The sequence below is a fragment of the Dendropsophus ebraccatus genome, chromosome 9 (assembly GCF_027789765.1).
Source record: "Dendropsophus ebraccatus isolate aDenEbr1 chromosome 9, aDenEbr1.pat, whole genome shotgun sequence".
In the NCBI taxonomy this organism is placed as follows: domain Eukaryota; kingdom Metazoa; phylum Chordata; class Amphibia; order Anura; family Hylidae; genus Dendropsophus; species Dendropsophus ebraccatus.
The window spans coordinates 97,383,870-97,515,963 of NC_091462.1; the positions used below are offsets into that span (position 1 = coordinate 97,383,870).

The 132,094-nt window shown below is 44.7% G+C and overlaps 2 protein-coding genes and 2 long non-coding RNA genes across 6 annotated transcripts; 2 read left to right on the forward strand and 2 right to left on the reverse strand.

Moving 5' to 3' along the window:
- Nucleotides 1-4,880: 4,880 nt before the first annotated feature.
- CCNF (cyclin F) lies at nucleotides 4,881-20,711 on the reverse strand. Of its 2 annotated transcripts, none has more exons than XM_069983947.1 (17): nucleotides 20,162-20,711; nucleotides 15,528-15,682; nucleotides 15,338-15,444; nucleotides 15,154-15,221; nucleotides 13,722-13,936; nucleotides 12,682-12,735; nucleotides 12,384-12,488; nucleotides 12,158-12,235; nucleotides 11,720-11,868; nucleotides 11,024-11,188; nucleotides 10,792-10,915; nucleotides 9,809-9,989; nucleotides 9,299-9,386; nucleotides 8,993-9,092; nucleotides 7,076-7,209; nucleotides 6,450-6,616; nucleotides 4,881-5,273 (listed from the first exon to the last, which is right to left on the reverse strand). In XM_069983947.1, exons 1-17 carry the CDS (start codon nucleotides 20,310-20,312, stop codon nucleotides 4,906-4,908), a joined length of 2,409 nt encoding a protein of 802 aa, XP_069840048.1. In that variant the 5' UTR covers nucleotides 20,313-20,711; the 3' UTR covers nucleotides 4,881-4,905. The 2 variants fall into 2 exon arrangements, with proteins under 2 accessions (XP_069840048.1, XP_069840049.1); XM_069983948.1 differs by having other exon boundaries at nucleotides 7,076-7,206; nucleotides 20,162-20,710.
- Nucleotides 16,821-57,532, forward strand: LOC138801299 (uncharacterized). 2 transcript variants are annotated; one of them, XR_011364597.1, is made up of 5 exons: nucleotides 16,821-16,941; nucleotides 25,607-25,736; nucleotides 26,014-26,095; nucleotides 34,543-34,683; nucleotides 56,767-57,532. It is a non-coding gene; the product is annotated as an uncharacterized lncRNA (long non-coding RNA). The 2 variants fall into 2 exon arrangements; XR_011364596.1 differs by lacking the exon at nucleotides 16,821-16,941 and adding an exon at nucleotides 20,863-21,010.
- On the forward strand, nucleotides 27,305-31,120 carry LOC138801032 (uncharacterized). Its single transcript, XM_069983428.1, has 5 exons — nucleotides 27,305-28,810; nucleotides 28,952-29,201; nucleotides 29,589-30,106; nucleotides 30,212-30,309; nucleotides 30,935-31,120. The coding sequence occupies exons 1-5, from the start codon at nucleotides 27,754-27,756 to the stop codon at nucleotides 31,118-31,120; spliced, it is 2,109 nt and encodes a 702-aa protein (XP_069839529.1). The 5' UTR covers nucleotides 27,305-27,753.
- Nucleotides 57,533-103,279: 45,747 nt separating the features above from the next.
- Nucleotides 103,280-105,064, reverse strand: LOC138800407 (uncharacterized). The gene is made up of 2 exons (XR_011364455.1): nucleotides 104,111-105,064; nucleotides 103,280-103,735 (listed from the first exon to the last, which is right to left on the reverse strand). It is a non-coding gene; the product is annotated as an uncharacterized lncRNA (long non-coding RNA).
- Nucleotides 105,065-132,094: the final 27,030 nt, after the last annotated feature.

The window sequence follows — 132,094 nt, forward strand, 5'->3', positions numbered from 1 at the left end:
TGTATCAATATTATGCTGGGAGCGGGGAAGGTCTTTGAATCTCCGCAGCACTGTAGTGACAGACCCGCACAGCGGTATCATTACAGTGATACATCATGGCGGACAGGAAAATACTCCACTACATGGCTTCCCAGTCTGTAAAATATGAAACATGGGAATAAGTCCTTAGGCCTTATTCCCACGTGACACAGACATGGAAGGCATGTACCGCAGTCTTCCCCACCGCACGGCAGCATCTCTGATATGATGCTGGGAGCGGGGGAACTGTATGGATGTGTGGTGCGCAGTGGTCGACCGGTCACTTGCTAGATGGTACTGTGTGACGCCACTACTGTGGTTGTTGGTTCGGAGTATAGCTCAGCTTCATGGTGGGTTGTTGGGGAGGCACACCTGCTTTTATTTTAGGACGGCTGGCTATACCCTTTCCCCTGTGGTCGCTGTGAGGGGGTCCCTTGGGCGCTTATCGTGGTGGTCCAGAGTGGAGTTGTGACCCACCCAGACTATCGGTACCACCACCCACAGAAAGGGGAGCTGACCCAAGGACGGTGTAACTACGGTGTAGGTGCTTGAGCAATAACTACTGAGTCCTGTAATCATAAATAAATTCTTCTTTATTAAAGGAACACTTAATACACCAGCTAACAATAGACTTCTGACATCACTGGACAGAATCTGTGCTGAGAGCTTCAGAGGTAGACGAATAGTTCTGACTTGGTTGCGGGTTGAGAAGTAGAGAAAGCTCAGAATAGCGGAGTAGAGTAGGTCGTAAGAGTTCAGAGTAGTGGAGAGGAGTTTGTCTTGAGAGTCCCAACCCAGTTTAGAAATGTGCTCTGCCGGAACTTTAGAAGAAGAAGGAGGAGAATACTTGTGCCCGTGTTTCGACCTTTGTCGTGATACCACCTTTTGCCCTGCAGTGTTGGGTGATCTGTCCAAACAAGGTGACACAAGCCCCAGTCCTTGTTACCTGAGTTTAGCAAATTACCTGGTTACACCTACACTGTGAGATAAAGAATGTAAGCTTCTAGCAACTTTGCTCTATCCGGATCAGTTCCTCTTGTTTCAGGATACAGTCCTGTACCTTTAGGCTGCATTCACACTACGTATATTTCAGTCAGTATTGCAACCAAAACCAGGAGTGGTTTAAAAACTACAGAAAGGATCTGTTCACACAATGTTGAAATTGAGTGGATGGCCGCCATTTAATGGCAAATATTTTCTGTTATTTTAGAACAACGGCTGTTATATTGAGATAATGGCAGTTATTTACTGTTATATGGCGGCCATCCACTCAATTTCATCATTGTGTGAACAGATCCTTTCTGTGTTTTTAATCCACTCCTGGTTTTGGTTGCAATACTGACTGAAATATACGTAGTGTGAACGCAGCCATAGAGATGTTCAACGGCGTGGGTTGGGATGATACCTGACTTGTCCTCTCTTGAGTGGTTTAGCGCTGCATAGGTAGAAGAAGTGTTGCTTTCAAAGGGGAACTCCAGGTAGAGGTTAAAAAAAATATATATATTAAAATTCTGCAGAAGCATATAGCATTACTTACCTATGGTCCCAGAATGCAATGCTTTCCCTCAGCTGTTCATCTCAGTGCACCACCCTGCCCATTCCCCGTCCAAATCTGTTGCAGAAAATCTAGGCTGTGTTCACACATTGCAGTTTTGTTGTGTTACTGAATTATTTGCAGTACTTTATCATTTCATTGTAGTCCCACCCACACAGCACGCTGTATTCTCTACCTGTAACACTGATAGTGGAATAAAGTAAAGAACTTTTTGTATTTAAATATTTTTTTCTTTTCATTTCCACACATATATTATGATCAAGCATCTTTTATCTTTGACGTTGAGCCCCACAATAAGTTTATCCAATATTATCTTACATGAGATCTACTGTTTACGCCTTTTTTTCCCTCCAGATGGGACTGGCAGTGATCCTCTCTGCCGTTTAGCATAATTTACTGCTGCAGTACTGCAATGAAACTCCATTATGTGTGAACACAGCCCTAGTTTCACTGCAGACTTTTGCACAATCAGTGAAATCAGTTCAGCAGCTGCTTCTGGCCTATCAGAGATGGTGAATCACTCAGGGGATTGGGGGATCCAGCCAAGCCTCCTGTGACATCACACCCTGCCCCCTGTCTGCATCATCAGCCTGTGCTCAGCAAACACACACAATGTGAGACAGAGGTATGGAATATTTGTCTCTAAAGGGTGGGAGAGCAGTGGGAGCAGGAGACAATGTAAATTGGCACTGAGGTCATTTTTTGTCACTTCCTGGATTTCTATCAGCTACCAGTGTGGCCGAACCGCACAGATATGGTAATACATTATATAGACACATCTATATAACTATTAATGTACTTTTAATAGAAAAAAAGTTTTCCTTATGTGGAGTTCCCCTTTAGGAAAAGAGTCTGTGTGTATCCCATGTGTGTCAGTCCTCTAGCACACTCCAGACTAGACTACACTGGACTAAGTGTGGGTGTGTACTTCCTCTCACCATGTGACAACTTCCTACAGGGTATGTAATAACTACTGTGAGTGGTGGAGAAGAGAGAGTATGGAAAAAGAAGAGCATATAGCTAGGTGGAGAAAAGAGCGAGCTCTCATTGGTGCACAGATCACAACAAAACAATACACCCTTTGCTCACTACAGCTGTGCAATATGCAAGTACAAATACAGTGATCTCTCAACATACAATATTGATTGGTTCCAGGACTACCATTGTATGTTGAAAATATTGTATGCTGAGGCCAAAATTCTATGGAAAACTGACCCAGGTAAAGGGCAGCACAGGACATGTAGTATCACACTATACTCTGGAGCATGGGTCTCCAAACTGCGGCCCTCCAGCTGTTGTGAACTACAACTCCCATCATGCCTGGACAGCTAAAGCTTTGGATTTGGCTGTCCAGGCATGATGGGAAATGTAGTTTTGCAACAGCTGGAGGGCTGCAGTTTGGAGACCCATGCTCTGGAGAATCACTACTAGACAGCCAACCAGTGCCGACACTTCACTAATACTGGGGTTTTAGCAGTAAAAGGGCCAGTTTCATTGGTTTGTCATCTAGTTATTCACATGTGCTGCAGATCCTGACTGTCCATAACATTGTATGTTGAGTCTGGTCTCAAAGTACGATGGTCCAGAAAGGACCATTGTATGTTTAAAATATTGCATCTTGAAGCCATTGTAAGTTGAGTGATCACTGTATACATACTAGCGACATCTAGTGGCAAAAGTTAGGTATAACTTTATTACCACTTTACTTGGAGTACAGGCTTTTGTGAAGGGTGTACAGACTAGGAACACCCGTGGGGGGACATCACATACGCGCCTCGCTGTGATGACAGAGTCATGCGGCGAAACATGGAACGTGGGAATAAGGCCTTCCTATTGAGTCTAAAATGTACAAATTTGTGGGGGGAAAAAGTGCAACAAATTCACCAGATCTAGGCCTGCATCAGTTTGTGTGACTTTTTTAAAAAAATGTCATAAATGATAAGTGGAGCACAAATCCCAGATTATGCAATTTTTTGGGGATGAATGCTCAGAACAGGCAAATAAAAAAGTTGCAAAAATAGTCACCCTTTGGTTCATAAATAGAACTTAGACCAAAAATGGGTGAAAAATCCAATTATTAACCTAAAAATAGGCCCCATGTGTGAACAAGGCCAAGAGGGCCAGCAATCAGCTTGTTTGTCAGCTAATTAATTTTAAGGGTATGTTCACACAAATTGGAATTTCATTTGTGTTAATGCAATGAAGGACGACAATTAAATGGTTAATTACTGCAATGAAGCGATCCAGTAACACAATTAAATGATTACTGCAATTAAATAATGCAGTCACATTGCATTACTGCATGTGTGAACACAGCCTAATGAAATTATCTCTAGCAGCAATACATCTCCCTGTCTCAGCAGAGACTGAACCTTTTTCACACGTTTCGACTTTAACTTGCAAACAATAAAAACGAAGCCAGGAAAATCTGAAAAGAAAACAGAGGAGATTTATCAAACATGGTGTAAAGTGAAACTGGCTCAGTTACCCCTAGCAACCAATCAGATTCCACCTTTCATTTCCCAGAGTCTGTGAGGAATGAAAGGTGGAATCTGATTGGTTGCTAGGGGCAAATGAGACAGTTTCACTTTACACCATGTTTGATAAATCTCCCCCAACATTTCTACTCTTTCCTTTATAACCTGTCCTCTATTTATAATCTGTTTCTGGTTTTGGCTGAACACAGCCCAAAGGGATGAAGAATCTTTCTCTCTCCAGTTGTTGCAAAAGTACTAAAAAAAAAAAAAAAAAAAAAAAAAATTCCCCATCATGCCTGGACAGAGCTGTAGAGTTTTGCAACAACTGGGAGAGCCGAAGGTTTCCTTTTCAAGGCCTAAAGGTTCTACAAACAAGCGCAAGCCCTCTGATCAGCACTTGTTATTATACACAGTGTCTGTGCAAAAGGGACCCAAGACCCATTTAGGGTAAATACCCTTGTTTGCTGCAGAAAAATATGCAACAAATCCACACATGTGAAGGGGTCCTGTTACATATTTTACATTGGGACGTCAAGTTACAGTTCTGTCAGACCAGACGTGTCTCTATGGTGCAAGAAGGGAACCAAATGGCCACCGGGAGGGTGCATCGAGTTTGCATACGTTTCCTTCCATTCATCAAAAAACGTACAGATTGATAAATGGACTTCCTATAAAACTGTCCCTTATGTGTATATTAGAGACTGCTACACACTATATAACAAAGAAAGAAACAGAGGTCTACAGCTTGGTTCTATGCACAGAAAAAAAAAAAAAAAAAAGACAGCACAATTGTATTAAATGACAAAAATATATATATTTATATATTCCTTTGTACAAGGGGTTAGAGGGGGCTATTTACAAAGTGTCTGTAACATTTTCATCGCTGTGCTGTGCTTGGTTTTTTCTTTTCACTTGTCTTCGGACAGCTTTGAAATTTGATGGACTCGGCTGGGGGAAAGGGATAGGAACCAGCTTGCTATTGTTCAGTCCTGGTGTTGGGGTGCAGGGAGGTCCATTAGGAGAGGAGGTAGGGCTCCCCGCACTGCTTACTGAGGAGTACCCAGAACTGTTCTCTGCCCCAATCTTTACAGGAGGGATAGTGAGGTTTGGTTTGGTTGTCGGCAGTTTTGGCACATTGGTCGTATCCTCGTCGCTGGAGTCCTGGCAGTGCGTGTGTTCTGCATTGAGGATGGAAAGATCCAGAATTCCACTTGGTGCAGTGACTACAGGAAAGAGGGGACAGACTGGTAAATCTACTGGTACTCACAATGATAGCATTACTATAATATGGTCACTGTAGCAGCAGTCTTTATATAACAAAAAAAAAAAAAAAAAAAAAAAAAGGGGGGGGGGGGGGGGCTGACACAGGTATGGTCTGAATTCATAAGATCACATGTGCTCCCCATGGTTGGCTACCTCGTAGATCATAAAACTAGATAGTAAACTCAACTTCTGTTCTAGCAGACTTGGGACAACCACATATTACTAGTAGAAGCTGCAGGTGAAATAAGTCATTTAAAGTGTCACTGTCGTGAATTTTTTTTGCAGAAATCAATAGTCTAGGCGATTTTAAGAAACTTTGTAATTGGGTTTATTATCCGAAAAATGCATTTTTATCATGAAAAAGCAGTTTGAAGCTCTCCCCCCTGTCTTCATTGTTCTCCTATGGAGAGAGCTAAAGAAAAGACCAAAACAGGACAACAAAGAGTTAATCTACAAATCCCTCACGGGATATCTCCTGTGACAGTCACCAGTGACCTGTCTGAGCTCTGTAATCCTCTGTTATCTGCTTTCTGCTGTCGGCTAACTCCCTCCTTCCTCCTCCCCCCCCCCTCCCCTCTCCCTAGAGCAGACAGGGGACGACTCCTGCAACAAGTCACAATTTTCAGATTTTTCAGAGTGGATGAAAAAGAGGAAGGAGGGGGGGACCTGGGAAAAGGCTTTTTACATGCAGATAATGGCAGATTTGGCTAATAAACCCAATTACAAAGTTTCTTAAAATCGCCTGGACTATTGATTTCTGCAAAAAAAAAAAAAATACGACAGTGACTCTTTAAGTAAATTCCCCAGTAATTTAAAAGGAAATTCCGCCCTGGGGGAGGAGGGGAAGGGGGGGGGGGTGCTGTCCATTAGCTGACACCAGATAGATAAAAGAATAAGATATATACTGTATAAAGTGTCCTCAAAACACAAAGGGTAATAATAGTCCAATGTATACCTCTAGCCACTATAAAAATGCTATTTCTTCTCCATGTTCAGTTTATAGGATAGCACTGGACAGATTATAGGTTGGGACACTTGTAATGCAAACATTCCCCTTATAATATAGAACACACACACACACACACACACACACACACACAAAACATCCGCAAATAGAGAGATGAAATCATTCGTACCATCTCCTTCCCGTTCGCCTTCGCTCTCCCGGTCACCTTCATAGCCTGAACAAGAAGAATCGAGACTCCAGTCTAAGAAGTCGCCGAGCAGTGCTTCCTCCTGATTGGAGAGCTCAGCGGTGGGCGTGGTCACAAAGCTGCCCCGATCTTCCTGATCTTCTCTGCGCCTATAAAATCAGTTTTGTTAATAGACTGTAGCATGAGGAAAATGAGAAATGATATATATCCACAATCTCTGCAACGCTAAGCAGCTCATCCTAAACCTGCATCGCTATGCTGACTATCACTTCTGGAAGATCACAGTGCATTGTCATCAGTACTGTAAGATATATTTAACATCTATATCCAGCCCTCCGTCTCTGGAGATCTATATAGAGAGCCATTTTGGCTGGATATTCTTTTTATGCCTGATATTGATTTGGCCTAACTAAAGACAACCCCTATAAGAGGTTTCCAAGGTTAGAAAAACATGACGCAATATTGCAGCTCAGCTCCAGAGTGAATGAGGTTTACGCTGCAATACCCCACACTACCTGAGGACAGGTGTGGCGCTGTTTCCCCCCCCCCCTTCTAAACCTGTATGATACAGTTTCTCATTGTTTAATGGACAAGACGTTGTTAGTTACCTTTTTGTTTTGTTCCCAGCAGGTGAGCACAGGAATGGATGGATGTCTGCGACACAAGGAGGGGATGCAGGGCTCTCTGTATCCTGAAGGGACACCCCAAGTAGGGTACACAGCTGGCTGTAGTCCATCACCTGCTGATAACAGCAATCAGATTGTTATCTGAGCCAGACACCCACTCCCAGAAGAGTGACCAGCAGCCAGTGGTCCAACACCTGCTAAACACACAGCCTGTCAGCTGGGCCACGGTAGTGACGGTACACAGGGCAACAATACAAGAGTAAAGCTTATATGCATGCTCTGTTGAGTGCTGCACAACCAATATGCCTTTATTCAGTATCCTACTTGGTATTGATCTGTACAACTGCTAGATTAGGCTAGGTTCACACTGCGTTTTCAGCATCCGTTTAACGCATCCGTTTTTTGAAAAAACGCATGAAAAACGGATTGCAAAAAACGGATTCATTTGTGTGCATCCGTTTTTCCATTGACTTCCATTATAAAAAAAACGGATCCGTTTTTTTTGGCGGACCAAAACGGACCAAAAAACGTTGCTGACCCTATTTTTCTGGACGTTAAAAAAACGGATCCGTTAAACGGATGCTGAAAACGCAGTGTGAACCTAGCCTTACTACTATAAATCAGCTATTTTGGTCAATAATCAACTTTTGTATACTACTCAGGCAAAGAGAACCAATCAGTGTTTTTTTCCTTTTAATTTTCCTTTATAAATTTATAGTTTTTATATATATTTTTTTTTTTAATAATTTTTGTGGCCTTGTTTTTTTATTTGTACTTTTCTGTATGGACTCACACCGGCTCTTTTCAAAAGAGTTGGCATGAGCCCGGAACTTCCCAGCATGCAGAGTGGCGGGTTGGGATCCCATGATCCTTTGCCCGCTCTCTACATCCAAATACCGTGATCTCGTGCTACCCAGAACAAGATCACCGTGTACTACTAAATGTCTCAATTTGTGTCCCTAAGTCTACTTACAAAAAGATACAGACTGCTAAGCAGTCTGTATCTAGTACTTTACCCAATCCTCTGTCCCATCTTGGGGACGTCACTGCATACCAGCGGTGAAACGCAGTGATGTCACCACGATAGCGGTGCCCAATGGTACAGCCCAGGGGCGAAGAATTAGGTAAAGTATTAAATACAGACTGCAAAGGCAGCCTGTATCTTTATAAATGGACTTAGGCAGGAAGATAGATAGTAAAGAAAGTTAAGTTTAGGTTGCCTTCCATGCTGGTTACATTTCGTATTGACCAAACGAAAAGTGTTATCCAAGATTAGAAAAATACAGCTACTTTTTTGCAAAAACAGTGCCAACCCTGTCCTCAGGTCATGTGCGGTATTAAAATTCAGCTCCATTTACTTAAATGGAACCGAGATGCAAACCCCCCCACCCACAAGCTGAGAAAAAGAGTGGTGCCGTTTCTGGAAGCAGCCATGTTTTTCTAAGCTTAGATAACACTTTCAAAAGGGTGTGTATAATATATAGGTATGCAACCTATAAAGAAGCAACCTTGCAAAAACATCTTATCATTTTTGTATACAGCTCCTATGCAGACCTATGAGCTTCCCTAGTTACAGACTACAAACACACGATGTAGTCTGATTCTGAAGTAGTGTGTTACTCTCTCTCCTCTATACAGTCTGTAGGCAGAGAATACAGAAAGAGTGAAGTTACCCAAGACTGAATTACAAGATCTTTGTAATCTACAGCCATGGAGACACATAGGGGATGTATATTCAATAAAGGATATAACAAAATTTATGACTCCCTCTAGCAACAGAATAAAAGTGAATGAAAAGGCTCCTAAAGGTCAGTCGCAGTGCAGCTGAGCCCTGACACCCCTACCACTGCAGAATAGAGGACAATTTTCATTGAAACGGTAAAAAACCAACGTCCTCACCTTTTCATCACTAATATTGCCGTAAAGGTCATTCTGAAAGCGCTGTTTCACAGCCGTCAGGGACACTTGCCGGTAATCCTTTGGTGCATCATCGTGGAAACTAAGACATAAAAGAAAACACATTAAAGCGAATTGAGCGGCGTATTATAAATCACCAATGTCTGGTTTGTATTCAACACCAGCAGTCCAGAGATTAGTCATTCTATGCATCAGCCTTAGTAATGTAGTGTATGGGCAGTGAGCCAACAAGTGACTCATGCCTCAGTTATCAGCCATTCTACAGAGATGCTTATGTGGCACACTTACCATTTTTTATGTAGAAGCAGCACACAGGGGGTTAAGTGTTCCAGGGTGAAACCCGTAGACTCTACCAGCTGAGCTGGCCATGGAAGTGCTATGGAAAAGAGAACACACAATGTAATGAGAAGCCTGAGCAGTAAGCTACACCATTGTACAATAGTTAATATGCCTAAACGGGACCCTACAGTACAGTTATGTATTCATCATCATGCATGTTTTTGTATTGTGTGTCCGAGATCAGATTTGGGGGCGCTGCAATGGAGTCTATGGAACGTAACTGGAACAGTGGTGAAATGTGGTACTGCAAGAGGCAAATATTGTTTGCAAGTGATAATTTATTATGACTCTATACTCTATAAGGGCTGACAGAAACTGCAGGGGGCATGAAGGAATGAGCAGGGCAGATGTGGGCACATACATGCAGCACGCTGTTCGGGAAGAGAGGGGTTACAGCTATGAAGAGATTACCCCCACAGTCCTGGGGTATGGTAGAATCATACAGCGTCTCAGACTCACCTTGTTTGTGCAGGATGCGCGCTAACAACAAGGCACCGGCTGCTAGCTGCGCTGGAGAATACACAGATAGCTCTGTGTACAGCAGGGACAGCTCGGAAATGTAGCTGCAAAGGTGCATGGTGCCCCTGTCCAATGAGATGATGTGAGAAAGGACGTCCTTGTAGTCGATGACAGTGGGCATCTGTATAACGTGAAACAGAAGATGTACACTGTATACATACTGCGGAGCAAGATCAGAATGTACAAAACAAAGTGATCTATGTGGGGGAGCGTTAAGTGGAGAATGGATATTAATTATAGCAGTCACCTGCCGCCCTCCAGCTGTTGCAAAACTACATTTCCCATCATGCCTGAACAGCCAAAGCTTTAGCTGTCCAGGCATAATGGGAATTGTAGTTTTGGAACCACTTGTAAGTTGCCAGTTCCCCATCTCTGACTTATTGAGTCATTGCCTTGGGTTAGAATCAGACCACAGACATCATCTGCATGGAGAAAATATGTCCTTCCACACTCTAGAAACACTGCGATATTCGGATTTCAGGTTGTGATCTCCAGTGGGGACCGGGACCAATGCTGCGGCACTTCAGAATATGTTGGTGCTATATGAATGAATAAAATAATACCTGGCACCAAAGGAAATTATTTAGCTGACCTCATAAGTGCAATGTCATCAGAATTCCAGTGTAAGCGGATAAGCTACATTCCAACTGGTGGGAAATGCTTCTTCACTATCTTGAAGTCACCACTTCTATGTATTACTATGTAAACAGCTAAACCCCGATAACTACTGAACTCTGCCCCATCCCAGCAATAACAGTGCCAAAGCAGTCACGTTCGTCCCAAACATACACTTTGCACACAATGACATCATCGGTAGGTAAGAGAGAGAACTGCAAGCAAGGGAACTAAGGCTAGCCGAATGGCAAACAGGGAAAAGAGATGCACGATGGGATGGACGGTGATCTTAAAATAAAGGGACCTACCCTAATTTTTCCTTCCAGTGCAGATATGATCTCGCCCATCATCCGTACCAGATCCTCGTATTTGTAGGTGTTATCTGTCAGCCATACTGCTTCACGGATGGTCAGAATCTCTTTGCTGATAAATCTGTAAAAAGGAGATAAAACATTGTTATTGTGGATGAATCTACATACTATACACAACTAACTCCCGTATGGAGGACTGCTTTTTTTTTTTTTTTTTTTTGGTCCTTACCGTGTGCAGATCACCATACAGGCAATGCCCACAAGTTGGAGACGTGCGCGTGGAACACTGCGGAGCTTCAAGTATCGATCCACCAGACCAACAGTCATGTGCAAGCAGAGGCTGGAGAAGTCTTTCATGGTAGCCACTTCTACCAGCCAGTCTATGAGGATATACCTGAAAAAGATGTGAACGTACATTTATACAACTATCCATGAAGTTAAAGATAATAATCTGATAAATAAAAACAAGTTGTCCCACTGCATCATGGGGGCTCAGATAAGCTTTTTGAGGAGCTTCTGTCAACAAGCATGCTGACCGTCTTTAACACCAATATTCTCCAACCTGTGGCAAAATTATGACTCACAGCAGGGCAATGCCTTTAAATTATCATCATCATAAAAAAAACCCAAAAACTTTTCATTTATTAGATGAAATCTGTGTGCTGTGATCGCGACTGATCGCTAGAATGAATGGGGAGATGTGACCAGCTAAGCACTTCTCTCCCAGCATCTCACATTGCTTCATAGACTTTCTATAGAAATCAGCCTCCTTCTAGCGACAGGTGGGGTACTCGGCATTCAGACCCTGACCGATCAAAAATTTGAACCTCCCTCTATGACGTGATTTAAAAAAAAAAAAAAAAAAAAAATCTTCCCAAGATACAACATGTTATAGTTCAGAAAACCAGCCCCATCAAATACTCACCGCATAGTATCGTTCATGCCCTTTTGCTTGGTGAAGATACTAGCTTTGTTGATAGGGAAAGATGACTGAAAGACTTGAGATACAAGGTCTGAGGTCGTCCGTTCCTGGGAAAACTGACTTTTCTGTCCACAGGATTTAGCCAGAGAAATCTATAAGAGAAGAAAAAGTTTCAATACTTAGGCCTTATAAAAACCATACATACCTATCCTTATTGTAAGATATTGCAGGGTGAAGCACGTAGCGGCAAGCTTCACTTACTTACTAGCTCACTGACCAACCTGACGGATTACAGGAGTTATAATGGAACCAGTCTCCTGTAATGAGTCACATCGGGTGGTCGGCTGGGGAGTGAAGCTCCCGGCCGCATCCTTCATCTGGCTATAACTTATGAGTAATACGTATCTGCAGTTTAACATAATCCATAGGACTTTTGCTCACCTGTGCGTCCCAGCAACCCCGCGCCGCATAATCCCGCAACTGCCGCAGGCTCTGTAGGTGTCGTCCAGGGTCGGATAACTAGCAAGCGAAATAAGATGAAGCGTTCAGATTACAGAAGGATACATCTCACAAACACTAGCGCTGCCAGACATGGTTCCAGCATCTTCACACAAAGACAGGATAATAGAATTTCATGTGAAATCAATCAAAACCCAATTATACTCACAGCAAATTTCTGGTTGGATTCCCACAAGAGAAATGAACTGAGCAGGCAGCCATGAGAGGCCGAAGCTTCCAGTAATCCTAGAGCCTCCCTCCTCTTCCCCTCATCCTACAAGAAAGCACATGAGAAGGTGGCTATACTACAATGAGAACATTCATGGTTTGTAGTGTGTGTGATGAGCACTACATAGGAGTAAAAGAATTATACACCTAGGATTTTATTATCAAAATTTACTAATAACTATATAACATGCAGGTCTTTACATGGAGCCAGAATATGGAAATATTAAGTGAGAACTTACCTCAAATAAGTTTAACACTTTCGCCAAACAATACTGTAAAGATCCTCGAAGACTCTTAAGGTTGGGGGGAAAAAAAAAAAAGTTAAAACCACAAAAAGTAAAAAATAAATAAATAAAAATCAGATGTCAGGGAAAAGGAAACCAGCAGGTTAGAAGCATCTAAGCTGCTGATATGCCCCTATAGGGCACAGGGTGATAAGGGAGAAGGTAAGTTTCTTATCTTGATCCTCGGAGCCATTTTCGTGAACTTTGTAGCTTATTAGATATGAGGTGGTTTGGTGCACTGGGGTTTGGACTACTGTCCTCAGTGCACCGACCACCAGCCCCTTCTAATGAATATTCATTCCACCATCTAATTTACACATCTCAAACTACAAGGTTCACAAAAACGTCACTGAGGATCAAGGTAAGAAACTCAAAAGGGGTTGGCCACTTTATAATAAAATTGTTCAGTGTAAGTGTACTCTGTATATACTGACAGACGCTCCCTGTGTACCTCATAGAGCTAAAATCAGACACCCCTCCTTCAGGCTGGGCTGCCCTACTCTGTGGCCAGTCTGTCCATAAGATGGCCGACATGGAGGAGCTTAAGACCATGCCCCGCCAGTGTCCACCAATGAGCCTGTATATGCCTATGGCGGACACTGGGGGGCAGGGCATGTCACATGCTCCGCCATGTCAGCCATCTTACAGACAGACTCAACACAGAGCAGGGCAGCACAGCCTGAAGGAGGGGAGTCTGATTTTAGCTCGGAGGTACACAGGGAGCTGCTGTCAGTTAGATAATAATATTTTATTTGTATAGCGCACACATATTCTGCAGCACTTCACCTGCTTTTGGGTGTGGGAGGGAACGGGAGTACCCGGAGGAAACCCACGCAAACATACTCTTTGAATATGTTGCCCTTGGTGGGATTTGAACCCAGGACCCCAGCGCTGCAAGGCTACAGTGCTAACTACTGAGCCACACTGCTGCCTTCAATCTAACCATTCCTAATTCCTGTATATCTTTCCCAATGTATCAGCGTTATAACACTCACCCCTGACACCACCTCATCCTTGGAGTCACTCTGGCACTCTTCCTTTAAGCTGTCAAATACCACAGCCTTACAGCAGCTTCCTGAGGTAGACCAAGGCGGACGAATAAACAGCCAAACAAAGGGGCCAGCCCCGGAGTTCAGCCTTTCCGTCAAACAAAAGAAACGCGAGGCTTTCAATCCATTAACTTCGGCCCGACCATCATCAGACATCGACACTGAAACCATAAAGTCAGACGCATTACTTCATACCATCTTTAGTTGGGCAGAATGCAGACTGCCATTTGCTTACTGATAGATACAATAAGATTTAAGATACTCTAGAATGTCCCATACTGCAATACTGGAATTTTCATATAAACTTTATTTGTCGACACAACCACTGATCTCAAACCTAGCAGGCTCCATTGACGGCAGCCCAGATGGCAAATACTTGACTAATGTAAGCATTGGCTGTAGCTGCACATAAAGGTAACACGTAGCACTGTGATTTGGTGACATAGGAGGCGTCAAAAATCACAGATAGCTTCCAACTTTTTACCACTTAACCCCTTAGAAAACAAGGCAGAGGTTTTATTGCATACCTGCCTTTTGTTTTTTACAGAAGTAAAATGTTTAGCATTTAGATTTATTTTTTCTTATGGGATGAATGCATACAAAATGCAACTGTACCATTGTTTTCTCTGTTAAAGGGGTCATCCAGTATTGCAAAGTTCTTGCAAAAACAGTGCCACCCCCTGTCCCCAGGTTGTGTATGGTATTACACTTCAGCTTCATTTACCTAAACTGAACTGCAATACCGCACCCAAAGGGCGGGTTCAGACTACGGAATTTGCGCGGATAAAATCCGGTAGATTCCGTTGCCTGTACGCAATCACGGCCGCGCGCCTCTCCGCCCGTGCCATAGACACTATTCTATGTATGGGCGGATTCCGGCGAAAGAATTGACACGTCAATTCTTTCGGCAGATAGTGGAATTGGCCGGCCCATGGAATGGTGTCTATGGAGCTAGCGGAAAGGCGCGTGGCTGTGAGCGCGTACGAGCAACAAAATCCGCCGGATTCTATCCGCGCGAATTCCCTAGTCTGAACCCACCCAAACTGAGGATAAGAGTGGTGCACTCTCTGGAAAAAGGCAGCCATGTTTTACAAAGACTGGATAACCCCTTTGATTTTTCCTTACAGCATTCAGTTTGAGGGAAGTATTTTATGTCTATTTTTCATATCTTTGTGCGGTATTGCAGCTTCGTTCCAGTGAAGTCAATAGCGCCAAGTTGTAATGCCACGCAAAACCTACGAACAGATGTGGTGCTATTTTTGGAAGAAAGTAGCTATGTTTATCTAATCCTGGATAATCCCTTTAAGGCTATGTTCACACTGCATATTCTTCCCCAAAGACAATATATGAACTATAAGAAATACTATAGGTCACTTACAGCCTTCATTGTACAAGTAGGCAATTCCCAGCTTCACGCATGCTTCAAAATTTCCAGACTCTGCAGCCCTAAGGGAAGTACAGATTGTTATTGAATTAAAAAAATAATATTTTTTTGGTTTTTTTTGCATATTTTTGCCATGTTCCTATAGACAAATTGCAACAAATAAAAAAAGTAAACTTACCGTTCAAACAGATGGAGGTTTTCAGGAGAAGGCCATACATCCTGGAAGCAGGCACGCGCCCAAACACTACTATGTGTGTCCACCAAGGACCTGATATGAGGATGAACCTGAAACAGATAGACAGTAATGTGTTATATCCCGCTGTGCTGGACCAGCGCTAGAAACTGAAGGACATCAGACAAAGCCTTACGTCTCGCATGGATTGTATGTCCACGGCAGGAAGGCACTCAAGGATATAGAGCAGAACATCCTCCGGGAGGCCGAGCAGCGTCAGGAGCCGTGGACGTCGTTTCACACGCCGTTTGGGAGGGGCTGCAAAACATTTTGAGCAGCGGCAATGCAGGACTGTAGAAGAGAAGAATAACTTATTAGTCAAGACTCCGAGCCTGTAAAATGCACATATATTGTTTAGAGCTTGTGGTACACGTATGCATGTTACTTGTTTTATTCTGGATTTTCATAGGCTTAACCTCCCTGTGGGGTTCCCTCCATTGTAATGTGGAATTTGAGGCCATGAGCAGAAATCCTACAGCTGCCCCATAACCTGACCCTTCCTGTGGACCTGTCACTACACATCAGCGTCTGCTGCCTCCATACAATGCCATGACCGGTCATAGTCTTCCCAGCTTCTGTTAATATACTATTAGTTACTGTATTGCACAGGCATATGGTGAACCATGGCGGGGCTGGAGTTTTTTTTTTTTTTTAATGCTACAGAAATTTCTTTTATACTTTGTGCTATAATTTCTAACGTTATGTAAGACCTCTGCTTCCTGTCAGTGATTCAGAACCTTTAAAACCTAAGGGCATATTCACACCTTGCAGTCATATTGTGGCCATTGTAATGTGAATACACCCTAAGACTATGTTCACAGTGTATTTTTAAAGAAAAGAATGGCCGCTGTTGGCTATTAAAACAATGGCCGTTCTTGTCTTAGAATAATGAAATGTATAACATCGGCCGTTGTTCACACACTGTATTTAACATCGGCTGCTGAAATAATTGATTTGTCTAGAGTGTGAACAACGGCCATTCTGATGGCCATACCATAGAGTTCTATGGTGATTTGGATTGCAGGCATACCCAAATGTGTCCACAATCCAAATAAAATCAAACGATGTTCCTGCAGCTGGTATGGCAGTATTGGAAACAGGAACGTGTCAAACAGCGGCCGTTGTTTTAACATAGTGAACAGAGCCGTGAACAGAGCCTAATACTGAGGAAAGAAAATGATCCTCTACACGATATCCATATTGTTGTTGACTGACATGACTAGAATCCAGAAGCAACCAATATGGCTGCACTTCCTGTTGTCATTTAAAAAAAAAAAAAAATGGCAGCTGCAATTATACCTGGTAAAATGCCAATATCTTGGGGTGGATTTATGAAAACAAGTGCAATGATAAAATGGAGCAGTCATAGCCCAGGCCTAAACTAATGGGTTGCTATGGCAACAGCTTATCCTAGTGTTAAAGCAAGGGGAATATAAAAAGCTGTGCCATCCCATGCGGGCACACGTCATGGTGCCGCCATACCCTAAATCTTTCCAATTACCGTACCGTAATAAGCCATACGTGACGCACTTCTATCCCCAAGTGCCATTGTAAGTATATTTCAGCAATATGACAAAAAGAGAATTTACATTCGCGTCTGGCATTGTCACTCACATATCCAATTCTTGGTAGCCGCTTTTTTAGGGGGGCAGAAGAGCACTGATCCCTAAACTGGGGATCTCCAGCTGTTGCAAAACTACAACTCCCAGCATGCCCTTGGGTTGTCAGGGCATGCTAAGAGTTGTAGTTTTGCACAGCTGGAGGCGGCTACTTTAGAAGACAGCTGGTGCCAGTAGCCGAGAGCGAAAGCAGCCAATTGCATCTATTGTTACGACCATATGTCATCAGTTATATGCATCCATATAGAGGAAAACCAGCGTGCTGGCTCATATCCCTCAGCCATCTTACAGCGCACATAATATGTAGGTCATAGGGGATTCCCTAAAACATCCTCTTTGCATATTTCACCACACAGAAGTGTAGAGAAAAAGTTGGTGTTTCCTTCCTCCCACATACAGCGCCCCACTGGTCCATAGGCTGTGACCAGAATTGCAGCTCAACTAAAAACTCGGTCTCAGACCAAGCAGAGCTGTTTCTATGGGAAAATGCAAACCAAGGAGGGCTACATTATAAAAAGAATCCATACAGGCAAGTAGTCACAAGCAGACCCTACCTTCTCCCCTTAGGGCCCTATTACACCAACAGATCATCTGACAGATTTTTTTCGAGCCAAAGCCAGGAACGGACTATACACAGAGACCAGGTAATAAAGGAAAGACTGAGATTTCTCTTCTTTTCAAATCCATTCCTGGCTTTGGCTTGAAAATATCTGTCAGATGATCTGTTGGTGTAATAGGGCCCTTAGGGTAGGGCTATAAGCGACTCTGGACTGATGGTTGCGGCATCGCCTCTAATGACTGATAGCGGTATCAGCATAGGGAACACAATGCAGTGAGCCCCTAGTAGTGCTAATGTAAGGTATAATATAATAGGTCAGTACAGGTACTAAAACCCCAGTAGAATAGTTGATATTGCCAGGGATACATCAACTTTAGTCACACAATACATAAATTGCAACATGACATCTAATGATTTCCAATATGGCTGCATTGTAACTTGAAGTCACTTTGCCAGCGCTGCCCTCAACGCAAGTCCTATGCGACGGTGACCTGCTCGCAGTATCTCGCAACGGCAAGTCACAGAAAAATTGCACACGTACCTTAATTCTGTAACATAGAGGCAATTTGCTTTCACTGCTGCGTAGCCCCAGCCTCAGGTTAGGGCCCTATTCCACCGGACGATTATCGTTCAGATTATCGTTAAATCATTCGAATCTAAACGATAATCGTTCGGTTGAAATGCAGTTAACGATCGAACGAGAAATCGTTGATCGCTTTATAAGACCTGGACCTATTTTTATCGTTGCTCGTTCGCAAAACGTTCGCATTAAATTAGATGTCGTCCGGTCGTTCGCAGTAGATACGAACAAAATAGCGAATAAATAGCGAAGAAAAAACGATCGCAAATACGATCATAAGTAACGATTATCGTTCCATGGAAATGAGTGAACGTTTTCAGGTCTTTCGCAATAATCGTGAATGATCATCGTCCGGTGGAATACGGCCCTCAGGGATACATGGCGACGAGTGTTGCACAACAGCAAGTTCACACGACTCAAATAATTTATAAGACTTGCGGCGCTTTGGACGCCTTGGCTGTCCAGGCATGATAGGAGTTGTAGTTTTGCAACAGCTGGAGAGCCAAGGTTCCCTACCCCTGTTTTACATGGTCAATAAGGTTGTCACCCAGCTTTTCCAGGATCCTGAATGGCAAATTACTAAAAAAACAAACAAACAAACAAAAAAACACAAGAGCAGAGGAGGTAGCACTGTAAAACATGACACTATAATTATAATGAAGCCTCCCTGCAGGATTTACACTATCGTCATCAATGATCATGCATCTCATATTAGGGGTCATCTACATACAGAGCTCACGTGCAGTTTACTTTCTATAATTACTGAACACAAAACCAGAAAAAGGTCTGAAAATAAGAGAAGTCTCAGTCTTTCCTTTACACGTGTCTCCACTTATCATCAGTTCCTGGTACATTCAAAAACGGCTATTAAAAACGTGAACGTGTGAACACACCCTTAAAGCACCTATAGCATAACATTGCAGGAAATCAACCCTGATCAGTAAGCACCCCCCCCCCTATTCCCTCCCTCCTCTACAGGCATGACCGGCTACTGCAAGTTGATTTTCAAACTCTCACCCGCCCGTCTCACGACACAATTACCCCCTCCAATCCACCATACGTGTTAATTGGGGGCTAAATTGAAATGACAATGACTCTGGCTTAAATCCACAAAAGACAATAGACAAGTAGTGTAAAATAATCTGCTGAAACTATGCGCCGGTGTGTGCGTGTGTGTATGTGAATAGTAATAGGACTGAGCGAAAGGGTTAATATTTTCATAAGATAAGAAAAGAAACAAAGACAATATTGTGTATACTAATCATATACAATTTTTTTTTTTTTTTTGAAAACTTTAAAATGTAACAAATTCAAAATCAAAAGTCAATAGGCACAGAACAACATAAAATAACTGCTACATGTTCAGATAAGAAGCTGAATAGAAAGATAATATAATGTACATGTTTAATGCATAGAGGTGGGTAATGTATGGAGGCATTTCTCACACTAGAGGGGGCCCTCCTCCTCCTCCCCCCTCCTCATTCTAACTCTCAACTAACTTTGGAGGGAGATTTAAAATCCAGAGAGCAGGAAGTAGCTGATCATTGGGGCCACAGCACAGATCAGTCGCTTCTATACGCCAAAATACAGGAATTCCAGCACAGGATAGTGTCCCCCCCAACCCATAGCAAAACTACAACTCTCATCGTGCCCAGACAGCCGAAGGCTGTCTGGGCACGATGAGAGATGTAGTTTTGCAACAGGTTGGGGGGTCTCTAATAACATGTATACTGTATATTTATCCTGGTTGTATAGATCTATAGGGGTCAGTTCACACTCTGCAATTTAAAAAAAAATCGCTTCCATTCATCTGAATGAGACTATTTCTGCTACATGTGAACTGATCCATAATCAATACCCCAAACTTGCTCATCAGCAGTTAGAGATAACCTCATGTTAAGTATACCAGGCTGGGACCACAGGTTGCCAGTCTAAGACATAACGCAAGGGTTCGTTCACATGCAGCGTTTCTACAGATAGATTGTTAGCTCTGAGAAGCACATAGCACTTACCGCCTCCCTTCATTCCGGCAGGTGAATGAGGTAGATAGCCGAGCAGGGAGCAGCCGCCTGGCACAGCAGTCAGACCTCGGTGTGGGTTAGTGGCAGGGCCGCACTTCCCCCATTCCCATGACCACGCCCCCTCCAACTTCTTCCCATTCATTTCACACACGTCTCCGCCCACTATAGTATTTAGACCACGCCCACTGAACAGTAAACGGCAGAGGGGGCATATGTAACCACGCCCTCCACACGGCAACAGCCAATACTTTTGCAGGAAGCCATATCAAATCCAACCAATGAGCGTTGACGATGGTTACCATAGAGATAAGACAGTCCCTCGTGAAAATGTAACTTCGGAAATTCTTTGCTTTTTAACCGCGTCTAAGCATAACCATGAAAAGCTATTTCAATTTTTTAGTTATCTGTAATTACGGTAATTTCCGACACTCAAGCGCTCTGCCCTCACTAGTCATGTCGTTAACACATCCGATGCCCTTTCTACGGGTGGCCAGTTAGAAACGAGCTTTTGGTCACATGACGACGTGAGACCGCCTCCCTTTCCCAGAGGGCAGCGCGAGCAATTTTTTTTTGAACCGAGTTCGAGAGCGATGTATTGGCTCGCGTCAGGGGGAAGGGAGGGGCGCAGCGTGCTTTACTACGTCACTATGATTCCCACCAATCAATGCTAAGCAGGAAGCTGGTAAGGTTACCTGAGGTCTGCGGCGTGCTCTGGCACGCGCTTGGTGGCAGGCGCGCCACTAGAATTCGAAACACGCCGGGTCGCTGATTGGGTAGAGGGCGTGGTCAGCTCTTTAAACTGAGGGGGCGTGGCCTTCCCCCTAGAGATGCCGATATGGTGTAAGTTGCCATGACTCCAGCATTGGTCATATACAGCTATTTCTTCCCACTCTATAGACATGCACCCTCTGCTTGGGGACAATGGAGTAATCTACCTTACATCTAATAAGTATGGACGCCTTAGAGCAGTGTTCCCCAACCTATGGCTCTCCTGTTGCAAAACTACAACTCCCAGCATGCCCTGCAATTCATAGCTATACATTGAGCTGTAGCGGGTGTGTATGTGTGGGTGCTTTCCTGTGCCTTAAAGGGGTTGTTCACCGAAAAAAAGAAAAATCTTTCAAATCAACTGGTGCCAGAGATTTGTAATTTACTTCTATTAAAAAAATCTCCAGTCTTCCAGTACTTATCAGCTGCTGTGTGTCCTGCATCTCTGGCACCCTTTAAACAACCCCTTTAAAGGGGGATGCCAGGTCTAAATATTGATGGCCTAGCCTCAGGATAGGTGTTCAAGATCGGTCAGGCAGGGTGCAAAGAACTGACACTCTTTGGATCAGCTGTTATGCAGGACCGCTGCAATGAGAAGCAGTTGGCGCCATTCACTGCATAGTGGCTGTGCCTTGTTACTACAAAAATCTCGGAGCTGTAGTACCCAGGCTTGGACACAATACAGTGAATCACGAACTGGAGAGAATGGAATGGCACGAGGTACATGGGGCAGTATGGCTTGATCAATTCATACACAAAATTCTGATGTGTTTTTTATTTAGCCAAGCGGCACTAGTATCAGCCATAGGTGTGAGGTGCAGCACTCTGTTTCTTCCCTGAACCGCATTTTGCTTCTCTCTTTTCTCCGTGTTTTGCACTCCTCCTGGTGAGACCCACATGACCGCAATTAGCAGGAGACACCTGAGTGCACATGGTTTTAATCCCTCCTGTTTTTTTTTTCCCATTCTGTTTGCTGCAGCTATGGTGAGCGCAATACCTTATCCAGACTTGTGCTGCTTGGGGGCGACCTTCTCCGCCGGCGGTGCTGGCCGGGTTCTGGTGTGGTGTTTTTGGGTCTGGTCCTGTGGCATGGGGGTCGCAGGGCCGTCCCATGGCCCCCGTTCCCTGGCTGTGCACGCCTGCGGGGTTGGTGGCCACTGACTGGCACGGTGTGGACTTAGTGTAGGGACCCATGTGTATCAGATACCGGCACGAGGTACATGGGGCAGTATGGCTTGATCAATTCATACACAAAATTCTGATGTGTTTTTTATTTAGCCTAGGGGCACTAGTATCAGCCATAGGTGTGAGGTGCAGCACTCTGTTTCTTCTCTGAGCCACATTTTGTTTCTCTCTTTTCTCCGTGTATTGCACTCCTCCTGGTGAGACCCACATGACCGCAATTAGCAGGAGACACCTGAGTGCACATGGTTTTAATCCCTCCTGTTTTTTTTTCCCATTCTGTTTGCTGCAGCTATGGTGAGCGCAATACCTTATCCAGACTTGTGCTGCTTGGGGGCGACCTTCTCCGCCGGCGGTGCTGGCCGGGTTCTGGTGTGGTGTTTTTGGGTCTGGTCCTGTGGCATGGGGGGCGCAGGGCCGTCCCATGGCCCCCGTTCCCTGGCTGTGCACGCCTGTGGGGTTGGTGGCCACTGACTGGCACGGTGTGGACTTAGTGTAGGGACCCATGTGTATCAGATACCGGCACGAGGTACATGGGGCAGTATGGCTTGATCAATTCATACACAAAATTCTGATGTGTTTTTTATTTAGCCAAGCGGCACTAGTATCAGCCATAGGTGTGATGTGCAGCACTCTGTTTCTTCTCTGAGCCACAATACAGTGAATGGTGCCAGTTGATTACAAACCAAGCACCTGGACCCTCTGAGTTCATGTGAATCATATGTAGAGTGCTATGGAGATTTGAATGCCTGGATATATTCATATAACCATATGTTTGATATGTGTTTTAATTTATTAATTTATTAAAGGGGTTATCCAGCTACAAAAACATGGCCACTTTTCCTCCTACTGTTGTTTCCATTTCAGGTGCGGTTTGAAATTAAGCTCCATTTACTTCAATGGAACTGAGTTTCAAAACCCCACCCAAACTGGAGACAACAGCAGGGGGAAAAGTGGCCATGTTTTTGTAGCGCTGGATAACCCCTTTAAGTGAAAACTGTGTGCTTTATGCAAGTGTTTGCCTTGGGAACACCATATATTTTTAAGGGATTACTTACCCATCCTATGGCCACTGCTCTCTGTCAGTCTTTGGTCTCCTGGATCTCCCGGCACTGTGACGTATGTGGGGGCTACACAGGGGCAAAAATATGTTGGGGCTATACTATGTGGGGGCTTCAAAGGGGGGATTTACTATGGGGGCTATACTATGTGGGGGGCCTATATTTTGTGGGACTGCGCAGGGCATCTATATTATGTGCGGGCTGCATGGGGTGGCTATATGAGGGCGGGTACAGACTACGGAATTCGCGCAGATAAAATCCGGCAGATTCCCTTGCCTGTACACGCTCACGGTCGCGCGGATTCCACATTCCGACACGTCAATTCTTTAGGCGGATAGTGGAATCAGCCGGCCCATCGAATGGTGTCTATGGAGCTGGTGGAAAGGCGCGCGGCCATGAGCACGTTATAGCGACGGAATTCGGTGGAATTTATCTGCAAGAATTCCTCAGTGTGAACCCACCCTTATTTAGGGGCTGCACATGGGGACCTGTGCTATATAGGTTCTGCTGCTCGGTGGGACCTAAAGTATATGGGGACCACTGCACAGGGGAGCCTTCTATAGTGGCGTAGTTATAGGGGTCGCAGCGGTCGCCATGGCGACTGGGCCCCTACGCTAGGGGGGCCCGCATGGCTCCCCTTGCCACTTGTCTCTGAGCATCCCGAGAAGCTGCGGCCGCGCAGCTTCTCGGGATGCACTGATCGCTTTGATGTTCCGCCCGCACAGCAAGCGGGCGAAACATTAAAGCGATCAGAATACAGGAGCAGGACCTGTCAGCATCCTGCTCCTGTATTCCCTCCTGGCACTTCATACCAGCAGCCTATGGGAGGCCAGGACGTGACCTCTCGGGCAGACGTGATGATGTGACGTCATCACGTCTGCCAGAAGTCCCGTCCCTGCGGCTCGCAAGATGGAGCCCGAAGAGGAGGAAGAGCTGCTGCCTGCAGCCACACAGCATGGATTAGGTGAGTATAATGTTTGTTTTTTTAGGGGCACCTCTGGGGGCATTATTAGTTCATGGGGGGCACCTCTGGGGGCATTATTAGTATATCTGGGCACCTCTGGGGACATTATTAGCTCATGGGGGCACCCCTGGGGGCATTATTAGCTCATGGGGGCATCTCTGGGGGCATTATTAGTATATGGGGGCACCTCTGGGGGCGTTATTAGCTCATGGGGGCATCTCTGGGGGCGTTATTAGCTCATGGGGGCATCTCTGGGGGCATTATTAGCTCATGGGGGCACAGCAGGGAATTCTACATACAGGGGGCATCCCACACAGCGCAGTTACTATGGGAGCCTACAGAAGGGAGAAAGGAAAGGAAGTTGCTAGAAATGTGCGGAGCCTAAATTGTTTGTCTCGCAGGTTCTGAAAAGATGAAACGTATCTGGAAGGAATCATCATGGAGGACTGGACGGGATGGAGAGGAAAAGGGAAAGTGACGCCTCAGATCAAAGAAGACGTCACCTGTGAGTCCCTGTATGACGGTTTTCTTATTTTGTAGAACATCATTTAGTAGGGGTGCCCCGAGGTGACAGTTACTACATTATCTGTACTCAGAGATATCACTGTGTTATCTGTGCTGTTACATAGGACTGCAGGTGACTACTACATTATCTGTACTCAGAGGGATATCACTGTGTTATCTGTGGTGTTACATAGGACTGAAGGTGACATCTACTACATTATCTGTACTCAGAGATACCACTGTGTTATGTGGTGTTACATAGGACTGCAGGTGACTACTACATTATCTGTACTCAGAGGGATATCACTGTTATGTGGTGTTACATAGCAGGTGCAGGTGATATCAGGTGACTTCAACAGGTTGCAGAAGTTCAAACTTCATCTAGCCCTGCTGACAGTTTATTATGGGAGTTGTAGTTTTGCAGCATGTGGCTCTTCAAGTTGCAGCACTACAACCCCCATCATTTCCAACTGGCAGTTCATGATGAGAGTTGTAGTTTTTCAGCTGGAGAGTCAAAGATTGGAATACAATGATTAGACAATGACACAGTACAGTCCATTAATTAAAGGGGGCAGTAGTGCAGTACATGAGGTGGAGGCAGTGACAGGGCATTAGAACATGGTGGCACATTAGAGTAATTGGATTTAACGTTACATATGACTTTGCCTGATCGGGTGAGATGGGGGAGCCCCAAGCTAACATTTTGCACCAGGGCCTATCAGCCTTTAGCTACGCCCCTGAGGGGAGCATAGAAGAGTCGCATATATAATGAAACAACACAGAGGGGGTCAAATACTATATAGGCACACAGAGCTGCCTGACTACTATCTGGAGGCACATATTGGACCTGACTGCTTATATGGGAGCACAGAGGGGGCACTGTTACTGTGTAAAGCAATGGGGAGTATAACGTTATGATGATGCTGGAACGTGGAGCCTAAAGTGTTTGTCTTGCAGATTTTGGGGAGCCGAGTAATGGCTGGAGAAATCTTCATGATGGGCTGAGCCAGATGGAAAGAAAATAAAAAACAGACAGCTTTGACTACCAAAAACGTCACTTATGATTCATGTAGAAAAGACGCCTCCTGTAAGTCACTTGATGTAACTGCACTATAATCACTTTTAGGCTGCGTTTACGCTTACAGGATCTGCAGCAGGTTTGATACTGGGTTCCTTCATTGAGTGACAATGATATCTGCAGCATGAAATCTGCTGCAGATCCTGTATGTGTGAACGCACTCTTAAGGTCTGTAGATCCTTTGTACAGCTGGATCTCTACCTCTATTTGGTCACTGCTAGAGATGAGTGAACCTACAGTAAGTTAGGGTTCACATGAACCTAAACGCTCTGTATTTGAATTCCAGTGGCTGGAGAAGATGGATGTAGCCTATACTGCCAGAATTCAAATTTGTGTGAACCAGAACTTCATCTCTAGCCAATGCTGAGGTAGAATATTACATTTTATATGCCGGTAGTATAAAGGGAATAATCTAGTCACTGTATGGTGAGGATGGCGGTGGTCATGGTGTGCCAGTATTATTTGTCCTGTGTATACTCATTTTATTGGTAATACTTGTGTTCACATAGTGGATTTTCCCCATCGACATGACAGCACCACCAGAGAGAGGGACTCCGCCCCCCAGGGACAGGAAACCTAGAGAATAAAAGGAAAGGCCCTCCTCTCCACCCTCAGTGGTTTCCTGTCCCTGCAGGGAGCCTGGAGATGTAGCATGCTGGAGCTCCCTCTAATCCCTGGTGGCTCGGTGCGGCCGAGGGGGAGTCTCAAACGGGCCCTAGTTGGGTTCATAAGCCCACACTCACAGTCCTGGAGGCCGGCCGGACGCTCGTGCGCCTCATCGCAGGGCTGTGGAGCTTGATCCGGCCGGCGGGAGAATACCCGGAAGTGACGCGCGGTGACGCGTCACGGGATTCTCGGAGCGCGCGGCGGATGTGACGTCAGACGCCGGGCACCAGGAAGCGAGGCGGGGAATTCAAAAGCCGCACATCGTGCCGGAGTGAGTGGTGGCCAGCATCTCACAGTGTTTGTTGTGTGCCAGCCAGCATGAGCGAGAGGAAGAAGGATGCTGCTGGGCCAGCAGAGAAATCCAGGGTAACAGACGGAGGCACAGAGTGGTGAGCAGTATCTGTCTGTATTTTTTTGTTACATTACTGAATGAAGTGTGTTTTGATAGGAGTCTAGGCCTGCAAAGAAGGAGTGTAGAATTTGCAAGGGGAGACTGCCTGCAGATTATGACAGACCAACATGCGAATCCTGCATTGATAAAATGGTGGCTGCAGAAACACCTAATATATCCTCTATTCTATCATCCATGAAGTGAGACGGTTTCTTTTTTCTTGTTTTCTCCTCTCTGTTTCTTTATTATGTTAAATAATATAATAAGGGCAGCTCTCTCAGGAATTATTTTTTTCTATTTTTAGGGATTTAATTAAAGAGGAAATCCAAAAATCCCTTGTGCAGGTATCTCCTGCGGTTGCACCTGTTTCTGCTCCTAACCCCGCTACTCCAAGTACCTCTCAGGAAGCAGTAGCCCTTGCAGACAATGAGTTTGAAGAGGGGGTTATTGATGAGATAGAGGCGGAATATTCAGATGATGAACTTTCCGGGAAGCCTTTATTCTCAGTGGAAGATGTGGATACTCTAGTTAAGGAGGTACGCTCCACTATGGAGATTGAGGAGCAGAAGGAACAGAGATCCGTGCAGGATATCATGTTCAGTGGCTTAGAATCCAAGAAAAGAAGGGTGTTCCCGGTGCACAGAACCATATCAGCACTGATTAATAGAGAATGGGCAAAACCTGACCGTAAAGGCTTTATTCCTCGTGCCGTAAAACGGAAGTATCCGTTTGACGAAAAGGAGGTCCCATCTTGGGAAGGGCCCCCCAAGATAGACGCAGCTATTGCAAAGGTTTCAAAAAGGTCTCAGCTGCCTTTTGAAGACCTAGGCACGTTAAAAGACCCCATGGACAAAAAAGCGGATGGTTACCTTAAAAAAGCCTGGGAGTCTTCTACGGCTACGTTTAAACCTAATGTAGCTGGTACCTGTGTTGCCCGGTCAATGTTAGTCTGGTTAACACAACTGGAGGATGCAATTAAGGCCAAGGAGTCAGAAGAGACTATTCTATCCTCCTTGGCTCAACTTAAGAAGTCTACCTCTTTTTTGGCAGATGCCTCAGCCGATGCGCTCAGATTCTCAGCCAGGTCAGCAGCATCATCAAACTCAGCCAGAAGAGCTATTTGGCTTAAGAACTGGTCTGGCGATGCAGTTGCAAAAGCAAAAATTTGCAGTTTTCCGTGTGAAGGAGAATTTTTGTTTGGGTCAGAACTGGACAAATTATTGGAGAAGGCAGGAGATAAAAAGAAGGGGTTTCCCTCCTCCTTTCAACCAAACGCCTATAGATTTTTTCGTCCCCAAAGTAGGGGTGGATTCAGTAGAAGAGGATCGGACAGAGGAGGAAGAGGTAGAGGATACGGTAAATCTAGGGGCTACCTCTTCAACCAAAAATCCGATACCTATAAGAAGCCATCTACCCAGTAATACTGGGATCAGGGTGGGGGGTAGATTAAAATTTTTTGCCCAGGAGTGGAAGAAGATCTGTGGCAGCTCCTGGGTCCTGAGATACATTCAGGAAGGTGTGGACTTTGACTTTATCTCCCGACCCCCCACACGATTCGTAATAACGAAGAGCCAAATGGGAGAAGTAGGGGCTAAGACTCTAGTGAAAGAGGTTATTTCTCTTATTGATAAGGACGTGCTTGTCCCGGTGCCACACGGTGAAATAGAACAGGGGTTTTACTCTACACTCTTTTTAGTTCAAAAACCCGATTTATCCTTTAGGGTCATTATTAATTTAAAACCCCTTAACAGATTCCTAAAGTATCAGAGATTTAAAATGGAATCCATTAAGTCCACAATAAATTTATTACAGAAAAATTGCTTTATGGCCTCCATTGATTTAAAAGATGCCTACCTGCATGTACCCATACACAAACAATATCAAAAATACTTGAGGATTGCTATACGGATTAATAATAACCTGTGTCACCTTCAATTCCAGGCCCTTCCCTTTGGAATTGCAATAGCCCCGAGAGTTTTCACCAAAATAATCGCAGAGATGGCAGCGCACATTCGGGAAGGTCCAGGTTTGTTCATTCCATACCTGGATGATTTTTTGCTGGTAGCTGAGTCAGAGCAGAAACTAAATACTCAAATAGTGAGAACCCTAGATATTCTAGATAAGCTAGGATGGATTGTAAATAATGAAAAATCCTTTCTATCCCCAGCCCAGCAGAAAAGATTCCTAGGAATAGACTTAGACTCATCTTCTCAAAAATCCTACCTACCAGAAGACAAAATTCGCAAACTAAGGGATACAGTAACCGCAGTACTACAAAACCCCAGAATAACCATAAGGAAGGGTATGTCTCTATTAGGTCTATTCACTGCAGCCATCCCAGCAGTACCTTGGGCCCTAATCCACAGTAGACCCTTACAAAGACGCCTCTTGGAGGTGTGGGATGGGTCTCCCAAAGGGTTAGACAAAAAGACAGTCATTCCCCATGAAGTCACGGATAGTCTTTCCTGGTGGTTAGTAGAGAAAAATCTCACAATAGGTTTAGGTTGGAATATGTATTCTCCAATTTTGGTCACAACTGATGCTAGCCCTAGGGGGTGGGGAGCACACTTAGGGGAGTTGGACTTCCAGGGTAGTTGGGATGGATCTTTCAGGGATAGATCCTCAAACTATCGTGAGTTAGCAGCAATATTAGAAGCCCTAAAATCGGCAAAACATTATGTTAAAAACTCTTAACGTGAAAATATTATCAGACAATTCCACCTCAGTGGCACTTGTAAACAAGCAAGGAACCACAAAAAGTACGGCTTTGCTGGACCTCTGTTACAAAATATTCTCCTTTGCAGAAAAAAATCTACTATCCTTATCAGCGGTTCACCTAAAAGGAACACAAAACATCAGGGCAGATTACCTCAGCCGGAATTCACTGCACCAGGGAGAATGGCAACTAAACCCGGAAGTTTTTCACATGATCACGGACTTATGGGGAATACCGGAGGTGGATCTATTCGCCACAAGAGCCAACCGGCAGGTGACAAAGTTCTGTTCGCTGTCTCCCCGGGACCAGCCTCTAGCAATAGACGCATTGTCACAGACTTGGAGGTGGAGGCTAATGTATGCCTTTCCGCCGTTACCTCTTCTTCCAAGGGTACTGAGGAAGATAAGGCAGGACAGGGCCAGGGTGATTCTAGTGGCTCCCTTTTGGCCCAGAAGAGCGTGGTTTTCCTGCCTAACTCAGATGTCCATATCAGACCCATGGGTTCTCCCGGACCGTCCGGATCTTCTTCTTCAGGGGCCAGTGCAGCATCCACAAGTGGACAAGCTCCACTTGACGGCCTGGCTCTTGAAAGGTTAATCCTGAAAGGTAAAGGGTTGTCGGATGCAGTCATCACGACATTGCAAAAAAGTAGAAAGCCTATAACATGTAAAATTTATTTTAGGATTTGGCAGGCATATTTTACTTTTATAGGCACCACGACAATAGACCTTGACAAACCGAACCTGGCTGCGATTCTGGACTTCCTGCAAAAAGGACTTGAGAAAGGACTAAAAGCAGCTACTCTTAAGGTACAGGTCTCGGCTCTAGGAGCATTATACAATCACCCGTTAGCAAAACACCCTTGGATTGTTAGATTCTTTAGGGCCTTAACTAGACTCTGTCCTAAGATTACTAATAGAGTGGCCCCTTGGGATCTTAATATAGTTCTCTCAGCCCTAATAAAAGCCCCTTTTGAGCCGCTAGCAGAGACGTCTCTAAAATTGCTAACTCTAAAAACTGTCCTGTTGGTAGCAATTACGTCGGCCAGGAGGGTAAGTGAGATGATTCACTTCTCGGCCTCGGAACCCTATACAAAGGTTCTAGAGGATAGAATTATACTTACCCCAGATCCAGCTTTCCTGCCGAAGGTTGCTTCAAGTTTTCACAGGTCCCAAGTAGTGGTTTTGCCTTCCTTTTTTGATTAAGCCCACAAATGAGGAAGAGAGAGAGTATCATTGTCTAGATGTTAGGAGGGCAGTCCTTGCCTATTTAGACATCACTAGACCATTTAGGAAGTCAAAAAATTTATTTGTACAATTTTCTGGTCCCAATAAAGGGAACAAGGTGGCTAGAGGTACGCTAGCAAACTGGATCAGACAGGCCATAAGTTTATGTTATGTTTCCACTGGTCTTTCGCCTCCTCTCTCTCTTAAGGCTCACTCCACACGTGCAGTGTCAACATCTTGGGCAGAGAAGGGAGATGTCTCTCTAGAGCAGATCTGTAAGGCTGCCACTTGGTCTTCTCCTCACACTTTTTTTCGTCACTACCGTTTGGATCTGTCTTCTACTTCTGATATTTCCTTTGGTAGAAGGGTCTTGCAAGCTGTAGTCCCACCCTGAATTCCTCTCTGGTATTCTCTCTGGTGGTGCTGTCATGTCGATGGGGAAAGCCGGAGTTACTCACCGGTAATGTAGTTTCCCCGAGTACATGACAGCACCATTACATTCCCACCCCTTAATACTCTATTTCTCACTGGGTGAACACCTAGGGGGTTCTGTTGACAGTTCATAGGTAAGGAGGTGTTTCCTATTCTAAAAGCAAGATGGATAAATTTATGTTATGATTATATGTTTGTACACCGTGTATATGCATGATTAAAAATTATAAGGCTCTCTTCAGTCTCGGATATTCACTGAGGGTGGAGAGGAGGGCCTTTCCTTTTATTCTCTAGGTTTCCTGTCCCTGGGGGGCGGAGTCCCTCTCTCTGGTGGTGCTGTCATGTACTCGGGGAAACTACATTACCGGTGAGTAACTCCGGCTTTCTTCAGTGACAGTATGGTGGTATTAGTCATGTTATTGTGATGATGGTAGTGGTCATAGTGTTGAGGTATTATCTGTTACTTGTATACTGTAATAATGGTAGTATCAGTCTCTGTATAATACCGCCGTATGGCGGTAATATGTGAAATGATTATATTCGCTTCCTGTATACTGGTGTTATTTGGTAACTTTGACAGCTATTTAGCGATATACAGTATTAGGCTATGTTCACACAGCGTAAAAGTACGGCCGTTGTTGCCATCGGCAACAACGGCCGTACTTAGTATGAAAAGACACGCTGCATTGCATGTTCTTATATGGGATCCCAGCCGGAGTGTATACACATAGCATAAGCTCCGGCCGGGATCCCAAGCGGCGCCGCAAACAACTGACATGTCAGTTTTCTGCGGCCGCTATTCATTGAATAGCGGCCGTAGAAAACCATGTCAGTGCACACTATGAAGCGACCGGCTCCGGCTGCTTGCTTTATAGTGTGCTATGGGGAGTTGTGATGCGGGAGTGCGCTGATGCGCCCGCATCAGAACTCTACAGCCATAAAGATCATCTTTGCAGAGACCGGCCTTTCCGTGACCCGGCAGGGTCACGGGACAGCCGGTCTCTTGCTCCATGTGAACATGGCCTGATCATGCATAGAAAATTGTCTTACTAGTACTATCATTAAACAGGATATGTGTAATATTATTTTACATATCCTAAAAATTTCCCTAGGGCCCTACTTACATGTCTTATCGCTGCTGTAGCCTGTAGTTGCATAATAGATAGATAGTTAACGGATAGATAGAAAAATAAAAAAACACGCAGCACTCAAGGAGTCTTGGCTTGCTGTGTGCCAGTGGTCCCACCTCGATTCTCAGGTGTCTATATAGATAAATGAAAGCGACTGCAGCACTTCAGACTTCGTGAAAAAATTCTTAGATGGTGTTTATTCCATACAAAAACACACAGTGAACAAACAGCGACGTTTCGACGTCTCAATGACGTCTTTCTCAAGCCAGACTTTTCACAAAGTCTGAAGTGCTGCAGTTGCTTTCATTTATCTAGATAGATAGATAGATAGATAGATAGATAGGAGATGGATAGATGATAGATAGATGTAAGATAGAAGATAGACTTGGCACCATTCCCGTCAAAGGAACTGAGCTGCAATACCACACAACACGACCCAAGGACACAGTGTGATATAGTATGTGGGCTGGAGGGCTGATTTTCAGTCCCGTCCGGCCCTGTGTATAGGTACTGGTGTGGAGTCCCGATGATAAAAATAGAACAGCTTTACTGTGCAGTCTATGGATAATATAAAACACTTTGGCAGCAAACAGATAATGACGTAAGTGCTTAGCTTGGTTTGTGCTGTGGAGATACTTGAAAGAGAAGCATATAATAGAAGTAGTTGTAGCGGTGCTTGGAAAGTTTAGAGTAGAGGGCAGCGGCGTAGAGGGAGAGGAGTTTGTCAAGGGAGTCCCAACCTAATGTAGTACTGTGCTCTGCCAGAACTTTGAGAAAAGTTGAGAGTGAGAGATACTTGTACCCATGTTTAGACTAGTGTCTAACCACCTTCTTCCCCACAGTGTCAAAGTACTCGTCCTAATAGGGTGATACAAGCCCCAGCCGTGGTTACCTGGGTGAAGCTAAGTGTCTTAGGGTGTCCCGGTTTCACCTGCACTGCGAGATAGAATACGTAGACCTTCTGATATCTTTGTTCTATCCAGGCTAGTTCCTCTGTATATCCGGATACTGCCCTGTACTTTGTAGAGTGGTTCTCGGGGTGGGCTGGGTTTATCCCCGACTTTTCTCCCTCTTGTAGTGTTTAGCACTATTTAATGGAAATAGTGGATAGACTGGAGAATCTCTGGTTGGTTCATACACGTGTGGCTTGGCTTGGCTACAGCAGGGATGTTTGCTCTGTGTTCTCCTCCCACGAGAATCTGAGTAAGTCTGGCGCTACCCTTCCTACCGCCAAGGGACTACTTCCTACAGTGGTGTGTAAGAGACCCTGTGAGTGGTGGAAAGGAATATGTGAAAAGAAAAGAAGGAAAAAGGTTAGGTCAGAAAAGAAGAGTATCTTCATTGGCCAATAGAAGTACATAATACTTAAGAAACAGTAACCCTTTCTTGGCTACAGCTGTGCAATCTATAAGAGTTTACATAAAACACTAAAACAAAGAAATAGAACAGCGCTCCATAGCACAAATCAGACAGCAAAATAGGTGCGAGCACAATATAGAAGCTCTCACCTGTAGAGGTTGTGCAAAGGGAGGCACAACACTCAGAATGGCTTGTAATAGAACCGCAGCCTCTCCCCCAGTGGATCCACAAACAGGACCATACAAATTGCAATAAAACACCTCCTCTCCTGGTAGGGGAGTTGTAGGGCGCAGGTCCAAGGAAGATCAGTGTCAGGAGAAAAAAATGTTAAAATTCCCATAAAAATAGCTAAAAAGCGACACAACGCGTTTCCAAACCGAACTGGTTTCTTTTTCAAGTGTCAATGCTTTCGATTAGTTGCTTGCTGGGCAATCTTGGTATCAGTTTTTTCTTCTTCCCTTCTTACTTCTTGGTGCTCAAATCCACAAATAACAGCATATTTAAAACCAAACCAGCATGCTCCTGAAACATGGCGTACAAACAGGCCAACCACACATTGCTACCGTATGTATAATAGGGATGCGTGGTCTGTGGCCGATGTTTTTTCAGTTGGTTGAAAGACAACAATCAGGCAATGACCTTTTCTTCGGCTGATTGTTGTCTTTATTACAATCTCCTGATTGGACAGATTATTGTTCCACGTAATAGGGCTTTTACTGTTATCCTGTCTGCAATGATAGGAAGGAACACCAACAATTCTTAAAAATTCTTGTTTAACATAAAAACTTCACTTTACACAATAGGCCATTTTGTGATGACACATTCTCTTAATAGCTTCTTTTTTTTTTCTGGACCAATATTTGAATGGAAACTGATCCTTCACTTGTACTCCTAGTGATATTCGCTAATCTGTGTGGATTTGGCTCGTGGGGTGGTCTTTTACAAAGTCCTGGTCTCCTTCAGGCTGGATGAGTCACTGGCGCACTGGCGCTTTTTCCAAGAATGAAGACAGACAGGACTGCGCATACACAATAAGGTAATCTCCTTCACGACAGAAGCAGAACCCAGCAGGCGAGCATGAAAGACACTGAGACGCCTCGGAAATTTACAGTCAGTGATTCATCTATCCATGCTGTCATTGTAGCCCACTGTAGGTGTCTAAGGTGCGGGAATGAACAGTCCATAACCTGACATTGGGAAGAACACTCAAGCAGAGTGACCCGTAGACATAATGGTACGATGCCCAGTCACACGTATGTTATTGATAATAGAGTGAGTAGTGGGGTCAGATTGATAGATAGGTCTCAGGGGTGCCGCCTGATTTATAAGCAGCTTTATAAGGCTGTATGCACATTCGTGTTTGGTGCCTCCATCAGTGGATTCCTTTGGGGTTTCCAACACTTGACAGCTCAGCAGCATGCAATGGCAGAAAATAAATGGAAACCCGAGTGACCCTATGATAAATCAATGATGTCAGATACTGTTTGGATGTGTCAACACAAAAAACTCCAAACCCTGGAGCACAAGGGAAAAGGCCCCTTCAAGTGCCCGACTAAAGCTTTGGTTTTGAAACATTTTTGTAATTTACTACTTTTTAAAAACCTCAAGTCTTCCAGTACTTATCAGATGCTGTATGTCCGGCAGGAAGTGGTGTATTCTTTCCAGTCTAATGTAGTGCTCTCTGCTGCCACCTCTGTCCATGACAGGAACTGTCCAGAGCAGAAGTTTTCTATGGGGATTTTCTACTGCTCTGGACAGTTCCTGACATGGACAGAGGTGGCAGCAGCTCTGGCTCCTTAAAATCTGTTCCAAATATTCACTGTTGACCCCATCCTCTTCCCCCGCCGCCATTTTGTGACAATGTCGTCACAAGTGGGGGGGTGGGCCAGGTCATCCTTTTGTTCAGCGTCTTCCATTATAATTAATGGAAGCGAAAAGGCTGCCGTGTCTTCATCTTTTTCCTCACTTCCGGGTCCCACGGCGTGAATGAGAGCGAAAAGGCTGACGATGCGCGTGCGCTCTGGCAGCCTTTTCATTGGCTGGATCGCATCACATGGCTTCCAGCTTGCTCAGCTCTGTTTGGCTGAGCAAGCTGGATGCCATGTGATGCGCCAGAGTTGTCCTTTAAGAGATTCGCTTATCTAACAACTTAATTTATAATAGATAGGTAGCGGGTATTTGTTCCGTATTCTAAGATGTATCGTTTACATATGTTATTGTTCAGTTAAGTGTTAAGGCTATGCAATGTAACTTTTGCTATAAAAGACTGTCTGTCATATGTGCTGCTTATGCTGTGCACTGGGAAAACATAACTCACTAGTATGCAGCTTTTATGCAAAATGTTATGTTTCTTCTTCTCTCTACAAATTAAATAATTGTTGACAGCCATAATAAAACTGACTGTAATAAGGTTATTTTCTGCCATGTAAGTAGTGTCAGTGAGGAGATGTAAACAAACAGCTCTCATCTTGATGGCTGTCTTGTCATTGGGAGGAAGCAACAATGGAACATTCTGGATGTAGTTAGTTTGTCTCAAGATCCCATAGTTCATAACATGCGGAGTAAGAAATGATAGAAGACAAGTATCTGTGAGAATTATAGAAGGATGGATGTTCTGCGCTGAGGGTCACTTTGGGTGTACTAGAGGATAATAAACGTTTTACAAGAATGTGCAAAGAGTTACATGGCTGCTTGTTTACCATGGGCATTGACTATTTAAGGGGGTGCTCCGGAGACTGGATTTTTTTTCTTCTATTTTTTTTTTTGCTAATACAGTGCTTTAATAAAGTTCTATTACTTTGTAATAAAGCTTCATAAAAATGTTTATTTAATTTTTTTACATATGCACGGGCCCCTCTGCTGCCACCAATGCTATACACTGCTGTACAGAGCAGGGTTTCGTTCCCATGAACTGTATATTCTCATATATAGTACCCCAGGGAAGGGGGTGGGGGGTGGCTTTGATGCTGCTGCATACAGAGATCTTGTCGGGCATCCAACCCCCTGGGGACAGGGGTCAGGAACTGCTGGGCTTAGACAGCCCTGCAGTTACCGACAGACGTTGGTGGCAGCAGAGGGACCATGTTGCCCCTCACTGCTGCCACTCAACACAAGTTTCTATGTAAATAAAAAATATACTTTTATTTCATTGGTTATGTTACAAATTAATATAACTAATAAAGCAATGTATTAACATAAATAAATATATTTTTTTTCAGTCTCTCGAGTACCCCTTTAAAGGGAAACTAACAACAAGTTAGAAGAATCTAGCCTGCTCTTATGTTTCCATAGGGTAGGAGATGCAAAAGAAGAAGGTACTCTAGGGCTGTTTTCCTGAAATCCTGTGTTTTTGTTGTTGTTTTTTTTAATTGTATTTTTATTAGAATTTTTGTATTGTAAACATATACATTTAGTGAAGCAATTTCAAAGAGATGAATCCGAGAAACAAATGATACAATAATAGGCCAGTATAAACAATATGAATCAAACAAGTATCCTAGCGGTCTATGATGTCCAGATAAGGTATTCTACTCATAAAATTACCACAGTCTAACAAAACTGCCTAATTCTAGAAATGTCGCAGGGGCTAGAACGAATATCCCATTGGATTTGCGTTATGTAAAACAAACAGGACAGACAATCAGACGACGGGGGGAACACAATGGGAGGGGGGAGGGAGGAGGGGAAAACCGGGAAAAAATAATGCACAGGTGATCTCCTAACATGTGAAGCCTTGTGTGGACAAATACGTGTCCCATGGGGCCCAGACCTGCTCAAAGAGGTCCAATCTTTAATTTAATGAGGTTGTGAGATATTCTAAGGAACGGATTTCCTCAATTCTCATTACCAAATCTGTAAAAGGAGGAAGAGTCTGCTGTTTCCAGTGCCGAGCTATCAGAGTCTTGGCCACCGTCAACAGATTCAGTAAGAGTTTGGTGGTTTTGGGGGTGAGGTTCAGTAGACAGATCACTGGATCCCGAGAAATAGGTTGTGGGAACATGGAGGAAAAATTGTTGAAAAAGGCCGTCCAGTATTCTATGACTACTGGGCAAGTCCAAAAAATGTGATAAATTGAGCCTACTGCTTGAAAGCATCTCCAACACGTGGAGGGAATGCTCCCATTTAATTTATGCAGGAGCTCCGGGGTGTGATACCACATCGTCATCAGTTTATACTGGGTCTCTGTAAGTTACACAGATAGAGGAGGTAGCTGGCCTAGATAGAGGAGGTAGCTGCCCTATCCCAGATAATTGACCAACATTCCGGGGAGATTTCCTGTCCCGGGGCCGTCTCCCATCTATCCATATATTTATGTTGAATTGGAGTATCATCACTAGGAGACCCCAAGATTTTATAGATGTCCGAGATTAGGCCCTTGGCCGAGGAGCCAATTCGAACCCGTTGCTGGAACGCTGTTGGCCTGGAGACTGTAGTGGCTCCCAGGCATGCCCTCATAAAATGCTGGAGCTGCAGGTAAGTATACCGCTCCGAGGAGGGTAGGTTATATCTATCAGCCAAATCCTCAAAGGACAACAGCGCGCGAGTAACAGGGTTAACCACATCTGCGAACTGGAAGAGTTTTTTACTTCCCCAGGTTTGGACTACTCCAGATTCTAATCCCGGGTGAAGGATGGATGAAGCAGGAAAGAAATTAGTGGAGGGGCAGGCGAAACCAATTTAAATTTGGATATACAGGTAGACCAAATAGATTTGGTAAATCCTGTGTTTTATTAATATGTCAACTGGGCAGTTTGGTACACTAGGAGCTGTACTACAGCCCTCAGTGCACCAATCTGCCCACCCCTATCCTTATGAATATTCATCCAGCATACTGCAATGATGAGTGCCGGAGTGATGTCACTGTGTGAGTGCTGCCAGAATATTCATGAAGAGGCAGTAGCAGGGAGATCATTGCACAATGGCTGTAGTACCTCCCCCAGTGCACCAAACTTACCAATTTACATATTTATAAAATGTAGGATTCAGGAAAATGGCAACGAGAGGCACATGCCTCTTAGTACAGCCGTCTGGTTCTGCGCCTAGTGCAGGCATTGCGTGAAAATCTACACCTCCTCTGAAGCAGGTGTACATTTTTGCCTGGTTTACGGCTGTTTCCAGGCGTAAACCTTCATAAATCAGGTGTGGGAGGAGGCCACTCTGCCTTGTTGCGTCCCCGGCCACCCATCAGGCATACCCCACGGAAAAAGGGGCAAATCTGCTCCTTTATCGTAGCGTTCGACAGGGCGCATAATGATAAATGATGACTTAGTATTGTGATATGAATACAGGTGTTTAACAGTCCAGAGTCTTAGGGAAAGCCTGTGAGTCCTCTTTCCCCATCCACATAGAGAACGCTTGCTTTCACACCTATTCAGAGAAAGCCTGTGAATCTTGCTATTCCACCTACACAAAGAAAAAGCCTGTGAGTCCCACTTCTCAGCCAGCTTTAGTGAAAGGCTGAAAGTTCTGCTTCCCCAAAGCTTTAACAGATTTGTCCTGCAACACATATAGAAAGCCTGTGAGTCCTCCTTCCCTGTCCACACAGAGAGACTGTGAGTCCTCCTTCCCTGCCCACACATAGAGCGAGCCTATGAGTCCTCCTTCCCTGCCCACAGCGAGAGAGAGCCTGTGAGTCCTCCTTCCCTGCCCACATGTAGAAAGCCTGTGAGTCCTCCTTTCCTGCCCACACATAGAGCGAGCCTGTGAGTCCTCCTTTCCTGCCCACACAGAGAGAGAGAGAGAGAGACTGTGAGTCCTCCTTCCCTGCCCACACATAGAGCGAGCCTGAGAGTCCTCCTTTCCTGCCCACACATACGGAGAAAGCCTGTTAGTCCTCCTACCCTGCCTACACATAGAGAAAGCCTGTGAGTCCTCCTTCCCTGGCCACACATAGAGAAAGCCTGTGAGTCCTCCTTCCCTGGCCACACATAGAGAAAGCCTGTGAGTCCTCCTTCCCTGCCCACACATAGAGCGAGCCTGTGAGTCCTCCTTTCCTGCCCACACATACGGAGAAAGCCTGTTAGTCCTCCTACCCTGCCTACACATAGAGAAAGCCTGTTAGTCCTCCTACCCTGCCTACACATAGAGAAAGCCTGTGAGTCCTCCTACCCTGCCTACACATAGAGAAAGCCTGTGAGTCCTCCTTCCCTGGCCACACAGAGAGCGAGACTGTGAGTCCTCCTTCCCTGCCCACAGAGAGAGAGAGACTGTGAGTCCTCCTTCCCTGCCCACACATAGCGCGAGCCTGTGAGTCCTCCTTTCCTGCCCACACATACGGAGAAAGCCTGTTAGTCCTCCTACCCTGCCTACACATAGAGAAAGCCTGTTAGTCCTCCTACCCTGCCTACACATAGAGAAAGCCTGTGAGTCCTCCTACCCTGCCTACACATAGAGAAAGCCTGTGAGTCCTCCTTCCCTGGCCACACAGAGAGCGAGACTGTGAGTCCTCCTTCCCTGCCCACACATACGGAGAAAGCCTGTGAGTCCTCCTTCCCTGCCCACACATACGGAGAAAGCCTGTGAGTCCTCCTTCCCCTTAGTCATTACTAAATGTCAGCTTTCCTTGAATAAACATTGATACAAGACAAGCTGTCAATCACTGTATGTGGATGGAGACTAGGCTTTCTCTAGGTCCCAGAGACCCTAATACACACTATACATACACGTATATATCTGAGCTTGGCATCTCCCTGTATCCCATGGTTCCCTCACATAGAAGATCTAAGCCTTTTAATGTTCACCTCCCCTCCCCCAGTACAGATACATATCTAGGTGATTTGTATCCACCAGCCAACCTCTCCACTAGTAGCTGCTATACCCAGCAGACCCCATAATGAAGTGATTACATTGGTCATGTTTGATTTCCACATCTGTTTCCCTTTAAGATAAGTGACATCAGTGGTCTTTACCAGCTGCCAATCTCCTCTCCCTCCATATAGATTCATAATATTGTGGCCTGCATCAAATATATACGGATCTACCATATTATATTGTGAGAATAAGATCAGGAGGGTCGTCCCTTATGTTGCAGGGTTTCATTTAACCCTTCACTGTTTCTGGTAAACTGTATTTTTGCTCCCATTATGTTAATAGATGAATCCCCATTGAACTCTCTTGTTCCGCTGTACTTCATTACTTAACCATCGTAATTGGTACGTGAGGAAGTTTTCTTGTAAAATTCGAGTTGTGCATTAAACACTCAAGACTAAAGTGGATTTCCTGACTCGTAATTACATAGTGCATCTCCCCTTAGCTACTTTGTTACTGAGCAGAGCTGTCTGGGCGCACATTGCAGAATAAAGACTACATGCAGAGAGATTAATGGAAGCATATTGAAGCGAGGACAGCAGAGCTCAGCAGCGACCTCTTGTGGTTAACGCATAGTACTGCGCATTGTTTTCATGTGCTGATCACAATAAGGGTAGAGCCAGGCCCTATCCACAATTTAATCTGTTTATATTGACTGCATTGGGATGAAATAGAAATTGTCATGTTGAAATGGTGTGATGGGACTGAATAGATGAAAATCAATTACAGCAATTTTACCAATTACACATAAGCTGTATAGAAGTAAATTGTTTTTTTCTCCAAATAAAAGCAAATGTAGCGAGTAGATTTCCCATGTGAAGGGACAGGCGAGCTTAGATTGCCCCTTCTTTCTTTGTTGACTGATGTTTGGTACGATAGATGGCAGATGGAATAAGAACATCTACCCCCTTTAAGGAGGAGCAGCTTAAAGGGGTACTGCAGCGAAAATCTTTTTTCTTTAAAATCAACTGGTGTCAGAAGGTTGTATAGATTTGTAATTTATTTAAAAATCTCAAGTCTTCCTAAACTTAGCTGCTGTATGTCCTGCAGGAAATAATGTTTTCTTTTCAGTGGGACACAGTGCTCTCTGCTGCCACCTCTGTTTGAGACAGGTACTGTCCAGAGCAGTAGCAAATCCCCATAGAAAACCTTTCCTGCTTAGGATAGTTCCTGTCTCGGACAGAGTTGGCGGCAGAGAGCTCTGTAAAAAAAAAACAGCATTTCCTGCAGGACATACAGCAGCTGATAAGTATGGAAAGACTTGATATTTTTAAATAGAAGTAAATTACAAATCAATATAACTTTCTGAATCAGTTGATTTAAAAGAAAAAGATTTTCGCTGGATAACCCCTTTAAGATGAGACACCATGCACGAATAATGCACATGCTATAGAGGGTTAAAGCCTCCTGCACCCCGGCAGTTACTTTTTCCCATCACTTGGAAGTATCAATTCCAAGAGGTGGAGCGAAGGGTGCAAGGTTTTCATGTTGCAGCAACACTTTATTGAACATCATGTGTGGGTGAGGTTTTGCCCGCTAATGATGATCAAACTTAGACCCTCTCCTCAACAGCTTGGATGGGGGGCTGAAAAACTTTCAGTGCTGTCGTGATTTACTGGTTCCCGCACAAACCCTTTAAGCCAACTAATAGTTGGGCTAAACTTAGACAATGTAAGAGCAGGACCGATATGATAATTTTGGCACCTTTTTAGGTTAGCCATACATTTTTATTTGGCCACAATTCTATGGGTTCAATTGTATGAATGAGTATAAGGAATTGTGCCAAAAACATGCCAGGCTAAGGGTATGTTCACACTGAGTAAAAGCGGTGGAGCTCTCTGCTGCAGAATCCCTCATGCCTCAGTGTCCCACAGTGTCTGTATGGGAGGGCTTGCGTGCCTCTGACCGCCGTTTTTACTCAGTGTGAACATACCCTAAGCTGGCAGATCTGAGGTGTATGGGGACCTTAGGTCTGCCATCAGCCATCATGTAGATTGTTTGCACATAATTTACAAATTGACATTTTGGTCAACCATCATCATAGGTGTATGTTAACACTGTCTAAGAATTAGACAGTTTTAGTAAGTCTGGGCTCATGAAGTACTGTACCTACAATTCTGTATACCATTATCCCTAGGTCTCAGAGCGCCCAAATATGTTACTCTCCATTATTGGCAGGTATTGGGAGAGAGAGGGAAATCCTCGATGAGAATACATGCATGCTTGTCCTGTGTATATGTGGTGTCCCACCACTAATGCTGTCGAGAGCACCTGAGTAAATCGCTCTTACAGGTTCAAGTGGGAGATGTAGTATTGTGTTTTCCCCACTAGGTGTCACCACTGTTTTTGTTTCTTCTATGCACAGCTGAAGAGCCAAGGGTTAACTGTTTTGTACTACGTGTTTGTGTGCTGACCAGTCACAGTTGCTCCTTCTTCTAACCTATGTCTTATTCTCTCTCTTCTCTTACACACACTCCGCCCCACCACTCACTGGAGGGTTTAGTTAAGCCCCTGTAGGAGGAGTTAGTCTTGGTGGAGGAAGTGAAGACAGTCTAAGATAACCCTAGCCCACGTCAGAAACATCTCTAAACAGTGCAGGGCAGTCTCCTGAAACAAGAGGAACTGACCCCAGTGGAACAAAGCTACCAGGGAAATGGACTACGTATCCTACCACGCAGCGCAGGACAACTGGAAAGTCTCAGAATCCTGCTACACCCATATAACCATTGACTGGGGCTCGTATTACCCACCTAGGACTGATATCTCGCAACTAGGGGGCATAAGGCGGTTCAGAGCCACAACTGGCATCTGTGAGTACGAGTATCTTCTTATCTCTACCTCTACACCTGTTCCGACAGAGCACATTCACTACATTGGGCAGGGCTCCTCTGCAACTCCTCTTCCTTCTCTCTACAAAGCACCTACTTCTACAAGCACTGGTTCTACCTCACTGTCAGCCACAACATTTCCGTGTCAAGATTTGCACTACTGTATCGCGTGTACTGTTAAACCAATGTCTTATTCAGTAAAGTATTTTATTTTTGACTAAACGCACACACACACACACCATCGAACACTTGGGTTACCTCCCCGTTCTCTGAGTGGCGGTACAAACTACCCGGGTGGGTCTGCTACCACTCCAGGTTACCATGACAAGTGCCCAAGTTACCCTCAACACTCCCGGAAGTTACCGACCATTGGGGACAGTAAGCCGGCCAAAGCAGGTACCTACATCACACCTGTAAAAAAAACACTCAATACTCCGTTATCACAGAAGTGGTCGAACATCACATATATAGCACGCCTTTATCACTGCTTGGCATCTCTGGCAGTGACTTATCAACCTGAGAACAAAAGGTTTGAGTGTTGTTATTCCACACCCCTGGTTATGGTGGAATAATGTGCAAACCTTTGTATATACAAGGTGGGCAGATGGTCCTTTCAAAATGGGCTGGTTTGGCCAGCTTTTCTCTTATGTATAGACACCTTTAGATACAAGGCAATTACAGTTAGACAGTCTTTCTTTACACATGCTTATTTAGAATAGCCAAGTGTGCCCATGTGAACAATTGGGACACAGGCAATAAGCGTTTGTACCAGCCATTTCGCCTTGAACCTAAATCCAGTGTTTCCTTCTCCTTCTTTCTTTCTTTGTTCACTTCTCCCTGCTGTCTCCTTCTCTTCAGCTCTTCTCTCCCACTCTCCTCTCCGGTGTGTGACTCTGCGGGAATGACACATCTCTGCGCCTCTCATTTGTCTATTGCAGCTTCTGCACGTGCTGAATGTATGAAATAACAAAAGGAAAGCCGATACTGAGCACGGAGGGCTTCCAACTCTCTCACATTTACCTTATGTCAGCAAACACCAAATGTTTGGGGGGTCATCAAGTATTGGTGTGTCCAATGGAAAATCAAATGGTTGACAACTTTTTGAAATTGAGGTCATCAACCTTGATAGTGAATGAAATCCGAATCGGACGCTACTATCGCACACAATTCGATGTATTCTATGGTTAATTTGGCAATCTAGCCATAACCTATAGATCTCTTATTGTTATTAGGTGAAGTTAAGGTGGCTTTGACCCCATGATCCTAAGTGTCCATATGAGTAGTTAAAGGGAATCTGTACCACCCACCACCACCCTACCCACAACCCCCAAACTGCTGGTTCTGTTTTCTAGACTTCATAACTTTATGTCTGGTCCCAGGGCCCGGTATTCTGGCTAAAAACGTTTATTTCAGTTGTGTGGCGAGGCAGGGTGACAAAAAGGGTGGGGCCTAGAGCATCCTTGCAAGGATGCTCTTGGCCCCTCCTCATTGACATCCCGCCTTTCTGTGCTGCCAGAATAAAAGTTGTTTTTAGAAAGAATATTAGCCAAAGCAGACAAGGTGCAAGTGCTTAGTACTCCTGGATATTTATGAGCAGCAGTACACTCAGCCCACCAGCTGCTGATTGGCAGTTGTCCATCTATACTCTATATCGGCAGACATCTGTCCAGTAGTGGATTATAATAGGGGCGTTTTGGGCGGCTGCCCGGGGCCCTGAGCTCCTGGGGGGCCCATGACCACCCAAAAAGACTTATACTTTCAATGGTGTACTGTCTCCTGGCTACACTTCTGCCATGATTTGCAAAAAATCACAGTTTTTTTATGGCAATTTTGCACAAATCAGGACATCATGACATTATCTATCCTGTACTATGAACGCCAGGCTAGTGCTGCCATAGTTACAGTGGGGTGGGGGGGCCCAGGCTTGGTGAACAGCCCGGGGCCTATGGTAAAGTTAATCCGCCCCTGCATCTGTCAATCAACATCTGGAGGGTGGGGAAGTGGCGCAGCACAAAGCCCATTCTCCTCGATATCAGGAGAACCGCTAACCAGAATGATGTTAAGTAACACACTGTTCTCTCCAGCATTTCTATCTCTAGTTTGTGCTGCCCTCATTTAAGGCAGCATAAACCTAGTGACAGATTCTTCTGTTTGGATCTTTTTCATTGGTATGATCATTATGTCTGGCCTTTCATCCCTCCATCTCGTTGATTGGTTTGTTTCCTTTTCCAGACTTACTGCCTTCTATAACTTTCTAGGACTTCTCAGAATCAGCCCCAACATTTGGTTTGGTTAGTTGTAATGAGTAAAGCTGGCCAGACACTTCCAATGGATGTTTTTGGAATGACTTCTCATTCATGGTTGGTCAGTGAAGGTTGTCATGTCAGATTTAATAAAAATTTTGCGCCTGACTTCTCCTTTAACGTACCCAAAAATGTGGTCAGCCACATTTTTGTGTACACTAAAAAAGCAAATGCAAAAATGGATGCAAATACATACACAATTGTGTGCTTCCATTTAGATTATTTTTTTTTTTTTTACTGTGGAAGTCAATTAAAAAAAAGATCAAAATGGATGCACACAACTGTCCCTATTTGCATCCATTTTTGCATCTGGTTTCCCCCATCAAACAGATATGTTAAACAGACTGCAAAAACGCAGTGTGACCCTACCCTTAATCATCCATAATCTCCATTGTATAGGCAGCTTTACTATACCTAACATACAAGTTGCCTCAGACAAAACACATATTCTCGAATTTCCATTGGTCCTTAACCCTTTAAGGACGGGCCAATTTTCGTTTTTGCGTTTTCGTTTTTTCCGTTTGAAAGGCCATAGCACTTGCATTTTTCCACCTAGAAACCCACATGAGCCCTTATTGTACTTTGTACTGACAGGCTGAATTTTTGCATAAAGTACACTGCGAAACCAGAAAAAAATTCAAAGTGTGGTGAAATTGAAAAAAAAAAAAAGCATTTCTTTTATTTGGGGGGTATTTGTTTGTACGCCATTCGCCCTGGGGTAAAACTGACTTATTGTGCATGTTCCTCAAGTTGTTACGATTAAAACGATATATAACATGTATAACTTTTCTTTTATCTGATGGCCTGTAAAAAATTCAAACCATTGTTAACAAATATATGTTCCTTAAATTCGCTTCATTCCCAGGCTTATAGCGCTTTTATCCTTTGGTCTATTGGTCTATGGGGTGTCATTTTTTGCGCCATGATGTTTACTTTCTATCGGTACCTTGATTGCGCATATACGACTTTTGATCGCTTTTTATTACATTTTTTCTGGATTTAATGCGACCAAAAATGCGCAATTTTGCACTTTGGGATTTTTTTTTGCGCTTACGCCGTTTACTGTGCGAGATCGGGAATGTGATTAATTAATAGTTTGGGCGATTCCGTACGCGGCGATAGCAAACATGTTTGTTTATTTATTTTTATTTATAACATGGGTAAAGGGGGGTGATTCTGACTTTTATTAGGGGAGGGGGCTTTTTACGAACAACAACACTTTTTTTTTTTTTTTTTTTTTTTACTTTTACACATATACTAGAAGCCTCTTAATGATCTATGCTGTATATAGTTATACAGCATAGATCGATTAGATAGGCACTTGATTGCTTTCGGCTGCTGCAGCTGAAAATAACCAAGTGCCGAGCCGGGGTCAGCACCATCTTGGAGCGGACCCCGGCAGGTAAAACACACGGAGATCGCTCCTCCGGGACATCGTCCCGGAGGAGCGATCTCCCCACTATACCACCACCGATCGGCTGCAGTAAGTAATCTGAGGCAGCTGTCAACTTTGACAGCTGCCTCCGATTACTTAATAAGCAGGCACGGCGATCGGGCAGTGCCTGCTAATACCCGCAGTCCCGGGCTACACGCGGCATCCGGGATCGCGGCGGTTCAGAGCGTGGCCGCTGCGCGGCCCAGCTCTGAACGCCTCTTGCAGACAGATCACGTACCGGTACGTCATGTGGCCTTAAGAGGTTAAAGGAGAAGTTCGGGCAAAAGCATTTTTTAATATGTTATTAGTTAGGGAAAGTTAGACAAATTCCTAATATACATTAATTATGGGAAATGCACATTTACTGCTATTTACCTTAATTTAGTAGATCACAGAGACTTCAAAATCTCAGAAATACCGTGACGTCACGAACCGGGGGTGAAATTCCACTAGAGTGTCCAGCAGGGGGCACACTATATATAGAAGTCAATGAGTACCATTGACTTCTATATATAGTGCGCCCCTGCTGGACACTCCATTGGAATTACACTCTGATTCGTCTTTGGAACAGGTGAGTCTGCACACTGTACTACTCCCCCATCACCCCATCATCTATCTGCTCATATGCTGCCATCACATATGCCCTGGTACTACTTCGCCATAATGTGCTCATACTATGAGCACATAATGGGGAAGTAGTACCAGGGCTATCCCCATCACCACCGCCGCCCCTGCTCGTCCGGCGGGTCCACTGCTGTAATTGAGGCCCCGGTCTCAGGGGGGAAGTAGGCCTCAGACCAAGGCCTACCCCCCCCCCCCCCCCCTGAGACTGGGGCCTCAATTACATAAGCAGACCCGCCAGACGAGCAGGGGCGGCGGCGGCGACAGGGGGTCCGGACGGGTCCGCCTCTGTAATTGAGGCATACCTCCCAAGTGTCCCTCTTTTGGAGGGACAGTCCCTACTTTTGACCCATGTCCCTCTTTTTGACCTAGGAATTAGATTTGCATTAATAAACCTTCAATGTTGCTCTACAAAGTGTCTGGTTTCTTACTGTATAATAGACCCAAACTTGCATATTATTCTATCATGTGGTGCAAGCTGGATCCTAAAAATTGTTATATTTACATAAATCATGTGACATTATGGCCGCTGTAACACATGCAGACTCACTGAGTTCTATGGTCCCATACACACATCTGTAGATGTTTCTGATCCATTTGGGGACATGATCCATGCTGCAACAAAATGATGAAACCATTGTGCGTCTGTGTCACCTATATGACAGTGGGTATCTGCAAATGCCGACAGGAACTGAACGCATTTTTTAATCCTGTCTGCAGTTTTGGGTCCGCAATTACAGAGCGTTACTAATGTGTGAATGCGACCTAAGGATGCATAGAATAAATTAAAAAGAAATGCCTGTAAAATTTTCCTAGCATGAGCCAGAACTGTCCCTCTTTGGCCGTCCAAAATGTTGAAAGGTATGATTGAGGCCCCGGTCTCAGGGGGGAAGTAGGCCTCTCAGACCTGGGCCTACTACCCCCCTGAGACCAGGGCCTCAATTACATCAGCGGACCCGCTGGACGAGCAGGGGCAGCGACTGCGACAGGGGGTCCGCTGCTGTAATTGAGGCCCCGGTCTCAGGGTGGGAAGTAGGCCTCAGACCGGGGCCTACTCCCCCGCCCTGAGACCGGGGCCTCAATTACATAAGCGGACCCGCCAGATGAGCAGGGGCGGCAGCGGTGACAGGGGGTCCGGACGGGTCCGCCGCTGTAATTGAGGCCCCGGTCTCAGGGGGTAAGTAGGCCTCAGACCAGGGCCTACTCCCCCCCAGAGACCGGGGCCCCAATTACATCAGCGGACCCGCCGCTGTAATTGAGGCCCCTGTCTCAGGGGGGGAGTAGGCCCCTGTCTGAGGCCTACTTCCCCCCCTGAGACTGGGGCCTCAATTACAGCAGCGAACTATTAGCAGATAGATGATGGGGGAGTAGTACAGTGTGCAGACTCACCTGTTCCATAGACGAATCAGGGTGTAATTCCAATGGAGTGTCCAGCAGGGGCGCACTATATATATAGAAGTCAATGGTACTCATTGACTTCTATATATAGTGCCCCCCCTGCTGAACACTCTAGTGGAATTACACCCCCGGTTCGTGACGTCACCAAATTTCTGAGATTTTGAAGTCTCAGTGATCTACTAAATTAAGGGAAATAGCAGTATATGTGCATTTCCCATAATTAATGTATATTAGGAATTTGTCTAACTTTCCCTAACTGATAACATATTAAAAAATGCTTTTGGCCGGAGTTGTCCTTTAAGTGTTTTGGATCAATAAAACTGCCTGTGAAGATATTATTCCCTATGGAAGCTTAGCTATACGAGTTTGTATGCATCTTATTCTGACTGATAAATTTATATATTCATTCTTACAGCCGGAGACTCTTACCGCGACACAGAATTAGTACCCAAACTCCACATAATCAGTTGGTAATGCGGTCTTGCTGTATACATCATTGGCTCCCGAGCAGGAGGAATTTATTAGACCACAGAAGCTGTATGTGTTATTTTACTGGCGATGCAGATGACACGGCCTGACACTAATGCCTTATAACAGGAGATCTCCTCGGAGATTCATGCGGTTCACACTCACTTTCACAGTTCAAACTGCATTGCTCAGTCAGGTAATTGGTATTCCCGAGAGAACTGTGAGCCTCCGCCATGCTATAAAGAATAGTTTATTTCGGGAAAGCGGTATCTAGAATGTGGTATTTTATGTCAGATATTTTGTAATGTCTGATAAGTAGGTGTAAGGCGGCTGAGACCCCCACCGCAGCTTTCCCAGTCCTGGACGCCACTAGAAATACGGTATGGCTGGCATTTGGAGTTCGAACCAGCCTACTGATAGGATAGGTGGTGGCTCTAGATGCCGGCCTGACACCAGTGAAACTTTGCTTCTAGGGGTAGACTATGGTGCCTGACACAGAGTGCCTAAGGGATTATTATGCTTATTCATAGGGTCTCCATGTCTTTGCCCCTGAAGGGGCTATTTGAAGCATTGTTACCTATCCACATTGTTTGGCTAACTTCTTGGTAATGTTTCTCCTTGGGGAGAACACCATAAAGGTGTGTGGTGTGGTGGCCAACTAGGGGTGCAACAGATGGCACAATGCACTGCTAGCTAGGTGCAGTAGTGCGCTGCATATGTCACATGTCAGGGTGGTAAAAAGCTGGCGTAATGTCCCTAGCAGAGATGAGTGCAACTTGAGCATGCTCGAGCCTGAGAATGAAGAAGTTGCATGCAGTCCTAGGGAGTTCAGAGAAACATGGATACAGCCTATGGCCTATGGTTATATCCAGTGTCGGACTGGAGTCCTTGGGCCCACCAGGGGAAATCATTCTTGGGGCCCACCCTTCTGCCACCGCACTTATCTATGGTAACATTAATAAGGGTCCAGTAACACGGCGTGATATGGGGCAGCAAACGATTGCTAATCAGCAGGGTAGGAATATATAGAGATGTGCGGCTGACAGCAATGATTATTACACCCGCACAAAAGATCAAATCAGCCGACTATGGGGCATTTGTCAGCTGATCTCTGGCACTTTTACATGGGGCTTCCTAGGAGCGCTTGTTACCGATAATTGGCCGATGTAATTGGGCTATAAGACAATTTTCTTTGCATGATAACACTGTATACTACTGTATGCTACCAATAGCACCAGTATATAAAGAGCAAACATCCCCACACATATTACTGCCATACTATTACTGACCAGATCCTGTATACCAATATTACCAATAATACGAGTATACAAGGGGGAAATATTATCACCATACATATTACCGCCATACTGTTACTGACCAAATCCTGTATACCAATAATACCAGTATATAGGAGGGAAATATTATCACCATACATATTACCACCATACTGTTACTGACCAAATCCTGTATACTGAGACCAATATTACCAATAAGAACAGTATACAAGGGGGAAATATTACCGTCACACCACAACCAATACCATCTCCACCATATTGTTACTGACCAGAACCAGTATACTAAGACCAATGAACACTGCACCAGATTACAAGTAACAAATACCACCACATACTGACTAATACCATCACATACTGACTAACACCACCACATACTGACTAACCCCACCGCTGCTACTGACTAACACCACCACATACTGACTAACCCCCACCGCTGCTACTGACTAACACCACCACATACTGACTAACCCCACCGCTGCTACTGACTAACACCACCACATACTGACTAACACCACTGCTGCTACTGAATAATCCTCTGTACACAGATCACTATCACCTCATCCAGTCATATAGAGGTTCCCAGCTCTACACAGGTTCCGTACACCATATAAATTACAGCGCAGATATATCAGGTGACTCACAGGGGACGTCTTCTCTGATCAGAGTTCTTCCCTCTTCTTCTTCTTCTTCTCCATCTGTCCTGGGCCGTTATGAGAACTTCTATGAGCCACGAATCCACAGAATCTGCCAGAGAAATATATTAGGTTCCTCACTCTGTCACCATCCTCATCTCTATACACACTGCACATCTGTATTGGCCCCTTTATGCCCTCATTTAGTGGGTAGGCTGAATCTATGTATATATATCTCCCTTATAGTATATGGTCCCCTCTGTGTAGGCACCTTATAGATGGTCCTTTGTTCAGTCCTCAATATAGACAACTTAGTGTTGTCCATGCCCCATATAGGTAGACCCCCTTATGTTGTCCATCCCCATATATATAGCCCCCTCATGTTGTCCTTCTTCAATATAGATACCCTCCTTATGTAGTCCATTCCCCCATATAGCCCCCTCATGTTGTTCATTCCCCCCATATAGCCCCCTCATGTTGTCCATTCCCCCCATATAGCCCCCTCATGTTGTCCATTCCCCCATATAGCCCCCCTCATGTTGTCCATCCCCCCTAAAGCCCCCCTTATGTTGTCTATCCCCCCATAGCCCCCTTATGTTGTCCATCCCCCCATAGCCCCCTTATGTTGTCTATCCCCCCCATAGCCCCCTCATATTGCCCATCCCCCCTTATGTTGTCCATCCTCCCCTATAGCCCCCAATGCTGGCCACCCCCCCCTATAGCCCCCAGTGCTGGCCATCCCCCCTCCCTCCCCTATAGCCCCCAGTGCTGGCCCTCCCCCCCTCTCCCTCCCCTATAGCCCCCAGTGCTGGCCACCCCCCCCCCCCCTCCCTCCCTTATAGCCCCCAGTGCTGGCCCTCCCCCCCTCTCCCTCCCCTATAGCCCCCAGTGCTGGCCATCCACCCCTCTCCCTCCCCTATAGCCCCCAGTGCTGGCCATCCACCCCTCTCCCTCCCCTATAGCCCCCAGTGCTGGCCATCCACCCCCTCCCTCCCCTATAGCCCCCAGTGCTGGCCATCCACAAACCCCCCTCCCTCCCCTATAGCCCCCAGTGCTGGCCATCCCCCTCCCTCCCCTATAGCCCCCAGTGCTGGCCATAAACCCCCCCTCCCTCCCCTATAGCCCCCAGTGCTGGCCATAAACCCCCTTCCCTCCCTTATAGCCCCCAGTGCTGGCCATCCACTCCCCCTCCCTCCCCTATAGCCCCCAGTGCTGGCCATCCACCTCCCCTATAGCCCCCAGTGCTGGCCATCCACCTCCCCTATAGCCCCCAGTGCTGGCCATCCACCCCCCCTCCCTCCCCTATAGCCCCCAGTGCTGGCCAACCACCCCCTCCCTCCCCTATAGCCCCCAGTGCTGGCCATCCACCTCCCCTATAGCCCCCAGTGCTGGCCAACCACCCCCCTCCCTCCCCTATAGCCCCCAGTGCTGGCCATCCACCTCCCCTATAGCCCCCAGTGCTGGCCATCCACCCCCCCTCCCTCCCCTATAGCCCCCAGTGCTGGCCAACCACCCCCCTCCCTCCCCTATAGCCCCCAGTGCTGGCCATCCACCTCCCCTATAGCCCCCAGTGCTGGCCATCCACACCCTCTCCCTCCCCTATAGCCCCCAGTGCTGGCCAACCACCCCCTCCCTCCCTTATAGCCCCCAGTGCTGGCCATCCACCTCCCCTATAGCCCCCAGTGCTGGCCATCCACCCCCTCTCCCTCCCCTATAGCCCCCAGTGCTGGCCAACCACCCCCTCCCTCCCCTAGAGCCCCCAGTGCTGGCCAACCACCCCCCTCCCTCCCCTATAGCCCCCAGTGCTGGCCATCCACCTCCCCTATAGCCCCCAGTGCTGGCCATCCACCCCCTTCCCTCCCCTATAGCCCCCAGTGCTGGCCAACCACCCCCCTCCCTCCCCTATAGCCCCCAGTGCTGGCCAACCACCCCCCTCCCTCCCTCCCTCCCCTATAGCCCCCAGTGCTGGCCATCCACCTCCCCTATAGCCCCCAGTGCTGGCCATCCACCCCCCCTCCCTCCCCTATAGCCCCCAGTGCTGGCCATCCACTCCCCCTCCCTCCCCTATAGCCCCCAGTGCTGGCCATCCACTCCCCCTCCCTCCCCTATAGCCCCCAGTGCTGGTAAAAAACAACAAAACCCAACTCACCTGTCACCACGCTCCCCCGACGGTCGCGGGCCCCTTCTTCTCTTCCCCGACAGACGAGCAGCTCCTGGTCCTGGCAGCATCACCACCAGAGAGCTTTGTGTGCACCGCAGCGGCTGAGACTTCCAGTATGCGTTATGTGAACCGGAAGTCCCCGCTGCCGCACTGCGCACGGAGCTCTCTGGTGATGACGCTGCCCGGAACCAGCAGCTGCTCATCTGTCAGGGGAGGCGGCGGTAGCACCACGCTTGTGACCGCAAGCAAGAAGCTGCTTGCGGTCACAAGAGTGATTGACAGGGTGGGAAGCCAATGGCTTCTCGCCCTGTCAATCGGAACACTGCTACATTTAACTGGAAGCGATCGTTTCGATCGCTTCCAGTTAAAAGGGAAGGTGCGGCAACCGGCGGCTGAGTGGGCCCCCTAGGAGCACGGGGGCCCCCGCTGGGCTTACTGGGTGGAGACCACATTCTTGTGGTCTCCAGCCCTGTGTCCCCTGACTGGGGGGCGGGGCCTACTCCTGCTCGGGGCCCACCGGGGAAATCCCCGATCCCCCGGTGGCCCAGTCCGACACTGGTTATATCCATGTTTTCGTGGACTCCCTAGGGCTGCATGTAACTTCTTTAGCCACTGGTATGCCAATGCTGAATGATTGGAGTTGCGCCCGAGTTGCGCTCATCTCTAGTCCTTAGTGTACAACACACACACTCCTTTGTCAATAAGCTGTGTCAGTAATACAAAGTGCAGGCAAATGACATCTGATATATGATTCTGTGAAACAATTGTAAATTTCTGTGCTAGTTACTGAACAGTTCTTGTGCAAAAAACCAACAATAATACAGTCTCTAAAGCACAAGGAAAATACAGCTTTTACACTTGAAAGTAAAAGGAGTTGGTCACTGTCCCTTTAAGAATACTGCTAAGAGAAGATTAACTACTGGACTCTAAGGGACTTTGGTAATTATATGGCTTGGTGGCTATGACTTATGGATCTACGTAAAGGAGAAGTCCGGCGAAAAAGTTTATTAAAGTATTGTATATCCCCCAAAAGTTATACAAATCCCAAATCCACTTATTACGGGAAATGCTCATAAAGTGCTTTTTTCCCTGCACTTACTACTGCATCAAGGCTTCACTTCCTGGATAACATAGTGATGTCACTTCCTGGATAACATGGTGATGTCCCGCCCCGACTCCCAGAGCTGTGCGGGCTGTGGCTCCAGTAAAGTGAAGCCTTGATGCAGTAGTAAGTGCAGGGAAAAAAGCACTTTATAAGCATTACCCGTAATAAAGTGTATATTGGTGATTTGTATAACTTTTTGGGGAAATACAATACTTTAATAAAATATTTTGCCAGACTTCTCCTTTAAAGAAACTCACTACTTTAAGACTCTGCTTCCGAGGCTCTGTTAAGATTGCTGATTTTGAGTAAGAGGAAATATTTGAACTTACAGAAAAACTCTACTTTGTCATATGATTCCTGGCCTACTGAGAGAGCAGTAAATGCCAGAGGACCCTTGAGCAGAATTATCCATCCCTGGACTAAAAAAAAGTTGTAGAATGTAGAACCTATCCTCACAGTGTCAAATGGTAATAGTGACTTGGCTGTTAATGTGCTCAAGTCGACTTATGAAAAGTCAGAGCTAATTCAGAAGACACAATCGACCAGGGCTTCTCTCTCGGGCTTCTTGTAGACCCTTCTGGAATACTTGACTTGACTTGGATGGCAGGGGCTTCCCTTTACAATCCGGTTGAGCTCAGAGGCTGGAACTTCTCATGCAACTATCTCCCTATTAGCTTGTCTCTTCCTATCTATGCTGTAACACATGATAATAAAAAAAATGTTTATGCTGTCAAACAATGTGACAAATAAAGTAACAGTACATACAAAGAACATAAGATAACCAACACTGTTTAAAGTGTTAAAGCGACTCTGTACCCACAATCTGACCCCCCCCCCCCCCCCCCAATCTGCTTGTACCTTCAGATAGCTGCTTTTAATCCAAGATCTGTCCTGCGGTCCATTCAGCTGGTGATGCAATTATTGTCCTAAAAAACAAGTTTTAAACTGGCAGCCCCGTGCCCAACGGCCGTGGCCTAGATGGTGCATGCATTAGGCTGGCACAACCTCTCTGTCCCTCCTCCCTGCAGATTGTCTTCTATTCATCAGCTGTGTCAGAACGGCACATGGGCTGGATCGTTAAGGCACCTGTGTAGTTTTAACTACAGAGGAATAGGAAAAATGATGAAGAGGGTGGGGAGGAGGGATGGAGGGGTGGTGCAAAGTAAGGACACAGATACTCCAAGCCACGGCCATTGGGCACAGGGCTGCAAATTTAAAAGATGTTTTTTTAGCACAATAACTGCATCACCTGCCGAACAGACCCCAGGACAGATCTTGGATTAAAAGCAGCTATCCGAAGGTACAAGCGGTTTTGGGGGGGGATGGACTGTGGATACAGAGTCGCTTTAAAGGGAACCAATTCCGCTGATTGGGCTCCCAGAACAGCTGCACATACCTTGCAGCAGGGTTTCCATCAGTGTCAGGGGTTCCGAGCTCTTCATGTCCTGTAAAATACTTTATAATCCCGTGCATGAGGCAGGGGGCTAGTCGTGTAGGCTGTGACTAGTCACAGCTCTATGTCCTTTAGAATTACCTGTGTGAGCAGTGCTGGCACAGCTCTGCTACTTGCTGCTGCTTGTACTTAGGATCCTGCTCAGCTGTCCAGCTTTGTACAGCTATTTAATGTTATTCAGGTATAATGGGGAAAAAAGTTGTAAATTGCCCTAATTAAAAAAAAAAAAAAAAAAAAAAAAAGTTAGTTACAATTTAAGAAGCCTAAGAACATGACTGGGGCTATGTATGTAATCCCCATAGGGAGTGAATTGACTGGTGGCTGAGCATGTGCACTGCTGCTCCATTCACTCAGAAGACAAGGCCTCCATTCTCCTGATCAGTGGGGGTCCCAGTGGTCTCTCCTTGGCTAGAGAAATAATGGCTCTGGAAGGTCAGGGAATGTTTAACATTTTTTTTAGCCCTGTAGAGCTGGTGACCCACTATATAGGAGAACGACACATCAGGGGGCAGCCATCATGCCTGACAGCAAGAGATCACTGTTTTTGCTATGTATAATCCAATTATTAATTGTATTGAGCAGCAAAAAAGCCTATTGTTTCTTTCATTGACAGGCAAAGAGACAAGTGACGGTACATTCCCATCAACCAATACCTAACAGCTGTGTGACATGAAGAGGTGATATTGGGGCTGACAGCACATGAACCTTCAGGTTTTCAGTAGAGTTAGGTTTCGATATAATTCTTGTAATATTTCGTTGAATTTACTTGTACGGCCTTTAGGGGTCACTGTTGCTGCTGAGACCCTTTATAAAGCCTGAAAGCAGCATCAAATAAATAACAGAAGTAAATTCAGAAATGAATCCCCTTTTAAACATAGAGGTAGCAGTCAAGTTCAATGTTTTGTTTTTTATTTTTTTATTATTATTTTTATGTAAGGTCTATGATATGGTTGGTGGAGAGCGGTGTAACAAGGATATAGCATGAATCTAGCTGTTATTGTCAATGCATTATCAGACCGTAGGAGAAGGTTAAATCCAGACCTTTAATACATCATGTGGGAACCTCCAGGACAATAAGCCTCTAATGCAACCAGAAAATGACTGAAAGAACTCTCAGTAGGTGTCCAATTTGCTGCATGGCTTCCTCCCATTTCAGTAACTAAGATGTCAGAGAGTTCTAGACCTGAAAACGCACTTACTCCCCCATCCTGACAATGAGTACATACCATGGGAATTACTACGATGGATGATTAGTATTGGGAGGGGACCCTTATATCCTTTGTTCAGCTCTGTACCAAGGATTACACTTTGGAGATGTGTCCGATAAAGGCATGTTCTTAAAGGGGTTAACCAGCGAAAATCTTTTTCTTTCAAATCAACTGGCTTCAGAAAGTTATATAGATTTGTAATTTACATTAAAAACTATTAAAAATCTCAATTCTTCCCATACTTATCAGCTGCTGTATGTCTTTACTTATTTTGATATATTGCTGATTTGTGACTTAAGTGAACTTTGATAAGTGCCATACTTAAATGGGCACTGTCACTTTAAAAAAAACTTTTGACACATTGTACAGACACACAGGAGTAAGAGAGTCCATGACCATCCAGTATCAAGCAAAAGTTCAAAGCTTCATTACATGTCCAAATACTGAAGCCACGTTACGACCAAGTGCGGTCAATCAACATTGTACAATCATGTCACAATTTTTGATTGGTTGAAGTTTGGGTGTTCAGAGCAGAACAGGGAAAGTGCTCACTAAACAGCTTCTCTCTCAGCTCTGTGCCACATGATCAAGATGGCCTCCCTACATAGGTCTATGGGACCATCCCAGTCTTATGCACAGACAGCAGTGAAGTGCCCAGCAGCAGTTTTCTCTCCACACTTATTCGAGAAGTCAGTTGAAATCCAACCAATCAAAACTTTTGCTGTATCAAGTCAAATGTTTTTTTTTTAAGTGACAGGTGCACTTTAAACTGTATTTAAAGGAGAAGTCTGGCCAAAATTATTTTTTGATATGTTATTACTTACGGAAAGTTATACAAATTTCTAATGTACATTAATTATGGGAAAGGCACATATACTGCTATTTCCCTTAATTTAGTAGATCATGGAGTGTTAAAATTCTCTCAGAAACAGCAACGTCATGACGAACGGTGTAATTACTATGGAGTGTTCAGCAGGGGGCGGTCTATATGTAGAAGTCTATGGGACTTTATTGTGTCTATGGATGTCTCTGCAAACTAATGTAATGTTATGTACAGTGTGCTTTATTGAATGAATACATTTATGGAATACTTTGCATAAATGTAATCAATCAGTACATTTGCAGGGCACCGAGCAGGGAGGGAGAGATGTGACGGTGCATCTACCTCCCCCCTCCCTCCCTGCTCGGTGCTGCCGCCGCCACATATACGCAGTACTATTCCCCCATTATCTGCTCATAGTATGAGCAGATGATGGGGGAGTAGTACCAGGGCCGATCTCCATCATTGGTAAGCCCCCCGATCCGCCGCACTCCTGCCGGCCGCACTGAACTATATACACTGAACTACTACTCCCATCACCTGCTCATAGTATTCATTCAATAAAGCACACTGTACATAACATTACATTAGTTTACATAGACATCCCTAGACACAATAAAGTCCCATAGACTTCTACATATAGAGCGCCCCCTGCTGGACACTCCATAGGAATTATACCGTTCGTTGTGACGTCACTGTTTCTGAGAGAATTCTAACACTCCATGATCTACTGAATTAAGGGAAATAGCAGTATATGTGCGATAAGTATTTCTCATAATTAATGTACATTAGAAATTTGTATAACTTTCCATAAGTAATAACATATCAAAAAATAATTTCGGCCGGACTTCTCCTTTTAGGCTGGGTTCACACTACGTATATTTCAGTCAGTATATGTATATGTCAGTCAGTATATTTCAGTCAGTATTGCAACCAAAACCAGTAGTGGATTAAAAACACAGAAAGGATCTGTTCACACAATGGTGAAATTGAGTGGATGGCCGCCATTTAATGGCAAATATTTGCTGTTATTTTAGAACAACGGCTGTTGTATTGAAATAATGGCAGTTATTTACTGTTATACGGCAGCCATCCACTCAATTTCAACATTGTGTGAACAGATCCTTTCTGTGTTTTTAATCCACTTCTGGTTTTGGTTGCAATACTGACTGAAATATACTGACTGAAATATACATATACTGACTGAAATATACGTAGTGTGAACCCAGCCTTAAGCAGCAAATTCAATTGGACAATGTAGCAATTAGTCCTGCCATAAACACCCCAAAACAAATATAAAATATAAAGCAAGTTTGCAATTTACATAGATTTTTTATTTATTTTGTTTTTGTTATCATGCTATAAAACAAAGCTGTACTTACCAGAAATCCAGGCCCAGTCTCCTGAAGGCAGATTTTCTGACTTGTGCTGGTTGTTGAAAACAGACTAAACACGGGAATTCCAGCCAGTACAGAGAGTCACAGATCAATGTGTCCATCAGTCACATGACTGCCTTCTCTCTGTAAGCGCTCAGATGGTCTGGGATACACAGGACTTCCTGTTTTCTGACTGTTTCTTGTTTTTTGAGAAAAAGAGTCAGAAAACAGGAAGTGCTGTGTTCTCCATGATAACTAAAAAACAAATAATGAATGTAAGTTGCAAACTTGCTTTATATCTCATCTACTGTTGATTTAGATTTTGAAAGTTATAACGACAGGTACACTTTAAATTAATGGCTAAAGTCCAGTAATAATGTTTTGCTGTGATGGTGATTTTGCCAATTGATCCACTGCCTTAGTGGCAATAGATACAGGTACACATACAGATATCCTTAATATGAGAGTTGCCAATCCTTGGACCCAGCTGATTTTGCTGGAAGAGGAAGCTGTCAGCAAATGGGTCCTCCAAAGTGACAGCTGCTGCTCTGACTCATAGAGAGGGACCCCTCTGTGAGGTCTGTATGCCTGCATGGGGAAGAGACAACTCTTACTGTCATACAACATTGATGAGTGATGATGCGTGTACTGGGATACTCACCAAGCCCCAGAACCGGACAACAGCAATCTGGACTGCTGTCAACTGTGCGTGTGTATGTATATATATATATATATATATATATATATATATATATATATATATATATATATATATATATATATATATATATATATAGTCACTAGACCTCTGCAGCTGTGGTGTGTATATATGTATGTATTTGTATATATGTATGTGTGTGTATATATATATATATATATATATATATATATATATATATATATATATATATATATATAGATATAGAGAGAGAGAGAGAGAGAGCGCCTAAGCGTCAGACTGTCAGCTGTGATGTGTGTATACATTATTAAATTGTGTATATTGTGTGTGTGTATATATTATTATATTATATCAGGCTGGCAAATGTAATTATGTGGCCATAAAGCTATAATACATATTGGCATATATACAAGAAATATATGTATATGCTCCAGATAAGGTTAATCGTATTAAAGGGCTCTGTGGTCAGACTCACTAGAGCCTGAAATGATTGCTAATGATTCTCTGCTAAGGAGCACTGGTACACTGCATCCAGTCTTCAGACCCCGTCACATTTGGTAATGTTATGCTGCATTGTGCTAAAATAAAAAAACAACAAAATCAAGTTTCCCCATCATTTTGCCCCCAAAACCTCCTAATGACAAAACTAAAATCTCTCATTGATCACAGTGATTCCGGCCTCTGGTCTTTTCTGGTATGAGGCCACAAGGTTTATACACCTGAATTTGGGTGTTTTCTGTCGTTCTTTTTTTTTTTGCTCCTCTCAAGTACTGTCGGGCTAAATGTGGAATTGTTGGTGGACTGGGCCTCTCAAGAACATTCACATGAGACCATGAGGCGAGATGAGATTCTTGCCTCAGACAACAGATTCTTGGGTCTCACTGGTGGTGCCCACTCTGCCATGTCGTTTAGGTCATTGAGTGACCTAAAAGGGTAGTTTACCAAAACTAATCAGCTGGTGCCAGAAAGTGCCAGAGATTTGTAATTTATTAAATATTGATGAGCGAGCATGCTCGTCCGAGCTTGGTACGGTATTAGGGTACTCGATGGTACTCGTTACTCGGACGAGCATCTCGCGATACTCAAGAAAATCTCATCATCCGTTTCCTGTAAGTTTGGTCGCTATTTCTCAGCCAATAAACATGCAGGAGACTCTTTGGTACATCCTGCGATCACGTGGGACCCATACATGTCGATAGCAGTGATTGGTTGGCCAGATCAGATGACCCTGCCATATAAAATGCGCAGCCGGAACTGCTCGCTTCAGACGTGTGCTGTGAGAGATTAGGGACAGAGCTGCTGCTTCTCAGGGAGAGCGTCAGTGTAGGATTTAGTGTTCCAGTAGGCAGGGAATACTAGCAATACTTTTCAGGGCTTCAAATGTTTTTTAATAGTATTACTACAGACTGCTGGCTGGGACTTGCAGTGCTGCTACCACGATTTAACCAGCACACTGTGGTGATCGGCTGCTGGCAGAAAGGGGACATTAGGTGTTGCATACAGACCCCTAAGAAGTGCTCAGTGTACTCTTTTTTTTTTTTTTTTTTTATGATTTTGGGGCTGGTGGTCCTGGTGTAATACATTGGATTGCTGGGATTTGTAGTACACCTGCATAAAACTTCACTGCTCATTGTAAGGGGGTATCACAGCGTGTGTGTCTAGGTCCAGCCACTACCAGTTTGTACCATACAGCCCCCCCCCTAAACTAGTGGGTACTACACTGTATTGCTGGGATTTGTAGTACACCTGCATAAAACTTCACTGCTCATTGTAAGGGGTATCACAGTGTGTGTCTAGGTCCAGCCACTACCACATTGTACCATACAGCCCCCTCTAAACTAGTGGGTACTACACTGTATTGCTGGGATTTGTAGTACACCTGCATAAAACTTCATTGCTCATTGTAAGGGGGTATCACAGGGTGTGTATCTAGGTCCAGCCACTACCAGTTTGTACCGTACAGCCCCCCCTAAACTAGTGGGTACTACACTGTATTGCTGGGATTTGTAGTACACCTGCATAAAACTTTACTGCTCATTGTAAGGGAGTATCACAGCGTGTGTCTAGGTCTAGCCACTACCACATTGTACCGTACAGCCCCCCCTAAACTAGTGGGTACTACACTGTATTGCTGGGATTTGTAGTACACCTGCATAGAACTTCAATAGAATGTTATCCCAACTGCTACAGTCAAATTGAAAATCGAAAGGGTGCTGGGGGTAGAAGGCTACTTGTTGGCTACTGCTGGGCCTTAACTGGCATCCATGTTGACTACTGCTGGGCCTTTACTGGCATCCATGTTGACTACTGCTGTGCCTGCCCTTACCTTTCTTGTCTTGTCCATTTCAAACCATATTATCTGTGGATGTCATCTTATCTTACAGGTGTCCTATGCCATTCTTTCACCAGTACCTTCTACCTTTTAATGTTGTAGCCGTTTTTAAGGCAGGATTGACCAGAGTAATGGACATCCATGTTGACTACTGCTGTGCATGCCCTTGCCCCCATGTTGGCTATTGCTGGGCCTTAACTGGCATCGATGTTGACTACAGGTGTGCCTGCCCTTGTCTCCATGTTGACTACTGCTGGGCCTTTACTGGCATCCATGGTTGACTACTGCTGTGCCTGCCCTTGCCTCCATGTTGGCTACTGCTGGGCCTTAACTGGCATCCATGTTGACTACTGCTGGGCCTTCACTGGCATCCATGTTGGCTACTGCTGCTCCCGTGAGTTCTCAATGCTCAATGCCATGCTGTGTCTCGCCTAATTTTTGGAAGGCTCACTTGCTTCCTCGCTCACTTTTAATGGTTCTCTTTGTGCTCACTGCCATGCTAGGTCTGGTATAATTTTTGGAAGGCTGACTGGCTACCGCTTCTACCTTGTTCACTCTGTCCCCACCGCCATGCTGTGTCAGGCTGAAATTTTTGGCTGGTTCATGATATGCTACCTCTGTTTTAATGGTTCCCTGTGTTCTCACTGCCATGCTGTATCAGGCTGAGTTTTTGGGTGGTCCATATGCCTACCTCTGTTTTAACCAGGCTGTTGCACAGAATTAGGCATAATGGTGCCATTAGGCTGCCTCATAGGCATGCATACATGCTGCCCCTGCTGATTCCTGTCCATTTCCATGGTGTTTCCATCATTTTCTGAGGTTGACAGGTTTTCACACGACCTTTCCCCTACCGAACTGCAAAAATGCTCGAGTCTTCCATTGACTTCAATGGTGTTCGTTACTTGAAACGAGCACTTGAGTATCGGGAGATATTCGTCTCGAGTAACGAGCACCCGAGCATTTAAGTACTCGCTCATCACTATTACTTAACAAAAATCTCAAGTCTTCTAGTACTTATCAACTGCTGTATGTCTTGCAGGAGGTCGTATTCTTTCCAGTCTTGAAAGAAGGAGAGGTTTTCTATGGGAATTTGCATCTGCTCTGGCCGGTTCCTGACATGGACAGAGGTGGCAGCAGAAAGCACTGTGACAGACTGGAAAGAATACATCACTTCCTGCAGGACATACAGCAGCTGATAAGTACTTGAAGACTTGATTATTTTTAATAGAAGTAAATTACAACTCTCTGGCACTTTCTGGCATCAGTTGATTTGAAAGAAAACCATTTTTGGTGAACGACCCCTTGAACATAATGCTATACTGTGCCCATGCCATTATACACAAACGGGGAGATTTATCAAACATGGTGTAAAGTGAAACTGGCTCTGTTGCCCCTAGCAACCAATCAGATTCCACCTTTCATTCCTCACAGACTCTTTGGAAAATGAAAGGTGGAATCTTATTGGTTGCTAGGGGCAACTGGGCCAGTTTCACTTTACACCATGTTTGATAATTCTCCCCCACAGTGCCTAGATGCCTATATACATAAAATATCTGTATAAAAGCTGTAGCTCCTTATACCCCATACAATGTGTGTGAAGTGGAGAAACCGTTCTGGGGGAAAATCCAACATGGCTGATCCTTCCCTCCCCCTAACATCCATCGGCGGGTTTGGTTGATACATCTAAGTATACAGGGGCCCTTAGACTTACCTGTCATATTAATAAGACTGTATTCCGCCTCGAAGTACAAGCCCCTGGTGACTTCTGAAGTTTGCATCCCGATGCAGGCACAATGCACCATGACGTCATTGCTTGGTCTTCAGGACCGCCTGGCCTTGGATAAATCTCGTTTTCAAAAATAGATAACAAGCTCTATTGTACGCTAGTACATTATAGAATAGTTGAAAACCAACTAGAGACAGATATAACAAGGACAACCCATTCACACAATACAATGCCAGCGCAGTGTGTAGTGTAGGGTGGCATTGTAGAATAGAAGAGGTTGCATGTACTCTCTAATGGATGTGGAATTCAGAACGCAGAGTTCTGGCAGCGTTTAGCAGATGAGGCCCTTGGCATTTTCATCACATCATGTTCTTTGTAGGCGATTTGTATAGCACAGAGAAAGACCTTGGGGTGTAATGAAAACTCGGCACTAAGGCTGATTCCAGCAGTGGGGGGGGAAGAAGGACTAGGGAGACAATGCAGGAGGAGCGGAGGCAGAGGAAAGGTCAGAGGAGCAGAGATGGGGAGAGATCCGTGCAGGTGATGAGAAGGATGACGAGGCCGAGATAATAACATAATCTGTCCTTGTTACTGGAGCTGGAATTGGCCGTCTCATCCTCTGCAATTACACTGTCACTTTGTCACCCTGCAGTGGTGAGAATAGGAGTAATGATGACCTAGGACCCTGGTATAAGACTGAAGCTATGATTTAGGTCACTGTGGGTCTACATAACACTGGTCCCACAGCTGTACATCCCGTGTTGTTATTAATGACCAGATGTAGCGTTATCAGGAAATGAAGAATTGGGAAAAAAATTTGATTACTAAAGCAGGCAGAGATGGGGAATGGTATGACAAGGCTGAGACTATTTAAAGGAATATGTTCCCTTAAAGTGTACTTGTCAATACATATATATATATATATATATCTATATATAAAAACTATTTTCCAAATGGCCTTAGTGACACAGCCTGGACTGTGGTTTTCCAACAAGTGAGACACCTAGTGGCCGTGTGTATATTATTGTATTTCATAAAGGAGAAGTCTGGCGATTGTAAAAAAAATTTCATCCGGCACGGGGATCACTGGCTGCTACCTATCCTTGTAACTTTGCAGCGCTGGATTGCCACTCCAGGACTCCCACTGGGCTCCTGGATCTCTGCGGGATCACAACCCAGTTGATGAACTGCCCACTCAGCCACTCCAGTCACCGATTGGCTGAGGGTACGAGAGATGTATCTGACAGATTTTTGAAGCCAAAGCCAGGAACAGACTATAAACAGGGAGCAGTCCTTTCTTTTTTGCATATGTGATGTTCTTATGTAGGATATATAAATAGGGAACAGGTCATAAAGGAAAGACTGAGATGTCTCCTCTTTTCCAATCTATTCTTGGCTTTGGCTTTAAAAATCGGTCAGATAAATCTCTCTGTCAATACACCATGAGCTTCCAATCCATCAGCCTGGTCGGCTATTTTCCCAGACGTCCCCGATGACGACATCAGAACTCGGGGGCAAATGCCTTTTTCGGTGGGGGTCCTGGAGCCTGTGACCTGGGGCTTTAAGGGCACGGGGATAGGTGAGTTGTGATTGTTCATTGCAATCCCCCCTGCCCCTGTCGGCAAATACATTTTTAAAATCACCGGACTTTTCCTTTAAAGAAGGCTAATAGGGTATATGACAATGGATTTCCTCTGCCCCTTTAAGACAATACTAGCCTGATATCTATTTGTATATGGCTGTATGTGAATGGCTCTCTAGTAACGTAAATGCGTTGCCTAGAAAATCATGAGGTTAAAAATAGCCTTAATTTTTGGGTGCGTTGTTCGTCTCTCCCACGCATACGACGTCTTCTCATAAGACCCCTGTACTTAAGATTGGGGGGAGACTGCAGCCCACGCAGTGAGCTTCGTATCTGAGACAAATCGCATTCACCATCTGCAGTGTCATATGCTGCCATCACACGCGCAGTGATGGGCAGCCCCAATACACTGCCAGCCTTACGTGCCTCCTTGTCTTCTCTGCCAGTCCGACCCTTTGACATTCCTCTTTGCCAAGCTGTCGCATTGTCTTCTGCACAGAGCCAGCTTGCAGGTTCTCCCTTCATCGTGAAGCAACCTTTACACAGTGTCATAGACCTTCTTTGTTTTTGGATCAGCAGAAAATATCACAAGCTGAAAGCTAACACACCACCTCCGCATTTTCTGTCACGTTATCTCTCTCCCCGCAGACTGGAGAATTCCCATATTTAACCAACTTCGTCTTTATGTGTATTAACTGCGCAAATCAACTATGACCCTATTCCGCCGGAAGAAGCTTGAGACAGCCGAGAAACACTAGCCTGAGGGTCTATAGGGAAACTGGCAATGTTATGGTTAAACCCCTGATGTCTTTCGGTAACACAATCTATATCACAAGTTTTAGAATGGCAAACGTAAACACGTCACCCGCTGTGATCGCTCTTGCCAAACAGATAGGGCGGCAATTATAGCGAGGAAGAACCCATGACCCTGGTAAGATGCCAGTGCAGGTGCGGCTGGCATTGAGGAGACATAGAGCAATCTTTTACAGCCGCTTCATTTGTGTTGGTAATTGCCACTTTTTAAGGAAATTTAAAGGGATTGTCTGATTGCCCTGTCCCATTAATAGTGCCACTGGAAGCAGAAGTACTGGGCAGTGGTGCAACCATGTCACCCATGCGTGGGGCAAGATGCACAATGTGAGGGTGGGGACCAGTCGACTTAGGGTCCTATTACAGAGTGATTTTTATCGATTAACGATCGCAAACGAGATTGTTTATCATTAACCTAAAATTGTTCCGCATATTATACAGATCGATAGTCGTTAGTTACTATTGTTACTACGATCGTTATTGTGAACGTTACTATGATCGTTTACTCCTTCTGATTCCAGCAAAACAATGAACAATGTGCAATTACACTGAACGATTAGTGAACAAATGCGGAACTTGCGCGAATTAATGTGTAATTACAGCGACCGATTAACAAATGATTAGCAACCGATTAACAATGATTTTAGGTTCAGATCAATCAATGAATCAATGAAATACGAACGATTTTTGGATCATTGCCTGCAATTACACAGAGCGATTATCGTTTAAATTCGAATGATATAACAATTTTTTCACATAATAATCGTCCGGTGTAATAGGGCCCTTAGGGTCTTTTTAGATGGCCAGATTTACATCCATCTGTGGAGCAAACGAGCTCCGATCAGTGCTTATCTGCAGTGCCTTTACATGGCACAACTAATCAAGTGACCTGGTCGCCTGAATTATTCCTGTACACAGGGAGATGTATGGACGATAAACAATGACTTACAGGGCTACACAATGGATGCAATCAGCTGACTAGCGAGTGTTTTCCCGCTCCTTGGCTGATCGCTGACTCTTTTACACTGGCCGATTATCGGGCGAATTTGTGTTTTTAGCAATTCTCATTGCAGATAATTGGCTAGCGGTATGGGCCCTTAGTCTGGTCCTTAAACAACAACCTTGGGCAAAGGTCTTGTGCACCTCTGGACCCTATGAGGACGTCTTGGCAGATTATTGCTTCATATAATAAGAGACAATGATGAAACGATCATCAGCTGATCTTTGTTGTTTATTCCAAACTAAAAATACTCACCAACAGGTGCATATCTCCATGTGTAATAGCGATGTGTGGCTAGTAGAGATGAGCGAACCTCGAGCATGCTCGAGTCGACATGAACCCAAACATTCGGCATTTGATTAGCGGTTTTTAATTAGCATTATGGCAGCACCATATAGTATTGTTATTCAGTCAGTTGCATGAAAGTGTCATATGGCATACGTATAGCACAATACAAAACATTTAGGACTGTACACCGTATGGCGGGCACCAACAAATAAACAACACAGGGCATCATGCTACCTAAGACTGATTTCGGGAAATTGTCAAATTCATAGGTAGTATAAGTATTTTGACCCCTTGTCTTGAAAGATATTGAAGAGGTCATCCAGAACTAATCAAAATCTAACCAGGACAATCCCTACATGTTATAAAGGTCTATTGATAATAAGCCAATCCTAAAGGGCCCTATGGTGAGACCTCCATCGATCAGCTGTAATCTGTGGGGAAACCTAACAGTAGGTATTCAATTTTCCTGCAGTGCCACCACAGGAGGAAATTCAGTATTACAGTTTGCGTATTTACATCAATAGGTTGTCTGTGTAATGAAGGACAGGACAGGTCTTCCAAATAGAGAGACACTCTTTGGAACTGCTCTCCACTATGTATAAGAGTTGTGGATCCTGAACAGAGAGGATACCTGTGCATTAAGTCAAAATCACTAATAGGGAGTATGAAATGGATTTTCCACGCTGGACAACCCCTTTAAGGAAAGTTGAGTCTTTGATCTATACGCCTATCTTTTCTCTCATACATGCCGAACCCTCAGGGGTGTTCTCCGTACATTTCCCACAGTCCACACATTAACTTAAACACCGAGGTGAACACTGCGGAGTCTCGGGGTGATGTTTATTTCTAAGACATTAATTATCCTTTTAGAACAAATCTGCTGTAAGATTAAGAATGAGTCATCCACCACATAAGGTTGACAAATGGAGGTCTCCGTCTAAATTGCTTCTCAGTTCATTTTAATGTGTCAGAAAAACTTGCAGCTCCTGAGGCCAAATGCTGTCTAATTGTGTGAGTGGGATGTAAAATGGCTTCGAAAATAGCAGTACCCGATCCCGTATCATGGAGCGTTCTTATTTCAAGGAATAATTCTATTAGGGAACAGGAGATTATATATATCTGTGTGACATGCGGTGTATTATATTGGTACTCCACAGCAACATATAAACTATTAGCATGTTCACAAAACATAGAGAGACGGGGGGGAAACGTGAGCAAAGAATGTTTTGTCTCCGATCGGCCATAGTAATATCGCAGATGCAGGGCATATGGTCACTAAGGACAGTGGGTGCAAGGCCTGGATGTAGCAGTGGACCCCAATTCTGGCAGTGGGGCAACAGTGGTGACAGTAGGGGAATGGGGAAAGGGTGATGTGACACAGGACCCAAAATCTAAATTTTTACACTCTGCTGCAATGGCTGGAATCATTGATAACTCCAATTCCTGCTGTTTAAAGGCCGATTATCTGCCCAATCAGGCAAATATTACCCCATAATGATCAGACGATTAATGAGCAAACACCTGCTCGTTGGCTGTTCACTTGTCAAAAAAATAATCTACCATTGGCCGCACCTCCCAGTATAGTTGGGGATGTGCAGCTGACTAAGGGGCCTATTCCACGGAGCGATAATCGGCCGAATCGGCCCGATTCGGCCGATTATCACTCGGTGGAATAGAGAAAACGATCAGACGATGATCGTGTCATCGGCTGATCGTTTATTTAGGCCAAAACCTAAAATCATCGGTCACCCACCGCGCATCGCTGCGTGGAATAGCGATGCACGGTGGGCGACCGATAATTTGAGAAGCAGCATACATTACCTAGCAGGGCTTCTCCTCCGATCCGTGGTCCGTGGCCTGTGGAATAGGGCCCTAACACTAGCGATTGTTCGTGTAGCCCTGGCCACACGATTACTGAACCCTATATTAGGCTGCTTGGGACATCTACTATGGCCTCATCAGTACAGACAGCAGTATCTATTTTGTTAGACAGAAGGTGAGGGGTCACCGCATCAGGGTCCTACAACATGGTTCTTAAAAAGGTTGTCCAATTTAGGATGCCCATTCCCATGTAATAATAACTGAAATAATAGAGAGGGGTTCTATCACCAGGAGCATCATCTCTTGGCCTGAGTAGACAGTGGTTAATATCTTGCATCTCTTGCTCTGGAGGGCCTGACCTGTAATATACAACACATTCATTTAAATGGACATTGTGTAATGCTTAATTTCCCCTGTGGTGGCGCTGCAAAGAAACTGAACATTAAAGGGGAGATTTATCAAACATGGTGTAAAGTGAAACTGGCTCAGTTGCCCCCTAGCAACCAATCAGATTCCACCTTTCATTCCTCACAGACTCTTTGAAAATGAAAAGTGGAATCTGATTGGTTGCTAGGGGCAACTGAGCCAGTTTCACTTTACACCATGTTTGATAAATCTCCCCCTAAATGTCCCCATACACCTTATACTTTTGTGGGACGTACCCATTGCTCACGGCGGGTTAGGATGACAGTACACAGTGTATAAGGCTACCTTGACTGTCCACCAACAGACAATGTCAGTGGAGATAGAAAATCACTGCCCGACGCTTTGTTCTGGGAGAGATAAGCCGCAGCAAGAGCTCTATGGCTGTGGCTTAACCTTCCTCTCCCCATAGAGAACACAGGATTTATAAGCTGTGCTGAACGTTCCTATGTATGGGGAGAAGGGGGGAAAGGACAAAAGCGATAACTGACAGCTGAACGATCATTTGGCTGTCAGTAATTGAAGGTGTGTGACCAGCTTTACTGTCAGGTTTCGCTATTACCGCTGATCGATGGGGCCCCAATAAGTGGACACTTTTTGTGATTAACTCATTGATTTGAAGCGAAGGACCCCCTTAGAGGCGCTATTTTAGGTCCCATATTCTGCAAGTAACACCAGGACCCCCTTGGCTTTTCTCAACCGAACTGTCAGCATCATAGATATCTATGAAGATGTAATTTTGATGCAGTAGAACCATAAGGGTCCCGGGAATCGGATCTCTGAGGCGGAATGAGTCATCTTCAGTGACAGGGAATATCCATCTTTATGTAGCTGTTCTTCCTCCTGGGATGGAGGGACTTGATTATTGCCATTATCATATACGCTGCATAATGTATACCTGATAGATCTTCTCATACATATGGAATATTTGATCACACAGACACAGATGGCATGGATTTGATTATTTTCTATAATAACTTCATGACATGATCAGATTTCTTCCCTCACTCAATGCTAAACCATTTCCTAAAGACAAAATGTCACTTTGTGTAAAGCCGTGTCATTTTTATAATTGTGTTTTCATGTATAGTATAGTATTGTATGATGGTGCCGCACGGCAGAGACACATCTGTATGAACAAAGCTCCAATTTATACACAATTTCCATGGAACGTCTTCTTTATTCCAGCCGGAATAACCGAGGATGTTTTTTATTGTAGTAGAATCTCTAGGCGACGGCCCTGAATCTCATCTTTTCTTATTGAGAAAGAAAGGAAGATATTAACAGAGATGGAGCGTCTGCAAAATGTTCTCTATAAGGGATTCCTGATTGGACAGGCAGCTAATTGCCTTTTAGTCTAATTCCTTAAAGGAAACCTGTCATCACTTTTATACTGACCAAACTACAAGTCATCAAGGCAGATCCCCGATGGCTTCTCTCCACTCTATCAGCCTCAAATGATAGATCTCCCTTTAGTCTATGAAGGCTGGCATGGCAGGGCAGGTAGAAGCCAACAGGGTTACCGGTAACAGGTTCCCTTTAAATAGGAGTTTTCCTTTGTTAAAAGAAGATCTACTGAGATCCACTGTAAGGGTCCTATTAGATGGCCTGATCAATAATGTCAACGAACACCGTTCTCCTAGACCAGCGCCTGCTTACTGAGCTCATACGCTGCTAAATAATCCAGCAAGTAAGTATGTAATGTCTGTGCAGCCCTTGTAAGAAAAATAGACTCATACATACCTCTCCGCCCTCCCTGACATCCTGCTAGCTTCGGCCTGCTCCCGGTACTGTCTGAAGTCAAAGGTCGCTCTGCTCCCCTCACAAAAGCTTCTACACAGTATGCAGTGCTAAACACTCTCCGAGAGGACAAGTCAGAGGTCATCCCAGCCCACGCCGTGAACAAGTCTGAAGGTGCAGGACAGTATCCTAAAGCAAGGAACTGATCCTGATAGAGTAAAGTTGCTAGAAGCCTACATACTCTATCTCGCAGCATGGGTGTAACCAGGAAACCTTGGCCACTCTGCTCCATCCAGGTAACAAGGTCTGGGGCTCGTCACTCTCATAGGACCGGTCACCCAACACTGGGGTGGCAATAGGTGGTGCAAAGACAAGAAGTCAAAACACGGGCACAAGTATTCTCTCTACTCAAGTATTCTACTTATTTTGAATGCACCCACTCCTCCACCTTCCCCCTTCCCTGCTGTGTTCCTACCTGGATCAATAAAGAATCTGACGGAAACTTTTGTGGTGAGTGACTACTTCTATTTTCTACAATTACCTATATACTACTTATTCTACTTCTAAAGTTCTGGCAGAGCACAGTACTACATTGGGTTGGGCCAGCACGGCTATACTTCCTCTCAAGCTCTCGGCACAAATCCTGTCACTAAAGTCTAAAGTCTATTGTCAAGTAAGAAGTCTATTGCATATCACTGTAAAGTATTCCTGAAGTAAAGTAGTCAGTCATCTGGGCGTTCCGAAGCGATAATCACACCCATCTGGGCGTGATTAACCTGCATAATCAGCACGCATACGTCCTTACTGCGCTGCTCATGCGCAGTACAGCGGGTCCGGTCTGTGCCGTACTGCGCAGGTGCAAAATAGCCTCGAACTCATTGCCTGATCTCCTGGAATGAGTTTGAGGCTTTCTGCACCTGTGCAGTACGGTGCGGAGTGGACCCGCTGTACTGCGCAAGTGTGGCACAGCAAGAACGTAGGTGTGCTGACGCTGGGGACAGCACGCCTCTCTGTGACGTTGCCACAACTATGCAGGCTAATCACGCCCAGAGGGGCATGATTACCACTCCGGAACGCCCAGGGGACAGTGACTACTTGCCACGGCTCTCCGCCAAGATGACTACTTGGGGCAATTTACATACAGGGCGCCAAGTTTATAAAGTAAGTTTTCAGGTTGTACATTCCAGGGACGGGGGTGTAAAAGCATGTTTGGGAAATGTGCTGGGTACTGCTACAGCACATTTCCATAGCATAAGAAGTGTTTTTTAGGTGATTGGTTGCCTTAAAGCACTGATACAGTAGCTGTACCTTCCTTGGGTCATCTCCCCTTTCTGTGGGTGGCGGTACCAATAGTCCGGGTGGGTCACAACTCCACTCTGGACCACCGTGATAAGCACTCAAGGGATCCTTTCACAGCCCGGAAGGTTACCGACCACAGGGGAAAGGGTATAGCTCGCCACTCTAAAATAAAGCAGGTGTGCTCTCCATACCTGTGTGCCCACCTGGCACTAGCATCACGACAACATCTGGCTGAGCTATACATCGACCAACCACCACAGTAGTGGCGTCACACAGTACCACCTAGCAGGTCACCGGTCGAGCCTAACAGCAGTGCACCACACATTCATCAGCCGTTGGTCGTGCATCGTTATTACATGTAATGCATGGTCATGCCAAGTCCTCCAGTTGTTTTTAGTAGCCACTTTGAACTCTGGATAATTGTTAGAAGCCACACATGAGAACCCCCTGCTATTAAAGGGAAGCTGCAAAAAAGAGTCCGTGGATTCTCATTTAAGAGTCTCAAAACACAGGACTAGCCAGATATGCCTCCAGGAAGGACCCAGCCAAGGGGGGTGGCTCCTGTAGGGAAACCACCAATACCACCATATTAAGTGGCCCTATAAGTCAATGTAATAACAAAGGAAAAACAAAGGCCAGGTATCCATCCACAGACAGCTGTTTCAGGGTGTTGCCCCTCAGTGTTGAGCAGAATTCTGGCTAGGTGGGAGCAATGCCTAGTAGAGCCATACGGGAAAGAGATCAGTCATCTGTTTCTCATTAAGGGGATTCTGCCCAGTTCTATAGGCTCCTGTACATACTATACATGGGCGGGTTCGGACGTTAGTATAAATCATATGGGGGCCTTCTGAGTCTCCTGGGTGGAGATAAGGGTCAGGTGTGATGGATTTTTGTTTGACCATTTTGTCCTCTTAGCTGGTGATTGTTTGCAAGGTACTAAAATCATATTTTTCTTCTAAGCTCAAGTGTTGTAGAGATCGTGCAAAGCTGCAGCATGCATGCCTCCCCCTTCCTCCACCCTTCCCTGCCCTGCATGATTTACAGTATGTATCAAGCTCAGTACTGGAAGCCAGAGAAGGATGGTTGTTGGAGGGAAGAGGCATGCATGCTGCAGCTTAGCACCACCCATATGACACTTGAGCTGAGAGGAAAAACAGGATTTCATAATTTTGCAAACAGATAAGTATCATTTCTTTTATTGCCCTATTATTTGCCCATGTCTGCAGCTCTTAAGCATGATATACAGTTGAAAGATTCCCCTTAACTATTTGGAAATGGATTTTCTAAACCAGACAACTCACATTAAGGCTCCAAACATATGCATAGGCTATGATAAATGTTTAATTGTTGGGTTTGATAGGGGGTGCCATGTTATTTCTAATTCCCATCATTCCCTGCTACTTTTGTGTCATGTAGCAGATAGTCAATATAATCTAATTATATCCAGATTCTGCCCACACCACATATTCTGGGTTCTTCTGTCCTGGACTCTTTAGAGAAGTGAATAGGCATTGTCATGGCTTCTCTATTCAACAAGCTATTGAATTATACAGAAGAAAATCCCTGTAAAGCTCAGCACTTCTTTCAACCCCGTTATTAAAAATTCAGTCCGGTTCTCCCTTCAGTTGAGAACAATCATTAATAATTTTTATTGTGAGATTTTAATTGTAAGTATTGTTTATATTTCCTGTACTTTGTATGAGGCGCTTTCATCGGGAAGTGATCTGTTGGTTCAATAGCTTACAGTGAAATTAGATGAAGTCACCTCCATATTACTGGCAGAATGCGAGACCAGTATACTGCTTCCCATAAGATGAAGGGTATTGACATCAGATTATAAGGTCCTGGCAGGGACGCTCATTGACGATAACTGTCCTGTGTAAAAGGGCCAGTAATCAGCTGACGAACATAAAAAAAAACTTGTTCTCTAGCTGATCACTTTTTTTGTGCAGCCATTACAATCATCTGCAGTCGGCAGCACATTTTCCCCTGTAAATGGGTATATGTGAAATTAATATGGCCGCACAAACAATCCAGTGATCTTCTGTGTGGCCCATCTGCATTATTGATGTAAAGGCTCTTAAAACGATGTAAAGGCTCTTAAAACGATGTAAAGGCTCTTAAAAAGTCTAAAGAAAGTTACTGACAGCCTAATGATCACTCAGTCTTTAGTTATCTCTCCCGTCCAGCTCTGGTCCTCCTGAGCAAGGGGGGAGGGAGGGTTAAGCCGCAGCAGTACAAAGGAGTTGGGTGGCAATTTTCCCTCACGCCCAACCCCCATCACCACCGACATCATCTTTTGGTGGTCGGTCGGGAGAGCTTGAAACACCTTATGCCACGAGAAGCGAGTATGGCCAACAGATATATATGGGGACATTGATATGTATAGCCTGTCATAGTTTCAGTTCACCACACACTGTGGTGTTTAGGATGTGCACAGGCTAAATATTGTTTTTTTACGACCACTATTGGTGGATTGCACATGTAAAGGATGAATGGAACTTTGGTCACATGACCTTTCCTCGGAAGACTGCTCCTCTGAATGAAGCTATTCTAAGTCAAATTCAAGCTGGTAAGAAGACATATCTGCCTCCTGCTAGGCCATATGAGGTAAGGAGGTCCAGGCCTAGTCCAGCAAATCATGCTGCAAGCAAGTTAAAGGGGTTATCCAGCGCTACAAAAATATAGCCACTTTTGCACCACTCTTGTCTCCAGTTTGGCTGTAGGTTTTGAAACTCAATTCAATTGAAGTAAATGGAGCTTAATTGTAAACCAGACCTGAACTGGAGACAAGAGTGATGCAAAAGTGGCCGCGTTTTTGTAGCGCTGGATAACCCCTTTAATAAAGCATTTCCATGGTAAAGCGAGTTAACTCTGGGTCAGTCACAGTGATCATGGTGCTTCGTGGTGTTTCAGGAGGTTCATCCAAGACTGTGTCAGTCCATGATGAGAGGTCCTTGATCTCTAGAAACTTATTCATGAGGGAAGAGGGAATTAACCGTGCAAGGACTCTTCTGTCAACACTTAATGTTGTTATCCATGATTAGAAAAAGACGGCCACTTTCTTCCAGAAACAACATGACTTTTGTCTCCAGTTTGGGTCTGGTTTTGCAATTAGATTTATTCACGTCAATGAAACTGAATAGCAAAACCCCACCCAAACTGGAGACAAGAGTGGTGCTGTTTATGGAAGAAAACAAACGTGTTCTTTTAAGCCTGGGTAACCCCTTTAAGTCTTTTGTGGGTGTCTGGTTGGAGTTAGTACTTCATGGCTTACACACAATTGTCTTTACCTTTCACCCTGCTATAGAGAATCATCATTTGTGACATACAAGTCTTCTCAAGTATATTCACTTTAGCTAGCCAAACCTTTCTCAGTCGACAATGTTACCAGCATATTCAGTGACATTTTGCCCGTATTACTTAAGAGGGACTGTGTCAAAATTCCAAGCATCCATCTACCTTGTGCTATAAGGGCCCGTTCACACTATGGAATCGGTGCAAAAATTCAGTGCAGACTCCCCCGCACAGACTCGGCACCGAATCCTGCGTATTATCTGTATGAATGGGAGGGCTGGCGCGCCTCCGCTCCAAGTGCTGACATGTGTGAGGGAGTTTCAGCGCCTATTCCATAGTGTGAATGGGCCCTAAGGTATATATGTTGTCTGTCATGCACATACACCACCACAGGTGCTGCCTCCCTAGATACCTCACCCAAGTGTACCCCTAGGTGAGGGACTTTCTATAATTGTGCAGACCCCTGGATCCACGTCATCCAGCCACAAAGCCATCTATAACCATACTAGAAACATTGACCAGGGTTACTTCCCTCAGCTGTCTTGGACTACTCTATTAGTATAGTAATTCATATGGCGGTAATGGGCGAGAAACGCTCGCTTTGTCTCAAAGGAACATCTGCTATTGCTGCGGGCTCCTTATAGACTTGGACTTGACATGACTGGTGTGCGAAGCTAGACCTACAAAGCTCAATTTTCAACCAATAATAGTAAAAACTAGGTCATATATATGGTTTTTTATGGTAGCCGACACCGCGGCTGTTACAGAGCTGCAGGCAATCATTGAGCACAGATAGAGAAAATCATCAATAAATATCTTTATCCCATGCCCCACTCTGTAGCATCCAAAGCCGTTCGCTCAGTGTACACTGTGTTCGCCTCCCACCAGCCTCCTTGGACTATGCGGGCGGATTTAACCCCTTCCTCTGCCGTGGGAAGACAAGGTGAGGGCAGCACTTGTTATTCATGCTCACCCACTCCTTTGAGCCCCCTCATAATCTTCTCGCTCTCTGGTTGTTATTTATCTATGCCTGGCTGGTCCTCACAGAGCTTTTATCTATGCACAAAGCCTGCTTTTCCTGAATGTGCCCCTCAACAGCCCTGAGAGGAACACAGTGTCCTTTCTGTGTGTCCCCTTGGTAACATTGTGAATGGATTTTGCCCCCAGCAGCCAAATGTTAGAGAGCCTAGGGACAAGCAAATGCGTCTCCCAATCTATTCTGACATACCGTACCTCTCAAGATAACCATTACTTCACTCCGATGATAGTCACAAAGATCAGAGGCTGTTACAGCTGGCATGACAATCCCCGCACATGGCACTCACGCACGGCCACTAACAAGGCCAGGCCCGCTGACATAGCTCCATAGAGAATTGTAGAGTTCTCACCCATTTTACAAAAAATCTAGGTCAGGCTATATTCACACACCATTTTTATTGGACGTCCGACATTTAACTATAAATAACGGCCGTGATTTTATAACAATGGCCGATATCATATGAATAACAGCTTTCATTATAAAATAATGGCCATTATTTGTTGTTAAAGGGAACCTGTCACCGGGGACGCGGACACAGAGCCCGCCCGACCCCCCGGTGCAGCTCCCGGATATTTACCCTTTGCGAGGAGTCCCGTTCCTGGAGCCTGTCCCAGGATGAAGATATCAGCGCCCAAAGCCGTGCGCGCCGCTGAGATGAGTCAGACGCCCATAGAGAATGACGGAGCCATCATTCTCTATGGGCATCGGACTCATCTCTGCTAATTTGCATACAGCGCGTGCACGGCTTCATCCCCGGTGACAGGTTCCCTTTAACCTCTTAGGGACATATGACATACCGGCAGGGGCTGGCTGGCAAATTTTAGCCCGGGGGGCAAGCACACAGCACTGGCCCATAAGTAGCAGGCTGGCGGCCCATCCTTTAAGGACCACTCTGGCCCTTACCTATAACATCTTCGTCATTTGTGAGCAAATATCCTACTGTGCCCTGTGAAGGGATCAGAAGTCACTTTCCTGTATAAGTCTATGGGGCGGCTCAGCGATGACACGGAACGTACCCATAGACAGATGCTAGGAATGCTGGGTGACCTCTATCATACTGAGTATAAGATGCTGGAAAGCTGGGTGACCTCCATCATACTGAGTATAAGATGGTGGAAAAGCTGGGTGACCTCCATTATACTGACTACAAATACAAGATGCTGGGAAAGCTGGGGTTTCTGTATTTTTTTTTACAATAGTTTATATCACTTCTGTGGTCCTGTGGGTATAGGCATTCCTCTTTTTAGAACACCCCCCTCGTGTGTGCACCCCCCATTAGTAAAAATAATAATAAACAAAACAACAAACACACATACTTATATGTATCCTCTATGTACTCCTGTATATATGTATCCTCTATGTACTCCTGTATATGTCTCCTCCTGTATATATGTCCCCTCTATGCACTGCTGTGTATGTCTACTCCTGTATATATGTATCCTCTATGTACTGCTGTGTATGTCTACTCCTGTATATATGTATCCTCTATGTACTGCTGTGTATGTCTCCTCCTGTATATATGTATCCTCTATGTACTGCTGTATATATGTATCCTCTATGTACTGCTGTGTAGGTCTCCTCCTATGTGTGCGTGTATATATATATATATATATATATATATATATATATTCACGAGGGAATATGCAATGCAGGAAAATTTGGATCAGTGTAAATATATATATAAATATATATATATATATATATACACACAGGAGGAGACCTACACAGCAGTACATAGAGGATGCATATATACAGGAGTACATAGAGGAGACATATATACAGCAGTACATAGAGGAGACATATATACAGCAGTACAGAGGAGACATATATACAGCAGTACATAGAGGATGCATATATACAGGAGTACATAGAGGATGCATATATACAGGAGTACATAGAGGAGACATATATACAGCAGTACATAGAGGATGCATATATATAGGAGTACATAGAGGATATATGATGTATCCTCTATGTACTCCTGTATATATGTATCATCTATATACTTCAGTATATATGTCTCCTCTATGTACTACTGTATATACTGTATGTATCATCTATATACTTCTGTATATATATCTTCTCTATGTACTCCTGTATATATGCATACCCCCCAACTTTTGCTGGGGGGAAAGAGGGACATAGCCACGCCCATAACTGCGCTCTATGACCCCATAGCCACATCATCTATTACCATTATATAAGTAACAAATATTATCACCACTCCTTCACCACATACGGTAGTTACTTATACCACCATACCACTGGTGCCTTCATCTAGGTAGGGTGTAGTAGTGGAGGTATAGTGAATAAGGGGTGTAGTAGTACAGGTAAAGATGAGGGGTGAGGTAGTACAGGTATAGATATGGGGGGTATTAGTAATACAGATGAGGGGATTAGTAGTAGTAGTACAGGTAAAGATGAGGGGTGTAGTAGTAGTACAGGTAAAGATGAGGGGTGTGGTAGTACAGGTATAAATGAGGGGTGTATTAGTAGTACAGATGAGGGGGATTAGTAGTAGTAGTACAGGTATAGATATGGGGTGTATTAGTAATACAGATGAGGGGATTAGTAGTAGTAGTACAGGTATAGATGAGGGGTGTAGTAGTACAGGTATAGATGGGGGTGTAGTAGTAGTACAGGTATAGATGAGGGGTGTAGTAGTAGTAGTACAGGTATAGATGGGGGTGTAGTAGTAGTACAGGTACAGATGAGGAGTGTAGTAGTAGTACAGGTATAGATGGGGGTGTAGTAGTAGTACAGGTATAGATGAGGGGTGTAGTAGTACAGGTATAGATGGGGGTGTAGTAGTAGTACAGGTATAGATATGGGGTGTATTAGTAATACAGATGAGGGGATTAGTAGTAGTAGTACAGGTATAGATGAGGGGTGTAGTAGTACAGGTATAGATGGGGGTGTAGTAGTAGTACAGGTATAGATGAGGGGTGTAGTAGTAGTAGTACAGGTATAGATGGGGGTGTAGTAGTAGTACAGGTACAGATGAGGAGTGTAGTAGTAGTACAGGTATAGATGGGGGTGTAGTAGTAGTACAGGTATAGATGAGGGGTGTAGTAGTAGTACAGGTATAGATAAGTGGTTTAGTATTAGTACAGGTATAGATGAGGGGTGTAGTAGTAGTACAGGTATAGATAAGTGGTGTAGTAGTAGTACAGGTATAGATGGGGGTGTAGTAGTAGTAGTAGTACAGGTATAGATAAGTGGTGTAGTAGTAGTACAGGTATAGATGGGGGTGTAGTAGTAGTAGTAGTACAGGTATAGACGAGGAGTGTAGTAGTAGTACAGGTATAGATAAGTGGTGTAGTAGTAGTACAGGTATAGATGGGGGTGTAGTAGTAGTACAGGTATAGATGGGGGTGTAGTAGTAGTACAGGTATAGATGAGGGGTGTAGTAGTAGTAGTACAGGTATAGATGAGGGGTGTAGTAGTAGTAGTACAGGTATAGATGAGGGGTGTAGTAGTACAGGTATAAATGAGGGGTGTATTAGTAGTACAGATGAGGGGGATTAGTAGTACAGGTACAGATGTGGGCTGTAGTAGTACAGGTAAAGATGAGGGGTGTAGTAGTAATACGGGTATAGCTGAGGGGTCACTGGGGGAAACTGGGGGAGCTGGGGGTGACTGGGAGAGCTGGGGGTGTATGGGGCAAACTGGGGGAGCTGGGGGTGACTGGGAGAGCTGGGGGTGTATGGGGCAAACTGGGGGAGCTGGGGGTGACTGGGAGAGCTGGGGGTGTATGGGGCAAACTGGGGGAGCTGGGGGAGACTGGGAGAGCTGGGGGTGTATGGGGCAAACTGGGGGAGCTGGGGGTGACTGGGAGAGCTGGGGTTGTATGGGGCAAACTGGGGGTGACTGAAGGGGGACTGGGGACAGTTGGAGTTGACTGAAGGGGGACTGGGGCAGACTGGGGATGACGGAGGGGAAATGGGAAAGACTGGGGGTGACTGAGGGGGACTGGGGCAGACTGGGGGTGATTGAGGGGCACTGAGGCAGACTGGGGGTGACTCTAGGGGGACTGGGGCAGCTGGGGGTGATTGGGGCAGGAGTGCACATAGCCCTCCTCCTCTTCCTCTCACCCTGGCACACAAGTTCCTCTCCCCGCCACACGTGCAGGTCCCCGGTCTTTGAAGGAGGCCGCAGGGACTGTAGTGGTGATATCACCACTACAGTCCCTGCGGCCTGCTCCAGAGACCGGGGACCTGCACGTGTGGCCAGGAGGGGAGCAGGACGTGATATTTATAGCTCAGGCAGGTCAGTCGCAGCTCTGTTAGGCGGACTGCCCGACCGCCCTGCACCTCACCTCCGGCCCGACACTCCACGCACCGCCATAAGCCCGCCATGCACCTCACCTCCACGCCGCCCGCTTGACCTGCACCTCTTGCCCGGCCGCCAACCCGACAATCCATGCTGCTCCGCCTGCAATGATTTTTTGTGAAAATTTAATTTAAGATTTTCACAAAAAATCTAATCGATTCTAACCTTCTGGGCGAATTAATTTGATTACTCACCCAGCCCTAATTCCTCTGTATGTCTCCTCTTGTATATATGTATCCTCCATGTACCCCTGTATATATGTCTCCTCCTGTATATATGTATCCTCTATATACTCCTCTGTATGTATCCTCCTGTATATATGTATCCTCTATATACTCCTCTGTATGTCTCCTCCTGTATATATGTATCCTCTATATACTCCTCTGTATGTCTCCTCCTGTATATATGTATCCTCTATATACTCCTCTGTATGTCTCCTCCTGTATATATATATCCTCCTGTGTATATGTATCCTCCATGTACCCCTGTATATATGTCTCCTCCTGTATATATGTATCCTCCTGTATATATGTATCCTCTATATACACCTCTGTATGTCTCCTCCTGTATATATGTATCCTCCTGTATATATGTATCCTCCATGTACCCCCGTATATATGTCTCCTCCTGTATATATGTATCCTCCTGTATATATGTATCCTCTATATACTCCTCTGTATGTCTCCTCCTGTATATATGTATCCTCCTGTGTAGGTCTCCTGTATATATGTATCCTCTATATACTCCTGTATATATGTCTCCTCCTGTATATATGTATCCTCCTGTATATATGTATCCTCTATATACTCCTCTGTATGTCTCCTCCTGTATATATGTATCCTCCTGGGTAGGTCTCCTGTATATATGTATCCTCCTGTGTAGGTCTCCTGTGTATATGTATCCTATATGTCAGGGATAGGGAACCTTGGCTCTTCAGCTGTTGCAAAACTACAACTCCCATCATGCATGGACAGCCTATGGCTGCCCAGGTATGATGGGAGTTGTAGTTTTGCAACATCTGGAGGGCCTTGGTCCCCTCCCCCTGCCCTATGTCCTGCTGTGTAGGTACCTGGCTTTCTGCAGACACCATCTTCTCTGTCTTCAGGCTCTTCTAGCCCAGACACAGGAGAACGAGCTGGGAGGAGAGAGCGCACTCTGGTGGCCGGAGGAAGATACTGCGTACAGCAGTTTGCTTTTTACCATAAGCCTCATAGGCTTATAGAAAGCATAATGGCCATAAAGGGGGCGGGGCTTAACGTAATGGGGGCGGGGCTTCAGCGGCCGCTTCCATCACAGTCCGGATCCACAGCAAGCCACAGGTAAATAAAACTGAAGAGGCCGGGGCTGTAAGCAGGGGAGGCGCTGAGGACTCCAGCCAGCTGTCAGCAGCCATGCGGCCCTGACAGCTGGGGGAAGACCAGCCCGGGGGGCATATGCCCCCCTGCCCCCCGGCCCAGCCCGCCCCTGCATACCGGTACGTCATATGTCCCCAGAAGGTGTTCAGAGTGGAACCGCTGCGATCCCGGGTGCCGCGTGTAGCCCGGGACCGCGGCTATTAGCGGGCACGGTCTGATCGCCGTGCCCGCTAATCAGGTAATCGGAGGCAGCTGTCAAAGTTGACAGCTGCCTCCAATTACCGTATGCAGCCATTCACTGGTGTCTAGTGGCGGAGATCGCTCCTCCGGGACGTTGTCCCGGAGGAGCGATCTCCGTGTCTGGTGCCGGCCGGGGTCCGCTCCAAGATGGCGCTGACCCCGGCTCGGCACTTGTTTGTTTTCGGCTGCAGCAGCCGAAAGCAATAGAGTGCTGATCTCATTGATCTTTGCTGTATAACTATACAGCAAAGATCTCAATGAGAGATCAAAGTGTATACACTAGAAGTCCCCCAGGGGGAATAACCCTAACCCCAGGGGGGCTTCTAGTATATGTGTAAAAAAAAAAAAAAAAAAAGGTATTGTTATTAGTAAAAAGCCCCCTCCCCTAATAAAAGTTTGAATCACCCCCTTTTCCCATGTTTTAAATAAAAGTAAATAAATAAATAAACATGTTTGGCATCGCCGTGTGCAAAATCGCCCGAACTATTAATTAATCACATTTCTGATCTCGCACAGTAAACAGCATAAGCGCAAAAAAAATACCAAAGTGCAAAATTGCGCATTTTTGGTCGCATCAAATCCAGAAAAAATTTAATAAAAAGCGATCAAAAAGTCGTATATGCGCAATCAAGGTACCGATAGAAAGTAAACATCATGGCGCAAAAAATGACACCTGACACAGCCCCATAGACCAAAGGATAAAAGCGCTATAAGCCTGGGAAGGGAGCGATTTTAAGGAACATATATTTGTTAACAATGGTTTGAATTTTTTACAGGCCATCAGATACAAGAAAATTTCACCACACTTTGAATTTTTTTCTGGTTTCACAGTGTACTTTGTGCAAAAATTCAGCCTGTCATTGCAAAGTACAATTAAAGAGGCAAAAAATAAGGGCTCATGTGGGTCTCTAGGTGGAAAAATGCAAGTGCTATGGCCTTTTAAACACAAGGAGGAAAAAACAAAAACGCAAAGACGAAAATTGGCCCCGTCCTTAAAGGGTTAAAAGGGTAGTTCACAAAAAATTAATTTCTTTCATATCAACTGGTGCCAGAAAGTGCCAGAGACTTGTAATTTACTTGAGAATAAAAAATCTAAAGTCCTTCAGTACTTATCATCTGCTGTATGTCCTGCAGGAAGTGGTATTCTTTCCAGTCTGGAGAGAAGGAGAGGTTTTCTATATAGATTTGCTTCTGCTCTGAAGAGTTCCTCACAACCTCTTGCAGCTGATAAGTAATGGAAGACTTGAGATTTTTTAATAAAGTAAATTACAAATATCTGGCACTTTCTTGCTCTTGATTTGAAATAATTTTTATTTTTTTTTGTGAACAATCCCTTTAAATGCCGGCCATCTAATAAAAATGGCTGTCATTCTGACAGTGTGTGAACATCACCTAAAACTGCAGCAGAAAGTGCAGTTTTGTGGCTCTATGTGAATCAACCTCCATGCCATAATGTATTGGATAAATCTAAGGGATTGCTGGGAGCTGCGAGATCTGACATTTTCATGACAAGCTTTGTAGCAGTCTAGGACTCCATGGGCCATATTATAGATTTTAAAAAGGGTTATCCCAAGAGTTATACCTATCTGATCAGTATCTGATGAGTGAGGGTCTGACCGCTAGGACCCCCATTATCAGGAGAAGAGGGGTCCTTCAAGTGATTGGAATGGTAGCATGCATGCTCAGCCAATGGTCCATTCAGACTTTAAAAAAAAAACAGGGCGATGTTCAGAAGTCTCAGAGAGAGTCAATGGAGAGTACACACACTGCAACTCTGTTCACTCCATTTCTGATCAGTAGGCTCCAGGCCGTCAGACCTTCACCAATCAGATACTTAAAGGGGTTATCCAGTGCTACAAAAACATGGCCACTTTCTTCCAGAGACAGCCCTACTCTTGTCTCCAGCTTGGGCGGGGTTTTGCCGCTCTGTTCTATTGAAGTGATTGGAGCTTAATTGCAAACTGTACCTGAACTGGAGACAAGAGTCGTGTTGTCTCTGAAAGAAAGTGGCCATGTTTTTGTAGCACTGGATAACCCCTTTAACACCTATGCTGTGGATAGGTGATAAATTTAAATTCTGTGATAATCCCTAAGGCATAATAATAAGGCACCCATAGAAACTATTGGCCTATAATATACCTCCATACCTGTCATTAGGCAGGTTTACCCAATTGGCATGCAGTCGCTCCTGCCACCCAATGATTGGGTAAGTATGGATATGACCACACCAAGCGAGTTCGGATCATGAGCCCTGTTGAATAAGAACAAGGCTAATGCAAAGAACTCACCTGGGGTGGTGGTATTCATAGTTACGCGATCTGGTGGCAGAAGCGACTTCATGCCAATTGGGTAAAGCTGTCTAATGACAGGTACACTATAACACATTATTAATCCTGCGCAAAAAAAAAAATAAAACAAAAAGCATTGCCAGAATTGATATTATTTGGTCAGCCCCCCTCCAAAAAAAGGAATAAAAAGATATAAAAAAGTGGCGCAAAATGTTGCCAATAAAAAGTGCCCACAAAAAATGATCATTAAAAAAACAAAAGTTTCTTTTATTCTGCAAAAATACTAAAACTGCACAGTAAACACTGGTACCCCAATCGATCAGGAGAATGGAAGTCTCTTGCTCACTTGAACACAGCATTTGTGTGTTTTTTTTCAAGTCCCACAACCCCCCCCCCCATTTTTTAAAAAAAAAGTACAATTACTTTATGCTAAAAAAAATAATAATAATAATAGTCTCGCAAAAAACAAGCTCCTATACTAATATATCAATGGGAAAATTAAAAAGTTTTAGCTAGTCAAATGTAGTGATGCAAAAAAAAAAAATATATATATCAGCAGCTCCATGGGATTAAAGTGCTACGACTTGGGCTACTCACCAAGCAACCTAATAGTTAGAAATGAGCAAATTTACAGTAATAACAAGGCGAAGCTCATCATTATCTCTGCAATCCGCTCATCAGCCGCCTGCCTTTTAACTAACTGACGCTCCATGCCGTTCCTTCCCGGGTGCTGGGAAAAGCTGAATCCAGTCCTGGGAAACTAGGAGAAGTTTATCAGGACTAGATCCAGCTTTTCCCAGCACTCAAGAAGGAGCGGCACGGAGTGGCAGTGAGTTACCTAGGCTGTATCCCTGTTTTCTAGGCGGTACTCGGGCTGTCTCCACCTTCCCCACGGAACAGGAAGGCATTGGGAGTCAAATGCCCTGTTCGATAATCTCTAATTTTGTGTACCTGCTTGTACGGCTGGACTAAGATTAAAAGGAGAAGTTGAGATTCTCTCAGATTGGCGGAGATTATTATTGGGCATCAGGCTGTATTTCCACTCGCAATATGGCACTGGTAGAGCGTTGTATAGCACATTTTATTAAAAATTGGTGCAATTTTTTTTAAAAAAATTGCTGTGCAGTTTCTAAGGATGAAATAAGTTGCATTGCCCAATTTTTCAGACTAGGGGAGAGATTTATTAAACTGGTGTAAAGTAGAATTGGCTCAGTTGCCCCTAGCAACCAATCAGATTCCACTTTTCATCCCTCACAGACTCTCTGGAAAATGAGAGGTGGAATCTGATTGGTTGCCAGGGGCAACTGAGCCAATTCTACTTTACACCAGTTTGATAAATCTCCTCCTTAGTCCTTTACAATAGCAACTGGTTGCTAATGATCACTGTCCTAATAGATCCTGCTTCATATCAACCTCTCTCTATGACTCTAGCTTCTCTGCTCAAAACAAATCCCGACTGATCCTTACAGACTAGTTGGGAAGCAACTATTATACATTGACCAGCAACAAATTCACATAGGCACTTTTTTTTTCCAGGCCAGCACCTCCACTAATACTTACCCATCTATAATGTCCACCTGTTAGGGATCAGTCACTGGCTTAGCGACTGAAATCCAACCATTGCCTGGTAGGTATTAAGTGAGATATCTGCACATTTTCTATTCATGACTTTTTATTGGAAGTAATAAAAAAAGTATTAGGCCATGTACCCACTGCGTATTTCCACCACCGTCACATTCCCGACACTTATTTCACTATTTTTGGTTGCATATCCTTTATAGGTTTGGGACGTTAGACCTTTTCAATGGGTTAATTTGCATCTTGGTTTACAACATGTTTTTCATGTGGTAAGCCATTATCAATGAGTATTTCAAGTCCACAATGAAAAAATACTTAAAGATATATTTCTTGTAGAAATGTATCAATAAATTGACAATTGGGTGTTACCGCCCCTTGTCAAAGAGGCATGTCCCTAGAAACTAGCCAGTGCTGACACAGACAGACTTTCTGCTGAAGACGCAAAATTCTGTGTCAGCTTTTCTCTCTGTCTCCCTCCTCGCCCTCCATTCTGAGACGGCTGATGTAAACAAGTGCTTGGCAAGCTTTATCTGCAACATTGTTGCACCCCCCCCCCCCCCGCATTACAATGAAGCTACAAAGTTGCAGGCAAAGCGAGTCAGAGACTCCTCCATGCTCGGCCATCCAATGGACATACTGACCACAGAGCAGGACAGCACAACCTGGAGGAGGGGAGTCTGATTTTAGCTCTATGAGGTACACAGGAAGCTGCTGTCAGTAAGGGCTGTGAGTACAGTTACCAATACTGTCCACTGTCCTATTTTACTATTTGTTAGCAATCTTTAGTACGTCTTGGCAACATAGCCTTAAGGGGTATTCCACTCAAATATAACTTTTCATATGTTGCTGCCCATGGTGAGACCAACAATTCATTCCATACTTATTATAATCTATTCAGTCTCCTTCCCCCAGTTCTTAGCTGCTGCTTTCTGCTGAAGACACAAAACTCTGTGTGTGAGCTTTTTTCTCTGTCTCCCCCTCCTCCTGCCTCCCTGATGTAAACAAGTCCTTGACAGGCTTTGTCTGTAACTTTGTAGCTTCATTGTAATGCAGGGTAGGGGGGCGTAATTTGAGATCAGGTTGCTGATGAACTCTCTGTAATTAACCCTCCCAGCATTACAAAGAAGCTACAATGTTGCAGATAAAGCCTGCTAGGGCCTTGTTTAGGCTGGTTTCACACTGCGTTTTTGCACTCCGTTTAACGTATACATTTTATGGAAAAAACGGATGCAATTGTTTGTCATCCGTTTGCATCCGTTTTTCCATTGACTTCCATTATATATATAAAAAAAAAACGGATCAAAACGGATGCGTTTTTTTTAAACGGACACAAAAGTAGTGTTGACTATGTTTTTCTGTCCTTTAAAAGTAACGGATAAGTTCAACGGATTGCAAAAACACAGTGTGTACCCAGCCTTACATTAGCTGTCTCAGAAGAGAGGGGTAGATGGAGAGAAAAGCTCACACACAGATTTTTGTGTCTTCAGCAGAAAGCAGCAGGATCAAAACTGGAGAAAGGAGACTAAACAAATAATAACAAGTATGGAATGAATTGTTAGTCTCACCAGGGGCAGCAACATATCAAAAGTTATGTTTGAGTTTAATACCCCTTTAATTGCGCCTTTTTTTCCCCCAGGGATTCAGGACCATTGCCTTTAAGACTCTCAACACCAGTTAGATCTTTGCAAAGAGACCCCCCCCTCCCAATCCACACACAGACCTGAGCTTTACCCTCCAGGTTACAGGACATTATTGGCCTCCTGGATTGTTTTTTTTATCTATCAGACCATATAGGACATGTAGAGACATGCTGCATCCTCTCCACCAGGTTCTACAAACAATGTATATCTCTACTTTTCTGGATTTGTCATTTACCTTGATGTAGTTAACGCTTGTATGTTCAGTAAAACCAGCATGCTAATGCAGGAAGTGTAGTCCCTGGAAACACAGGTGTTAACAAAAGGCTGCAGTCTGTTTATGGGGTCTACATGACAAGCCCTCCATGTGTCTAAGGAAAGGCATTCTGATAACATTGAAGAGGCAGTCCTACACAATTTAAAAAATGCAGACTGGAGGGTGCAAGAAAATAACAAGTAAACTTACCCATCCCTGTGCCTCCACTGCGCTGCTCCCACATCCCGTTGGCTGGCGGGTGCCAGCTGTCATCTTCTGCTGGAAACCGGGTACATCACGTATCTGGCTCTTCCAGCTGCAACATCACAGCGGCACAGCCTGGCTAAGCAATTTCCTGTTCAGTCAGTCAGTGACTGGGGCGGCGGTCCACCCCAGTTTGACCGGGCAGTCACCCAACTGGGTACATGATGTAGTAGCTAAAACAGCTGGAGGACACTGGCGCTACCGGACACGAGGATAGGTAAGTATACATAGTTTATTATTTTCCCGCAACCCTCTGCCTTTCAATTTCATGGGACTCCTTCAAGGGGCTGATTTATCAATCTGTGCCCCTGACGTACGCTACAGTGCGGCAAGGCAGGGAAGGAGGCGTGATATACCATGATTTATGGGGTAAATCATAGCACAAATGAACACCTGCTCCGGGGCTGATATAGATTTGTGCACCCGCCATGCAGCGGGCGCAGGTCCCACCGGATTAGTAAATTAGTAGTTTACCTCCACATAAATCCGACCAGGTAAATGGGGACAGGGCTTTATTTAAGACTGCCATACAAATAGACTGGTTTTAATAAATCTTTTTTTTTGCTTTAGGAAAAAACATTTCAAATGCCCTAAAGGAAGGATATGTCTCATTTAATGACAATTGGTAACAAAGAACATCTCTGGAGGACCCCACATGTCCATGCATTACAGGAACACCCCATTGGTTTCAATGAGCACTGTGTACTGCTTTATTTCCCCTGTGGTGGCGCTGCAGCTAAATTAGAGGTTCTTCCGCATTACTTTGCAGCAGTAAGACACCTTGTGATCCTTAGCTTATAAATGGGAACTGTCAAAAGTTGACAACTCCAGCTAAGTGTCCCCTTCAAGCTCCCAAGCTGCTAAATATGAATATAAATTTTCTGTCCTAATTTTAGCACTTGCTATCTGTTTGCATAAGCTGCGAGGGACAGGGCCGCTAATGTTTTCCCTCAAAATCACTGTGTAAACGGCATGACGCCATATAAATAAACTTATATACACATATATACATGCATGAGTCATCCGCTCTCCTCTCTCCACATATTGCTGCACTACAGACTTGATGACTTGGAGGAATTTAACACTATGAATGAAAAATGAATACGTTACGGGTGGCTGATTGAGAAAGTAAGTGATTTTTTTTTTTTAATTCCCTGCTTGGTTAGCTGTGGAAATGTTACAGGATAACTTAAAGGGATTTTACAGGAAAACTAAGTTAATATGCCTCATGTACTGAATGTCTTTATTGATATATATTCACAAAGGACAACCTATATCGATATATGTCTTAAAGGGATGCTGTCAGCAGGTTTGATCTAATTCTGGTCAATATCACTCAGGTCCAGCGGAGTTGTTTTATTCATACCTATATTGCTGATTTTACTGCAAAGAAACAGGGAAAATAAAGTATTGATAGCTTATGAGTCACATGTAAGTGAGCAACCAAGTATCCTGTGAGTGGTCCTAAACTGATAAGTGTCCTGACTAAAGACGAGCCATTCATTTTGACATGATTCTAATACAGGAGCAGGGACCTCTGTCAAAATATAGGAGTCCCTGCTCCTGCATACTGAACAGGAAGGAGCATGGTGTACAGGAGCAGGGACTCTTGTCTTTAAAAGAAGTCAGTGATTCATCCAAAGGGCATCCCAAAAACTTCAGATTCAGACGTATATTAATCATTTTTGATACCCGACATCACTGAGTATGCAATATCATAAGTCTCCCCAAAGTATGGCGTATGCACAGGATTGTGAGAAGCTGACTTATGTTGTTGAACATGTTAACCAACGGCAGGGTGGTTTTAGGAATATAAGCCATCTTGTAGTTTTTGATCTTCCTATTGTTATCTAGCTGTATAGTTCAGTACTCTCAACCTTGTTTTCTTATCTGTTTGTGTTAGGGTCAGATCTGTAGAGTTTTCATTTGAGATACCTTCAGGGCCAGTAAGGGCCAGCGGTGTCTAGTATTACAGTCAGTGATCAGGGTCAGATCTAGGGACGGATTCAGGGAAAGCTTGTTAGGATCACTTGTCCCTTTTATTTCCTGACTGCTATCTTCATCTTTCATTTATTCCCTTATCCATTCTCACCGGCGTTTTGTTTCTGTCATCTATTGGTGAGTTCTTGTCCGTCATTACCTGCTTGGATGATAACGTGGTTTTATATAATTGTTCTCACAACTGTCTGTTTATTACACAGTTTGCCTCTACTGTAAGTCCTGGAGGTATCTGAGTAATGGATGCCACAGTTAAGACTCAGGAAAGGGCAGTGCTATAACTGAAGTCCAGTTCTTGTGAGCAACTTGTGTCATTATAAGGGGGTGGGGGGGGGGGTGGTGGTTATAGGTGCTTGAGTCTCTATTTCCAATGGCCCCATAGAAACTGCATATTCGGCCAATATAACATGCACATTTTTGGAACTGCTAGGTCTAAACTGCAATTCATCCATATAAGCTACAATTATGCCTAACATCCACTCTCTCTCTCTCTATCGTTCTCCTCCTCTTCCTCCCTCATTTTTCTCCATATCACACTTTACCTTTTATCGACTACCACAAAAAGGATGATTTCTCACCCATGCCTATTATCATCTCCCTACCTCAGCTCCTATGAGAAGCGGCCATCTTCAGCTAGTGTGAAGCTAGGTGACAACACATAATGGTAATTTTTTTCCTCGAAAATAACATGATGTTCTGCGCAGAGGGAGCAAATGGAGCTCTAAATGCTCTCCACTTACAGAGTCGTCTCCATTTGTGTTAATGCCTCGGATAATTTTCGCAGCTGTACTTCTAAGTAGGTGATGATGACCCCCTGACCAGACTGGATTGCAATACACATGTATGTCACGTCCGTGATTTGATCTGTATTCTGCAAAAAATAAAAAATAAAAATCACATTTTCCTATGGTATAACTTTCCAAGAGCCAGATGCTAAAGCAGAGACTGTATATTATATATAGAGCTATGGAGCACGGTAGAGGTCAACATTGTTAGATAGGTGAGATGGGATCAGGGATTATAATGCAGACTGAAGCTATCGGTGTAAAGTTTTAATATATTCTAGTTAGCATGGTCTGTGTGGGCAAATGCAGAATTTTTAAAGGGGGTTTCTAAGCACTTTGGGGTCCAAGGTTGAGATGACTCATTTTACATGGAATTTATGGAATTCCTAGAATATCCCTGGAGGACTTATTGTAGTATAACAATTGCTAATTTTTCTAGAGGTCTAGGTGATAAAAGTGTCAAAGAAGCCATAACATATAATATAGCTGTTGCCCAAACCTTTGTGTATTCAGAATGCAGAGAAAAGGATATGCTGCTTCCAGACTTCTCTGGTGGCTGCTTATCTCCCTGAGAACAAAGGGAAATGTATAATAGAAATTCAACATGTCTAATCTAGTGGGTTCAGTATGTAGCATGGGTAAAGGTGGTTGTTGGTGGCTGAAGCTAAAACACAACATTTAGTTGGATACATCCCACATCGGCAGTCCTGGATCATGCACAAAGCTCAACCAACAGGGGCGGTCTTGGCATTTCTGGGGCCCTAAGCGAAGTTATGTCTGGGCCCCCCCCCCCTCGACACGCACTCCACAACAATAGAACGCTGTGTGCTGCCCCCAGTAGTATATACCCCTTGTGCGCAGCCGCCAGTAGTATATACCCCTCGTGTGCTTCCCCTCTGTAGTATATACCCCTTGTGTGCTTCCCCCAGTAGTGTATAGACGCCTGTGTGTTCCCCTAATTATATATAGCCCCCCCCCGTGTGCTCCCCCAAAAGTATATAGACCCTCTGTGTGCTGTCCCAGTTGTATATAAACCCCCTGTGTGCTGCCCCCAGTCGTATATACCCCGTGTGCTGCCCCCAGTTGCATATACCCCCTGTGTGCTCCCCCACTAGTATATAGACCCCCTGTGTGCTCCCCCACTTGTATATAGCTCCTCTGTGTGCTCCCTCAGTGGTAAATAGCCCCCCTGTGTGCTCCCCCACTTGGATATAGACCTCCTGTGTGCTCCCCCACTTGGATATAGATCCCTGTGTGCTCCTCCAGTAGTATATAAACCCCCTGTGTGGTTCCCCCAGTAGTATATAGACCCCCTGTGTGCTCCAACAGTATTATATAGACCACTGTGTGCTCCTCCAGCAGTATATAGACCCTTTGTGTGCTGCCCCCAGTTATATATAGACCCCCTGTGTGCTGCCCCCAGTAGTATATAGACCCCCTGTGTGCTCCCCGTTATATATAGACCCCCTGTGTGCTGCCCCCAGTAGTATATAGACCCCCTGTGTGCCCCACCAGTAGTATATAGACCCTCTGTGTGTTCCCCCAGTAGTATATAGACCCCCTGTGTGCCCCGCCAGTAGTATATAGACCTCTGTGTGCTCCTCCAGTAGTATATAGACCCCCTGTGTGCTGCCCCAGTAGTATATAGACCCCTGTGTGCTCCCCCAGTTATATATAGACCCCCTGTGTGCTGCCTCAGTAGTATATAGACCCCCTGTGTGCTCCCCCAGTAGTATATAGCCCCCCCCTGTGTGCTCCCCTACTTGGATATAGACCTCCTGTGTGCTCCCCCAGTTGTATATAGACCCCATTCTGCTGCCCCAAGTAGTATATAGACCCCCTGTGTGCTGACCTAAGTAGTATATAGACTCCTCTGTGAAGCCCCAGTAGTCTATAGCCCCCTGTGTGCTCCCCCAGTTATATATAGCCCCTCTGTGTCTTCCCCGTTATATAGCCCCACTGTGTGCTCCCCCCATTTATATAGACCCCCGCTGTGCGCTCCCCCAGTTACACAGGCCCCTGTGTGCTCCCCCTCCCATATAGTATATAACACAATAAAACAAACACTTATACTCACCTGGGTCCGGGCGTCTCCTCTTCTCTTCAATCTTGTGGCCGCCCTGTCAGTGCTGCTGCTGCATGTAACTGTGAGCGCTCATTACGAGTGCTCATAGTTACAGTTCAGATCACAGCAGCGAGCAGGGCAACGGCCCTGTCTAGCGGTCTTGAGCACAAGAGAAGAGCGGGGCATGGGGGCCCCCCTGGATGTTGGGGTCCCAAGCGATTGCTTGGGGTGCTTGGTGCCAAAGACCGCTACTGCATGTATCCCAGACTACACTGGTCTTCATCATGACATGTACCCTTCAATATCTGATATCTTTAGATATCCTAGATAGGTCACTTCTCCTTCTTAGGAAATGTTTTGGCTTGGCTTAATAAATCTGGAGTTATGTTCCGAGGATTCTGAAAGGAGCATAAACATTGACGTGAAGGTAAAACCACTTCTAAAAGGTGGCGCCAGAGAGCTGGCTGCATCTATGTTTTCCCGAACTCCATAGGGCTGCCTCCAACTTCTTCAGCCACTGGTGACCTTGTGGTAAAGTTCTCACACCTTTGCCCCCCCTTCCTTCCTATTTTCTTAAGGCCCTATTCCACTGGACGATTATCGTTCAGATTATCGTTAAATCGTTCGAATCTAAACGATAATCGTTCGGTTGAAATGCAGTTAACGATTAACGACCGAACGAGAAATCGTTGATCCCATATAGTATATAACACAATAAAACAAACACTTATACTCACCTGGGTCCGGGCGTCTCCTCTTCTCTTCAATCTTGTGGCCGCCCTGTCAGTGCTGCTGCTGCATGTAACTGTGAGCGCTCATTACGAGTGCTCATAGTTACAGTTCAGATCACAGCAGCGAGCAGGGCAGCGGCCCTGTCTAGCGGTCTTGAGCACAAGAGAAGAGCGGGGCATGGGGGCCCCCCTGGATGTTGGGGTCCCAAGCGATTGCTTGGGGTGCTTGCCCCCCCTTCCTAAGGCCCTATTCCACTGGACGATTATCGTTCAGATTATCGTTAAATCGTTCGAATCTAAACGATAATCGTTCGGTTGAAATGCAGTTAACGATTAACGACCGAACGAGAAATCGTTGATCGCTTTATAAGACCTGGACCTATTTTTATTGTTGCTCGTTCGCAAAACGTTCGCATTGAATAAGAAGTCGTTCGGTCGTTCGCAGTAGATATGAAGGCAATAGCGAAGAAAAAACGATCGCAAATACGAGTCGTAAGTAACGATTATCGTTCCATGGAAATGAGTGAACGTTTTCAGGTCTTTCGCAATAGCGGTCGTTTGAGATCGTTAACGATTATGTGAACGACAATCGTCCGGTGGAATAGGGTACTTAGTGTTTGTAATCTCTTGTGATCAGTTCCTCTATCCCCCACCCCCCTTATTTCCTGTATTATACCTTTCTATGGTTGTGTATTTAAAGGGAACCTGTCAACCCCCGTGCCGGGGTGACAGGCTCCCGACCCCCCGTTAGAGCCCCCTGTACTCACCTAATCGCGCCGGGTCCAGCTTCTGGATCCGGTCGGGTGACGGAGATCTCAGCTGCTGCAGCCCGGCGCGCGCGCTGAGAGATGAGTCCAACGCTCATAGAGAATGACGGAGCGCTGGACTCTCCTGTCATTCTCTATGGGTGTTGGACTCATCTCTCAGCGCGCGCGCCGGGCTGCAGCGGCTGAGATCTTCATCACCCGAACACCTCCAGAAGCGGGACCCGGCGGGATTAGGTGAGTATAGGGGGCTCTAACGGGGGGTCGGGAGCCTGTCACCCCGGCACGGGGCGTGACAGGTTCCCTTTAATGAACAGATAAAACTTGCATATGTCGTTATATACAATATGCAATGGCTAGGAGCCATGGACTGTACCTGACCGGTCTGGATGGCAGCATTGATATCTGTGGTGTAGACTGAGGATACAGATAGCTCATCTACCTCCACATCTTATCAACATGTCATCCTGCATGATGTCGCCTCATCTAATTTAGGTCTGCGAAATGTAAAATTAATGAAGATCGGATATTTTCAAGACTTGCAAGAAATTGTACATTAACCCTTCAGCCTCCAGGCAAAACAAAAGCCAGCCTTTCTTTATCATCTGCTATGGAGAAGTAATGTTCTTTGCAGTAAAGACACAGCAGCGATACAAATACCTCTTAATCTGATGCCATGAGCGCTGCTGGAGAAGCGGCCAGTCTGCAGAACATCATTATACTTGACCTAGCAAGGAGGTAAATCAGTGCAGCAACAATGCCAGCACGGAAATGAATGCCATGTCTGACCAGAACCTGCAAAACATCCACCGTGGCCTGCTGCTATTACAGTGCCACCATCACTTTATAAATTCCTATTATTGGTCATATTTTTACTTCTGCTCGAACGCTGCTGACACAGATGTCTGCGTACATCAACCAGAGATGAATCTAACTATAGCTCTGACATCCGGACAGGCCAGGGATTCCTGGGGGGTCATGAGAAGATGGGAGGGGGGTGCCAGCTAGGCAGGATATAGAGGTAGAGCTGTAACAAGGTCCTATAGTCTTGTTCCTCGTGACGCGTTTGGTCTGGTAAGATTTCCCAGGTCTTTGAAATTTCAGGGTCTTTGGCTAAAAATAGACGATATTTCTTACATCAAGGAAAAAATCCTCAGAATCAAGGCCGCATGGACAATTATTCTTAGAATTAGTCAATGCTGGTGACATAAACATGGAGATCAGCCATTCAGAGAGCAGATCCTGGCCTATGGAGGCTAGAGGCTCTGACATGCGAGGCTGCAGTGTCCGTACTGCGTCTGGTCAGGGAATCATTAAGCCGTAACCCTGTAAAGGGAAACAGCAGAAAATCGACTAAAGTCTGGAAATGTCCATTAGTGAAATCTTCTATCATCAGCCGTGTAATAAGGTTACATTGCATCACCAGATACTGGGAGTCTGAGCCAGGGCTTCAGTTATGGACATTTACCTGGATAGAGAGATGGCCTATGACAACCACTGTATGAATGGGGTTACAGCTAATAAAGCTAATGCTGTGTAGCATTTCCCAGTATAATTTCTGTATTGGTGCCTTACAGGTACATTCATAAGCAGGGCTGGATTAAGGTTGGTGGAGGCCCCGGGCAACAATTTTGCTGGGGGCCCCCCATCCCCCCCCCCACCAAGAAAAAAAGACTATACAGTTCTATACATATGGCTGATTACTGTAGAGGTCTTAGGCCCTACTCCTGATCGCTCCTGGCTCTATGGCTCAGCACTCTTCTCTGTTATGCATATGATGGTCACTAGAGGCTGCAGTGCAGAGGAAGATGCCAGGCCTAGAGACAGGAGCGGGGAGGGCTGAGTATCAGAGTTTGATCTCACATTGTGTTTGTGTTAATAATACAGTGTGAGAACCCAGCACTTTCTGCCTGGGTAAGTGTTTTGCTAGATTGGCACTCGCTTACAGAGCCCATAAGGCTTGATTATTATCTTACTGGACGGACATCAGACACTGGTCCCACATCACTATTACAAGTAGCGATACACAGCCAGCGGCCAATAATTTTTTCAACATGTTAAAAGACTTTGATCAGCTCATGATCGGTTCCTTAGCGGGTCCCATCTGCAGTCCCCAATCATATACACTACCTGAACCAGTAAAGAGCACCCATCCAGAACTGAATAGTGAGGTTTTGGGGGGGGGGGGGGGGGTCTGTAGATCACTATAGATCCACAAGCCTCAACCCGGAACCCTGCTTCCGGCTTTAGGCTGGTGGAGGCCCCTAGGCATGTGCCCAGGGTGCCCCGGCCCTGTTCACAAGTACTTCATTACTGTGGATTTGATCAATATAAATCGCTGAAATCCGGAGCCAATTGAGCACACGAGACTGTACTCCTATTTCTATCAATACAATTTGTCCTGGTCATGTGATGGACACACAGGTGCTTGGCTTTTTACGGCCTGGATTTTTACAATGAATCTGCAACTACTTCCTGCTGGCCCACCCTTCCTCCGGAACATTCATCCAGATCTGTACTGTTGCCAACTACTTTATACATTACTAAAAAAGACTTTGATTGTTATGGAGCATAGCCCTAGCAACCAGGCTGTAAGGCATAGCTCATCTGGTCAGATCAAAGCCAGATTGGCACTGCGCTGAGATGAGAAGGCATCACATGGCAGAAGTTGACCTATGCCATTCTCTTGTCACCCCGCAGTGACAGGTCCTGGTGGAAATCTTTTATTTCTGAGATCCATCAAAGTGTGATGCGCGATAAGACCACACAGTCCCTCATGTTGTACATCTGTGCCTTTCTGAAGCTCGGCCTGAAAAAGTCTCTTTGATAGGCCGTGTATCAGGCTTGGGTGGCATCTGCTCACATTCATCTTAGCACAATCTGTCTTTATTTACCATTGACTTGTGAGGTGATTCATTCACTTACAAGAAGTAATCTATTCACATGAAGAAGTTATTTGTCTGCGCATCTGACTCATCCACTTGGGAAGGCGGCTGTAGGACACCTACATTTCTGAAATGTATAAGGGATGTCGACTGGGGGCTTCCTATATGTTATTTATTTCTTTGTATGCTTCGTTCACATCTGCACTGGAGGCGGCAATGCAGATTCTGTCATATGAGAAGAATGGAGCGGCACATAGCAATATTATTCCAAACAAAGTCAATGTGGTCAGTATGTCCGCCATTACAGATTGGACTTCACAATACATGAGAACACTACCTTGCTTAGATAGGGTTTTATGAGGGGATTAGAAAAGAGGTCTGATGACAGTTTTATGTCTAGAGCTCCAGTGTCTCCATGGTAACAGACTACAAACAAGCTCTGTGTAGTTGGACCCTGCAGTCAAGCTCCTCAATCAATCTGTTGTCCATTTCTTGCTAACTAACTGAATGTATGCCAGTTTCACAACAGTGTACATGAAGGTATTTTTGTGACTGTATTACGCCGCAATTCCCAGCCTGCCGTGGGTCTGATGTCCTGAACTGACAGCTGCCAGTTTGGATCATCAGACCCGTGGTCAGGCCAGGCCTGACCATAATATGGTTGCAAAAGTATACAATATTATGCTAGTGTAAGGGCCCTATTACACAGGACGATTATCGTGCGAAAAATCGTTAAATCGTTCAAATTTAAACGATAATCGTTCTGTGTAATTGCAGGCAACGATCGAAAAATCGTTCGTATGTCGTTGATCATTGATATAGATCGGAACCTAAAATCATCATTAATCATTCGCTGTAATTCCACGTTCGTTTGCTCAAGTTCCACATTTTTTCACTAATCGTTCACTGTAATTGCGCATTGTTCATTGTTTTTCTGGGATCAGAAGGAATAAACGATCATAGTAACGATCGTAACTAACAATTATCGTTCTGTGTAATATGGTGAACGATTTCAGGTTAACGATAAACAATCTCGTTTGCAATCGTTTATCGTTAGTCGTTAATTGTTAAAAATTGCTCAGTGTAATGGCCTAAAGATGACTATAATCTTTAGATAGCTATCTCACCCAATGACAATCCATACACTTGCATGCTCAGCTTGGTTGGGCATGCTTTTTTTTCTCAGTGGAAAGAGGAAAGTAACTCAATGCCAGATCCTTCTATTGGCGGCTTATGTCCCTGATGATTTTAGCTGACTAATCCCTATTTTCTTGAATATTGGTCTTTGGGGACGAGAGTCAGGAGCCCCCCCATATGCATTCAGGGGGAGATTTATCAAACTGGTGTAAAGTGGAATTGTCTTAGTTGCCCCTAGCAACCAGATTCCACCTTCCACGAATCTGTGAGGAATGAAAAGTGGAATCTGAATAGTTGCAAGGGGCAACTAAGACAATTCTACTTTACACTAGTTTGATAAATCTCCTCCTAAATGTTTACATGGTCCTACAGGCTGTCCAAGCATGATGGGAATTGTAGTTTTACAATAGCTGGAGGAACAAAGGTTCCTGGTATAGAACAGCGTCCCTCAACCCCTGGCTGTCCAGCTGTTGCAAAACTACCACTCCCATCATTTCCTGACAGCCTTCTGCATGGTATAGATTAGTGTTTTCCAACCTGTGGCTTTCTAGCTGTTGTAAAACTACAACTCCCATCATGCCCAGCCAGAGCAGTAGTTTTGCAAAAGCTGAAGAAGCACAGGTTGGGTAATGCTGGTAGATGTATACAGCTGTCCGTGTGTTGCTGGGGGGGGGGGGGGGGGGGGGTGTCAGCCATCATTTATATTCAGAGTCGGCCTCGCTTAAGGAATCAAGGAGAGATAATTGTCAGAGAGCGGATAATGAGACGGATGAAAGAAAGGAAATCAATCTGTGGATAAAGTGGGACAAAGACTGACAATGGAGGGGGGAAGGGCAATAGACTGTCCCAGCTCTAATATACCTCATAGTGGCCAAGGCATGAGGAAAGGGTAAGGGAAAGAAAACCATAGAGGACATAATAGATGGACATTACAGTGAAGCACGTCGTACCAGGTTTGGCATCTTTGCAGGCGATGAAAGTCCCATCTGTTCACCTTTGATGAGAAATGTCAGCTGACCCAGGTGTGCAAGGTCACGACGCTAACACGTTTATTTCATCCATCAAGTCTAGTGCAAAGTAAATGTCACCATCTTGTCACCTCTACAACATATAAACACCCCTTACCCCAACGAACCTGAATATCAAACAAGCAAGTACTAGAAAGGTTGTTCCTGGTTAAACAAATGAAACCTACTCAGTGCACGATGAGTCGTTCTGCAATTTCCTTATATTGCTAAATCAATATGGCTGCTTGATGTCATTGAATGGTAGCTTTCATTGTTTTTCTGCAGCAGATGGAAAGCAATCCCGGTCATGTGATGACAGCTGAGTTACCATAATCACAGGTCTGTCTTGTCACTTGTCACATAACCAGGACAGATTTTCATCCTCTAAATCGCCCCCTTTCCCGTGTTTCCCCCCACCCACACCAGACCCGGAAGTGTGGTGCATTATACTCACCGCATCTCGTGTCGACGCCTGGCTGCCATCTTGGGACAATGACGTAGTCTTCGGCAGCCCTGCCGAACCGCTCCATCTGTCCCTCATGCCGGCCCCCCTGTGCCGCGTCATCAGCAGCTCAGCCGCGATTGGCTGAGCATAACTGTGCTCAGCCAATCGCGGCTGAGCACAATTATGACACGGCAGAGGGGGGACGGCATGAGGGACAGATGGAGCGGTTCGGCAGGCCTCCCGAAGACTACGTCATTGTCCCAAGATGGCGGCCAGGGGTCGACACGAGATGTGGTGAGTATAATGCACCATACTTCCGGGTCTGGCGTGGGTGGGGGAAACACGGGGAAGGGGGCCATTCACATACATAACACACATTACAAAGTTGTATAACTTTTTAATGTGTGTTATTTTGTGAATAATTGTTTAGTGCCGCACTACCCCTTTAAAAGTAGTCTTCTCAACTTGCCGCTCACCAGCTGTTGCAAAACTACAATTCCCCCCAAGTCCTAATAGCTTTTAGCTGTCCAGGCATGATGGGAGTTGTAGTTTTGCAAAAGCCGTCAAACCACAGGTTGGTTAACACTGACTTAAAGGAACATGTTTAGGCTAGGTTCCATCAAGGTGTTATCATCCACTTGTGGCATAAGTTTTTCTTGCAAAAAGCAGATGGCTGAAAGACATATGTATACATATATAGCCATTTAGAGGCCTATGTCCCCTATAGAAAAGAATGCTAAAAAAAACCTGTCACAAATAGTTATAGGAGACTAAACTAGTATACAGTTTTGGCATATGCTAGCTTCATCAAAATTGAGTATATGCTTGTATAGTACTTATACCAAAAACAAATGTGATGTAATTCCAGCGCAGCTGTCTAATGCTGTAGACTAAAAAAAGTGGCCAAATAAAAAAAATATATATGTTTTTAGACTGATATATATATACACATACATACACCTGGGGTCACAATATATTCATAAAGGAGGAGGATGGGCCACGGCCTATACACAGGAGAAGCGAGGGGGCACAATTACTGTGCCCCCTCTGCCTGTGTGTATATGTACTGTAGAAGGAGAAGGTACTGCATATACACAGAGGGAGAGGAGACAGCACAGTAATGGTGCTGTTATAGTGCTCTCTGCTTCTCCCGTATACAATCTGTATTTCCCCCAATGGTCCTGTTGTTGTGTCCCAACCAAAGTGCTTGTAACTAATGCAGCTCGGCAAGGGAGACCCAGTAATAGGCAGCTCAGCAGAGGATTAGGTGGATATCCTCCCAGCTTACCTGGTTCTTTCTCATCATTCCTCCCTTGCAGGCAGTGGTGGGCTTCCTTCTAAGAGGCAGGTGTCTGAGGTGGGGACCCGCAGACATGCCTAGAGCAAAGGTCATCTACCATGTACACCAATTTTATTTTTAGTTAGCGCACAAGGCATGGACCAGCAAATGTGCCTGAAGCATGGTGCACCATATACACCTTACGGGAGAAGTCCTGTTAATTCATATCGCCATGTTCAAATTTTGGGTGGATCAGTGACCATTTTGGTTCCCATCTGCTGCCAACTAATATTCCCTGCAACCCTTTGTCTTTGCCAAGTTTGCATGTGTTCTCAGTATGAAGAGAGGGGAATGGCGCTGCCATGCACCTCTAGTGGCGGCTTGTCTCCCTTGAGTAAAAAAGTAGCATTTCCCTCAACATTTGCCATTGGAACAACTCTATACACATTAGATGTTCAGCCGATTCCACCATCGGCGAATTTGGTGTTCATCTAACGTGAATGGCCATGTTAGGTTTCTGTTATGCCGATTCAGTAAACTCAGGAAATGATCATAGGCAGCAGCTGAACTTTATAGGATAGTCTAGTGAGGTGCCCTCCCCACACATATAAACCCTACAGAGGGCACGCAACAGACAACATCAGCTGAAACACAGAACAATTTATAAGATCAGTGATTTCTACCCCCTACAGAAGATAGACCGTCCCGCGTATTTGTAGTTTGCATACATAGGACAGAAAGGTGACGCCAATCATATTGTCCTCCAGGTAGCCAAAGCCACTGATCCATGATTGCCAAGAGGATTGTCAACATTTCCTTCTCAGGAGCCACATGAAGAAACATAGAAACACTCAGTCCAATGCCTCTCGGGTAAGAGATATTAAGGCCACTTCTGAGAAAGCTGGAGATTCCACAGAGCAAAACAGCATTAGTCCAAGTCCTGGTCAGAGGGCAAGTGAAGTGGGGTGGGAAAAGCAGGCAGCGTCCTTTCAAGGGCAATAAGGCACTCACAGTTTGCAGCGCAGCCCACGTTCACCCCAAAAGCAGCATATTCACTCTTCTCCAGAAGGACGGGAATTGTTGGTGACCCAAAAGCCTTCACAAAAGATGCAATAATACGGTGTGAGGGGAGAACCTTGTAGATTTGCCCATAACATGCATATAAGTTACGTCAATGTACGGAATATGCCGGCTCGAAATGATGTCAGAAATTAGAATGATGTAAACATTATCCATGTAACTTGCTCTAAGGTCGAGGCACTGCTGGGTTAAGCTTATATCTAATGGGTGATTATGTAGTTTTGGAGAAAGCCGGTCAAACATGGCCAATAACAACACAATCACTGGCGCCGGATAATGAGCACTGAGCCTGTAAATTATTCACGTCGTCCGAGGCGTTTGGATAATGTTGACATGATCATGTTTCTGACATTATTTATAACATATCAATGAAAGTCATGATGCCACCCACCTTCTACGACAGTAAGTACACACGTTAATGGGCACTGCGGGTACAATACATGCCTTCCAATACTCTACGACCCCCAGTTCTCCGATGAGTCTTTGTCTGGGGCTCTACTACAGGACTCAGTACCGTTTGCTGCATTAAAGAAAAAAAACAACAACAAGAAATCCAGTTACAGTCCCCCCTGTTCCTCTGCATCTGCCTCCTCTCTCCTTCTTCTTTGTCGTTCCCGCCGGGACCTCCAGCACAGAAATGCTGCCACCAACAAAGCTGCCCCTGCAGCTAGTGCAGCCACCGACACCGCCTTGGCTATGTCCATATGTGGCCCTCGGAATTTGAAGGTGATGCACGTGGCAGCAATACCAATCACCAAAGCCACTGCCCCGAAGGGGAAGACGCAGCGATGCCAGGACTTTTCTGCACCACCTGTGGCCAGGGCCAGCTTGTTAAGGGTGGCCGTTGAGTCTGTGGCTACCTCACCTGTAGGTGGTGGCGGCGGGCCTGGCTTGGCAGCCTGTAGGCATGATAAAGAGTTAGACTTACAGACAGTCATAGTCTTTTGAGTGGAAAAAAAGAAGGTCCCCTCCCCACCAGTTTCGGTCTCCAAAGGCAGTAGAGTACTGGGTTCCTCTTCAATGGAATTCGGAAGAAGCAGATTCCCCTCTATTGTGAAGGAGATCTCTCAGATGCTAGCTCACAACCTTACAGCTTCTCGCCTGCTTCCCACTTGCTTCTCATCACCTGCTCGCCTTCTGTCATCTATCGATCTGGTGGTGTCTTGCAGTATCAGGCTCCCAGGGTCGCCTTCGCCTCTTTCCTTCCTCTCAGCCTTTGTACTCGCTCCGGTCTCCAGTTCTTTTTTTTCCCCCCTTATTCTTCTCCTTGCTCCTCTCTGCTCTTCTCTTTCCTCTGCTAGTTCTCTGACTCTGTCTCTCTCTGTCTCTTTTGCTCCCTGCTTCTCTCCAGTCTTTCTGCCTATTGGTGGAAGTACAGGATGGTGGGCGAGACTCCCAGACGCTCTCATTAACTCTTTCCTGCCCAGTCCTGGCACATTGCATTTAGTCATGTTTTTGTAATCGGTAACAAATATACAAGGCTGGAAATTTCCACAAATAACAACAAAGAGAAATGCAGCCAGTGATGAGCGAGTGGTGCAGTGATCTGTTCTCTCAGTTATTCTATAGATGACATGTACCTATAATGTGTGCATGTATGATCGGTCTGCATGCCCTCTTTGTGCCAGTTTAGGAAAACAAACCAAACTGATTCTACGACACGGCTGACGTTACATAGACGATTCATTATGTTGCATATCGTATATATATTGGGTGGTTTTTGTAAGCAAATATATGGTATAAAGAGGTTATATTAGGGGAAGACCCCATATGTACACAATAGTGTCAAAGCTTTCCTCTATATCAGGTATAAGCTCACCAAACCCCAAGGCTAGGTTCACACTATGTAAAAATGACAACCGCCTTTTATAATAGAAATAACGTCCAATATTTGTGCAATGATTGCCGTTGTTATGTAAAACAGACGTCAATTTTACATAGTGTGAACCTAGCCCAATGGTGTTGTCCTCTCCAATTCATATATCAGTTTTGGCTAGACAGTGCCTGCAGCTGTTCTGACTCCCATCCTCCCATTCGTACTGACTGCCACGTATGCGGTCATTGGATTCCCCCACATGACACGCACTACATACGCTAACATACATTTAGCTGTGCATGCTCAGGGGGAGGAACGTTGGTTGATAAACATTCCCTGGGGTGGTACAACTGGTAATGATGCCACAGTAGCTGCTATGGGGCCCACCACCTGCAGACAGATCTCAGCATCTGAATTAGCCCTACACACTCCAGCAAGTTTTATAGCAAATAGCAGCAAAAGCTTATATTTATATAAAAGTTTAAAAAACTACTCAGAAGTGGGAACAAGGGCAGCCTTAAGTAAAAGGGGGCTCTGTGACCCCCTAAACACATATGAGGCCACCAGTTGCACAATGGTTAATGGGTCCAGTTATAGGTTTTGAATTACAGTCCAGGATGTTCGACTTGCCCCTCCAACTTTATATAACGCTTCAGTAGAACAGGGATGGGGAACGTTTAACGTTCATGTTGCAAAACTACAATTCCCATTATGCCTCGACAACCAAAACTTTGATGATGATGGTAGTTATAGTAGTACAAGAGTTGGAGGGCTGAAGGTTCCCCATCCTGGCGCTGGGCCATAAAATAGTTGTGCATTAAAAGGTAGCTAAGGGGTCCACTGCCCACCCACCATCTCCCTTTTTACGGTGTTAGGTTTAGGTCCTACCAACAGTATCCCCCTCATTTGCACAGGCACCAGGATCATCATCACAGCAAAGTGCTAGGACAGAGTTAATGAAGTGAACAAGGAAAACTTAACGCTTGAGACTTTTATGGTTGGCCGAGTACATTTTCTTCACTTACCTGGGAGGAATGTGACTAGGACGCACTATGGGAAGAAGACAAGCCAGCAGGGCAGTGTGATGGGCAATGTTCTGCTGGAAATCTTGTGTCCTTGCATCATGTGGATAATACCACCTACCTAACCATTGTGAACACAGAGTCCCATCATCATCATGGCAGCGGCTTCTACCAGCAGGATCATGCTCCTGCCACACTGCAGACTGATAGTATTGGAATAAGGAACATGTGGTGACTCCAGATTCCCCACATCACAGTATGAGTGATCATCTGTGAGATGTGCTGAGGAAACAAGTCCCATCCATGGAGGCCGCACCTCATCATCCAAAGGATCTGCTGCTGATGTATTCAGAAGTCTTGAGGATTCCAGACCTGATGGATCAGAGCTGTGATGGTGGCTCAGCGGAGATCTACGCCATATTAGACACACAGTGTTAACGCCATGGCTAGTGTAGAGAGCTGTAAGTGCACATTACGACGGGTTTCAAAGCTCCGTGGAGTTTGTTTCTCAGCTGTTAAGTTGCAGATTGTCAATAAGTTGTATACACACAATGGCACAAAAGAGCAATACATCTTTGTGGCTTTAGATTTGAAGCTTTCAATAGCTGCATAAAATTCCAAATATATTATTTTACTATGAATTCCGTCACACTGGGATATTATGCACCAAGAAACAATACCCACACGTGACAATGGAGTGTTTTATACACACTTTGTAAGGAATTACAAGGCAATTCTGTGAAAATTGGTTAAATTCCTAGAATATAGCAAATCACATTTCTTTAGTAATGGAACCATGTGATATGCTCAGATTATGGGGCTTTGGTACTGATACGGTGAAGCTGGGGCCTTCATCTCATAGGATTATAGTCTTTGTGGATGCTTTGGTCCAGAAACAGCGCCACATCTGTCTGTTGGCTGTGTCTGGTAGTACAGTATTTATTTCAATGGCGAGCTGGGTGTCTGGTTGGGACTTTTCCTAAACCTACTGGTAAAGGTATACCTAGAAGTCGTCTAGTGCAAGGTATGGAAACATGACGTCAATACCCCCTGGTGAAAGAAATCTTAACCAAGTACCCCCATTACAATCAATAGTCAGTATATTTTAGCATGCAGCAGCTGTTATTGCCATGCTGCTTCTATTACTAGCTGATGTCACTGCCTTCTTTTACTTTCCGCAAGGCATCAACAAGCCATACAGAGGTACATAAGGGATCACATACATTTTTGGTCCCACATTGCTTCCACAATAATGACAACCACCACAGTATTCAGTCTAATGTTCTGGACGGCTCATTTCCCAACAGTGTCCTCCTTATCATCACCTCCAGGAATGCAGTGGACAGTGACACCTTTCTTATTCATCTGAATGGGACAAGTCCTGTCTATTGTGTCCTATGGTCCATAGGGCTTGCTGTAAAGCATATCTGTAAATGCTGTTAAAATAGTTTGGGCAAGATGGCGGCCCCCATAAGAGCGTACAAAAAAAATAAAATAAAAAAATCAAAATCTGAAAATAGAAACAGATTAGAAAAACAGAACATGTTTCATTACCTGTCTCTGATCAGTGTAAAAAACCAAGGTGATACATTCCCTTTAAAAGAGACAACATGAAAGAAACAACCAGCAATAGTGGAATACATCAGTACCACCATAACAGAGCCAGTCTGCAACAGGGACCCCAACAGTGACAAATTGCAACAGTCCAGGAGGAAGGTTGAAGCTTATGCAAAAATAGACTAAAATTACACCAGTGGCTATTACTCCTGAAACTAGGCCATAGGTTACAATATGGGATGAATATATGCCCTATGAGTGCAGACCCTACCTAGCTTATTTAAAACATGCATCCTACACTTATTGTATTGTACATAGGCAGTATTGGACTGGGGTATCTGGGGCCCACCAGAGGAAATGATCCTGGGGGCCCCACCAATGAAGAACCGGTGAGAAACAACATGTCAGTCAGTGTGTGTGCAGGTTCTAAAGTTGGGGGCCCACCAGTGGATTCTCCAGTCCTCTGGTGGGCCAGTCCGACACTGTTGCTAGTAACTCTCATTTGGTCAATAATCCACCCATGAAAAAGTGCAAGCAATCATCCGAGTAGCGGGAAAATGCCTGTTCATCGGCTAATCACATCTTTTGAGCAGGCCTTAAAGGGGTACTCTGGCGGGGGGGGGGGGAGGACTTTTTTTATGGGACCGGGGAGGGGGTGACTGAGGAAAAAGACGTCCACTCACTTCCCCGATTCCAGCAGCGGGTTCTGCATCGCGGCGCTCCAGTGCCCGGCCGCTTCCTGGTGTCTGACACCGCCCGAGACGCTACGTCTCAGGTCCGCTCAGCCACTCAGCGTCTCAGGTCCGCTCAGATCCCGCCTCCTTCACTGAATGGCTGAGCGGACCTGAGATGTAGCGTCTCGGGCGGCATCAGACACCAGGAAGCGGCCGGGAACCGGGGACTGGAGCGCCGCGATGCGGGACCCGCCGCTGGAACCAGAGAGGTGAGTGGACGTCTTTTTTCTCAGCCACCCCCTCCCCGGTCCCATAAAAAAAGTGCCCCCCCGCCGGAGTACCCCTTTAAAATCATTGTTTAGCAATTAGAGATGAGCGAACCTCGAGTCTGCTCGAGTCCATCCGAACCCGAGTGTTCGGCATTTGATAAACTGGGGCTGCTGAATTTGGATAAAGCTCGAAGGTTGTCTGGAAAACATGGATACAGCCAATGACTATATCCATGTTTTCCACATAGCCTTAGGGCTTTATTCAACTTCAGCAGCCACCGCTAATCAAATGCCGAACGATCGGGTTCGGATGGACTCGAGCCTGCTCCAGGTTCGCTCATCTCTGTTAGCAATGTATTTAAATGTCCACACAAACGATAGAGGGATTGATGTGCGGCCCAGACGCTGGATTAGTTGTGCTGCAAATGAGCATAGGTCTCCCTGATCAGCACCTGTTTGCTTCTGTAGACGGCCCCATATGAAACCCTAAGACTTATACATAGAGCCCCAGTTCTTATACTGAGGGTGAGTAGGTCCAATCTAGCAGACAAACCCTACAGCGGAGACAACCATTCAGTGGTCCAAACCATTACGCTTGACCACACGGATGATCAAATAGGCATGTAACTCCCCAAGTCTCATAGAGACTCAGGGCCTTGGTGCTATTCCCAGTGTTGCACACCAGGTTTCTCCATGTAAACAATCTGCACAATTATCTGCCTATAAAAGCAAATTGCAGAATAACTTGTTGGCAAAACAGATAAGTAATAAAATTATTCCATTAGCGCTGAAATAAGCACAGGTATGAGATGATGGCCTTGACAGAATAAAAAAAAAATAATAAAATTCTCAGCTTAGTCTCTGACACCATTGTAGCTGGGAAAGCAATTCATTGGTTCAGGTGCAGCATATTCAGCAGGAGTTAAGCCATTTATCTATTCATCCCCCGCTGGAATGTAGACATGTGGCATCGCTTTAGTACATATGCCGTCAGGGGGTTTTGTTTTGCAGCCAGGCAAATAAGAAAGAAAGACCTTGGGATCCGCAGCAGATTCTTTCTTCCCAGCTGTTAAATACAGCATTTTAACATCATGTTACAAAGAATCGGCTTATAGAAGGGAGCAGCCAACCCAAGGGTTAAAAAAAATATCTCCCAATGGTTCTCCAGTCTCACACTAGCAGCCGACTATATTCTTGTAATTACATTGTGGGTGTAAGGACTGTGTGCAGGATAATGCACGCTGCATGATTCAATTAATAAAGGATGATTAGGTACTGTCTATAGGAAGAAAACGATACTTATCTTCACATATGCAACATACGTCCGGGATTTTCTGCATGTGCTGCTTTAAGTACTGCTACGGCATCAGTATCGCTAGGCTGCTGCAGAGATAGGGTGGCCTGCCATTGCTTTAGCTCAATCATCCTACTTACTACATTGTTTCATGGTTGTTGCATCAAAATTGCACTTGTCATCAGTTTGCAACATCCCATGCTTCCGCATGATAGGATAGTACCTACTCATGGTACTGCTTTACCTCTGTTGCATGCGCTGTAAGGATTCATATGAGCACTATATGGTGGTATCTTTCTATGTCACTGCATGACGGCACCTCCAACACTGGCAGACTCCAGTCACTGCCGTTTTACACATTTGTATCTATCCTGTTGATATCTCCATATTGCGCATGGGACACTGAAGATGAAGGTAAGTTTCTTACCTTTTAATATAATGGAAAACAGCGCTATAGGGACATGAAAGCAGGTTAGATACTTCTAACCTGCTGACAGCTTCCCTTCAATTCAGAAAAACAGTCTTGACCTCTAGGTGTCTCACTTCTTTGCAATCTGCTGTCCACTGCCTGTTGTCAGGGAAAATCTGTCTGTATTGACTGCTAAAGCAAGACAAATTGCAGGGAGTGGGGGTAGGGCTTAGCATGTGGTATGTGCAGGAAAGAGAGCATACGCAGTGCAGCGCTACAGTGTAATCTCCCCTACCCTTTAGGTTAAAAGCAGCAACAGTAACAACTCGGTGCTTTGTTGATCTCTTGCTGTTATCCTGCTTTCTGCTCTCCTTACAAACCCAGTGCGTCAGTAACCCCTTCTCCTCCCAAGGTTATCCAGTACTGTAAATCATCAGCCTAGCATAGACCCAGCCCTCCCTACTCTATGATTCTTCTCTTTCTCCTCCTGTAACCCGACTTTCCTCTGTTTAGGTGTTAATGTCTTTTCTATAATGTAAATCCCATTCATTCAGCAAATTTCTTACAGTTGTCACACACAGCGGCTCGGATTTACTAATCCTTTGTAATTTGCTTTTTTATACTAATCATTGGTTGGATTACTTTGCATCCATATTCTACAACATCTATCTATCTATCTATCTATCTATCTATCTATCTATCTATCTATCTATGTGACCTTTTTTCCTTGGTCTATCTGCATCTTTTCCTTTAATAACCTTCTCATTTTCTTTACACTTGCAATACATTTGACACACATTTGACTGGGAACAACCAACATCTTTTGCTACACTCTGTGTTGGAGTTTTATAATCTTTTCCATTTTATCCTATTATGTTGGAGCCATGTTGGACTTTTCTTTCCAGTAGCCAAGTCCACAGGTCTCTTTTATCTAGGGACTATTTTATACTTTTAGACTTGATTTATATTTTTTTTCTGCCACATGATCCACATAATCTTTTGTTTTGCTCAATCTGGAAAAACATATACCAGTAATTTCATGTGTCAGAGGGAACATTAATTTGTCCGGAACATTCAGCATTGTTTTGTTTCTTTCTTGAGCATTAGTTATAAATTCCATTAAACCAACAGTCAGATTATGACATTATCATATATATACCTTATATCTCCATCCATGCAGGATGATGGTAATCATAGAAGCTATACTTCATATAGGAAAGTGATTTTCCCCTTTAAGGATTGTGAAGCTGAGCTCGCCTTATGGTTGCTAACCACAAATCTGTACATAATGAGCCCTGGTATTCCTGGAATCCGCAGAGATGAACCAGTTCACATATAATGATTTGGCCATTCACAAGGCAAGAAGATGAAGGTAATGAATCAATGGTTCTGCAGCGCTCCCATTTGGTGTCCCCTTCAGATTCAGAATGGACGTAATATTGTAATGGTTCAGACATTATTTGCAATTTCCTATTCATTTCTTGTACATATGTCAAAATGTTACCAAAGACACATTAGTTTAATGTAGGCTTGATGAGCAGACAAGGTCAGCTCCAGCAGAGAGAAGCTAGCAAGTACAATGGGAAAATAAAAGGTAGCTGCGTACAAGGCAAAAAATAACATTATGGTTACATCTGATGCAAAGTAAATGATTGATATACCATTAAATGAGTGTAATATACAAAAAACTTTCTTAAAGGGGTTGTCCAGGGTTAGAAAAAGAGGTCTGTTTTCTTCCAAAAACAGCTTTCCACTTGTTTTGGGGTCCCCTGTCAATGGATCTGAGCAGTAATACCATTCATAACCTGTGCCCAGGTGTGGTGCTGTTTTTGCAGGAAAGCATCAATGACTCATCTGGTATGCACTGACTGTTGGGAACCAGCTGTTTGTCAACCCCATGGTAAGTAGCTATAGCAATCAGTCTGTCCCAATTGGTACATCTGACAAGGGCAAAGCAGCTTGTCAGCGATTATGATCGGCACACAGAGGCAGATTGGTTTATGCCCTATGGGTAGTGTTGAGAGGACTTGCAAAAATGTTCGGGTTTTCTGAACCTGAATGCTCGGCATTTGACTCCTGTTGTCTGGAGAAGTCTGATGCCACCCTAGGGCTGCCAGGAAAACATGGTTACAGCCTATGGCAGCTTTCCAGTACTCCCTAGGCACACAGCTTCTCCAGCTCCCAGGAGTCAAAGTGTTTGGGTTTGGAGAACCTGAACCTTTGGCAAGTCCATTCAACATTACCTATGGGTATTTAATCTTATCCTAAATTAATAGAGGGAATACAAGTTTCTAACGTTACCCATACCACTCTCTATCACTTACACCCACTTCACTTGGTTGATCTTGATGGTCATTTATAACCTGTACATTGCATATACATTGCTTAGGTGGAAACTAGCTGACTGTGGGGATGAGGGGGGGGGGGGGGGCTCTTGCTGAGAGAATAGCGGTCTATGCTACAGCTACAGTGGGTACAGCTCCTCCCCAAGGAGTGGCAGCAGGTCTGTATACAGAGTTTTATCCGTGTATAGTGTTGTTATCCTACCTTATCTAGGCCCCCTGCTCTACAGTACAGCTGTCATTATATCCCTCATGCTGTAATGATGGGATGACTTTTTTGACCCCGCTGAAATGATTCTGCTGAACATGTCCCAGTCTGCACAGCAAAGCAATCATTGTGTCCCTCTTCCTATAATGATACTGAAATGACTCTGCAGAACATGTCCCAGTCTGCACAGCAAAGCCATCATTGTATCCCTCATCCTCTGATGGGATGACTCGACTGGTTTCACTCTAATGATACTGAAATTACTCTGCAGAACTTGACCTAGTATGAACAGTAAAGCTGTCAAGTAAACTACAGAAAATAGGATCTTTTAGAAGGGTCTGATGTGGAAATATCTATATTTTTTGATGATGCTTTTCTTTTAAGTGATGACAGTGTCTTTGGGACATAGTCTTGTCTATCTGTGGAAGACAAAACTTTAACGTGTGTGGACAGCTGGATGGAAATGTCCCAACGTCCTCTTTCCTGTATGACTGATTTGATTTTCACAGTGTGATATTTATGCAACTCAATTAGTAATGCAATAACTTATAATCCAGCGTGTAGTTCCGGGTGAGTCAGTAGCCGGCCTGTAAAATACTCAAGAACTCTGGTCTTTGACTGACTGGCACAAGTTGAAACGCTGACACTTCATATCCGATGTGATTTCCGATTCGGCTGCACCTGACCCTGGGGCTGAGTGGCAGGATCAGCATGTAACGGTACTAGTACAGCCATTAATCACTTCATTCCACATTATGATACTTAGAACACAATCCTATCTGTCACACTGTGCAGAAGTTTTCCAACATAAGTGACCTCCTAATCACTGGCAGAGAAGGTAAGTCTTGTAAAAGACTACTGACAACTGCCACTAGGGGCAGCATACTCGAGCATGCTCAAATTTGTCCATACCCGAATGTGCGGCATGTGATTATCAGAGGCTAAAGAAATTCTATTCAGCCCTAGGGAGCCCTGGAAAACATGGATACAGCCTTAGGCTTTATCTATGTATTCCAAGACTCCCTAGGGCTGCATAGATCTTCTTCAGCCACTGATGTAGAATGGCAGTAGAGATTCTATTATGTAATTCATAATATATGAAGAGACCTCTGTATGTGAGAAAACAAGTTCCAGTGCTATAAAGACAGATTAAGAAATTACACAGAAGAGCATTTAATTTTTAAAGGTTCTTATTATTCTAAAAATAATACGTAGTGCAATAATGTAAGAAACATGGCGGTACACTTGTCATTACATGGTTATAACAGAAAGATCATTAAATATCTGTCGCCATAAGGACAAGAGACATATAAAGATATAGTTAAAGTTAGATATAGTAAATCAGGGTAATCTCCCCAATCATTGGGGGGGGGGGGGGAGGGGGCAAGAGGGTCTGCAAGACAATACACACCAAGGGTAGGGGGTGACAAGACAAGGGGGATGATATTGAAAGACCAATGCAGGAAGTCCCGTATGAATGATTAAGGGTATAAACCCACACACCGTATATGCAGCAGATATGCAACAAATACGCAGCAGATTTGTTGGTACAGATTTGATGCTGTGTTCAGTTATTTAGATCTAATCAGCTGCGATTTTGCTGCGATTTTGCTGCGTATCGCAGCAGTAAATACGCTGCATATACGGTGTGTGGGTTTATACCCTAAAGGAAAGTCATAGAGTGTTGCTTAAAGAGGCACTGTCATAAAATTTTTTTTTAAAGAAATCAACAGGGGTTGTGATTGGAGATCAGAGAAGATGCCAAAGATCCAGTGTCGGACTGGGGTACCTTGGGCCCACCAGGGAATATTTTATTCTAGGGGTCCACCCTACATACACCAGATATACCCAGCGCCAAACCTTTCACATTACTATAGCAACTTTGCACAGTGCTGTGTATGTGACCGGCAATGCTCGATCACTGTTAGTAACTGGTCAGACACTGTATGCCAGGGATGGGGAACCTTCGGCCTTTCAGCTGTTGCAAAACTACAATTCCCATCATGCCTGGACAGCCTTCGGCTGTCCAGGCATGATGGGAGTTGTAGTTTTGCAACAGCTTGAAGGCCGAAGGTTCCCCATCGCTGTTCTAGTGTATAGGAGCTGTCCAGGCATGATGGGAGTTGTAGTTTTGCAACTGCTGGAGGGTCGAAGGTTCCCCATCCCTGCTCTATGCAGACAGCACAGCCGTCCACTTAAGTTTCTTGAAAAGGAGAAGTCCCATGAAACTAACTGGGGGATAATATGTCATCCTGAAGCTGCTAAACAGGGATGCACACCTCCTGCTCAGGGGCCCACCAATGGGTAGGGCCCACCGGGGAATTCCCCTGCTCCCCTGTTGGCCAGTCCGAGCCTGCAATGATCAATGCATCGCCACTGCAACAGGATATACTAGGGGCGCTATAACAATACAGTAGATTTTAGCACATTGATAAAATGTACATGATAGCATGTTCTGACATTGTGCATCTCAATATATATGTAAAATAACCCCTGAAACTCCAACTGTTTATTGGGGAGAAAGTGTGGATTGGAGACTGCTGGGACTTGGTGGCTCAACCAAAGATGAGAAATGCTATCCTGGGCATGTGTATGCTTCCTACAGGACCCTGCAGCAATAGCCTATCCCTATCCAAAAACAAGCTATCTACTAAATTCGGAATTGTTCCCCTGCAGAAGAACATTGTTCCACTGCTTGGTTTCAGGTTGGGCAATGGTACACACAATTAATTTGGGCACCATGATAACACCAACTATTCAGATGATTTTGGTGGCTCCATTTCCAACCTGTGACTCTGCTTTACGCTCATATCCTACCCAGAAAGTTTTCCAGGAAGCTGAGGTATGAGGAACTGTTTGCTGGAATCTCTACATCTGCTAGATTCTTATTTCTGCTGTCATGTAACATCAAGCCGCCACCTATATGACAGGGCGTCCGTTCTATACAAACAGTATGTCAGTGGTCCAGCCAGGCAAGCATAGTGGTACCAGCAGTGCTCCGTGCCTCCCATAACATGCACAATGTATATATTGATTGAAATTCATCCAACGGTTAGCATTTATATTGCTCCGTACTATGCTGCTTCATTGGTTTTCTTTATGGATTGTGTGCTGAAGCGTACTGAAAATGTAGGCAGGCTCATCTCTCTTCTACACACTTACATTTTTATGTTACTGTGTAAATGAGGATATCAGGATCTATCAATGTGAGTATTTTAGGAACAGGTCGGGGGAGGGTTAGTACAGCTGAAAATAGCGATTCTCTGCAATAGGGAACCCTGCCTGTTCAAGTACTGTAAAAAAAATAATCAGATTAGTGGAGCTGCTGTCAGGTTACCTTTGTGAGTCATCCTATTTCCGGAAATACTGGATCTGTGATTGGCAAGCGGAGATTACACCGCCACGAGAGCGTCATGCATCAGCTGCAAACAAAAATTACACTGACCAAAAGCAGGGGCGGTGCAGAACTCATGCCCGCAGCAGTCATCCTTCATGCTAGTCATTATTCATCTTGGCATTTCGCTCTTATATGGCTAGTGATGCGTCTGCCAATCTCAAGGCTATGCTGGGTTCTGGAGGCATAAGGTGGCATGAAGCTCTTATTGATGGAAGGGCTTGAATTGTTTTCCAACCTGTCGCAAAAGTACAACTCCCACTGTGACAGACAAGAGGAACCTATTAATGTCAGTGGCAACTGTGCAACGCTTTTCTGTTTTCACCATGAATAGACCGGCATCAGCATGGGGATGCCAATGGTCTCTTTTTTGAACCACCGTCCGGTTCCCGCCCCGGTGTATTTTTTCTGTCACCGGCCCGGCCTGAAGCTCTGGAGGCAGGCTGGCCTGGTACCACTGGTACATTCACTTTAATTTCCCCCTATGGTGACACTGCAGGGAAACTGAACACTTGTTTCCGGATTCACCTGACCGTCACAGCAGATAGAGCGCCACTTCCCAGCCTATGGTTGGTGGACCTGTTAACAAAAAAGTGCTGTCCATTGAATCTCCTCTTAGGTTACACTTACAGGGGCAAAACATGTGGTTTTCAATATGGAAGCGTGATGATTTTCAATGTCCAAAATAGCATGTGTCACTGGACAAAACCCTGCTCCCATTGACTTCAATGGGGGTGTGGAAATGCACTGAAAAAAAGTTACATGTCACTTTATGATTCACTTTTCAACTGTGTTTTTCTCCTTGATCATCTTCCATGAAGTCCACTTTGGCAAAGACAATGACAGAACGGTGCGATCTGACACTGATGTAACCTTGCAGTTCAACTCTTCGGAAGTTGTTCTGGGCTTTTTGGTTACCATTCATATTATCCATCTCCTTAATTTGTCATTCATTTTCCTCTTAAGGCCACGTCTGGGGAGGTTGGCTACAGATTCATAGACCTTGCACTTCTGATAATGTAAATTGCAAACTGCACTGAACCTGCTAATAGACATGAGCCCAGCAACTGGCAAAATTGTAGATAGTAGATAATGGTAGATAAATAAAGCAATGCAAGCCAAGCAGTATATCCTGATTGAAAGCGACCATCTGGCTGTATGGCATTGTGGGAGCTGTGGTTTTATCTCTGCTGGAGAGTCACAACAAACTAACACCCTATAATAAGAAGAATCATTTCAAAATGACTCCCGTTTTGAGGTGAAATACCATCAAAAATAAAATCTGACACTGCCATTTAACGCACTTGTGGTAATTGGACATGCTCCAAACCGTGTGCATTAAAAATGATGAGCCCCATGGGACAGCGGAGCTTGGTGACAGCATTGTACAGGGGTTGCTTAGCAACAGCACAGAGATCTGACCTCACAGATACCATACCGCCAGAACAGCCTTTTCATACATAAAGAAAATGTATTAAAAACACATATCTTCCCATAGCACAAGTGCATGAGAGCCGAGACGCTGACTTGTGCCTATGTACATGAGTGGTCCCCGGGGGACAGTAAATGTCTGCACTATACCGAGCAGAGCGCAGATAAGGAAGAGGCATAGGTACTAGGAGGTGCGCTGTCTACCATTACTGGTACTCAGTGATTTAGAGGTATTATTGAAGAGTGCGGGTATCAGTCATGAAGCTCGCCTTTCATCATTTGCAATAATGTCGGTAACACATCATGTAAGACCACGGGCTAAACGCAACAAGCAGCGAAGAGTAAACATAATGAATCACATAATTATATAATTTATAGATTACAGCTATCACACAGCCATTTCCTAGATCCCAGACACGCTGGATAAACACTGCAATTTTGCCCAGTATGACTTTTCTTTTATTTCAAATATACATATAGAGTATAATAATATGTCCTCAGAGGCCGGTGATAGAGTCAATATCGAAGGATGTAAGTGCGCCATATAGCTTCCAAATACATATTGTATACTGCACAGCCCATAGTATCATACAGTCCCATTTTAAAGGATGGTAGGAATCGTCCTGCAGCCAAAGACAACTCTGGTGACCAACAACCATGTCCAAACACACAACTCATTGTTCCCTGGCACACATGGGTCGTAAGGATAGATAAGCGGGCTGGGCAGAGGTTTGGGTTCATATGAACACAAACTATTGGTGTAGACAGCCTGAGTGCTGTCAGGAAAACAGGAATACAGCCTAGGTCATAGGAAGGGAACAGGAAGACAGTAGGATTCAAATGCAGATGTTTCAGGTTTGTACAAACCCGAACCTCGGCCCAGCTCGCTCATCTCTATTTGTAGAATTGAGTGCAACTCGGAGTCAGAGTAGAATTGGTAGCTCAAGAAGTTGAATGCAGCCCTAAGGAGCCTTAGAGTACTATTACACGGAACGATAATTTACCGAATCAGCCCGATTCGGCCGATTATCGCTCCGTGAAATAAAGACAACGATCAGCTGATGATCGTTGTCATCGGCTGATCGTTGATACAGGTCAGAACAAGGGATGGTCCAAACCTGCCGAGGTTCGGGTTCGTACGAACCTGAACTCTCGGCAATGATTCCCGCTGTCTTCCACCTCCGTGGAGAGGGTGGATACAGCTGGGGGACCGCCTGTAAAACTGGGATACAGCCATAGCCATAGGCTGTATCCCAGTTTCACAGGCGGTCCTTCGGCTGGCCGGGCTGGCGACTGACAATCTACATTACCTATCCACGCTCCAGGGCTGTTCCTGTGGTCCGCTTCTCCCCGGGTCCCGCGCACTCTAGCTGCAGAGCGGCCTGTCTGAGCTTACAGGCCGCTCAGCCAATCACAGGCCAGGACCGCAGCGGTCTGTGATTGGCTGAGCGGCCTGCCAGCTGACAGGCCGCTCTGAAGCTAGAGCTCACGGGACCGGGGAGGAGCAGACTGCAGCAGCAGCCCTGAAGTGTGGGTAGGTAATGTATACCGTTTAAGCAAGCTCTTGTTAAACGATTATCGGGCCGTGTAATAGGCCCAGTAAACGAGCACCGATCTAGCAGATCGGCTCTCGTTTACAGTTTGTATCGGGCCCCTATCGTCCTATCTAATAGTACCCTTAGGCTTCATACAACTTCTTCAGCCACCAATATTTAAATGCTGTATGCTCAGGGTCAGACAGGACCAAGCATGCTTGAGGTTTGCTCATCTCTAGTTGTAAGAGCAGAAAACCAATTCCAGAGCCATGAAAGTAGCTGTGTTTTTTTTTCTAACCCTGGATAGTGCCTTTAGAGCATGGTGACAAAAAAAACTTTTAATAACTGTCAGATGATCATTCGTAAGAAAGAGAACGGTTGAGAGTTTCAAGTGTGTTCAAATGCTCAGAAAAGTGGTGCTCCCTTGAGGATCTGGGCCAAAAGTTCACTACCAAACTTCTTTGGTGATGGGGGTCCTAGATGCCAACCTTGAATGAGAACCAAACAGTGCTGACATAGTACAATATTGTCATATGTCTGAATAGAGTTGTGGCACGTTGTCAATAATAGATTAATATTCCTCAGGTTTCCACAGTCCAACAATCTTCCCACCACAAACTATCTTTCAATTGCTTCCTCCTTGTTTCCACATTCCTTTTAAGAACCTTCCTGATTTAGGGTTTTATTACACAGGTTGAGTACGGCCCGATTTGTTTACTGGACCTACAGTATTACACGGCCCGATAATTATTAGTGATGTCCATGAAGCCCTTGCCCAAACACCTGACAATTTACCTGTCAGCTGACAGGCCGCACAGACACTGCAGCAGACAGGACTGGGAAGCTATGGAGCACAGGAGAGAAGACCGGGCAGAGGTAAGGTGTCAGGTATTTGGGCAATCATTAGCCGTTGGCCGTTCATCACTATTACATGTAGTGATGCATGGTTGACACCCGACGATTTTAGGTCCAAATCTAAACCAATGATCAGCCCATGATCATTGTCATCGGCTGATCGTTGTCTCTATTACACGGATCAATGATCAGCCGATTATCCCTCCATGTAATAGGGCCCTTACTCATCTATTACCATCTACTAGTGGTCACTAAGGATAGTGATTTGCAGTACTGTGAAACTCACACCTAAGTATCACAAACTTGTATTCCATTATCCTGTTCATACTTTAGTGTACCCTACTGATTTTGGCCAGACGAAACACTTGCGGAGTATGACCCCCACTGATCAGAGGGGCTAGTTACAGAAAAGCTTCTGAGCTGCACTAGAAGACACTTGGTAAATTCCAGAAAACTAATAAAATTTTTCTAAACCATTGAGGTGGAGGGGCCTTCTGATGTTTTCGAGGGGTCAAGATGATATATACAAATCTAATGCTAATTACTTCTGTTCTATTGCTATTCACTTTTGTACACGGCTCGAGGCAACAGACAGGGATTCCAGGGACATAAAAGTTTTCAGCGTATGAACACCCACCATTCGCTGGCAATTCCGAGTAACCCGTCTGACTCATCTCAGAAATAATGGATCTGTTCAATTTGTTTGAAGAGCCCGCGGCGGGTGAATGGGTTACACTAATGAATGTGAAAGGTGTACGCTTGAGAAGTAAACGTGATTGCCAGCGCTTACTTCCATCAAGCTAGGGGCCAAGTGAATATGTTAATTTGTTTATTAACGTAAAATTTTAACCCATGCATAACAATAGGTCTCAGCGCTATTACAAGGAGGTTACGAACCCATCAGACGTTACTAGTGACACAGCAGAGGAGGTGATGCATTACGCAATCCTTATTGAAATCATAAGGTTATGACTTGCAAAACAGGGACGCTCCATAGAATGACAGAGACAAACATGGTAGCAGCTGTCATGGGGGGTCTGAGAACTGCCGGTGGGATCTGACAGGCAATGACGTCATTGTGTAGTTCACAGGAAGTCAGCTGACCCACGACTTAAACCCTTTTTCTAGTGGTCTGACTGCTGGTCACAAGGCCCAGCTACAGTAATGAAACTAATAGTAATGAAAATAATATGGATGCAGCTGAACTGGGATGAAACAGATGGCACTGTAGGAATAGCCCTACATAAACCCCTTTTTTTGGTGGTCTGAGTGTTGGTCACATGGGCAAAAAGTAGAGTGTTTCTTTAAAGGTGTTACCCAGCTCATGCCCTAACATGAGGACAGGCCATGAATATTAGATGTTATTACTTGGGGTCCAACCCCCTGCTTTAAGGGGTTTATCGTTGCTTGTTATCGGTACTCTTCTGCCATAAGCGCTGAAAGGTACTGCAGCTCTGTCCTATTCAGGTGACTCGGGCAACTCTGCAGGGCCTTGCACTGCTGCTTCCAAAAGTATGGCAATGCAAGAACAAGCAGCAGTGAAAAGTGATGAGGCTGCAGAACTCATACAAGCCCTGTGGTCCCTTTAAACAGCTGATCAGCATTGCTGCTGGGAATCGGAGGATCGGCTATGCTGAGGATAGGCTAGAGCTGGTCTAAACTTAGATTAGACAGTCTATAGAAGTGCCAGATTTAGCAAACAGGCTGAGCCATGATACAGTATATGGCACATTTCTAGAGGGTTCCTTTATTTGCAATGTACTACCGCAGAGTTCTATTCATAGTCAGTCTTTGATGCCAAGAATACCAACCACAACCACCGTGTAACATAAGAGTTGTCAGAGGTGACAATTGTACTTTTGTTCTTCCTTGACATTTGCCCTACTGATGGATTGAGAAATTGAGAATACTTGACTACATAAAAAAAACAAAACCTGAGTAACTTCATGATGAAACCAAGATGACTTTATGGAGATATTCATGGTAATCTGTTTACAGTGTACACATAAAGACAGGAACAGGGGATATCACACAAACACTCTAGGTAAAAGACCTACAAATCTCACAATTTACATACTTGAATGTGTAGTCTCTATAGATCTCTATAGCTATAGATATAAGATATGTTGCACGCTATGTTAACTTCAATGGGAAACCCCTTTTAAAAAGGTGTGACATACCCCACGGAGCAATTTGTTTGGTGCTGATTGGCTTGCAAAGCAGAGTCTGCTGGTTTTTACCCATAAAGCGGCTTTTTAAGATAAAAAACAATAAAAGGCATTAACAGTTAATCGGCAAGGAGCCAATAGGACATCAGGTAACTACAGGGCATCTCCTATTCACTTCAGTAACCCAGCACTGCCACTGCGCAATGTAGGAAGCCAAGGCATCTGGCTCTGTACACTGTATTTACTTAAAGGGGTACTCCAGCAAAAAGCTTTTTCCCAGTAATTGAAACACATTACAAAGTTATATAACTCTGTAATATGCTTCAATCACCTATCTGCCACCCTGCCCTATCTTTTCCCCCCTCATTCCCCCACCAGGAATTGAAGTAAACTCATTCTTACCTAATGACTGTTAACCCCAGGCTTCTCTGTGGCAGCCATATTGTGACAATGACATCATCAAGAAGGAGGCGGGTCTAAGCCCTGTTAAGCCAGCCTCCCTTTGTCAGATGACACAGGTTGCTCAGCTCTGATTGGCTGAACAAGATGTAATCCATCTAACAGTTTTACAGAGTCTGTTAGACATCACAGGAGACAAAGTGCATCATGGGAAACCCCAAACCAGGAAGTAAAGAAAAAATGAAGCCACCAACTGGCGCTTCAGGGACCTGCAAACAGCGGGAAATTCAAACAGAATCAGACTCAGGAGAGATGGTAAATGTAAAAACTATGTTTATGATTGATTGAATGTGTTTTTTTTTTATTAGCGCTGGAGTACCCCTTTAAGACATCATGGATATGCAGAACACAGTGGTGAGCTTTCCTTGGAAAACCCCTTCAACCTTCCCTGCCAATCCATGAACCAGAACAGTTGTGGATTGGCAGCAATAGCACTGACGCAGTAGTAGTGCAGTCAGTAATGTACCCAAGATCTGTCATCAGAAGAGCAGTCAGAATGTGACAAGTCAGATATGATGGAAGCATAATATATAACATAGCCAAGGTCTGAACCAGCAGAACTACAGGTACCAGGCAGCCAGTCCATGGGAGGCAGTGGGAGATGTTGGAAGAAGCTAAGTTTGCTAAAATGTGGTCCTGGATCTAGGCAATTTGCAAGGAAGGAGGAAGGGAGGGGAAACTTAAGTGGTGCACCATCTGATTGGCTTAGAGAAATGACCACAGCACAAGCCCCTCCAATGAGGCTTGGAAGAACCTGCACCACCTCTAGGACACAGTACATATACAGCTGTCTAATGACGGATTGTGATTTTTCTTCCTTTTTATAATGATATGTGCTTTGTAATTACAGTCTGTGTTACCGCTCCACATTCAATAGCGTAAAATTGATTTAGCAGCTTTAGTCCTATTTATTGTAGTGTTGTAAAACAATGCCGCCAATAACTCACTGCCAAAAAACAACATATTTTTCCTGCGATCTCACGACCTAATCCAAATGTGTAAATCACACTTCTTAGGGTGACAGGAACACCAACATATTGTTTCCTAATGGTGTATTAGGCCCGAGAATTTTCAGAATATTTGGATTCTATTAGGGTCTGAAATAAAGGAAAGGAAAGTCACTCTTAGGTCCTACCACTTATATGCTGCTTACTGCAGGGGGCGGTATTTTGTCAAATGTTCTTTATTTTTTAATTTTTTTTTTAAACTATAGCGATGATGTCGCATGGAACCAGATCTCTGTGGAGAAACATGGCTGGTCAGATGGTTCCAGATCTATGTGGAGAAACATGGCCTGGTCAGATGGATCCAGATGCCTGTAGAAAAACATGGCCTTGTCAGATGGACCAGATCTATGTGGAGAAACATGACTGGTCAGATGGATTCAGATCTTTGTGGAGAAACATGGCCCCAGTCAAATGGATCCAAATGTCTGTGGAGAAACATGGCCTAGTCAGATGGACCAGATTTATGTAAAGAAACATGGCCCAGTCAGATGGACCAGATTTATGTAAAGAAACAAGGCCCAGTCAGATGGACCAGATTTATGTAAAGAAACAAGGCCCAGTCAGATGGATCCAGATCTCTGTGGAGAAACATGGCCCAGTCAGATGGATCCAGATCTCTGTGGAGAAACATGGCTGGTCAGATGGTTCCAGATCTATGTGGAGAAACATGGCCTGGTCAGATGGACCACATCTATGTGGAGAAACATGGCCTGGTCAGATGGATCCGGATCTCTGTGGAGAAACATGGCCCAGTCAGATGGATACAGATCTGTGTGGAAAAACATGGCCTAGTCAGATGGACCAGATTTATGTAGAGAAACATGGCCCAGTCAGATGGCTCCAGATCTCTGAGGAGAAACATGAACTGTCAGAAGGATCCAGATCTAAATGGAGAAACATGGCCAGCTCAGATGGACCAAATCTATAAGGAGAAACATGAGCTTGTCAGAAGGATCCAGGTTTCTGTGGCACCATGCTGATGAGATGGTCAGACTTTGGCACAGGCAAAATGAATTGATGAGCCCAGTGTCAGACAGGCCCACCAGAGGACCGGAGGATCGTCCGCTGGACCCCCATCTTTAGAACCTGCACTAATACGTTCGTTCGTTATTGGTGGGTGGGCCCCAGATACCCCAGTCCAACACTGGATGAGCCTTTCCCATCAGGCTATATTCAGGCTGGTCGAGGTGGCACAATGGTGCAGGGAGTGTTTTCTTGGCACACCCTGGGTCCTCCGATACCTGTGGATGGATATTTGGACAGTAGGGTTCAGTAGGCATTTTGGCTGATCAATTTCTCCCATAATGGCTGCTGCTTCCCCTATGACATAAGGAGACTTTCAGCAGGACAATGCACCACATCACAAGGATCATATAGTCCTGGATTGGTAACAGAAATGGACCAAAATTCCTGCAGAACCATTTCATCACCTGGTGTGGAGAAGGGAGGTGCAGCTGCAGTTTCTGTGTGCTGGTGAGACTGCATGATGCAGGAGGGGAGGGGGGAAACAAATGGGGCACCATCTGATTGGTTTAGAGAAAAGAGCATGAGCAATGACTCCTGGAGGTAGATAGAAAAAAAAAACAGCACCACATCTAGGACACTGTACGCACCAGCTGTCTAAGAAAGGATTTTTTTCACTCAAGAAAGAATTGTGGTTTTATTCCTTTTTTATAATGATATGTGCTTCGTAATGATAGTCCATGTTACGGCTCCACATTCAATAGCGTAAAATTAACCCAGCAGCTTTGGTCCTATTGTAGTGTTGTAAAACAATGCCGCCAATAACTCACTGCCAAACAGCATACTTTCTCTGTGACATGTTAGAATTTTTGATTTGTAGGGTCCAGATGCTGAGATTGCACTGATCACTAGAACTAAGGGACGGTTAAACACTGCGAAATAACTAAAAGCTGCGCTGTGATTGGCTAGCTTTTCAGCTTTGATAAATAAGGCCCATATGGGAATGTATATACAGCTGGGGGGTATTTGCACCAGTTAGCATGCCTATTTATGCAGCTTTGGGACAACTCTCTATGGAAACCTTTGATGCCGAAAAAAAACACAATCTTGGTCATCTGCCACCCACATATAGAATAATGCAGAAATAGTCAAACTTGTCACAATTTGTGTTTCAGATGAACCTTAATGTGCGGTGATTTATGTACAGTGAAGAAAGCCTTATTAATGGCTCATGAATATGTATGTGTCTTTACAAATATTCATAAGGTGACGGTGTATACTGGAGGAAATGACAGCGTCAAACAGAAAAGAAACAGAAAAGAATAGAGTTGGCGATATAATACTGAAGCCCCATTCCTAAACTCCTCCATGCCGCCCAGTAATAGTCACCGCCATTCTTCCTCTTTGTACAGCCTTGTCACACTGACATACTGACAGAACAGGATGAAAGGCATATAGGGTGCAGGCTTCCTAATGGAGTCACTGTGTCTCTAGGCAGAATAAAGGGGAGAGGGAAGGACAATGTGATGGAAAGAGGAAACTATTTATACATCCGAATTGTAATGATTTTTTTTTAAAAATTACATCCATCATGTATCTGTCCTTCCATCTATCCATCATCTATCCAGTTCTCTCATCTGTCTCTTTTATTTCTATGTCTATCCAATATCTATCTCCTATCTATCTACCTCTCTCATATGTATCTATCTAGACCTAGTTCTATGTTTCTTTTATACTCTCTCATATCTAATCTAATATTAAGTTCATATCTATCTAGACCTCTATCTTCTATCTATCTATCTATTTCCTATCTATCTATCTATCATCTCTTTCCTATCTAACTTTTCTATCTATCTATCTATCTATCTATCTATCTCCTATCTATCTATCTATCTGTCTATCTAAGAGTACTATTACACGGAACAATAATCGGCCGAATCGGCCCTATCCGTCCGTAATAAATACAACGATCATCGCCTGATCGTTGATATAGGTTTGAACCCATAATTTCGGGCACCAACTGCGCATCGATATGTGTAATAGCGGTCGGCCCGGCTGGCGACTGATGATATACATTACCTATCCAGGCTGCAGGGCTCCTCTTGCGGTCTTCCCCCTGGTTCCCGCCCCCTGTCTCAGAGGGACCGCCGCGGCCAGTGATTGGCTGAGCGGCCTGTCAGCTGAGACAGGCCCCTTTGAAGCTGGAGCGCGCAGGACCCAGGGAGATTTCATATCTATCTAGACTTATATCTGTATATATATATATTTATATTTTACTGTTGTTCATACTTAATCTATCTACCGCCTATCTATCTCTGATCTCAGTATCTATCGCATATAACAAGTAAATGAATGCCACAAAGCTAGAACCAATCTTCATAATGATAGAAATAATTTCGCCCATGATTAGTCAGCTATGAAGATTGTGCACAGATGTTAATACATATTTCCATTGGTTTGAACATAATCCGCTCGGGGTCTGTATGTGATAAGGCAGCCCCATTATTCTGCAATCAGTCCCAGGTTTTATCCTCCTTGTCATACACTTCCATCCTAGGCTGCCAGCTATATTGCTTCATACTGAAACCCAGAAAAGAGAAGTTAGCTAGTCCCTTCCTCGCTGACGGTGCCTATTGGTTTCAATGGAGCCTAACCAATATTTCCTACAGGACTGTTTTCTGTTCTAATAGGATTGAATGCCCTCTGTGGGCAGACACTGGATGCCTGATGCTTTCTTCCCCAATGCCACATTACCTATTGAAATCTGATTTAAAATATAGAAAAGGATCAGGCTGCTTGCACAGACATCAAAAGTAACTTTCCCCCCCCCAAGAAACAGCGCCACACTTGTCCAATGGCTGTGTATAGTATTGCAGCAGCACAAAAAAGTATATATATATATATATATATATATATATATATATATATTATATATATATCTGTATATCTCTACTAGATGAGATCACTCAGTGCTGAGCACACAATATCCTTTAAGGCTGTAATAAAGTCTATTGATCTATGCTCTGTGGGATTTATAACAGCCAAAGCGGTAGACTGTGTGATACCTAGACCGTGTGATCTCCTGCAATTCCCAGGGTCTTGATCCCATTCATTCCTGCACTGAAAGGGTTGCTGCGGCTATTTTCGGCTCTCCCTGAGGCTTTATCCTTTTGAAGCTTCCAGGCAGGAGGATGCACTTGGTGTTTTTGTATAAGATACAAGTGAATCGTCTTGAAAGGATGGCAAAGCCAAGTATCCCAGAGGAAATATAGGAAGAGTGTGAAAGCTGCCTAGATAGGGATGCTGAGAGCTATGAGCAATGGCATTCAGCACTCACAGTCTCTACTGTATGGTAAGGGATATAGGCAGAAATGGTATATGGTCATGTCAATTTGTTGCCACTAAGTGCAGACACCTCCAGATCTGCTCCTCAAGAGCCTCTTACACATTGCATTCTCCTAGGACTATGCATGTAATACAGCTCACAGAGAGGATGGAGAGCTCTCCTGATAGCAGAAGGAAGATGTAGGGTAATATATATAATACATATAGCCTGGCAAAAGTTTGATGAATTCATCTGTACTGTAACAAGTCACATATAGGGAATTCTGCTCTAGTGGTTTATTTGCATTATATTACCATAGGGGCTATCTGTATCCATGCCTGCCATACAGAAAAAGTCATTTACTGCCTGGAACGCATCATTTTACACATATAGGCTATGTTCACACTACGTAAGTTCCGCAGAAATCACGGCCATTATTACAACGGCCGTGATTTCTGCAGTACTTACATAGTGTTGCAGGCTAAGGGAATCCCAGTTGGACACGTCAGTTTTTTGCAGAAAAAACTATCAGATCACACAATGGAGAGAGCGGCTCGGCCGCATGCTCCATAGTGTGCTGTGGGGAGTTCTGATGCGGGTGCGCACTGATGCGTCTGAATCAGAACTCAGCGGCAATAAAGATCATCCAGCCAGTACTGCAGTACCGGCCGGGATGATCTTTTCTGACACCGGCCGTTCCGTGCCAGTCTCATATAGAGTCTGAACTTAGCCATAGTCAAAAAGATGCCAGACTACCAACATTCCAATATTTCCTTTTTTTCCCCCTTTATACAGTGACTTGCGAAAGTATTTACCCCCTTATCTTTCTACCTATTTTGTTACATTACAATCTGGGTATATATATATTATATATATATATTTATATATTTATTTAAAATCAGAATTATGTATGATTAGATTCTGGACAAATTAGTCTAAATTGGTTAAAAGAGAAAGATATATTTACAAAGACTTTGGAAATAAAAACCTGAAAATTGGCATGTGCATATATATTCCCCCCCTTTTGCCATGAAGCCCCTAAAATATTCTAGTGCGGATAATTTCCTTAGTGAAATGAAGTCTCTCAGTATGTACACACCATTTCTAAAAGGCCCCAGAGGCTAAAACACCATTAAAGGGGTTGTTCACCAATTTTTTTTTTTCTTTCAAATCAACTGGTGCCATAAAGTGCCAGAGATTTGTAATTCACTTCTATTAAAAAATCTTAAGTCTTCCAGTACTTATCAGCTGCTGTGTGTCCTGCAGGAAGTGGTGTATTCTCTCCAGTCTGACACATTGCTCTCTGTTGCCTCCTCTGTCCATGTCAGGAACTGTCCAGAGCAGCAGCAAATCCCCATAGAAAACTTCTCCTGCTCTCCAGACTGAAAATAATACAACTTCCTGTTGGGCATACAGCAGCTGATAAGTACTGGAAGGCTTGAGATTTTTTAATAGAAGTAAATTACAAATCTCTGGCACTTTATAACAGTAGTTGATTTGAAAGAAATATTTTTGGGGGTTACAACCCCTTTAAAGGAGTTATCCAGCGCTACAAAAACATGGCCACTTTCCCCCCTCTCTTGTCTCCAGATTGAGTGGAAACACAGTTCCATTGAAATAAATGGAGCTTAATTGCAAACCACACCTGACCTAGAGACAAGAGAGGGGGAAAAGTGGCTGTGTTTTTGTAGCGCTGGAAAATCCCTTTAAGCAAGAGGCAACACTGACCAAACAACATTATGAAGACCAAGGAGATCTCCAAACAAGTCAGGGACAAAGTTCTTGTAGAACTACAATTCAGGGTTGGGTAATAAAATTTTTTCCAAATCTCTGATGATCCCCTGGACAGGGCTGGTTTGTGGCTAAGTGGGGCCTCAAGTTAGGAAATATTGTAACACAACTTAAACCCCTTACACGTGAATGTAAAATATGGTGAACGTGCATAACCATGGATCCCAGCTAGACTGGATTCACACATCCGCGTGCAGCCCGTGATATACGGTCCATGTGCTGGTTGTATATCATGGACTTAACACTATCTCTAGCGATAGATATATGCAAGGAGACCTATCTCATCTTTCTCTAAGCAGAAGCTAAATGGTAGGAAATGTTTAATGAAGACTACTTAGAAAATGTCTTCATTTTTCATATAGGAAATCACGGCCAGCAGCTGTGTCCAACCTGCACAATGATTGGCTGAGCCAGTCCAACTCCTCAGAAGCAGGGAGAAGGTGAGCAGTAGGAGATTGAGGGCATGCAGGGCACCAGCGTCAGTAAATTTTGCTTGTTTGTTATTTCTACCTCATGCCCAGCAACATACTTTTTTTCCCCTGAAATACCCCTTTAAGGGCACACACATTCTGCCTTCTTTTATTATTATTATTATTATTATTATTAATAATAATAATAATAAGAATGCTAGAATACATCATAATATAATGTTTATAAAAGGGAATTCCAAGAGATCTTTATATTCCTTCCCAGCATCTTATAGGGCATGCATAAAAGGATTAGAAAAAAACACAGCTACTTTCTTGCAAAAACAGCACCACCGCTGTCCTCAGGTTGTGTGTAGTATTACATTTCAGCTCCACTTCAATGGAACTGAGCTGCAAAATCACATCCAAACTGAGGACAGAGGAGATGCTATTTCTGGAAGAAAGTGGACATGTTTTTCTAAGCCTGGATAACCCCTTTAATATGGTGCTTTTGCCAACAATATGGCTTCTTCCAGATGCCACGATAGGGCCTATTCACACTAAGCAAAACAGGCGGATATTCCAAGCAAAGTCTTGGTGTGATGTCTTGCGCGCCTCCGCTCTCCCCTAGACCACTCCAGGATGTCAGCACAAATAATCCATTTTGGCTCAACCTGAGCACATTGTTGGTACAGACAGAAAATGGTCCGCCTGTGTTCCCAGTACAGTATCGATCCACTGACCTCCACCACCGCAAGTCACAGCACTGCAGCATTACATCAACTTTGTGGCCACAAAATTTACAAGGTGATCTCCCTGGAGAAGGAGAGAAAACCGATAACCTGTAGATGGTGTCACAGAAGGGAATAAGAGAACAAAAGAGAGAATGTGGGACGAGAGCAAAAGAGAAAAAGGGTAGAGAGCAAGAATGAGGGAAAGAAAGTGGGCAAGAAAAAAGTAAAACATGGCAAAAGACAAATATATATATAAAGTAAGAGAGAGAATAAATAAGAGAACAGGCAGAAAAAAAGAGAAAATAAAAGAGAAAGAGTGTAAAAAAGAAGGAGTGTGACAGAGATTGCTGAAAACATCTTGTTAGCACATAACCTCTTAGAATGAATGTTCCTGTTAGTCATCAAAATGTCACCCCATCTAAACAATCAGCTTCACATTTTCTTAATGTGTATTTCCTATCCCCACCCCCTCATGTCTTATCTGTCGCAGAGAAGCAAAGTAAAGACAGGTTTGCTGTGTCCATTATAGCTTATGGAGGAGGGAGGGGCTGAGGAAAATGAGTGAGCACAGAGAGGAGAGAACCAGCCCTGCACAACATCCTATAATCTTACCTCATCGACTTCTCAGACCAGAATCTGAGCAGTCTGACCTGTGAATCCAGCGTTTTCTGTGGCCAGTCTCCAAACTACAGGGCTGGTTTTCTCCTCTTCCTGC

Excerpts from the sequence above, each read along its gene's own strand:
- CCNF (XM_069983947.1), bottom strand. The coding sequence starts at position 20,312 with ATGAATGGGAAGAAGTTGGAGGGGGCGTGGTCATGGGAATGGGGGAAG. Across the intron at positions 13,937-15,153 it reads CTACTTGTACAATGAAGGCT|TGTCGATGTCTGATGATGGT; the intron begins GTAAGTGACCTA and ends TTATGGTTTCAG. Across the intron at positions 10,916-11,023 it reads TGTATGGTGATCTGCACACG|ATTTATCAGCAAAGAGATTC; the intron begins GTAAGGACCAAA and ends TCCTTTTTACAG.
- LOC138801032 (XM_069983428.1), top strand. The coding sequence starts at position 27,754 with ATGCAATTAAGGCCAAGGAGTCAGAAGAGACTATTCTATCCTCCTTGG. Across the intron at positions 28,811-28,951 it reads GCACATTCGGGAAGGTCCAG|CCCAGCAGAAAAGATTCCTA; the intron begins GTTTGTTCATTC and ends TTCTATCCCCAG. Across the intron at positions 29,202-29,588 it reads TGGGATGGGTCTCCCAAAGG|AAAAAAATCTACTATCCTTA; the intron begins GTTAGACAAAAA and ends TCTCCTTTGCAG.